This window comes from Balaenoptera physalus (assembly GCF_965194825.1).
Source record: "Balaenoptera physalus genome assembly, chromosome: 5".
Classification (NCBI taxonomy): Eukaryota; Metazoa; Chordata; class Mammalia; order Artiodactyla; family Balaenopteridae; genus Balaenoptera; species Balaenoptera physalus.
This window is the reverse complement of record NC_138884.1, coordinates 99,363,510-99,507,688: the sequence shown is the minus strand read 5'-3', so window position 1 is coordinate 99,507,688 and position 144,179 is coordinate 99,363,510. Positions and strand designations below refer to the sequence as shown.

Below are 144,179 nucleotides of genomic sequence, written 5' to 3'. Positions count from 1 at the left end.
ATCAGTAGTCCTAACAGAAAGAGAGTAGACAGATGCCCCTCTCTCGCAACAGTCCCAGCAAAAAACCCTGAGATTTCAAATCATTGGCTCTGATTGGGTCACGTGCCCATCTTTGCGCTAATTATGGTAGCCAGTGGGATACAATGCTCTGACTGACCGGACTTGAGTCACATGCCCATCCTTGGCTCTCTTGGTGGAGTCAGCCCATAAAAGCATGTGAACTGAGACTGGAGAAGATGGGGTCCCCCAGAGGAAAGCCGGGGCACAAACTAGTAATCTCCTCTTTCTAGAAGAATGATGATTGGCTGTCAAGCAGACAAAAATGGCAGTCATCCACAGCAGCACTGTGGTTGACGTTAGAGAAGACTCATGACCTCGTCTTAGTCTTTAAGGAGCTCATACTATGCTCAGAAAAAAGGAACATTACACGTAGAACAACAAAGAAAATATGTAATAATAAATTAAGTGAACTGCAGGTTCTTATTTGCAGGCAACAGAATACATGTCAATGCTTTAAGCAGACAATCTGAGGAAATTCATATCATTCCTGGGAGGGCCAGAAAATTGGGTTCGGATGCTACAAATAGGAACAAAGCAGACAGAAAAAGAAGTGATATGACAGTAGGGACTGGACATCAGAAAACTCTACCACCCACTGTCCCAGAAGAACAAAAAGTCTTTGCCACCTCATTGGCCAGAACACCTGATCTCCTGCACTTAGCAGGCACCAAACATTGCTTACTTCTGCCTGTCAGTCCAGAGCAGGTGTGTGCACTTGGGGCATCTTACGTGCAAAGGGGTCTGGGAACTGTAGTTTTCCACTGTGTGGCCTCCAAGTACCAAAAGGTTAATTAGGAGGTGTTGCAATGGATACTGAGTTAATTTACAACACCTGCCACGGAGCAGATGACGGGAGTTCAGACCGAGAGAAGATGATAAAGGCTGGACTCAGATCACCTGTCACACTGTTTTGTCTGACTTGGCTCTGACATTTGCTAAAAAATTAGAGGATCTCGATGCCAGGGGATAAGATGCCCATAGAAGCCTGTACTCTTCAGACCCCTCCTGGACCATACCTGCAAGTCCTGGGTGCCATCTGAAGACAGATGATGGCACATTGTGTCTGTCTCTGGGAGGCAATTAGGAAGAAGTCTTGACCATGATGTATGAAGAACAACCTGGACATCTCCCTCCCCTTCGACACTTACATCTACTGTTTCCTCCCCTTAAACCTTCCACTTTTCTCCAATTCCTCCCCATCACTCTAGGCCAGGCCACTTTCCTCTTTCACCAGGACCTTACAGTAGACTCCTGTCCCTTCCTTTTGTCTCCATTCTTGTTCTCTACCTACCATTCAAACAGAATAAGCTTTCAAAGCACAAGTCTAATCACGGCCTCCCTTCAGTGGCTTCCACTGCTCTTTGGATCAAAGCCCAGATCCCTTAACATATACCCACTATTATATATAAAATAGCTAAGCAACAAGGGACCTGCTCTATAGCACAGGGGACTATACTCAATATCTTGCAATAACCTATAATGGGAAAGAATCTGAAAAAGAATAAAGTTTAAAATATATATATATACATAAAATGGATAACTGAATCACTTTGCTGTATACCTGAAACTAACACAACACTGTAGATTGTTCAGTTGTAAACACTTCAATTAAAAAAGTAGCAATTACTATTGTTTAAAAAAGCCCCAGTCCTTACACGGGCCCCTTCCAATTCCTTCAATCTAACAGTCCTCACCCTCTCCAAGTCTGGCATGATTTTCTATGATCCCGTGTGGCTTAAGAAGCCACAGGAGCCCTGACGATCGGATTCCTACCACATACCTACCCGGTCTCATCTCAAGTCCCTTTCTCCTCTGCTCCTCCTCACGTCTCCCAGCCACACACAACCTCAGTGCTGCCAACACTGATGTCCAGAGACATCAGATTCTCCACATGGGTGCAGCTTTGCCCCTATGGCTCTGTCTGCCTGGAATGCCTTTCCCACCTTTCTGCCTGGCAAAGACCTCAACAGCGAACTTGGGAGTCACCTTTTGGGGGAAAGCCCTTTGTAAGGGTCCCAGAGGAAACGACGTGTGTCTCTCTTAGCCCTGCTCCCACCACTCTTATGGTCCACTGCCCACAGGCCGGTCTTTTTCACGTGGATTTTCCCACCTAGCCCAGGACCAACCGATAAAAGTTGACCGAACAAAACCAAATAAACTTTTTTTTTTTTGGCTGCATCGGGTCTTCGTTGCTGCACATGGGCTTTCTCTAGTTGCGGTGGCTTCTCTTGTTGAGGATCACGGGCTCTAGGCGCGTGGGCTTCAGTAGTTGCGGCGCATGGGCTTCAGGAGTTGCGGCGCATGGGCTTAGTTACTCCGCGGCATGTGGGATCTTCCTGGGCCAGGGCTCGAACCCATGTCCCCTAGCATTAGCAGGTGGATTCTTAACCACTGCGCCACCAGGGAAGCCCCAAATCAACTTTAAAAAAAAAAAAAAAAAAGTCATCCCTCTACACAGAAAGCAGTAATAAAGAAAATGTGTTCTACTACCACCTTGAGACTCCAATTAATGTGCTTTTCTCTTTTCTCGTGAATCCTTGCTTCCAAACAAACAGAACCTGACAGCCCGAATTAAATCATTTATCTTTCTAGGTCTCTGCCTTGGCTCTAACACTAGTGAAGAAACCTGATATCTCATAAGAAACTGGCAGAAACAAAAGCTGCAGGCCGGTACCCTTGACTTCATCTGGTTTTATAACCCATACATACACACGTGCAGGAGAAATGTTCATCTCCAACTCTTCTTTTACCTAAGCGGAATTAAACGCCAAATTATCAGACTTGATCATTATCAGGCTTGTTTCCTCCCATAAACCCTAAAGGGGGGGGTTGCGCATGCGCGCGTGCGACCGCCTGCTCACGTGCACGACAGACCACTTTATCCGACTCTGTCCGTGAATTACACAGTGCGAACAGCCTTGGCAGTGAAGAACACAAGCAGAAATGGAGAAAACTTCTGCTAAATGTTATGTTCCAGTTCCTTCGTATACATTGTAATGGCTCTTGACTTCGAGTGACCTATGGGTTTCCAACGATGGGCGAGGAAAGATAAGACCATTTCCACCCTGCCCTGAATAATTAAATACCTAGATGAAGTTTTTTCCCGTTCTGCTTTTAGAGCCAAACAATACTTGTTTGCATTCCATCATCATATATAAACACCCACAGGCCAGGATAATTGACCTTTGCTGTTCTAGCGCTAGCCCCTTAAATCAGGGCACCCTGAACGGCATTTAAGCATATCAGAAGGGCCTCTGGTTATGAAGCCTGCAGTATTTATCTTTTTTTAAATAACAAAAATATCCTCTTTACAGTCTACTATTTGGGAAGAGATAACATGGATACAGGCACTCCGTAGACAATCCTCGAATCAGGTCTATGGATTCAGACATCTTTTTTTTTCTTCAAACCTTTGTCTTAGAGCTGCTAAGTAGTCACTAAAGAGAGTGGTTTGGAGGTCGCTTCTACCGGCTTCCCCTGCTGAGATCTGGAGAGTGAGATCCCGGCAAGGAGTAAGAAAGATCAGGAACAGTCAGGGGGGCAGGCAGGCTGTGGGGGAAGCCTGAGGGACGCGGCACAGCACGGCGGGTTGACCAAGGTTTCTCAGGCTTAACTATGTACATGAACCACCCAGGGACTTTGTCACAGTGCGGATTCTGGTAGGGCTAACTGGGGCCTGAGGTTCTGCATTTTTCTAGCAAGCTCCTGGGCGATGCTGATGGTGCTGGCCCGGGACCCACAAGTCAAATGATGAGGCTTTTAGACCTCAGGCTCCCAGTCAGATAGGCCTGGCTGGGAACCACCTCCTTGGTAGCTGGGCGCTCTGGGACAAATTACTGGACCTCTCTGGGCCCTGGATTCCTCATCTGTTTAACAGTGACGATAGCAACCTCACAGACAGGTCTGCCAGGAGGATTAAATTGTGGAATGCATGTGAGGGGCTGAGTGTAATGCCTGGCATGTCCATAGCGACAGAATGGAGACCAGGGCCCACCTTCCCCACTCCCCGGGAAGTGTGCCTTGCCCGTTTTAGTATTTCATTCTTTTTTGTATTCAATGACTTTTCTTGATTTTATTGTCTCACTACACAAAGGAATGAATACATGTTCGATTAAAGAAAGAAGACAGGAAGGGAGGTAAAGAGGGAGGGAGGGAGGAAAGAACAGAAGAAAATAAGAAAAGACCTATCCCTATACCTCCAGTCATATGTATACACATATTTTAACTAATGGAATTACATTGTCCATCTCATTTTGCAAGCCTTCGTTCTCACTTGCTACATCAGGGTAACAATAGAAACAGTAACGGTCACAACAACAGCAAGAGCTCATCTTCATTAGGCTCCTACTATGTGCCAAACACCCATCTTGCACACTAAGTGCCTTAACTCATTAATTTTCACAACTCTTTGACATGGACTCTTATCAGCCTCATTTTACAGACAAGGCAACCAAGGCACAGAGAGTGTCACTGACCCAAAGTCACACACTGGTCAATGGGGAAGTCAGACTGGAAACCAGGCAGCCTGGAAGCACAGCCTGGGCCTTTAATTCCATATTCTGCACCCTTCATGGGTTCACCCTAACATGCTGTTTTATTGCCTGATTTTTTTTCCCACTTGCCACATCATGAATATCTGTTCACGTTATTTCATATTTTTGCACAACATCATTTTAAGTGGCTGCTAAATGGTAGTATTCCATTGCCCATTTTACAGATGGGAAAAGCGAGGCCTGGCTGCTCACTAGAGGGCAAACAGTAAGAGGAACAACCGTGCCCCGCCTGGGGGCCTAGGCTCCGTGCACCTGAGCATGCCCTCTGGACACAGAGATGCTGACTGAGCCCCTACCATGTGCAGGGAATGTGCTGGCCTCAGTGGAGAATGGAAGACCAACAGGATTCTTACTCTTGTGGCCCTCGCTGTCCAGTGAACTGAGCCATGCAATAAAGTCAGTAATTTTTTATTTGGACGAGATGATGTGAGATAACTACTAGAGAAACAATTCTACCCTGTGATATGGCGAATGGAAGGGCTGGTGGTCATTTAGGAAAACTGAGGAGGTAAGATTTGAAGTGATATCCAAGTGACAACAGGAGGGAATCACACAGTCATCTAGAGTCAGATTTATTTAAATCTCTCAATGTAAAACAAAAGCTTAATGGTAACCCTAGGGAAGGGTACTCAGAAGTATCATGTACCTACAAAATTCTCCTAACATGTAAGAGAGTGCAGAGTTCGAACAGCAAGGCTAGGGGGCCATCCTGGATCAGTCCTCCATGCAGCCTTAGACAGTCTCAGTCACCCCATCTGCAAAATGCGCTTGAGACACTTACCCGAGGGCAGGGGCGGGGCTGCTGTGAACATGAAATGGAACAACGTGGGAGACATGGGACACTCTAGTTGCTGTTGACCTTGACAATGAGTGTTTGGTTGACCTGGCTGTTGAACGGTCAAATCTGCGCTACTGAGACATCAATATTCATCAATAGTAGAATAAGGAGATTCCTGAGACCTCACAAGGTATACATATCCGGGAGCCTGTTGGGCATTGCCACGTGTCATGATTAACATTCAGATAATCCTTCCCACATTGTTTGCTAAGTCTCACCACCAGGGCAGCTTAGGACATTCTGAGTAATGACTTTGGCTTCTCGTTTAATCTGTTTACTCTGGTAAACTGAGGGAGAGGGCTAACCAGGGCCCCCTGAGCACCTTTGACCTCTCTCAACTCTCAGGTGGTGTCACTGCTGAGGTAGAGGCCTGGAGGGGGGTTGGGGTAGGGACTCTTCCTCACACATCGTTGCTCAGGACAACAAATAACACCAACAACGGCCACTACCATGCGGGCTAAACACTCGACATCCAGCGTCTAACTTCATCCTCTGACCTCTTGTTCTCTCCATTTTACAGATGCGGGGACTGAGGTTCCAAGAGGCTAAGGAGCTTGGCCAAGGCCACACAGCCAGCCACGCAGCTAGCACTGAGCCGGGTCCCTTCCGCATCCCCAGGCTGGTCCTCACAGCCAGGGCTCAGCCTTCCCTGCACAGGGACCGCTCCCCTCCGTTTTTCCCTGGTTAACTCCGACCTCGTTTGGATCCCAGCGCTGTCACTTCCTCGGTGAAATGCCCGTATCGTGGGCACGCCAAGCCACCTGTCAGAGCTACAACTGCACGCCGTGCACACGATCATGGGCTTCCTGTACAAAGTCGGGGTTGAGCCCAGCTCAGATGTCAGGCATCAGAGCCGGAGCAAGTGCCACCTCTTACCAGCTGAGCGCTGGGCAAGTTCTCTAGCCGCCCTCCACCTCAGCTTCCTGGGCTGTAACACAAGGAACATAGGAATCACGACCTCACAGGGTGGCGGCAACGATGAAATTAACGTTGCTGCTACCGTGCTTGGGAAGTACCCCGCAGGTAGCACCTGTAGGAAGGGGACAGAAGGCCGACCCCCCCCGCCCCCACCACCAGGCTCCACCAGGGCAGGACTGTGCCCGGCTCAGCAGAGCAGGCCTGCCACCAGCATCTGGAGAACTCAGTGAGATACTATGATCATCATCCCATTTTACACACCAGCGGTGAGTTCCTGCCCAAGGTCACCCAGCTGGTGGAGGGGCCGCGCTGAGCCTGGCCCTGAATCCTGTGTGCGTCCCCTCTTGGCCACTCCCCGCTGCCCTTTGGGTCTTTCCTCCCGTCTGTGGGGTAAGAGGCCACAGTCTGGGTGGGAGAGGTGGCAGGGGCGTCGTGGAAGCTCAGAGGGAGGCCCATCCTCACACCCTCTCTCCCCAGCATTCCCACCGCCCCGCCCCCGAGCCCGCACAGGGACCATGAAGATTTCACCTGGACCCCGTGGTTCCGAGCAGCTGACAGCAGAGGAGCGGAAGGGCACTCCCGGGAGGGGGACAGAGGGGCCTGAGGCGTCCAGACCTCCCTGCCCCGGGCAGTGGGGTCTCCCGCCAGGCCTGGGGCTCCTGGGCACAGGATGAGGACAGGGGACCTCCCAGCTGTCAACTGCCCTCGTATTTTTAACTTGTTCCTTCATTTCCCCAGGGCCTCGCGTGTGGCCTGGGCCTAATGATTTCCTGTGAAAGCTCCACCAGGGGTTTCTTCTGTGTCTTCAGAGGAAGGACTAACCCAGCCAGACCGTCTCCATCCCCCTCCCTTCACCCCCTCAGACCAGGCCAGCCCGGCCTTTTTTTTCTCTTGAATTTAAGAGTCTTGCAGACACAAAGATCCTTTTAGCTTTTAACATATTTAATAATTTATTATTTATCTGATATTTTGGTAAATGTATTCCTCAGATCGTGCCTCTGCATCTCCAGTTTCCAATTTGCACCTACCTGACATGGTTTATATTACAATCCATTGATGCTCTCAAGGCAGGGGTTCCTCTTTTAACACTCCTTTATAGCCCTAATGAACTTCTATGCTTCATTTACTCAAGAAGACAGTTCTTTCCCCCTTTTACATTTTCCTGCTCACAGGCATACAAATCATATGTGTCACTAATACAGTGTTGGTTTTCCCTGCGTTGGTTCTTTTTTTAAACATGTTTGCCCTTCAGCCTGCTATTAACCAGTTTCTTCCTACTTTGAAAAACTTGCTCTTTTAAATTTCATCATTCAGTATTTTTCCTCAGGGATTTTACCCTTTATTAAGAAGTCAAAACCAATTTTGGAGCCATCATAGACATCAAATAGTCTCATGAATCTTTTGTATCCTCCACTGCTCCTGACACAGGGGTGGGCACACAGCAGGGACACTGTAAACACTTGTTGCAACCAGGATGGTCGACAAGCGATTTTTTGAAAGGCAGGGCGGTGCAATGGCTAAGTACACAGGAGCGAAATCTGACTGCGTGGATTGGTTTGAATGCTCATTTTTATCCCACATTAGCTGTGTGACCTCAAGCAAGTTACTCAAAGGCTCTGTGCTTTAGTTGCCTCAGCTCTAACATGGGAATGAGAGACATTCTACCATCTTCTAAGGTTTGTTGTGAGGATTAAATAACGAAAGCACCTAAGATGGTTCCTCACCGAGCAAGCTCTGAATAAACAGTGACTTTTGTTATCACTGCCTGCCGACTATTTGCAAGACTTTCAGGTATTATCGATTACCTTGGATCACAGATAGAATCAGGCAAATCATACTTCTCCCCTCCCCTCAAAATTAAGAACCACACATGATGAAGGTAATAAGATCTTGTTCCTCATTGTCTACACAGGATTCAGGTGTGTGGAATGGCCCCTCTGTGTGACCTCAAGGCCAGCATGTATAAAATGGGAATGACGCTTCGTCTCTTGCTGGGGAAAACACCCACAATCCCCGTCCTCAGATCTATCACCTTCATTTAAATAATTTCTCGACTCGTTCGTCTAAAATGAATTGCCCACATACTAGTTCAGAACAGTTGCTAACAAGCCAACGGAAGCCATCGGTCGTAAGGATGGGTCGACTCAGGTGGCAGAGGCAGAAATGCCCACTAGGGGGCGAGCGCGTTCACTCCTTGTTCCCTGTGGTGGTTCAGTCCCAGAACTGGCTCCAGCCCCTTCTCTGTGTGCACTACCGCCTATAATTCCCCACTGCCCAGCTCAGGAAGTTGTATTAATTAACTCCATATCAGACCTGAGAAATCTCAGGCTAACCTGCCCAGGATCACAGAGCTGAGAAGAGAAACTGCAATGGAACCCAGATTTCTCTTACTCTACCAGGCTGCCCCCAGATCCCAGAAGAAGGCAGCCCTCGGCATTCCCCGGAGGAAGGGAAGGTGTGCAGACACCTGAGATGCAGACACTGACAAAATGGTGGGTCACACGCATCTTCCCCCCAAAACGAGCACAGGATTAGGCCTACGTTTCCCAAAGTGTGTCCCATGGAACATGAGTCCTGGGAGGTGTTCTGTAAAAAGGGTCTGGGGCCATACCAAGTCTGTGAAACATGGCATTCACTATTCTGTCTGAAATACAAAGTACACATTAGTTTGTTAAAGGTTCTGATAAGTCCTGCAGTAAAGAAAACTCTTTGCTTGACTTTGTTTAATCATTAGCATTTCCCTGGCCTACCTGACATCTGAGTTTTTATATACATATGACATCTTTTAATGTTCACTTTGACAAACGCTGGTTTTGGCAAATAAGGAACATAATGAAAGTGAAGAAAAGGAACTTTACACACGTGAATAATGAACTGATACAGATGTCTCAAGGACAGAGGAAAATATGTCCAAGCAAGATACTCATGGAAAGTCTGAATTATGAAACAAACCGAACCCAAACCATAAAGAAACCTAAAGTCTTTATGATATAAAAAACCATTTCAGCATTCAGGATGACTCCCAAATATAATCCAGAAGCCAAATAAAATGGCAACCAGGTTGCTTCACACCATGGGGTACAAAACCTCTATTTCTTTAGTTCATGCTCAGAGCTAAGATCTTCACATGGAACGATGAGATTGCTATGTTCACCAAAATGATCGGATGTTTGCTAAGACTCTGCAATGAATGTCTTAGAAAAGTACAGTCCATGAAGCATTATTTACACTAACCAAGACATGGAAACAACCTAAGTTGTAATGGCTTGTACATGTTTCCTTCATGAGTCTATAAGTTTCTCTTGCATATACCAAGAGCCTAAGTGCTATGGTTGGGCAGGACAGACAAGCACCACTGCTGGGAAGGACAGATGGACGGATGGATAAAGAAAATGTGGTATATATAATACAACGGAATACCATTTAGCCATAAAAACGGAAATCCTGCCATTTCCAGCAACATTGATGGACCTTGAGGACAATCTGCTAAGTGAAGTAAGTCAGACAGAGAAATTCAAATATTGCATGATTTCATTTATATGGGGAATCTAAAAAACAAAAAAAGCAAAAAAAAAAAAAACCCTCAAAGAGAAAGAGATCAGATTGGCGGTTACCAAAGGGAGGGAGGGGCATGGGTGGGGAGGAATTGGATGGAGGTGGTCAAAGGGTACAAACTTCCAGTTATAAGATAAATACTGGGGATGTAATAGATAACATGATGACTATAGTTAATGCTGCTGTATGGTATATTTGAAAACTGTAAAAGAGTAAATCCTAAAAGTTCTCACCACAAGGAAAAAAAATTTTATAATCATATTAAGTAATGGTTATTATGTAAACTTATTGTGGTAATCATTTCACAGTACATGTAGATCAAGTCATTATATGGCACACCTTAAACACATACAGCACTATATGTTGATTACAGCTCGTTAAACTGAAAAACAAAAAGAATTTAAACCAGTATTTAAAGGATTACTCAGTTAAACAAATTCAAGAGAACTTGAAATAAATAACCAAATAAATAAATAAATGCATCAAAACACACACAAAAAGAGAAAAAAGAAGAGAAAGAGGAAGGAAAAAAAGGAAGAGGGAGAGAGAGGAAGGAAGGAAGGAGGGAAGGAAGGAAGGAAGGAAGGAAAGGAAAAGAGGGAGGGAGGGTGAGAGGGAGGGAGGGAGGGAAGGAGGAAGAACAGTCCACAGGGACAGATGGTGAGACCCACGGCTGGCTCTGAAACCTGCCTTCCCCAGTTCAGTGAGAGGCCAGCAGAGACAAGTAAGGAACCAGCTGCTGCTTCACGGCTGGAGCAGCTGAAGGACTGACCCTGAGTAGACCCGTGGTCAGCACTGGAGCCCAGCAGCTTGTGCTGACCTCATGCCTCAGCACATACAGCAAAAACAACACTTGCTGTTCCTGGCGGGTTAAAGATAGGTGCAAATCCTTTGATACTTCTCCTTTTAGTACGTGTGGTCTAATTTCCCTTCCCTTGGATCTGAACTGGCCCTAGTGACCTGCCTGACTAAGAAAATGCAGCAGCAAGAATGTTCTGGGACCTCTGAGGCTAGATCACTGCAGCTTCCGTCAGTCTCTTAGGACACATTCTTGGAACCTAGCCCCTCCTCTGTAAGGAAGACCAAGCAGCCACGTGGAACTCCAGCTGAGCCCCAGCCGTGTGAGCGAGCCACCTTGGAAGTGGATCTGCCGGCCCCAGTCATGCCATCTCAGCCATGGACTAGCCGACGCCGTGCAGCCAAGTCCTTCCCAAATAACCTGACCCTCCATGCACGGAATATATGGTAAGATGGTTGTTTTAAGCCACTAAATTTGAGGTCATTTGTTAAAAAGCAATAGATAACTGGAACACAATTTTATTGAGCTACTACTATATGACAGGTGCCAAAGTAGGTGCTTTGTATGTTATCTCCTGTCATTTTCACTAGAGCCTCCATGAGGTAGATATTTAATGATAAATATGTGAGAATAAGTTTTGTCCTTGGGTGAATTTAAAAATTCATCCAGGGCTTCCCTGGTGGCGCAGTGGTTCAGAATCTGCCTGCCAATGCAGGGGACACGGGTTCTAGCCCTGGTCTGGGAAGATCCCACATGCCACGGAGCAACTAGGCCCGTGAGCCACAATTACTGAGCCTGCGCGTCTGGAGCCTGTGCTCCGCAACAAGAGAGGCCTGCGCACCGCGATGAAGAGTGGCCCCCACTTGCCGCAACTAGAGAAAGCCCTCGCACAGAAACGAAGACCCAACACAGCCATAAATAAGTAAATAAATAAATAAATAAATAAATAAACCCAAAAAGTTAAAAAAAAAAAAAAAGGTCAGCCTTGTTACCCATGAAATCTGCTTCTATATTAAAAAAAAAAAAAAAATTCACCCAAAGTCACATAGGAACACTGTTTTGTCTGTCTCCAAAATCTTTAATGACTAGGAAACTCTTTAGGGGAAGAATCCACGAAATATGCTAGGGATAAAATAGGTGGGAGAAAAGCAGAATGAATGGTGAGTTTGTGTGGGTGCAAGGAAATACACCTCAGATTCTGGCCTAAAATAAAAATAAAAGTTGTAGGCAATGGAGAATTTTCATGAAAACACGCACTCCCTCTGGCTTCAGCTTTATCACTGCTATGCAATGAAATAGGAAAATGGAGGGAGGGAATATTTTCACAATGTTAAAGATTTTTTTTTCTTTTAAATTACCAAAGCTAGCACACCAACTGTGCCCTGACGTTTGTCTTTAATAACGGCACCCATGGACGTAGCATCTACTACAGGTAGGCATTGCTTCAGGTGTGTCACCTGTCAGGTAACCACAGGCACATTTCCTTACATTTGTAAGTGCTTTCGAGTTTATAAACCACGTTTACCCACATGCTTATTTCATCATGAGAGCAGATGCTTTTCCTGGGGAGCAAACAGAGCAAACTTAATCAACAATTAATATTTATCAGGTACCACCTATGTGATCGAGAAATATGATGCTTCCTTGATTCTGCCTCCCCACTGGCTTATTTCCTTTGCTTTCTTACTTAACAGTTTGCAGTGTAATGGCTTGTACATGTTTCCTTCATGAGTCTATAAGCTTCTCTTGCATATACCAAGAGCCTAAGTGCTATGGTTGGGCAGGACAGGCAAGCACCACTGCTGGGAAGGATGGATGGATGGGTGGATGGAAGGAAGGATGGATGGAAGAACTGTATGCATAATTAAGCAGTTAAGAGTGGTTAAGATCTGTGAAATCACCCAGTCCTTACTACATTATTGACCATGTGACTGTGGGCTAGGTACTTAACCTTTCCGAATGGAAATTCTATTACTTACTTCCGTAGAGTTACTGGGGATGAAATGAAATAATAGATATCTCTCATAGTGGCTGATACACTATTAACTCTCAAAAGCAGAAGCTGTGAAGAGCAGGAGGAAGAGGAGCATGCTGCAGAGGGGGAAGAGCTGGAAGAACAGGAGGAAAAAGAAGTCAGCACAGGGAAATACCTGCTTACTGTAAGAAACAAGCAGATGTTTCTGGCCCCTTCCCCTATGTATTTACATATAATGTGGTATCTGCTTTCTTGTTTGACCATTTCTCTTTTTTTTTTTTTTAATTAATTTATTTATCTTTGGTTGTGTTGGGTCTTCGTTTCTGTGCGAGGGCTTTCTCCAGTTGTGGCAAGCGGGGGCCACTCTTCATCGCAGCGCGCAGGCCTCTCACTATCGCGGCCTCTCTTGTTGCGGAGCACAGGCTCCAGACGCGCAGGCTCAGTAATTGTGGCTCACGGGCCTAGTTGCTCCGCGGCATGTGGGATCCTCCCAGACCAGGGCTCGAACCCGTGTCCCCTGCATTAGCAGGCAAACCCTCAACCACTGCGCCACCAGGGAAGCCCAACCATTTCTTCACTAACTTGCTGGATTGACCGAGGCCACCCAGTCCCTCTGTAAAGCGTGCTGACGACGCCCGCAGCCCATGAAACGCTCAGAGCTGGTTTGCTCCACTTGAGTTCGCCCACATATCCCCACAAACTGAATCAAGCTTTTGTTCCCCAAACCTGTGGCTGCCAGTTTCATTCATTCATACAACAGACATTTCAGCACCTGTGATGTGTGGGCACGGTTCTAAGCTCTGGTGAATAAGACAGAGAAGGTCTGCCCTCAGGGACCTTCTATTCCAGTTATACTTCTTTGATTTCATAGTTTAATCACATATTATGAAACCTGTGGGACAAAGAAGTTCTTGTTCCTATGAAAACCAAGTGAAATGTTTTGCCATGACTGAGTGGATGCAAGTTGCTAAAAGAAAATTGCTGTTGAATCTGGTGTGGGCCAGATGACCAGACAGTGTTGGGAGCATTGAAGAAGAATCCAGGATTCTCCTTTGCAGGTGTATTAAAGAAGAAACCAAGAATCCAGGATTCTCCTTTGCAGGTGTATTAAAGAAGAAACCAAGAATCCAGGATTCTCCTTTGCAGGTGTATTAAAGAAGAAACCAAGAATCCAGGATTCTCCTTTGCAGGTGTATTAAAGAAGAAACCAAGAATCCAGGATTCTGTTTTGCAGGTGTATTAAAGTTCTTCCCAGCCTTTAAAGAAACCGAAACTAGAGGTTAGAGATGACGTATTACTTCAGCGTATGGCTTGTGCAGACAACAAACAAGAAACTCCAATCAACAGACCTAGATAGCAAAGTGGGAAACCGGTGAGGCAAGCGAGGAACCAAGGGTGCAGAATTTCGGGAGGACTTGCCCTCAGCACCATGCGCGTACAGCGTCCGCACCCGACAGTGAGTGCCTCCTTTTATTTCGTGCCCTAAGTGCCTTACTTGCCTTCCCCCTGGGGCCAGCCCGGCCAGGTGGTCTCAGATCTATGTACGTTTTAAGTTAAAACATTGAAGGGGTATAACGTTTTTAAATATCCATCATTTTATCAAACAACCAACTGGTTCCAATCTTACTGGAAAGGAGAGCTTCTGCAGTATCAAAACTATGTATTCAGCTGTACAATAATGGCAAACATTTATCGAGTGCTTTCCATGGATCAAGCAATGTTCTAAGTGCACTGTGTGTTAACTCTGTTAATCCTCTGCTTTGTTCTAGATACTACCGTTATTATTCCCATTTTGTAGACAAGGAAACAGGCACTGCGAGCTCAGTTGCCTAGTCGCAGTGTCTGGCTGCAGGGTCTGAGACAGCAGTACTTCTGATTTCTTTGAGGAAACCCCTCACTCTCAGAGGCCACATGAGTCATGTGGGGCTCGACTACCCCCGCCCCATGCTCTAGCACCAGCCCTGTCCAGACAGTCGGCAGAGTTCCATCTCCCCCGCCAGAGTGATTGGCTCAGGAGTGGGTATGGATCCCAGAGGATGCATCCTGAGACCAGGGCTCCCAAGAAGAGCCACTATCTTTTCAGTTGAGAGAGCTGTTAATGAAGTTGATGAGTTAGTTGGTGGTGTCCCCAAGAGGAGCCTGAAAAAGCCAACACAGAGAGGAAAGCAGAGGCAAGAGGAGGGGAGAGACCGAGTCCCAAAGCCATTGTCTGAGCATTGGATCGAGCGCTGCCTAGAGCCAATGTACCCCTCGACTTTTCCACTGTACAAACCAATACAGTCCCAGTTTTACTTAACCCTATTTGAGTTGGGTGTTCTGTCGTCTACAACCAAATTTTTTCTAATTGAAAAATTTCTAACCACAATCCTCTTTTCTGGATACTTTGATCATTGAATGAGTATTTGTTGAGAAATTATTAGGTATCTGGTCCAAAACTATATGCTCAAAGGGAGATGATCAAGTTTAAGACAGTGTCCCTGCCTACCAGGAACTTACAGTCTCACTGGGAGTGATATGCCCACCCTACCTACTCCAACTCCATCAGAAGTTGGATAATATTAGAACTGCCGCAAGGCAGTATGTGCCAAGTGCAAGGATGGATGCTCACTGCTGAGGAGGGAGTGCACTGGAGGGGCCTGAGAAGGTAAGGATGGGTCTTGGAGGACAGGGAAGATGCAGCTAAAAGATGAGGAGCACCTAGGCAGAAAGGAACAGAAGTGGTAGACCCCAGAAGCAGACGCTGAGATGACAATGCAGTGTGTGTATTTTATTTGGGAGATGAGCCCTGGAAATACGGGTAGGAAAGTGGGGTCAGAGAAGAGAAGGAAGCCAGTAAAAAGGGCGCCATCAAGCTCATTACTGCAAGGGCATTGGAGCTCTATCCAGTGTGCAACATGCTTGCGAATCATCCCAGCTGAGGAGAGGAGAAGGTATTTATCCGTAAACTCTCCGCCCCATACTGGCTCCAGGCTGCTCCTGGGGCCATTACCTCATTGCTGGAAAATCCGGAACAGCCTGGGCAGCCAGGAACAAGTGCTAGTCCCACAGGTCTGCGACAGTCACCATTCTGCCTGACTGCCTTTGCACTGAGCCAGGACAGCCAGAATTTTTGTCCCCAACGGTATCATAAAACCCGTCAAGTGTCTTACTGAAGCCTGGGCAGTTTGGGGCCAGCTGGGAGTGGGAGAAGGGATGTTGGGGAATGGGGTACTATTTTTTTTTAATGCTAACGCCCAGGGAATGTTTCAGGAGTCACATGGCAAAGGCAGGGAGTGAATCCAGACCGTCTCCCCAGTTCCCTCCCAACTCTGCTGATCTCTGATGGTGAATTAGGATGAAACAAATCTGCTCCTCCAGAGAAGCCCAGGTGAGCCATTTGATCAGAGACATTGGATTCACCTTTGTCCTCTGCCCAGCACAGTGGCCCAAATCCCCACAATTATGGTTTTAAAAAGCTGCTGGCCTTGGACAGGTACTTCTTTCTCATTTGCAAAGTAGAATTAATGCCAATTTCTTGTTGGCAACCCACAGTGTGTTTGAAGCATTCCTTGATTTAAGCGGAGTGCCTGCGTTTTAATGAAAGATTCAAGGAAGAAATCCACAAACTACACTAAGAATACAGGTGAGGGGGGAATGTCATTTAGGAAGCCCTTGGGTGAGAGGGTTCATATCACAAGCAAGATCTTTCCTTCTTTCCTTCATTCAACAAATATTTACGGGATCCTCACTTTGTGCCAGGTAAAGTGAACAAAACAAGCTTCTGCTTTCACATATAAATAAAAATATATACTTATATGTATATATTGTCAGGTAATTTGATGCTATGAAGAAAAATAAAGCAAGGTAAGGGGAGATATAGTGATAGGAGTGTGTGTTACTTGAAAAAGGCCTCTCTGAGCAGGTGGCATATGAATAGAGACCAAGGAAGGTGAAGAAGGTGGAGGAGGAACCCAGGCAGGTAACTGGGGGGAAGGGCATTTTAGAAAGAAGGAACAAGAAGACATTACCATACTGGTTTATAGCTTTTACATAAAGCATGGGATGCAGGTTGTATTAGCTTCCTATTGCTGCTGTAACAAATTACTACAAAATTAGTCAAATAAAACACATTTATTATTTTACAATTCTAGAAGTCAGAAGTCCAAAATGGGTCTTACAGGCTAACATCAAGGTGTCCACAGATCTGTATTCCTTCTGTAGGCTCTAAGGGAGAAGCTGTTTCTTTGACTCCTCTAGCTTCTAGAAGCCACCTGCATTCTTTGGCTTTTGGCTCTTTCCTCAAATCAGTCCAAACTCTCTCTGCCTCAGTCATCAAATCTCCTCCTCTGTGAGCCTCCTGCCTCCTTCTTATAAGGACCCTTATGATTACAGTGGACCCACCAAATAATCCAGGATAACGTGCTCTTCTCAAAATCCTTAAATTAATCACATCTGCCAAGTCCCTATTGGAACGTAAGGTAATATATTCACAGGTTCCAGGGATTAGGACATGGATGACTTGCGGGGGTGGGTCATTATTCAGCCTCCTGGTGTACAGCCAACGGTCATAATGCTGGGACCCCAGAAAAGGATGGCAAAATGTTAACTGTTGATGCAGGGAAATGTATACATGAGAGTTCATTACAAAACGTCTATACTTTTGTACAAGTTTGAAAAATCCCATTAAAAAGCCTGACATCTTTTGACAAGGACCAGCTGAGGTTTAAGGGAAAAACCTGGCTTTTCAATTAGAAAATTTAAGATCTATTTGCACATGAAGACATGTTCTAACTCATGAGTGATCAGAGAAACGCAACTTGAAGTAATGAGATACGAAGATGGCGAAGACGAGAAAGTGGAATGCCACCAGCTGGCAGAGGTGTGGGGGGAGCGGAGCCCATGCAGCATGCTGAGAGCAGCACGGCCCCGCTCTGACCTGGCGCCCAGCACAGAGGTCCTCACACAGGCGCACAGGGCGAGCGCAAGGAAGTGTTCCGCGCAGCTCCGTTTACGGCAGCGCAGAGCTGGGGACAACTTGTGTGTCTGTCACTGGGAGCATGGGTGGGTAAACCATGGGGCTTGCAACCCACGGAGCACTATGGCATAATCAGAAGCCACAGGTTCGATGTACCCATGGCAATAATGGACCTTAAAGGCATCACGTTGAAGGAGAAACAAAGTATGAAACAAATGCTCTGTGAAAAGTCAATTCAAAATACTGTTCCACAAGACAAAAGTCCTCATTTGGAAAGACACATATAAACTAGGAAATGGGACTTCCCTGGTGGCGCAGTGGTTAAGAATCCGCCTGCCAATGCAGGGGACACAGGTTCGAGCCCTGGTCCGGGAAGATCCCACATGCCGCGGAGCAACTAAGCCCGTGTGCCACAACTACTGAGCCTGCGCTCTAGAGCCCGTGAGCCACAACTACTGAGCCCGCATGCCACAACTCTAGAAGCCCACGTGCCTAGAGCCCATGCTCCGCAACAAGAGAAGCCACCGCAATGAGAAGCCCGGGCACCGCAACAGATAGCAGCCCCCGCTCGCCGCAACTAGAGAAAGCCTGCACGCAGCAACAAAGACCCAACACAGACATAAATAAATCAGCAAACTATGGCTCTCAGGTCAAATTTGCCCTTTGTTTTTGTCAATAACGTTTTATTGGAACACAGTCACCCATTCGTTTAAGCACTGTCAGGGGAAGCTTATCTGTACAAATGATGGTAACATGCCATACACTAAGGGCCTGATTAACTCAACCCTCTGTGCCAGAGGTTAAAAAAACAAAGAAGGTGGTAAGAAGATCTAGGCTTGAGTCCTCACTAGCTAAGAGAGCCCTGGGAAGTCACTTTTCCTGTTTGCTCCTCAGTTTTGACAACTGTAATAATGGGGCAATATTCATCTTAGAGACAATATACCTGCAAGTGCCTTGTGAATTATAAATGGCTCTTCAAATGTGAAGGTTTCTTATTATCAGGGTAACAAGAAGGTGGGAATGGTATTGCAAACATGTGTCCTCCTATAATCCAATGTTGTCTTCTTCCCAGACTTCCTACTAACAGTGTCTTATCCTTTCTCTTCCTTGCCCACTCTATGGAGACGCTAACGATAAGGAAGTAGCCAGAAGGCAAGGCAAAGAGAAGGGAAACTGCAAACCAACAGGATCCACAAATGGGAAAAAAGTTAGAAAAGCTGATCAAGGGGAGATGGGTTGGACCTGACCGTGGCCACTGTTCCTCAGGCCTCAGAAGAGAGCCGACTTATGAGGTAATATCATCTCATGACATCCAACATAGAGGGATGAGGGAAATTGGCAATTTCTGGTAACAAGGTCCAACAGCTACCATTGCTTAGATGCTGAGCACATAGCAGGCGTATGCTGAACACCTCACGTACATAACCTTATTTTTCCCAAGCACCTCGTACCATCATCCTATATGACAGATGAGAATATTGAGGGTATCAAAGGTTCAGTAATTATTCCAAGGCCACACAACTGGGAAGTGGCAGAAGCAGTTCATTCAGCCCTCCCCACAACCCCACGAGGAATCAGCACCACCGCATAGATGTGAAGTCACACAGCTGCAAGTGTTTGCGGCAGGGCCTCAGAAGAGTGACGCCAAACGTCCCAACTTTCACCACCACTTCAAAACGCCTCCCTGAGACCCAGGGCCCAGACGACCATTTATTAGAAAAGCCCCTTCCCTTTCTCATGCCCTGAGCCATGCCATCCAAGAGAACATTCTAAGAAGTAAAAGCAGACTTGAGTGCTGCTGGAGACCTCCCTGCGAGGGGCTGAGCAGCCTGCTGTGCACGTTCCCTTCCTAAAGGCGTCCAGCTCCTTGCTGTCGGTAACTGAAGGGAAGGCTACCTCATGTAACTAAGAGGCTGAAATTTAAAGGGGAGGTGGCATAAAGATAAGAAAATCAGCTTTGGAGGAGGGAACAGGACCCTAGGCCTAGTCGTGAAACTTGGGCAAGTTGCTTCTCAAACTCTGTCAAGTTGGGTTTGCTTCTTTGCAAATGGAGACCTTCTTTCCTGCTTGAACCTGACCCACAGTTCCCAGTCATTTACAAATTAATCACAGTAATAATCTACTGGGTACTTGATCCTGGGAAGGGACTATGCCCTTTTACATATACTATATAATTTTATACTTAATACAAACGTATGAAGTAAATACTAAACTATCCTCATTTTATAGATGGCAAAGCTTAAAGTAACTTCCTCAGTCAACTCAGGATTTGAATCCAAGACTGCCTGACCAAGAAGAGCCCATGATTTTAACGCAAGGTATCTAAACCCTAAATTCACATTAGAACCAAATGGGGAGTTTTGGGAAAAAAAAAAAAACCAAAAAAACCTGATGTGTGGGCCCCATCTTAGAGATTTTGATTTCACTGGTCTAAGGTGGGGCCGGGTTGAGAACCACTGGCTTAACCGTATTACAAGGCAGCCCCCTATTAAAAACTGACCAGCTGCTCATGTCCCACCCCACATCCATGCACAGAAATGCACCAAGGTGCCTTAATACAGCTATATAACAAACTAACATAAAAAAGCTTCATAATGTGTGGTAAGTGACAATATTCTCAAGCAATGAAACATGGCTCTTAGTTATTCATACTACTTTATATAAATACAAATGAATATATTTGGCTTTGCAATTTTTTAAAAATCTGAATTTGAAAGGTGTAGCATTCTGATAGCATCATTTTAGGTTGCTGGGTTTTGTTGTTGTTTTTCTTTTTTAAGGAAAGATATAGTAATATAAATGAGGAAAATGAATCAAGCAATAAGAGAGAGCTCTGGTAAAAGACAGTCCAGCCAACATTCCCACCCATACAGGAGTCCCAAATTGCAAGGGCGACCCTTAGGGTTTTGTCATGTAGAAGTTTACATCAGGGTGACTTTTTGCAAGGTCAAGGTCAGTGAGGAAGGTCAAGGTGCAGTAGAGAGACTTACATTTTCCATTTTAAATCCAGAATAAGAGTAATTAATCTTTAAACTGTGCAACTAGACTTCAGCAAGTAGGTACTCCTTGCCAATTTCTAGGTTTAAGCTGAGATTGTCACTGTACATCAAAGTTGCATTCTGCGCTCTCAAAAACAATTTTCTCACCTGCTTATTAGCTAGCTGTGTGACCCGGGCCATTTAGTATCTCTCAGCCTTACTTTCTATATCGAGCAGTAGGAATGATACCCAGGGTTCTGCCCAGTGTTGCTGTTAGGACTGAATGTGTTCATCTGTGCAAATCAGTCTAGCACAGCGGCAGGAAGAGAGAGGGGCCTCACCAAATATCAGTTCTCCACCTTTCCCATGAATGCTCATGCTTGGTTACTGGACATAAGGCATGACTCAAACATATCCTTGAAGGATCTTGGAGCTAGCTTTTTCTGTCAAGAGTTCAAAAGTTTGCTTTAAATACAATCACAGGGCTTCCCTGGTGGCGCAGTGGTTGAGAATCCGCCTGCCAATGCAGGGGACACGGGTTCGAGCCCTGGTCTGGGAAGATCCCACATGCCGCGGAGCAACTAGGCCCGTGAGCCACAATTACTGAGCCTGCGCATCTGGAGCCTGTGCTCCGCAACAAGAGAGGCCACGATAGTGAGAGGCCCGCGCACCGCGATGAAGAGTGGCCCCCGCTTGCCACAACTAGAGAAAGCCCTCGCACAGAAACGAAGACCCAACACAGCCATAAATAAATAAATAAATAAAAAGATGTTCATATCTTGGCATAAGCCAAGATTTATTTAAAAAAAAAAAAAAAAATAAATAAATAAATAAATACAATCACAACTGTACCTTCACCATAAGCCTTGTTGATCGGATTAGGCTTATGCATCAAATAGCACAATCTCACTTAAGACCTGTAAGTGTTGTATGTTACCTGAGTCAGGATGAGCTAAATATATTGTAGCAACAAAGAGTCCCCATACCCCAGTGGCTTCTACAAACATGGGTTTATTGCTTGCTCATTTCCATCTGGGGTCAGCTGGGAACTTTGCTTTGTGTGGCCTCACTCTGGAACAGGGCCATGGCAGAGGGAGATCGGTCAATGGGAATCACACACTGACTAAGCTCTTACAGCTTACAGTCTCACTTCTACACTGGCCTCAAGTGAGCAAGTCACATGGCCATACCTAACTTAAAGGGGGATGAAAAAAACTACCACCTGCCTGGAACCAGAAATATTTGCAGAATCACATTGATGACTACCACAGGGATCTTACAGTTTACAAAGCATTTGTCACAATGATTACCCAATTCTCACAATATCCTAAGTAGCAATTAATTAATTATGTGATAATTCAATTATAAGGAGTCAGCAAACACCAACAGAGAAAACCCAATGTAAACAGTTAGGGCAACTCTGCCCACTATTCTGAGTGAAAGTGCCTCCAGCTTATGAAATGTTGAACTTGCTGTTTCCTCAAGACGTGTCTGCCTCTTGAAGTATGTCTTTGGTAATGAGTGGGATTCTCATTTTGATTGATATTCTCTAGTAAATGGCCTCTGAACGAAGGCCAACTATATCAATTCTCAGCTTAAAAACTGTGATCTTTCAGTACTGAAGGAAAAACTGGCCATTTTTTTTTTCTTGAAATAGCCCAGCATGCATCTCTAATACAGCACCTTCTTGGGGAGATTTAATTTGGACTATATAATGATTTTTGCCTTAAGGTCTGACTTCAGAGTCTGACCCCTGGGTGAAAGATGAGACTTCACTTTATCCCTCTCCAAAAGATGAGGGAATGAACAAAGGCTCAGCAGTCAAATAACAAGGACACTTAGGAAGGAAGTGGCTAAAATCCCCGTCTCCTCAAGGCAAGTCCCCTGTGAAGGGATAGCTTAAATGCATCTCAAGAATTGTGTGGCCCTCTGGGTCTGGCCCCTGGCTCAGTATTTCACCCACCTCTTCCACCCTCAAGATCAAAGTGTGAGGCCAGAGGCTAAGAATGGTCTCCTCTTTTCTTAGTTAATCCTGGCAAGGAAGTGTTCTGGTTTCAAAGCCTGACCACTGGGTGTCAGGCTTCAGGGGTAAAGAAAATAGAGATGGTTTACCAACCCCACTTAATTATGCCAATAGAACCCAAGTGAGATTTGCTAAAGGACAGAAAATCGGCTGGCCCAAGTATGTCAGTATGTCAGGGAATGCTCACTAAACTTTCACTCATCTGATTAAATCAATAAATATTTATCTTTTCTACATCTGTAGGAATAATTCATTAGATAGCACAGTGCTGTGCCCCTAATCCTCTCTTGATTTAAAGATTAAAGGGGGGGGGGACTTCCCTGGTGGTCCGGTGGTAAAGAAATCTTCCTTACAATGCAGGCAAAGCAGGTTCGACCCCTGGTCAGGGAAGTAAAGTCCCACATGCCACAGGGCAACTAAGCCCGCCGGCCACGACTAAGAGAGAGAAAACCTGCACGCCACAACTAGAGAAGCCAGTGCGCCGCAACGAAAGATCCCACGTGCCGCAACTAAGACCTGACACAGCCAAAAATAAATTAAATAAATAATAAATCTTAAAAAAAGATTAAAAGGGAGTGGCCAATTTCTATATCAAGCAATTCTAGAGACAGATCACCTGAAAGCTTCCTGCAACAAAACACCTGAGACTGCAGAAGAAATATAACAAGATCTTTTAAAATGCATAACCGAGCACAGCAGGAAATAGGGGAAATCTCCACGATGGGGATGGGAGGAAGCAACCGACAATTCAAGGAAGGATTAGGTGAGTGGGTACGCATCGACGACATCTGCCAAACTCGGCAAGACAAGGACGGGAGGAATGGGACTAAGGGGTGGAGCACATCTGTGATTTCTACATAAAGCCTCGGCCTTCAAGAAAGCAAGTCTCCAGTGGCACAGGTATGACAAGGAAGTTCAGCTTTGCACTGGCTGGGGGTAGGGTAAGGTGTTGAGGGAAGTAACAATGCTGTAGAGATAACTGAGCTCTCCCGGCTCAGTTATCTGCTCTCCCCACCCTTTACCTCCACCTTCAAGGTTTGAAACCCAGCTCTCACTTAGGCCTGAAATCTTGGGCAGGTTACATAACCTCACAGCACCTCATAAATTTAGTTTATGTTAAGTGCTTAATTAACACAGTACTTGGTACATAAAAGTACTGTTCAAAAATCGCAGGGCAAATCAAAATGTGTTTGATATGTGTTTTTCTTCCAGAGTTCAACGTATTTTTCCTTAAGAAAAAGTAAAAAAATGATTTATTTCCTTAAGTTAAAAAATAAAGAAGTCAAAATTTTCATTATTTGAAAACTGAATGAAAAAGAAGTACACTCCATCTTCAGTTGTAAAGGACCAAGATTTCACATGCTTCTAAGATGCTAATCAAATGATTAGAAAAAAACAGCCTGAAATCAGCAAAGGTTTGAAACTCCCTCCACAATGAAATTACTAAAATAACACACACACAAAATGTTTTAGTAACTATTATCCAAGTTCCCTTAATGCCACTGGCATAGTTTAAAAACAGTTTTTATTTGGGAAAAGAAAGAAATCAAAAGGGATTATAAATATAAAAGCCACCATGTAGGTAATTGCAAAGGGGGGAAAGCCCTCACTTGCAATGAGGAAACAAAGTAACAAACTGAATGACCTTGAAGCAAACTTGCTTATTTCAGGGCCTTGATTTTCTTTGAAAATGAGGATTTGAAATCAATGACTTGAGGTCCCTTCCAGCATTTCCTTTGATTTTGACGGCTGCTGCAATGGCAGCAGAAGTTATCCATTTGGCCCTCCCATTCCACAAAAACAAAACACACTATCATTTTAAGAGTCAAAGAGTCAAATTCTTGTTCTGAATTTTAAAGCGCTACATTACTGCTAAGGTTAAAACTCCTCTCTTTCAAAAATCGAAAAGGTTGAATCATCAGAGGATAAAACCCATCACCACTGAAAACCAAAGGGGATTTTCAACCTAGTAGAAAATCTGAATTGACAAAGCATGCAAAAATTAGCTCAAATAGCTGCAGCCTTCCTCCATGAGTATCCTGGTAAATGCTTAGTGGTTTAAGTGTTTATTGTTTATGCTGCAGAAAGCAATGAGGCTGGAAGCATGAATGTAATATGCCCAGAAACTAGAATCTTCATTCAACAGGGAAAGAGTTTTTCTTCAAATAAAAATAACACAACTAAAAAATTCCAAATTCTTAATCAAAAGGTTTAATTTTTTTCACAGGATTCTTTTTTTTGGGGGGAGGGGTAACACATGGGAGTAAACCACCAACTGTCAATCATGTATTTGCAAAATTCCTGATATTTTACAGTCACTGGATTTACATACATTTGTAAGTGATGTTTCTCCACATACACATACAGTGAAACACACTGTCCAAATAACTTTTGATGTAAAGTAGAACTTCGAAAGAGAAATCACTTAAGAAATCAAATCAAATATAATAGAAATACTTTAAGCACAGCATTCACACATTTGACGGTAGATCCCAAATGCTTATCTAAACAGAGGGAATGCAATTAAGCTGCCTTCACTCAAAATGGTGCCAGAGGGCAACTACCCCATTTACTAGCCACTGATAAGTCATGACAACACTATTTCACAGCCCGTCACCACACTTCTGAAGCCCCCCACCCCACCCCAGGATTCAGGATTTCCTCAACATTAGGGACTTATCTCAAAAGCCTTAGTTCAGGAACAGTAAAATAAATAAAGATTGCAATGCCACATTCAGAAACTAGGTAATGGCTTGGAAGTAAAAAGGGGGCGGGGGAGAAATGAGGAACTGTCACTTATCTGTTTTTCTAAGTTTTCTATTTTTTAATAAATAGCAAAACTAAACTTAAAACACTAACTTAAAAAATAAATCTAGCAGACTTAGAAATCCTGTGGGAAACCCAATGGCCATGGAAAACTTTTAGACCACTACTAGTAGGTCTTTGTTCAGATATATTGTTCAGACATAATTTAATAATACATATGAACATGGTTATAGTATTTATATTTACTAACGAGAGGAACTTGGCAAAAGACACAATATTCCTTTTCACAATAAAAGTTTTGAAAAGATTCTTTAGATATCATTATGTATACAAAAGCTATTAGTATTCATTTTTAATACAAAATAAGCTAATTTCCTTACTTATACCATTTAAATATTATTTTTCTCTCTTCCCTTATGGAACTGGGGGGAAAATGCTACAGAAGAAAAACAACTGATGTTTCTGCTAAATAGTTCAAAAAGTTTTCCGTAAGTCTAAACACCTGCTCCTGCTTGCCTAGCTGTGTCTAAACCCTGTCAGGAGGCTAAAAAAGGAAGGTCAAAACAAATAAGACCTTTCCCTGGAAACCTCTACTGGACCTTTTGAGAGTGCACGACATCCTGAGTTTCTCTTGTAGACAAATACTTCAGGCATTTATTTGTAATCAGATACTGACTTCAGCAGATTACAGCACAGGATCTATAAACAATCACAGTCACTACACTATCAATTCATAAATATAATGTGGATTATCCATGAAACACTTGTGATTCCTTTCAATACATTCAATACATCCTTTCGGGATACTTCCCTGCAAGCATCCCCTGGCATATAATAAGGAAAGGAAAGCATTCAGGTTACTTAAACCTTCTTGACATATTCACAGTAGTATCAATGTTTATACAGGGGGATCTCTTTCCAGGTGACTTTAGCTAAGAATCCTAAGAGTCAGGGACTAATAAGCAAGACAGACCTCTGGAAGGCGGTCACAATAAATATTTCAAAGCTCGTGTAAAGAATGGAGCTTTACTCAGGCCCCACGAAATACCCAATCATATTTGTAACAATGGAACAGGTGAAGTTGCTACTTACAGGCATCCACTGGACCAGGTGTTAGTTATATACTATTTCATTTAGTCAACCCAACCCTTTGGCAAAGTATTATAACCAATTTCCCTTCACAAATGAGGACGCCATTAGGTAAGTCACATCCAGTATTTCAAACCCCATCAATCTGTTTCTAAAGCTCATTACACGATATTCCTACCCCATATTACTCGGATAATCTGGTTTCTAGCCTGGTGGTTAAAAAAGGAGTAGGCAGTCTAAGAAGTACCCCCATCACCAGTGAGGAAGCAACACCGCAATAAGAAAAGCAAACACAAGAAAGAAAGCCACAGTGGTTAGATTTTTTAAATATCTGCTGAAAAGTTACTGCATACCACACCTAATGTTAGGTACTAGGGACACAGTGACATGTGACACAGCCCCTGCCCTTAAGGAGCTCACAGCCTATCAGAGAAAAACAGCCTTAAATACTCAATACTCCAAGGACAGAAATGGGTAAGACAATCATCATAATGGCTCGAAATCACAGGGAAAAGCAGTTTAGCGTGAATTAAGAAGGAGGGAATATGATTCACTTCGGTTTGGAAATATTTCTCATCCCCAAACTAAACAAGTAACTTTTGGATTATGTTCACTTCACACTAGCATATCACTGATCTACTTTAAGAACAAGAAATAGTTGCAGTGAAAATCCATACTATAATAAAGCAAGTTACTGGTTAAAAAATAAAAAAATCCCATGAGACCCTTGTAGTACCACTTGAGGAAGAGGAGCACCAGAATGCAGTAAAGTTCCTTTTCCTATTTCCTTGTGAACATTACACCAGAACGGAAAACTAGATCCACCTCGCTCACACATGTGCCCATATATAATGTGGATAATGTTCTAAACTTACGTGAGATCACAATCTGAGAACCATGCAATCAATCAGGGACTCCAACCAGGCTTTATATATCCAAGCTCCCTAGTACACAGCTCAGGGGAAATGCATCAAGCAGTGCAGGGAGCCCTTAGGCAGCGCGAGGAATGCCAGTTCCGCTGAGGAGTGGCCACGTGACCTTGGACCTCAGTTCTTCTGGGGAGGAAAAAAAGGGGAGGGGGGGAGTAATGCAGTCTACCCTAGAGGTAGGAGATTGAGTTCTGATCAAGGACTCTTCAGAGTTCCTATGAATTATTTTACAAGTTGCTATTGATTGCTTTCTCTTTTCCTCCACCATGCCCCCATCATTTCTACTGCCTTCAGTCTACCTGTTTCTTAGTGAAAACAGGACAATTAACTGTCCAAGAGAGCTGTTCATGTAGAAGTCCTCTATACTAAAAGATATCCAATATTACCTTTCTCTATAGTAATTAAACAAACTGGGGGAAATTTGGGCTTCAAAGACTTTTCTTAACCCTGATAAACAAAATACCTTGTACCAAAATTGACACGAGCAGATCCCGATCATCCCATTACTTTAAGGAGACATCTCTAAAGCAATCAGTACTTTCTGTACAAACTCCTGTTTCTCTGAGGTAATTAAACGTCTCTAATAAAGGCAAGGAAAAAACAGAATCAGGCATTCAAAACTTAAAAAACACCTTTAAGTCATCGGTCCAGCCTCTCTTAAATGTTAAAAAGGTAAACAATAAGAAAATAAAATGTAAACTATATTTTAAATTACAAAAAATTTCATTAATATAATTAATCCTGGGAAGTCATGATAGCACAAAGCAGCCAAATATAAAGCTTTTAAGAATTTCTAAGTAAATACTTTACAAAATTGTCTTCAGTACATGTTTTTGTACTAAGGAGAACTGAGGCTGTACAATAAAAAGCAAATATACTAAAGTAATACCATACGCTCACTACTGCAATTCAGAAATGAAATTCTAATCATTTCTGCTACAATTTACTGCACAAATTTATCTATCATTCCTTAAACATTAAAATGTTTCCCTTGTAAAGAACAATGTTAGCACTGGTAAATTCTCCCTGTGAGTCAAATACTAGGTTCTCTGACAAGGTACTATAATATATAATAGAACTAGTGCCAAAGAGCTGAAGTATTCCCCCAGCATCTGACCTTAACAATTCTACTTCTTTATGTGATCTAAAATATACAACACTCACCTCTGTAAGCATTAAAATAAATTTCCACTAGCATGCCTCTGATCGTGCCTCAGATTAAGTCAAAATTTCTTTCAACTGCCAACAATTCTACATATGAATAACAAATTAAGCTGAAATTAAGACACCTCTCAGCAAAAACATGACATCTATTACCGAGTGTAGAATGTGTTCACCAATGCCATTAACCAAAAATCGCAAGAAAACAAGGCATAAGGAAAATTCACTGCTACTTGATGAGTTCACGGGTATAGTTGCCATCCAAATCTAAATACATGGAATGCATTAAACTTTAAGTATAAAGAACATCTGCTTTGCCTAAATTTTTTTTTTTTAATGGCAAGATCTTAAAAGACTTTACCACTTTTCTCCATGCCTACTATAACCATCCTCAACCTGGGGCAGCCTTCTCCGTTTTCAGTTCCCAGGCTACAGACCACAGAAGAGGAACCTGAGCAGAGTGAATTTACTATCAGATTCCTAAGATCTAATCCTGCCCATGACCGAAGGCATCCCTTTGATGATCCTTTGCTTACTCACAATCAAACCACTTACCAACTCTGTCACACATTACTCCCCTCCCTCAAGCCTAAACTTGATCTCCAGTGCACACTAAGATCAATACATTCCCCCACCCCCATCAAAACAGAGGCATTTGAGAGTTAGGGTCCCTTAACCCTCCCTTCTATTTTCACCTTAGTCTTTCTAAGGAAGTTTTCTCATTTCCTAGGCTAACACCACCAAGCTTGGCCTCAACCCCAGTCTCTCTTAAGACACAGGTTCAAGTTTTCCCTAAAAAGGTTAAGCTGGGTCCCCTTCTTTAAAAAAAATATCCCTCCCCTCTTGATCTCAATCCTAATCATGCAACTTCTTGTAAAAAGTAGCGTTGGCAAGCTTTTCCTAGTTCAAAACCCTCTCTCTCTCATTCAACAATGCCTAACAAGAGGGCAGGTTGGCCATGCAAGGGACTCAGGCAAACTGAAGAAAATGTGCCTCCCCTACAGGGGCCAGCCACAAACCCCACTGCGGATTACTGAGTGCCATGCTAAACATCAGGTAGGCCTGTCCTTGCCTGACCTACGAATATTTTGAAAAAACCTTATGTGATCATTTTTCCCTTTCTAAACAATGGCTCTACTTGGTCTGAAACACCCCATGGTCACATAAAACAGATGAGCAGGCTGAAATGTGGCTCTTTTGGCTACCCATTTGCAGCCTCTGCCTTCAACATAAACTGGCTAATCCAATGATTTTGTAGGTTCACAATTCTCATCTACCCATAAAAGTGCACTATCTAAACTGTTTTATTTCTTGGTTTTTCACCTCTCCAATTCCCTTATTGTAGGTTCTATACTTGTAATCTCTGCCATTTCTCTCTCTACATGGCAACTAGGATCACAATAAAATGATCTGAAGCCTAGATTCGCAGTTGGCACACCAAACCATTTCATTCACTTGTACCCTAAACCAGCTATCTTTAATGACTCCTTTGCTTTATGTCACTACTTTCTCTTGCCCTTTCACTCTTATTCTTCTGTTTGGGTTCAATCTTCTTACCTGGATTATAATGTTCTAAGTGGCTTCGGTGTCCCCCACTACTTCCAATCTATCCTCTATAGAGAACTCGGATCCACTTTTAATCTAGCCTTTAAAGCCCTCCACAACTCAATCCCTACCTAAATTCACAGCCTCATCTGACCTCACTCTATAGCATATACATCATGCTCCAGCCAAAATGGAATACTTGCTGCCCCCTTAACACACCATCAAAACAGGCCCCGAAAGCCAAGAGCACAAACCATTAAAGGGGAAAAAAAAAAAAAAGGATAAATGGGACTTCATCGGTATTTAAAAGTTCTTCTTTTTGAAAGACACCCTTAAGAAAAATAAGTCAACAGGCTGGGAAAACATTTGCAAAACATGTATCTCATCAAGAACTTGGATCCAGAATACATGAAGAACTCAAACTCAACAACAAAACTAATTATAAAAAGGGCTAAAGATGTGACCAGTCACTTCATCAAAAGAGACGTGAATGGCAAATAGGCATGTGAAAAGATGTTCAACACCGCTAAAGACTGGTCGTGCAAATTTCATCACAGTGAAATGCAAATAGAAACCAAAATGAGGGACTACACACCTACTTAAATAGCTAAAATTTTAAATAAAAATGGGGGACTTCCCTGGCGGTCCAGTGGTTAAGACTCCGAGCTTCCAGTGCAAGGGGCGAGGGTTTGATCCCTGGTTGGGGAACTAAGACCCCATGTGCCGCTCAGTGTGGCCAAAAAAAAAGGGGTGGGGGTGGTAATTACAAAACATTGGCAAGAATGAAGAGCAACGAAACACACACTGATGGTGGGACAGCAAAATAGTACAGCACTTTGAAAACTGCTGGGCAGTTTCTCATAAAACTAAACATGCGCTTAAATCTGTTTCCTAGGTATTTACACAAGAGAAATAAAAACCCATGTCCACGCAAACACCTGTATGCAAATAGCTTTACTCATAATAGCAAAGGCTGGAAATAACTCAACCTTCCAGCAACAGGTGAATGCATAAACAAATACGGTACATACATAATGGACTACTGAATATACCTATATATGCAACATGGATGATCCTTAAGAGCATTATGCCCAATGAAAGAAACCAGACACAAAAAACAACCAGTCTGATTCCATTTATGACCTTCTGGAAAGGGCTAAACTAAAAGGACAGAAAGTCTGTGCACTTGCAAAGCTCTTGGGAGTTGGGCAAGGGGATTAGTGAACAACGGGACAGGGGGAAACTTTTTTGGGGTGATCAAAATGTTGTGTATCGTTTGTGGTGATGATTACACAACTGTATAGATTTGTCAAACTTCACCCAACTGTAGACCTAAATCAACAAGGTAGTTTGCTGTATGTAAATTATACCTCAATTAAAGCAGAACAACTGTCTCTGGACCATGACTCTTGGCCTGACATGCTGTTAATTGTCTAAGAAATACTTAGTGCCTGTTGCAATCCTAATAATTGTTTGATGTGCAACTAAACCACAGAATTTCCCGATTACTTAACCCCAAAGTTGCAAATGGCTGCCTAGTATCCAGGTTTAAGAGTGAAGAAAAAAAAATCTAAAATTTATAATAGGGAGGTTTAACATATAAATTCGAATTTCCAGGTTGGTTTAAAATACCATCAGGCATTGTCACATGACAGAGCCAGGGATGTGAGCTTACCCCAGTCCTTAACCACTTCCAATGGACTCACACTTAACCATTTAACTTACTTGGCTGCTTATTTATCTCACTTTACTCAATACTTGACTAATTAATCCTTAACCCATCCTTCCTTTCTGATACCTATAGCTCTTTACCACATTCATCATACCTTGCTTTATATTATGGATCTTTGAACACATTTTAAAAATCCCAACCAGACCATAATTCCAGACAGTCTCTGAATTATCAATCTATTTTTATAGACTCACACAATGCCTTCCAGAGCTGGTACTTAATAAAATGAACAGTGATCGGTATTACTAAGCGATGTATACAAAAATTCTATGAAGGAATACCAATAACAATAAAACTTCTATCAGGGAGAAATGTTAAAAACAAGTTATAAATATCGTTTTCCCATGAGTTCTCAATCAGGTTCCATTTACTGCAGTCTATTATTAATTATAAATGAAGACTCTACAAAAAATAGCATCTTTTCAAACAGAGTAAAACAGGCCCACATATTAAAAGAATGCAAGAAACTTGCCAAATACAAGTAACTCCCAGGTCTGGGTTAAACTTAGCGTGAGACTGATAACAGAGGCTGCTTTATCTAGGCTAAGTTCAAACACTTCAGAAATGAGCAATTAACAGTCCAAGCTAGAGAATTCACAGTAAGCCAAATAGGAAAGTTCCCAAAATCTAGCCAGTGTATATCAACAGAAGTACTTAAAAGTCACTACAGCAGTAAGTTCTCAATAAACACATCTGCCTTGATGATGGCAAGATACTAACTACCTGACCATTTGTATGATGGTTACCTTTTACCTACGGATAAAACATCCACCTATTTTATCCATAAGTATGGTGCGAGGGCACCTCTAAAAATGCCTGGAACCAGACCACAATCCCCTCCTCTACTTTCACTACTATAGGGTAATGTAATCTTAAGTTGCATTAACAGAAGCAATGGCATGTCTGGTCCCCTGGGAAATACAAGTTCCACGGCACGTTGCCCAGCTTAGACCACAGTATTGACTACAATCCAGAGAACACCCAGCAGAGGTTAAGCAGGAACATTCATGATATCTAGAAACTGTATCAAAGAGGAAGGCTGAGGAGGAAAACAGGCTATACAGCCTAAATAAGAATAAAGGAAGATGACAGTTAACTCAAATAACTAAATGGCATCATGCAGAAGAACAGCCAGACTTATTTAACTTTACTCTAGAAGAATTAAAAACAATTAGTTACAGTGAAAGAGTATTCAGCTCAGCATTTCTAAGAGAACTATTAAGATGTCTTCTAAAGTAATGGTTTTTCTCTTAAGTATCTGAGCAAAGGGGATGGCCATTAAAATTATTCAGAAAAGAATCCCAACTATTTGCAGGTACCTTACAAACCTAAAATTCTAGAACTAAGTTATATACTATATTAAAAATTCAGCATAGAATCCTTTTATTTTTGCAATTCTAGCTAAATGGATTGATTACAGGATATGTATTTCATCCTGCCCTATACCCCCAAGCTGTGTTCATTTCCTCGGCCTTTACAGGCAGATGTTCTACTTGCTGATGGTCTTCCTTCCTTATGCTACATAGTCTGCACTCTGTATCTAGGGGTTCTGTATCCATGGTTGGTTGAATCCAGGGATGTGGGACCTGTGTTTACAGAGGGCCAACTGTACTATGCCATTTTATATAAGGGACTTGAGCATGCACGGATTTTGGTATCCACAAGCGGTCCTAGAACCAGTTCCCCACAGATACTGAGAATGACTATATTCACAACAAAAAGCAGTTCTACTTATTTTAAACTGAGAGGATAAGGAGACCTCTCCAGAAAATCTTCAAAAAAGATTTTCTGAATTATTATGGAGGGAACTTTAATATTTTGGTAGGCATGATAATAGGGAATAAAAACTCGGTTTGCTGTTTCCAGGCAGCCACTCCCAATGCACACTCATCACTTATAAGATACAAACAATACCAGTCATTCCCAGAAACTCTGCCAAATAACTACCTAACATTGTTCTACATATCGCTCTATAACTTGTTTCTCTGTAAGAAAACCTAATGGTCGAACTCTAGATTTTAAAAAGCACAAGGTTAAAAAACACATACAACACACTGAGACCTATTTAAAATTGGATAGATGGTCAGATTATAAAGATATGCAACTGATTTACCACCTGTATACCGTGGTATAATTTTAACAGATAATACATTACTTTGGCAAGAGCTACCATTTTAGTGAAAACAGTCTGATCAAGTGCCTAGACTTTCTTAACCTAAAAAAAAATGCTAGCATATAATATTGCCAATAGTTAACGTAGGATAAATTTTTAAACAATTTAAATGAAAACTAAAATATTATTTCAGCATGTAAATTACTCCATGGGAACAAAATTAAGCACTTAATAGAAGCATATTAACTCTTTCAAACCACTAGGCATCATTTAACAATAACAGCTACCTACACTGAGAAGTATCCCAGTAACCTGAAATACTCTTAACTTGCCCAGTTAACTCCCTTACACCACATACTAGATATATGCCTCAAAGTATATTTAAATCCCAACTATGTACACCTATAAGTTTAACATTTAAATATTTTTAAAGAGGGGGAAGGGAGAAGAGGCAAGTCCAGACATTAATGAGTACAGTATTTCCTCTTCAAGTAAAAGGAACTGATTTACTAAGAACCCTTTGATGGGTCACACCCTAAAGATGGGTCGCATCTAAAGACCCTTTGATGGGTCATTTGTGGTTAAAAAAAGGGTTTTTAACTTGTCTGTGGCCTGTTACAGGGAATGGAAAGTTCACATTTTAACACACTACACTACTTTGTACGTTGCATAAAACACCCAACACTGAGAATTTAGTAAAACTGACCAAGATCTACAATATAATATCATTTCCTATTGTCTATTTAATACAAACATTTGTTTCAGTGACTAGAGTGCTTAGAATGGTCTAAGTAAAACCAAAACATCTGCTAAAAATGTGGTAACAAAATAATAAATAATCAGTCTTATGGAACGAACTTTAAGATGAAGAGAAAACTATCCTTTCATTATTCTGTCTTTGGGGATCCAATTCTGAGTAAAAACTACATACTTTATCCCATTAGATCACATCCTGACCTAACAAAGTGCTAAGCTATGTTCTTTAAAACACTGCTGTAATGACTACTTTAAAGAGCAGCCCTGTGGAAAGATGCTGAATATGTAATCATAGTACACTTACAATTTAAGGAGAGAAAAAAAAAGTCCCACACTGGGGAAGAGAAGCCATACTTAAAGAGACTAGAACAAAAATATCAAAGTGCTGTGGCCAAAATTAGTATAAATAGACTTTATTGAAGTCAGTGCCTCTGTACTGAGACAGAAGATTGTGTCTACATAAGCACAAGTTGTAACATTTCACAACTTCTAAAAGGAATGTCAACAATTACAACGATCATGCATACCATGGTCGATAATCACATTTTAGAAGCATTTTCAACCATTTCTAAAGAAATGCTTATAACATTGTTATATATAGAACTACTTTCAATAAACTGCAAAACATTGATCGACTTTTCCAGTATGAGCTACAGTGTCAACACAAAAGGGAGGCATAAATGTTTAATTTATGAAATCAGAATGGAATATTTACTGTAAAGAAAAATTAAAAAGCTTTCAAATAAAGGCCATTATTGAACCAACGTGAAGAGCACAACTTGAACTTTTGAGTTCATTCATCTTTTAAAGCTGTCCTCTGAATAACTTCAGTTCTAAGCATTGAATTCAGTACTGTGAATATTCCTTGGATTGCAGTTTGGCAATGATGCGGTCCAACTGTCTCTTTGCTTCACACTGTGGGAAATTGCTCATGTCATAATATTGAGGGGCAATTTTCACCAACCTGTCCAGAAGGGGGGGAAAAATTACCAAATTAACAATTAAAGTACTGGAGTTGCTAACGGGATAGGCATTACTCATTAATATACTGATAAAGAAAAGCAAACCTACAAATCCAAATCAATGTTAAAATTACAAATGCCTAATCCTTATAAACACCACTTTTGATATGCATGCTTCTAGTAAGCTGTAAATTTTCTGATGGTGGACTTTCCATAAACTTAAAAAAAAAAAGATAAATTCTTATAAAAAATCCTTTCTTTACATTAATACAAAGATATTAACATAAGGTCATTCATTTCTTCACTCTAGAACACTATTTTGACCAACCTCTCTACGGTTATAGTACTGAAGGTTCTATACAAGAAACATCTTGGTATTCAAATGACTGGATCTTCTCATTTTCAAAGTTCTAATAACCATAAATATAATTCTATACCCCAAACAATACACTTTACTGAATCTTTTTTAAAATTTGGCCATACAATTTTTTCTCAACAAAGCATTTAAGATAAAATGATAATGTCCTACACAATTTAAGTGTCAAAAGTCATAAATCAGTGTAGGAAAGAAGCCTCAAAGTATAGAGCAAGTGACATCAACTAAAATAAGCGCTTCAGTCCCACCATTCTTGGCTGACGTTTCCTATCTTAAGTTATAGAATAGATTCTGGCAAAAAAGGAAAAAAAAAAAAAAAAAAAGGACACAAGAGGGAGTGAGGTAGTGAGCTAGTGAAGTGGGTGGGTAATTTTGCTTAAATTAGGAGTCAGTTCTGATTACATTTTGTGAATCAAATATGCAATGATACAAAAAGAGGTATAGTTTTTAATGCTTGCTTAGCTCCTAAAGCACCAACATATAAATAAATAATAATTCAGAGCTAATTATAGTGGGACAGATAAAATATAAAGACTGACTGACTTCTGGAACCAGGAGACTTGAGTTAATCACAACAGCAAGAGAATGGCACTAAAGACACTCTTGATATCAGTCAACTGTAACTTTATATTTGGCTCCAAATCCTGCCCATGTCCGTATCAACAATCCCACCGTCCTCTTATCAAAGCAAAGATTTTAAGAGGTAACCATACCATCAGGTCAAAGCCCCATAACTATACACTGGACTATATACCTTAGTGATGAAAACACCGAATTCCCCAGAGTGAAACGAAAAACAAGACTCCTTTCAGATTCCATTCTAAGCAAACGGTAACGAAAACTTTTAGAACGAAAGGCGCTGAGCTTACCATTCGGGCTTGATATCTGTACACGTCCGGATGTAATTCTTTGTTGTAAGAACAAACTCATTATAAAGCACCCATTCAGGCTTGTGGTCAAGAACAGTAGAGGGATGCAACTGAACCACCTGGTTATCTTTCACAGTTAAGTAATGCCCTGTTCGTTCTAAATGTGCCACCTGAAACCAAAACCCAGTAAATTAATACAATACTTCTGATGTGCTAGTTACAAAACAAAAGTGGTGTAAAGCTACCTATATAATTAGGGACAAGCAAGCCTCACCTTTTGCTTTTTATCTGATGGCTATATTTATTTACCACTGACTAATAAAAGCAGGAATCAGCAAACTACAGCAGGCCAAATCCAACTCACTGCCTATGTTTGTAAGGCCTGTCAGCTAAGAATACTTTATACATCTTTAAATGATTAGGGGAAAAAAATCGAAAGAGAAACATTTGGTGACACTGGAGTGGAAATCACATGAAATTTACATTTCAGTGAAGTTTTATTGGAACACAGGCATTCCCATTTGTCCAAGGCTGCTTTTGTGCTATAAGGGCAGGTAGAGTTGAATAGTTTTAATAGGGACCTAATGGGCCCACAAAGCCTAATATATACTATTTGGCCTTCTTGCCTTAGACTATCTAGAGTAGGTTCTTAATGCCAGGTGACAACTTTGTGGTAGCTGAATAATTACTAAAAGATTCATTATCTATAATTAAACATATCAATTGGTGGCACTCATCCAAAGCAGATGAAGATAGCCCTTTCCAATTCTAGAACTCTAGTAACATAAAGAATACGTGTGAATAATAGAAATGAATAATACATAATAGAAAATAAACTCAATTTTATTCAATAAATATTTACTAAGCACCTACTAAGTGCCAGGTACTACACTGCATGCCCTATTTCTAATAAATTTTAATCCTAAGAGAGAATTAGAAATCCATAATGCTTGAGTAATAGAGCAAGGCATGAAAATCCTAACTCTAATAAGATCTTATAAGATGCCACAATAAACATTCTGTTGCTTTGATTTCAAATACAGACAATGAGCCAATCTACTTTCACTCTGACTCAGTGCATTTAAGTCCATTCTATTTATTGAGCTCATCTGGCCTTAAGGCAGGCCACATCTTGCTTAAAAGACAGAGCCAAAGGAGACAATGAAAAAAACAAGTGGGATATATAAGAGATAACTAAAACCAATCCCATCTCAAGTAGTAAGGGATTGACTTTTCATTGTTTTCGCCAGAAAAATTTTGCATTTTTAAAAACATAATTTGTTGTAAGTCCCTTAAAATAAATATTCACTAGATTTACCTGACAAGTTTTACTTCAGCCTCCAATATAAAACACAAAGCTAAATGAAACGTTTTAAATTATTTTTCATCTTTATTACTTAAATCAAAAGACACACCTGGCCTTCCCAGCACCAAGTGTCTTAAAGACTCCATTAATAAAAAAGTAATTCTAAAATTGATTTCTATATAACTGGATCACTAACTACGCCATTTAGTGAATTAATTTAGACACGTAAAAACTCAGTATATCAGTTCATTCAAGAATCTGGACATAAAATTTAAGATCAATACTTATAGGCATTCTTTAACTGAATTTTTGTGTTTACGTGGATTCCAAGGGCTGCTATAGAAAACAAACATTACTATGTAAACATTTAATTATGCACTTCTGTATTATCCACATACCTGCATAAAATACCCAGTAACCAATGCTTTTCTTATATTAATATAATAGTCCCTGCTTGTAAAGTCAGTACTTCGACGAGGCAAATTAAATCTGTCCATAATTCTCGATAGCTGCTGGCGTACATTGTCTGCTGACATCAGGGACCTGTAGTTAATGAAGTTGTCATAACACCACTGAACCGATTCATGATCTACAAAGTTGGAGGGAGGGAAAATAAGAGGGGACATGAATCATCCAAACAGGTATATTATCTAATTAAAAAAGGAAATCACTATAAACAGTAAGCTAAATAATCCAAAAGGGAATAACCCACATCATTTTTATAGATTAATCACAATGTTATCAACTTTCCTAAAAATCTGGAGTAAAGTTCAAAATTAGAAATAGCACTAAGGTTTCTGGCTATTGAATGACAAAACAATGGTTTTTGGATAAACTATTTTAATTGTACTGAGTTATTTACCCATAAACATCCACCTGGTTGTTTTCGATAGTCTGACAGGGGTGGGTTGAGAGAATCTGGAAAAATGCCATGTCTTTCTCATTTTCAAAGAAAAAACAAACTTAGATTAAGACTGTCAAATACAATTTAAAAGTTATAAAAATGAACTTCAAGTGACTATTGTGTGCTTTTCTTTATTCCTGAGCTAGAGCACCCCAAACTTAGTGTTTAAAAGTTTTACTGTGACCCATGTACCTCTTAGTGGTTTAAAATACAAGTGACATAGTTTACGAGGATGTGTGGAACACTCACTCTTATGTTTAATAAACAAAGCTCATATCAAAGCACTTCAAGTAATTTCACTACATGTATTTTATTTATTATCAAAGAGATCTTTCTCCATTGATGAATCCTTCCAACTAACCTAGAGATGCTCATGTAAGAGCTCAAACTGGAGCATCATGTAAAATATTACACAGTGCCATCTTTATGTCTCAAAGACAGTCACAATGGAAAACTGCATTATTTACTTCAGAGGCCCTTCAATAAATAAATCTAAGAGGGTTATTGTGAAATGCGGGGGGGGGGGGGGGGGGGGAGAGGGTTCCCTTAAAAAATTACAACTATGATGATCCTTTTCCAGCTATGTAATATACAGTAATCTTTGGCATATTCCTTTCTCCTTGGTTCTAGGATTCTACTAATTATAATATACGTATTCTTAATAGTTTGTCAGAGGAACAGGTATATTAATAAATGTTTATCCATTACAAAATGCAGCCACATTTCAGAAACAGGGTAGGTGGATAGGTGGGGTAGTAAGTGACCTTTAAATTGAAGAACTGACATGTTAAAATGTCCATCAATTAACCCATCTGGAATGAGAAATAAAAGGTATCCAACTGAACATACTGACATTTAAAGCAAAGCACTGAGTATCTTCAGAGATGAAACAAAGAAAGTATGTGCTGAATGAAAGGTAACGTCGAAACAGACAATAAAAAGGGGGACTTCTTAAAAGGGTTGTTCATTTGCAGACTCTGATCTAGTGTTTCTGATATGCTAAACTTTTCACAGAATTCATACACTAAAGAGTAACAGAACAGGAATTTTAAGTTGTCAAGATAAACAAATAGTATCTGATGGTTTTACTATGTTTCTAAATTTTTGAGAACAGTTTGATAAATGGGAGGAATAAAATCCAAACATGGGAACATTTTATTAAAATAATTCTAGCTATATATTTCTCACAGTGAAACTACTCTTAAGATCTAAAGCCAAACCATTAGCACAGACACACACAAACACACAGAGAAATTAAGGCACTGCAAAATAACTTAAATCTAGTTCCTGTTTCCCAAGTGTTAAAACAAATAGTATAAAGACTAATTTATCTTTACTATGTAATCACTGTCTTTAATGAAATAGATCCTCTTGACTAATATCTGAAATATTTGCTAATATTTGCTAGTTTGCAAATACACAATGTTTCAAATACAACACAGCATCACTTAAAAATTAGTTAAAACACCCCAAATTCAATAAATGGATATGAAATGTCCAAATATTATGTGGAGATCAAAGTTTGATGTTATTTTTAGAATAGCTCCCCTTATTTGAAAAGGTGGCAGTGATTAAAGGCTAAATGTCCAGTCATTCTGTTTCCTTTGACCTTATTAAGAAAAGCGTATCGAGGAAAAGGTCTAAAACTAACCAACAGCTTACCATCCCTATGGCAGTGAGAAGCATTTAGTAGAAAAGGATCATCTATCTATCTAGTGAGTAGATGTTCCCATTCTACTTCATGACACTCCCTCTGCTTACTATGCGTAGGATAAAGCTTTTATAGGTATCTACTGTTCAATATTTTCCTAGAAAGCTCCCAACTACCAAATATGTGTATAAAGCACAAGCATTCTTTAGCAATTTTATCATTTAAATCTTAAAACTCCAACATAAGATACTGTAATGCTACATTTATATGTAAAAATGAAAACACACAGTTCCACTACAAATCTTAAATTTCATTTTCAAAGCAAATTATGAAATCCAAATACAATGCTGTGCTAGTTACCATCAAAAGCTTAAATGACAAAATAACACAACCTAATTTTAAAAGAATTAAAATGTCCTGTGAGAGAAATAGGGTTAAAAAACCATGCTGCTCTTTCAGAAATCTTTTCATTTCCACTTAAAACAGTACCTTAGTAACGTCAAGGGATTCTGAGAACCAAGATGGATGTGAATCTGCTCCTTCTCAAGGCAGTTATCACAATCTGTTAATAAGTTATGTCTGGTGGTCACACAGTTATCAACCAGCATGTGATACAGTTCGCACCACAACAGGAATATAGTGTATTTCTTGAACTGACCTATCCCATCGGGAATAAAGTCTTTAACATTATGTATTACCAATACTTTGGACACAAGAAGGATAAAATAAATTTTCTGAATTAAACTATGTATTGGCCTTCATCTGTTTCTCAATTACTTTTCATTTACCTCCCTTATCTGCCCCAAATTTATTAGATCTAGGAAGAGAAGGACTCTACCTTTTCCTTACCTGGTATTCATCAATTCTATCAACTCATATCAGAGTTCGTGTGTAAGACACAGATGTGCAATTTGGCTGCTAAGGTCCTTGTTCCTCATACTGGCCCTCTAGCACTTCTGGACCCTGAATGAATAAATTCACCCTTATCCCCAAAGAGATGTGCCAAAGTCAACAGACTATTTTAAGAGTGTAAATAGGGTTTTTTGAGAAATAAAAATGAGACTCAAATAAAACAAGGAGTGCAAAATTTGAATGTCTATATAATAAATTAGGAAACTAAATTCTTATCAGCAGAAACCACAAACTTTCAGAGTGATTGAAGACACCACATGCCTGGAAAAGGGTGATGTAGGGCTATCAGTCTCTGATAACGTATCACCCAACAGGTTAACCTACTGATATGTAGAAATCAAATACTTTCAGAATCTATTGCAATTACTTCCACATTTTTTTCCCTTTACATTTTCCTCTCATTTAATTTTTATAAATAGTGCATTCCAACAAAAGCATCTGGCAATAACTGTATTATCACCACTATGTTTCCTTGTTTTCAAATAACTGGAAAATGTTTTTCATGTTGCTAAATATTCTCTGAAAACATAATATAAAGCTAGAACAATATTTCACCATGTTGCTACAGCATAAATCACTGAACCATCTTTCTACTCGTGGGCGTTTAGGTAGTTTCCATTTTCCTTTACTATGACAGAGAACTGTGGGATAAAAAACTTGAAACATATCTCTGTCCACAGAATACTAAAAGAAAATCTCACAGATTATCTCTGGGTCAAAGGGTTTGAGTTTGTTAAGGTTCTTGGTAACATAAAATCTACTGCTTTTCATAAAGATAACATAAATTTACATTCCCAGCTCTGGTGTAAGACTGCTCCACTAAACCCACTCCTACACAGCTAAAGACTATTTTTCTTTAACCTCTGCCAATTTTATAGGTGAGAAAATGGCACCTCTCAATAACAATGCATTTATTGAACTACAAGTAGAGTTGAATTTCCCCCTCATGTTTATGGACCACTTATAGCCTGAGAATGGTCATTCACATTTATAGCCTGTATTTCTATTTTAGTTTACTCTTTTGTAAGAGCTATTTATTAGTAAAAATATTAGACAGTAATAATTCTATAATACAAAACCATTCACAAAAAATGCAAAATTAAAACAAAAGTATATCAAAATCTGTACGTTCATGGTAAATTTTATACAAGTATTTTATCTTTATTTCTCTGTATTTTCCAGCTTTCCAGTGCTTTTTCCCTGATTATAAAAGTAAACAACTCTGGAAAAGATGGGCAATTTCTATTTTAAATGCTAGTCACGAGTTTTTTTCTAAAGGATCTCTGGGTTTCTAATGTAAAGTTGTCACAGATAATAAATGAAAGTGAGATGAAGAAACATCTTATATGCTGCAAGTGACATTTAGACAAAAGAATGCCTTCAATCTAATTTATACTTACTTTGTTTAAAAGCGTGGTAGACATTCAGCAGTGTCAGATGATCTCCATCTATGTGGGCAAATCTCATCTTGGCCTCATCTGCGGCTTTCTTGGCCTCCGTGGGGCGAACAAAACACTGTGGGACTAAACAAGGTTGGTATGGGCCCAACACAAACGCCCATATCGATGAGTCACGCATTCACAGATAGAGGAACAAGGCCTAGCTAGGTCAGTTCACAGAGCATAGGGCAGGGCAGGATGGCCTCCAACTGCATCTTGGACTGTTTACTACCTTGATTTGGTACATCAACACCTAACCACATCTGTAAGACAAGAGGGTTTCAAAGCTACAGAGTACCTGATTATTTTTAACTAGATCTAAAAGTAGGCATCAAAACAGCTATTCTGAAGGCCATCAAGATACTAGAAAGCTCAACTTATTTCAAAAACCAGTGCCGATAGCTCTACCAATAGCCAGAATTATGGTGTTAATAGCCTTTTAGCTAAATATAGTTTTTTAAAAGGCCATCCATTGAATCCGCTGAATGGTTATGAAAGTGATGAAGCTATACTTGCCCACTGCAGGGCTAAAAACAACTTTCCAACCAGTGTACTGCCACATTTCTATTGTAATTCTTCCCTAGTGCTGTGGCTATTACCAACTGGTGGGTATCACTATTAGCACTGGTGAGCAGAAGCATATGTAAACATAAAAAATATCATGAAATCTTGGGTTTTGATGATAGCAGTAGTGGTGGAAGGTTAAACCGCCTCTGAATTAAGAAAATTCAAAAAGGCTGGGAATATTCGGCCTAGTTTTCCAGCATTTTAAGAAAAAGATTAGAAAATAAAGTCCCAAGTTTTTTTTAAACTGTATTTGAAGACTTCAATATAAAAGCAGAATCCAATATTTTAAAAGCTGACAATTAGTCTGAAACGGTCATTATTTCAAGGGTCATCAAAATATATAACTACAGTATTTGTTTAGAGCCTCAATATTAATTCACATAAAACTTTAAGTTGTTACATACAAAGCGTGCACTATATTTTTTGAAATACAACTTTCCTTAATTCACTTTAGCAATTCCATAGTCATAAAAGCATTATGAAAATAAAAAGACTTAACAACTTGGGACTTTGTGAACACATTTTTAAAGCTCTTAAAACTTTGTCAATAAAAAAAATTATAAATTATCAGTTCAGATAGAAGATAATGGGAATAATCGACAGTGAGATCAAATACAGTATCAATTACTCTTTGCCATACAGTTTCCCCTTTAAAATGATTCCAAAGAAGCCAAATAGAGACAATGACACATGATCACAGTAAATACTAAGTCTTGCTTAATGTAACTGAAGCAAGGTAATAAATAAAAGTACAGAAACCTCTCATAGCTCTGAAAGTTAATGTGAACTAGCTACCAGAGTTAAATATTGGGTGTAAGAAGCACTCCATAAGGCCCCTGATTTGTACTATTTATATCAGGACCCGAAAACTTCAGAAACTCTTTAAATGGAAAACAAAGCATTACAAGCTCAGCAAACTGTTTCAGTTCCATGACTTCTTCCTCACGCTTTAACATTTTCCCCCACAAATGCCATGCTTAATAATCGCTGCACATAAATGTTCACTCTCTTGATGTGCTAAAGATGACCAGTAAACCCTACGTTTTGTAGAACTATTACAAATAAGAGATGTAGTTGGAAGATCTCAACTGCATCATAATGACCAATTTTTTTAAAGGGCTAATTTTCTAAACTCAAACAATGGTAATTGTATAGTATGCCTGATAAGAGAACCTAGAAAAATAAAAACTGGGCAGATAACAAATACACAGTCTGTTAAACTCTTGCCCCACACTTTCTCTAAAAACTAAAATGTTGGGTTAACTACAACTGGGAGAATCTAGCAAAAACAACATATAAGAAAAGGCAGACAACAACCTACCACCACCTCCGCAAGAGACTACAATTTCATTAAAATGATTCGATACTGCCCTGCCCATCTGCTCTGAGTCTGATCAATCATAACTCTGCAAAAAAAACATTTTAGCTAGTTCTTAAATTAAAAATTCACACCATTAAAATATACATCTAAACTAAGCCAAAATTTTTATATTTAGAAATTTAAAAAATTTCCTCCTTTAACTACATGTAAGATTTTGAATTATTTGAGGCATTTAATGATAAATAATACCAATAAACCACTCTATGACTGGAAGTCAACTTTCCCCAGTACTGAAACTAGTATTATAGAGTACTTTGATAGTAAAAACTTAATACGTTTTCTATTTGTCGCTGCAAGAACCAGTGTATATTTTGTATGTTAACAATATTTCTCTTTTTTTGGAAAATCTAATTTCCAAGTTACTATTTATTTGTGAATTAAGTGTTACTGCTATTAAAAAAAATAGTATTTGTTCAGCTTAACGTTCCAATTTTTAAAATAAGCAATTTTATCTATTAGACATATTTATTTTATCAAGTGTTTTCCTGCCATTGTAAAAGAATTACCATCAGGTTAGATTTTAAACCTAGAATTATATATTACTACTTCTATTTATTTGATGCTAAGTTTGAAGTAAATGTTTGATTGCCACTGCAGTACGATTTATACATGTAGAAAAAGCTCACTCTTTAAATGACAGTTTGCTTTGTCTCAGGCTCACTTAATAGTGCCAGCTACTAGAATAAAGTTCTTCTGGTACTTTCAGCAATAAACTGCAAAACTGATGGACCTACCAAAGAACTCAGTTATAATGCCTTCAGACTTATTCTTCTCTTATTGAGATTTTTATTTGTACTCAAGAGAACCCATGTTTTTACTATACTGTGTGCACAATGACTTAATTTACTTTTGTAAATACTATGTCATTATGGAGCTACTTTACAAGATATTTAGGAAACAAAATGAGTCCCTTAAAACCACCTATAAAATCTACTATCATACTAAATATTAAAAAACAAAACCAAAAGTGAAGTCCACCCAAACTTTGAAGAGCTGGGTTTTTTTTAGTTCCTTTCCCTCTATTACCTGACAACATAGCAGTAATAGATAGGACCTCATTAGAACAGTTGTAGTCACAACTTGCAATAACCATTTTAGCGAGCTGTGGATCTAGAGGAAACTCGGCCATCATGGATCCCAGTTCAGTCAGATCTCCATCATCGTTTAAAGCAGCCAGATAATTCAAAAGTTCTAGGGCTCTCATCAGAGTTTCAGGAGCTAGGGGGAAAAGGCAATATAACAGACAAGCTGCCTTAATAAGCAAAAACATGACAAAGTACAAACTATTATAAGCATTCTCATTTTTCATTCTACAGTGGACCAAACTCGAAACTCAAACTGTCATCAAATTCAATTACAGAGATCTAGCAAACTACGAATCATATAAAATTGCAAAACTTCCCTGTATAGTAGTAAAACTGTCATCTTCCTAAGTACGTTAAATAACTGTTAACTCAACAATGTGTTTATCAAACTATTTTTCTTCCAAAAAAAAAACCTGGGGAATTTTTCACATTTTCATGCCCTGTCAATAACTCCCAGAATAATTCCGTTATTCTGAAGGGAAAAAAAAAGAATTTGCTCTTTTGTCACTCTTTTAGTTTTAATGCTAACACACAAAATTTATCTTGATGCATTGTAAGAAACAGGTAAAATGTATTTAATATATATACTGAATAGGAGGATGAAGAGAAAGAGTCAATTTTGGTTAAAAGGTTTGATAAAATATGCTTTGAGAATTCATACCTGGTGGATCCATAAAATCAAAATGCACCAAATCATCAATACCAAGTTTCTTCAATTGTAACACAACTGATCCTAAATTAGAACGCAAAATCTCAGGATAGGTGTTATCCTAGAAAAACACAAAAACATTTGTTCTGTTAAATATTCCTTAATCCTCTTGCTCCAAAAAGCAAAACATAATCTGTTCTCTGCCCCCTTAGCTATTAACTTTTGGCATTTCTTCTAAACCACTGACTAAAGAGAGGAGAAAAATACTTGTGGACTAAAAAGACTAAAAGGGAATCAGACACTTTCTGTGAACTATCTTTATAGGGTTCGAAGTGTTACTGCTGCTGCCCACCTCGACTGAGAACTGTAACAAAGATTTGTATTGGTAGACTACACCATAAATCTCAGAAAAACTAAAGAGATTATAGTGCCAAAAGGCAAGATAAAGTAAATGAAGTAATTTTCTCCTGGTAACAAATTCAACTTAACCTTCCAAACACACTAGGAAGGACACAGTAAAACCCTTACCTGCATTTCTGTTTTGTAGGCTTTCTCTGTATAAAGTCTGAAGCACTTCCCAGGTCTGGTTCGTCCAGCTCGACCAGCCCTTTGCTGAGCTGAAGCTTTACTAATGGCTGTCACTAAAAGGGACTCGACTCTGATTCGAGGATTATATACCTATTGGAATGGAAATAACATTAAGAATGATTCTTCCTTCAGTTAAACACAAAACTGTGATCTAACAGAAGTATCCAAAGCCCACAGCTAACCCCAAAATAAACAAAGTAGTACTGATGACCACTATATACCATGCTGGGACAGAAACAAAATTCATCGTCTTTACTCCTTAACTTTCTTTCAGGTATTCTGACTCCAGCATTCTGAGAGACCCAAGCTAACGTGAAAAGTCTCTTATCTAACACACAGATAGCTTATATCATCTTTACTCTTCCTAATTTAAAATAATTTCAGCCTTACCTTACTCTTATATAGTGGATTGTGCTGAAGGTTTTTGCCTGAAAATAACCTGTCAATTTCAACACCTTGGACATTAAGAAAACTATTTTGAACTTAGTCCAGAAGAAGTCAGTTATATGCTGCCAGTTTAAAGGACAGTTTTCCACCAAAAACATGAATACTATGTACAATGAATTCTCCCAATTATATTTATAAAATATAATCAAATGCAATCAAAGATCTTTAAATTATAAAACATAGTTTTATTTATTTACTGAGTAGTCACTTCATTTGGTAAAAGTGCTTGGTATTCAGTACTGTTAAACTAGAGGTTAACATAGTACTTTTTTTTCAAGTACTGTGCCTGGCACATAGAAACTCTAATTTAGTTGGGGAGTGACTGATATGCAGGTTATGATAATCAATCCTGTATTTATTACTATCACCATACTCCTTACATGAACATACGCTCACATACAAAACACTCACCATCACTACAAAGAAACAAAGAAACCAATGCAACTGAAAAGCCGCCTAGAGTTAAACATTAAACATGGGCTTAGTATGTGAAAGCCAGCTAGAACACAAAGGGTTCATATCTCAGAAGTCTGAAAATGAAACACAAACTGGAAAATAATTCTAAAAAGTAAATTTCAGCCATTAAATGAGTAAGCAATAAGTACTGTTAAACTAATACTAATTTATAAAGTACTAAAGTAGTACAAAATACGTACCTTTTGTTTCGCAAATCCAGGATCAATCACAAATACCACACCATCTATTGTCAAAGATGTCTCTGCAATGTTAGTTGACACAACTACCTGTTAAGAAATAAACAGTATTTAACTTATACTACCAGCCAAGTACAATTCAAATAGTAAGATTAGCATTAACTTTCACTAAACAATCAGTTACAACCCACTAAATAAACTAGAAATAAGGTTTGATCTTTAATGACCAATGCTATATAAAGACGAATTAATATTTAAGAATTCAAAGTTTCATTTAGCTCATCATAGTACCTACCTTTTTCAACAAAAAATCTTCAGGTTTATTACTCAATCACATCATGTTTTGATTATTCAAATAGCAGAAGAGCATCAAAAGAAAATTATCGATAAAGCAATATAAGCTTACCTCACAGAATGTCTCCCTGAGAGAACACTCCTTGGTTAATATCCAAACTCCACACAACATGTAACATCTTTCAATATTTTCAGGCAACATTAACAAAGGAAAACTTTATATCACCAAAACTCAACTCAGTATTTTAAACAAAATGGCACATAGGGCTGAAAATCTCAAGTTAGAATCCAAGAATTTGCAGATCATCAGAACAGAATGTAGATGTTTTGGAAAGTGTATAGTCTCAAAGGGGGTGTCACTGCATATAAGGAAACTGTTAATCATTTGAACTTTTTATTGACAGGGAATGTTTAAAGCACTTACATACTAACATGATAGCTTGTTTTTTCATGTGGGTGTTTTACTGTATTTTAAACAGGTTTTAGAAGATTAGGGGCTTGAGAATGACATGTTACATAATTTTTCTTTTTAAACAATGGGAAAATGGGATCCTCATTATTATTTTCCCCAAAACATCTGATTTTGGGAACAGATTGCTGCCATTAAATAGGAGATACTTGTATATGCAAGCAGTTGACACAGAAGATAAATCAGAGTCTGCTCTTAAAGCTTTTAGTTTGTAATGAAACAGAGGTGGAGAGGAAGTGTAATGACATCAAAAATGCGCTGTAAGATTTTTAAAGTGTTTATTTCCAAAGTGAAGACAAGAAAAACTTACTGAGAAAATGGCATTTAGGAGAGTTGTTGAAGGTAAGGTGGGATCTACCCACAAGAGGGAAGGGAAGAGCACTAGAAATAGAAGGTTCGGCTTAAACGAGAGAGCATATGGACAAGAATGCCCATAGGCACATGTAAGAAAGGACTCACACTGCCAGGAAATCTTGGAGGTTTAAAAGATTACTAGAATGCCGCGGAACAACTAAGCCTGTGTGCCACAGCTACTGAGCCTGCGCTCTAGAGCCTGCGAGCCAAAACTACTGAAGCCCATGCGCCTAGAGCCCGTGCTCTTCAACAAGAGAAGCCACCGCAATGAGAAGTCCGAGCACCATAACGAAGAGTAGCCCCCGCTCACCGCAACCAGAGAAAGCCCGCGCACAGCAACGAAGACCCAACACAGCCAAAAATAAATAAATAAATAAAATAAATTTATACATACTAAAAAAAGATTGCTAGAGCATCACTAACAGGACAATATTTTAGAATCATTTGCATGTCTAAGACCAAAACGCTCCCTTTGTGCATTGGTCAGTTGAAAAGACTGCTAACTAGCAAATGGACAATAAACCATAAGTGGGTTGATGCTAATGAAATATATTTTCCAGAACATTTCGAAGACACGCACACTCAATAATTAGAGCTGAAGCAACAAGCATAAACAAGGTTAACAGGTGAACTGGAATAAATATAACCAGAGTTTAATATTCTTCTACAAAGTCAGTGTGTTGTAGTGGAAGGAGCAGGGGTAGGTGGCAAAGCCAGGAATCAAACCTAAATAGTTAAGTAAGAGTGGAGAGGTTTTAACACCCCTAAGCTTTAATTTCCCTTTATAACTCTTGTATACTAGTCTAGCTGAGACAGAGTTTTAAGATATAAACTTAGATAATGAATGTGGAAAGCCCTTATAAACTATACAGAATCAAACTACATGCCTGTGATTACATAAGAGGTCTTGTGGCTTTCTGTTATTCTAGGGTGAGAATGGTTGCCATTATGGATAGATGCTGTACTTCTAGATAGATGTTTAAAACATATTTTGGGGAAAAAATACATTTCACATATTTCTAATAGAACAAAATATACTCAATGTAATAAAAATGTATTGATGTGATCAACCCTTTGAGTTATTTAAAAACAAGTTTTGTCCACCAAATAATTTCACTTGGCGTTCATGTGTTTTCTCTGGGTGTGTGTGTGACAAATCATACAACGCCTTATAAGGTGGTGTGGATGTGTGATTTCACAAGTGTTTAAGAATCAGGTGATTACACTAACTTTGGCAAGCTCCATGTCATTACTGATGATAAAGTCAACTGCCATCCAAAAGTCACACTCTGAAATACAAGCATAAAAAGACCTAGAGAAGCATGGTCTTTAGAGTTTTTCCAAAGATTAAAAAAGTAAATTGGTTAAAAAGCTTTAAGGTGATAAAAAATTTTTTTTGAGTAGGACCTACCTACCCTATGAGAGGTGGGTTTTGGGACAAAAAAGGGGAACACTCATAACAAATTGTACAACTCTGAGGGAGGTATTTCTACTGACTCTACCCCTAGAGCTGGATAAACAATACTAACTAAGGCTAAATAAAACATACACACCCACAGATCATGAAAGAACAGAGAAATAAATGAGATGATAAAAGTTATCTAGCTGTCTTGGAACCTTAGCAGTGGGGTGAGTGAGGCAAGCCCTAAGTATGTTCTAGATGTGTTAAGTGGCACATGATCTAATTAGAAAGTGGTCATAACACAGTGATACTGAATTTGTCAAGGGACTTACATATTACCGACAGGAATGTATATGTTATAAGCTTTCTAGACTGTAGCTTGGCAATAAGTGTTCAAAGAGTCTTAAAGAGTGTTCAAACCTCACTTGCAAAGGAATTATTTCAGGTAAATAACCCCATATATAGAATAAACACTATGATAAAAAGTCTGGTGATGCCAATTCTAATCTTTTTATATTATATGTGTTAAGAATAAACTCTCAGCTAGATTTCCTCCTCAGTAATCTGCCTTCTAATGGAATCCACGTTGTTTTATTTCAATATTTCCATTTCAAAGTACTTGAGTTGCTCTACTTGAATTCTATTTGGACACAGTAATGCATTTAGGTTAAACAAATTTGGATTTTTAGTCCCTAGGGAACTCGGTGGGGTCTCCAATTCAGTGAGGACATTAGCTGGTTTGTAAATGTCCCAGCAGCACCACACTAAGTTATCTTCATATAGTGGAGTGGATTATTAAGCCTCTCTTTAAAACTATAGAGCCATCTCCACAAGGGCCATTTCTCTTTTTTATTGAGCAATGTATGCTCTGAGCCATGTTAATTAGTAAACTCTAAGATAAGCTACAGAAAAATCAGCTATTTGTATGGACAAAATTAATGAAAACTAAATAAAAACAAAAATAGTTGCTGGATTTTAATAACACCAAATCTATATAAAACAGCAGCTGTAAGTCTTAGTCAAAAAATGCATACAAGTGACTTACTGATGAGTAAACTTTCATGCATGTACAAAACTACTGTAGCTTTAACTTAAAGTCAAATATTTGAACAAATGTCAAGCATGATCAAAACAGGTAAAAAGCCTCCACCCTCACATAAATTTATGAATTGCGGTCTCAACCTTTCTTTAAAAAAAATATATTTATTTTTGGCTGTGTTGGGTCTTCGTTGCCACGCACGGGCTTTCTCTAGTTGCGGCAAGTGGGGGCTACTCTCGTTGCGGTGCGCAGGCTTCTCATTGTGGTGGCTTCTCTTGTTGCGGAGCATGGGCTCTAGGCACGCGAGCTTCAGTAGTTGTGGCTCTCGGGCTCTAGAGCGCAGGCTCAGTAGTTGTGGCTCGCGGGCTCTAGAGCGCAGACTCAGTAATTGTGGCGCACGGGCTTAGTTGCTCCGCGGCATGTGGGATCTTCCCGGAACAGGGCTCGAACCTGTGTCCCCTGCATTGGCAGGAGGATTCTTAACCACTGTGCCACCAGGGAAGCCGTCAACCTTTCCTGATTAAAAACTTGAAAGTTTACCATTGGTGCTATGTTACAAGTCCACATAAAAAGAACTCAGTAACTATTTGTAAAAGGAATACTAGTTAAGTACCCAGTGCCCATAAAAGATTACGTTTAATATAGCCTACATTTTAAAACTTTAGTACTAAAAAGCTGTTGTGTCAGTTTTACCACAATCCTATTAGGAACCCTATTTTGCATAAATTAATACAATGAGTAAGATAACAAATAATGTACTACCTTACAAAACGTGCTCGAATATAAAGTAATTTAACAAAAACATGAATCAAATAGTATTTTGTTTCACACTGGAAGCAGACTGTAAACCCCTAAATGTTCCTATGTAATTTTATTTATTTATTTACTTACTTATTTTTGTGCTTTGTCACAGTTACTTTTTTTTTTTTAAATTGAAGTATGGTTAATTTACAACATTGTGTTACTTTCTGCTGTACAGTTTACATATACATATATCCACTCTTTTTAAGATTCTTTTCCCGTATAGGTCATTACAGAGTATTGAGTTCCCTGTGCTATACAGTAGGTCCTTATTAGTTACCTATTTTATATATAATAGTGTGTATATGTCAATCCCAATGCCCAATTTATCCCTCCCTGTAATTTTAAATGAATTGTGAGTATCAGTCAGTGACAGCACTCTTGAATGAAAGTCCCATTCTAGTAACTGGCACAGTTATGTTTAATTAATGAATTCATGACAAAAGAATCAAGCCTTGGCCTCTAGTTCTTTATTTTATAATATAAATAGGATATTACCAAAGTTGTAGCATTTAAAAAAGAGAACAGGAAAATAGTAACTGAATACCAGTTCTTACTGTTCTGGTATCCACCCACATTCCCTCATGTAACCTGTGTGCATCTTAATTCTTACCCTCCTTCTTTTCAATCCCACCAATCCTTTCTTCTATTCTAACTGAACCTGCCAAGCCCTGGGTCTGATGGTCACTTGCTCATCTCACCTGCCAGTCACTGCTTGGCCTTAGTGCATTTCAACAGTCTCAGGTTTTCAGCTGGCACTCCCACCTTCCCTGACCAGCTTCAAAATACATGATTTGTTGAGTGAATCCTCCTCTATAAACTTCTATAAAGATTGTTCACTTTCCCTTAAACATGCTGGGCTTCAATGTGTCTTTCCTCATAAAGAATAATGCACCAATTGCCAAGGGAAGTCCTCCCTCCCCTGGGATCATCCAGGGAGGCCATGAAGGCGCTCTTCTCAACCTCTAAGATGAAGCTGACTCACGCCAGGAGATAACATGATTTCCCAACAAGAGATCCTATAGCTTTAGCTGAATGAAACATCATTAGTAGATGATGAAATAGCACTGTGGCCCTTAATTTTGATTCTGAATTAAAAGCCTGAGATGGGATCCCATGGTGAGCCCAAGCCCTGGGAACTCCAACGGCCTCCCCTCAACATCTGTGGCCATCACACATATATCCAACTGCTGCTGAATCACTCTTTTCAGAAAGACAAAATTCTCCTAAATATCCTAGGATTTACAAGAACATGAAAAGCAATAGTTTTAAAAAACCAAACAACTAATTCTATTCCATGGGCTTAGGTTGTAGAGTCTACAAAATGTACCGTGTACTGGACTGACACCAGACTGAACCTAAATTTCCAATATACTAGTATTAACAGAGCAAAGAAGAGCTCAGATATGAAGTAAGTTTTAATAAGTGCGGGCCCGATAGTTCTCAAAGTAACTCAAAATGGAATGAAGAGAACTACATGAAAAGACAAACATGGCAAATCTTGCTGTAAGCCAATTTTACTCAAAGATAAATAAAAACACCATTTTAAAATTAAAACAAATGCAGATACACAAAGTGTACATGATTTCAAGAAAAAATTAAATCACCTGCCTGGAGGATGTACTAACTCCTCTTTACTATAGAAAATGTTTATGAAACAGCTACTTTTATATACATCCATTGACAAAGAGTGAACTTAAAAACTCCACAGAGAATGAGTACTTTTCAGTCAACAAATCAACTTCAAAATTATATACTAAAGTTATCACTTAAAACTGTCCCCCAAAGTTCTGAATGCACATAAACAGAAAATATTTTAAAACATATTCTAGAGACAGCACTACGACAAAAATAATTGCAATGTTGAACATAATGAAGCTATGATCAGACTATTTTTTTAAAAGTCATATTCACTACTCTTGTTGATCTATGAAAAACTCAAAACCTAATTTTTTTCCCTATCAATCTCCTGTTAATTTATATACCACTACGCTGGTGTTGCCTATCTTTTCAGTAAGTTCTTTCCATTTGAAAAATGTATCTGGTTCATTTAACTTTTACACAGCCATGTAAAGAGATAATTAACCATGATACACTTAAGTATCTTTATAATTTGTAATTTTCCAACAATCATCAAAAATGTTGGGAAAAAAGATCGAAAAAATACAGCAAAAAAAATTGTGAATCTGTTAGGCTAGAATACAGACATAAGAAAGCAATAAATTCCAAATCTGACTGATAAGCAAGTCATAAGTGAGTAATATTTCCAAGACTTTTCTATATGAATAAACTCAAGAAATGTATAACAGTTGCCACGAGGGCCTAGACTGTTCTAGATATGTTAGTACCCTGTATACAATAAGCTTAATCCCTGACAATCATCTCCCCAAAGTGATGATGGTAATCAACTATACCCACTTTAAAATATGCAAACTTTAAAACCAGATTAAGAATTGTACCAAAATTCACATGCAGCTTATTATATAGCCTAATAAATGGCTGGGCTTTTTAGAAGACAAGTTGACTCTAGTGGTTTTCCAACCTTTTCAAACAATGCAATCTTATTTTCAAAGGATCTACCAGAATCTCCATATCTTAAAAAATAAAAGCATAGCTGCCTGTATCAAACTCAGATCTCCTTCCTATACATGCCCCCCACACACAAAGCACCCAGAAACAAGGCTGGAATACCCCTGGCTCCCTTCCTGTGCCAGGCAGATATCCACACCAAAAGGATCCACTGTTCCTGCCCTCAAGAAATCCAAATATTTACGCAGTGTGATTAGTGTTGCTGTTATTAGAGATCTGTGCAGTCAACATTTCATACCTACAGACATTACATTTGGTTAGGTCTTGACAAAAATTCTAGGCAGAAGCCAGGGCACCGAAGAAAAAAGTACTTAGTTTTTGCCAAGTGATTTAATGGGGAGGAAGACATTTGGCTGTCTTCCTCACCCCAATCAACCTTCCATTTGCTAAGGAGGAACTTCTGGGGAGAGAGGGAAGCAGTATCTGCTCTTACTCTAAGGTCAAAAGATATGCAAAACTCTACTCAAATACATTTCTTTCTATTTACTTTGGAAATACAGGTAACTTTGTAGCATACAATTCAGATCACAATCACCCATAACTTACTCCTTTATAATTCAATATAGTTTGATATCTCACAGACAAATCTTTCGGCATTAATGCAATGTTTATAGAAAACATTTCAACGCTACCTTTCTTCCAATTGCTCCGTTCTGCTTTTTTGGAGGTGGAGGCTCAAAAATGCGTTGCTGCTGCTGAGGTGGGAGTGTAGAGTACAGTGGAATGATTTTAATGTCACCAACTTCAGGGCCCAAATCATCAACCTCACGCTTTATTCTCTTACAGGCTTCATCAATTTCCTACAAAAGTTTGAATTTGAAAATAAAATGAATACACACTGAAACATTTTAAGTATTTATCATAATCCTAGTTCTATGCAGCTTATTTTCATTTTAGTAATCAAAATTAATATAGAAAATTTCACTGGGATTTCCAAAAATAATCCAAGAAACGGATTTAAACACAAAATTGCCTTATTGGCATTCCACACCCTTTTTTCTTAGACTCGATATCCTAATTAATTCTCAACAAACTGTACTAAAATTGAAATTTCTCACCCAGGAATATTTAACTGCACTCATAACCTTTTCAATCTTCACAATCTAAAAGAAATTGATGTGCTAGATATTTTAAACAAGCCAATTAGGCTTTAATGTCACGTATCACTAATGCAATTATATGGAAGATTTGCTTCATTGTGCTTAATGAGAACACACACCTCTACAGTATCAACATAGATATTTAAGAACTAGGTTAACCCAAATATCTTAGAGCCTCTTCAAAAATTTCCCTACTACAGAAAACGATTCCAATACATTTGCATTCAAACCCAGTTTTAAAGAGAGGACACACAATGAATACTGAGAGTGTGTGAGCGACAGGTAGATGGGAGGCTCTAGGGGATGACAAAGGGACTTGAAAATGGGAAGGGAGCCAATTTTAAATTTTACAGAAGCTTTAATTTAGTTAAACTCAGAAGTATGCTAAATGATTTGGCAGTTTGTCCAATAATCTCAACCAGAAGTTACCCTTATTGACAAATTATCTTTTATTCAAAAGACAGAATGATTTTTAAAATTTATCAGATTAATTTATTGTATATTATAATCAAGCTAGAATAATTTTCCTTGAAATGATTGTAAATCAAAGTGCAACTCTGTTTCCATGTTAAAGAATACAAAGATTTTGGATACTTAAGAACAACAAAAAAAAAGGGTTTTTTTGTCAATTTCAAACATACCAGTTTTCTTGAATAACAGATAAGGTCTTGAAAACTGTGACACAGAAAATTACTACTAAGTATTTGATGTAATAGTTTCCTTTGAGATCTAAAGTTTCCAAACGAAAATGAAAGTTTGCTATTCACTGAAAAAAATATAACAAATGAAACAAATATTTTTACCAAAAAAACTGCTTTCAAATGCTGTACCTAGATTAGAATGCCCCCTGCTGGTACACAAATACAAAATTAGACCTCTTCCCCCACCCCCGCAAAAAAAAGGGAATATAAATCCAAAACTAGATTTTATATATTGCATATCCTATAGGAAAATTGACACCAGTATTTTCAATTTTGTTAATTCTATAATATATTCGACTGGAAAATAAATGGTCAGAAGCCACCAAATCCCAGATTTTATATAGAAAATTAAAAGTGCCCCAAATCATGCATTTGCAGACTCCAGAAATTTTAACGAGATTATTTTACTTGGAAGTACTGGAAGTATTTGCTAAGCATGTATGGAGCTAAAACAAAATCACTATTGCACGGGATATAAAGACTACTCTAAAGAGCAGAGGGGAAAAAAAATGTCACACCATTTATGTTTTTATACAAAGTTCTAAACACTATGCTTTTAAACTCGGCAACAAAATTTTCCCTAAATTTAACCAAACTTCCAGAGTCAACACTGTCAGCTCTGAAGACCACAAAGCTTATTAACATTCATCAGCACAATGCAACCTTCTGCTTAGTCATGAATTGAGAACTGAGACAAAAGTTTAAGAGTTTCTGAATTCAGGAAAGACTTTCAGCTCCAAAAGCATCAATATGTATGTTAGTAAATTAATTTAGACCCTCCTAATGTAAAGAATCTCAACTCCTGCATGTGGAAAAGACTCAGTGAAATTAAAAAGAATGTACTGCTTAAAGAAGGAAGGTTTCAACATCTTCAAGTATCTACTTATAAACAATTGATATTTCAATTATAATCATTCTTATCTAATTCAGTAGCACAACTCCTCTAAGGATTTCTTCTAGGAACACTTGATTTAATGGATTAACAAAAAAAATAATACACATTCTAGAATTCACATGTTTTCCAACCTTTCACCAATTAAAACTGGTCTCTCCCCTCCCAAATTAACTCAAGGGACTATAGAAACACAACTGTTTACATGGTCAAAATGGTTAACATGGTCATTTTTAAATGTCAAGATAGCTAAATTTTATGGATGCTATTCAAATTTATGGAGATAGGAGTACTGAATTCCCAGAATCTACCATTTAACTGACCAAGTAAAAATAACAGGTTCACAGACATGAGGAATAGTAGTTTTGCTACCTTCTCCTTAAAGGTCTTTACATTCTTCAAGACTTCATTAGTCTAAAGGAAACTTAAAAATCCAACAGGACACATGTAAACCTAGTTCAATTACAGTAATACTTTATTGAAAGATACACACATTTGAAAACCTTGGGGCTTATTCCCTTCCTTTCCCCAGCTGTGGGGTAGCTGCCAAAATATCAACCACAGAAATTTAACTCATAGAAAAGCATCTCAGGTCATCGCCATAAGGCCATCGGATATTTCTGACAGAATTCTAATATGCTTGTCTAACTGAACACAATGACTATTTTGAATAGCCGTTAAAAAAACATGCTATGCACTTTGGAAGAAGTGAGAAACTATAGAGACCATACACAAAAGAACAAAATGAATACAACAGCCTCAACATTGCATTATAGGATAAACACTGTTTACATGCTATCTAAAAAGCATTTGGTACTCTTGCTTACAAAATATATATAAAAATTCTTCCATTCAAAATGCATACAAAGGAAGACTAATACGTACAGAGATCTATCTGTAAAACTGAATTTGCAACCCACCTTTTTTCCCAAAAGAACAAGTATGATTCTCTACTGCGAATGATTTTGCACCCCCAGGGGACATTTGGCAATGTCTACAGACTGGGGGAGTGTAACTGCGTCTAATGCGTAAAGACCAGAGACACTAAGAAACATCCTACAACGCAGGGGGTACCCACAGCAAAGAATTAATCAGCCTACAACATAAATAGTGCTATGGTCGAAAAACCCTGCTCTACAGAAAAGAAACTATGGCCAATGGGACAGAAATAATAAATCATATGGACAATAATGAAAAAATACAAAGATAAAAAGATTACTCAACATTTATAGCTCTTAATGCAACAGCCTTTGATCAAATATTATATATCAAGCATCCCTGCAGACTGAACGCAAATAAGATAGTTCACATTCTAGTGAAGGTGAATGAACAGCACAGACACAGAACATTTCCAGATATGAAGAAAGCTGTAATGGAATAGCACTGCTCTAGAACCTTGCTAGGAATAGAATCTCAGGCCCTACCTGACCTACTGAATCAGAATCTACAAGTTTTCTAAGTGATCAGCACATATATTAGTTTGAGAAGCAAGTTCTAGAAAATTCACAAAGCCTATGGTAGCAAATGACAAGCTTTAAGAAAACCTCTAGAAAAAGGCTTTCTAAAACTATTTTATCCAGATAGCTTTCATTGAGCTTATTTAACCATCAAGAATTTTTCAGCACACCTGTAAACATCCTGTTGGAAATGAGTTTAGAAAATGCTGCATCTGAGATTAAAATTCCTATCTAAAAAATGACGTAAATTCTAACTAAGGAACTTCAGTGATTCCTTCCAATCCTCAGTAAACACATGCAAGACGACAAAAACAAAACACACACATTTGTTTTGATGGTAGATGGGCACTTGAGTTACCTGAGTTCACTTACAAACTAAATTACTGACTATAATAACCAGATTTCACATCACCTGTGATTCAAATTCATGCCTCAGCAAAACTGCAAATTAACACATCACTACTCACCACCCAGGTCTCTCCAAAGTTGAGACTACAATTGCTAAATTTTGAAATTCTAAAAGCATTTAATATTCTTAGGGTAATTAACTAGAACACAAAGACTAATGGTATAAAAGGGTATTCCTAGAGTACACAGATAAAAGGAGTTAAATATTTCATATATATATACAATCAGGTTGAAGAAAAACTTTAAATACTGGGATAAGAAATATATGGTTAATATATGCCAAGTTCTTAAAGTTGTTGCCTAATAGAAACAATATAAATAATGAAGCAAATAATGACAATACCTCTTGACCAGTTAAGAAAAGTAGAAGATCTCCCTCCTCCTCTTCACACATATGAATCTGGATCACGGTTCGAATTGCTGCTTCAAGATAATCTCTCTCTGGTTCGGGAGTATAAAAGATCTCAACAGGATGTGTACGCCCAGGAATAGTTAAGAGAGGACAGTTATCAAAGTAAATCTGGAATTTTCCTGCATCTAGAGTAGCGCTCATAACTATAACCTGAAAAGAAAACAGTAAATTAAGTGAAGCTGTCTTCAAAGATCCTTACGTGGTTTTAAAGTAAAAAACAGAAGAGTAATATTTACTGCTCCAAATATGTCAATATGCCTGAATAAACTGTGATTAAGAAAATCAAATACAGAAAAGCTGTGCTATAGTAAGCTATTTAAATTTTTTAAAAGTAGGAATAAACCTGGCATCCAATAAATAACCTAGAATACATGTTCACGAAGCAACACCTTAAAAACCAAAGTTTATAAAATTACGTGATATGTAAAAGGGTTTGGTAAAAGACAACATAAATATGTAGTATGACTGCAGCTATGTTATTAAAACAAAACATGACAACCTTGCACATAGGGGAAAACAGGAACAAAGCGCAAAAACAAAACAAAATATTTCTCCATTCTTCCAAACCATCTTTATTAAGCATATGTTCTTCAGAAAATTTTCTAAAACAGAGGCTTTCTATACTGCTGTAAAGCCACAGTGAAGAAAGGTTGTTCAGGTGCAGGGCTGCATGATCATGTAGTCACCCTCCTTTTATTTAAATTATGACGTTATATGATCCATTAAAAACGTACTTAAATAGAAGGCTCCCCCCTTAAACATTCCACTACAGAGTTCTTAATTTCTACTTTGAGTTCCTACCTAAAAATTTCAGTTGCTCATAAGGTTTAATCAGTAATGACAGTACTCATATAGTTATTCAAATATATTCTTTAAAAGCATAAATTTAATATTTATAAGCCAAATCATACTCAATATCAATTTTTCTTAAGACCCAGAATCTTTCTGCCTAGTATACAAACCCTCTGTAACACATACACTAACACACGATACTAAGTTCCAATGAATGGTACACACATACACACACACACAATGCAAAAGGGGAACTTAATAAACTTTGGGAGACAAAAATGTCAGCATATTCAGTCAGTTTTAAGCCCTTATCAACACAGTAACACTGGCCAGGGTCTAAGTGGTATAATGGACAGAAAAACAAACACACACACACAAGACCCTAGGTTAAGGGAAGGCATTTCTAAGGAGTGGTTTATTCTGGGTATAGTTATTCCACTCTCCAGCATTACTAGTTAGAATGAGCGTGTCTGTGTTGGGACAAGGACAAAGATTTGATCCTTAATGAAGGCGTTCCCTGTACTTAATAAAGTGAGGGTGAGCAGAAGGCTTAAAAACACCACGCCATTAGATCATTTTAAACGAAACAAAACAAAAAACTGGGTGGGTTAGAAACTGAAAAGATTTGGCTTAAAAATACATTACTAAAAATACATTACTAAAAAATACATTACTAAAAATACATTACCAAAAAGATTTGGCTTAAAAATGCATTACCAAAAATACATACTTAAAGTCTAAAAGACACAGCAAGGTAAATTAGAAAGAAAGGATAAACCACTACAGGTACTCTCATTGGTTGCTTCTTTTACAGGTGATTATTTTTTGTAGTCGATTAGAGTGATCATCATGTGCTCCCTGTTTTTTATATATACATACATATATAGGTATTTTTTAAGAACCAAACAAATAAATTAATTCACCTTTAAATCTGATCTCTGTCTAACAACCTCCTTCAGAACACCCATGAGAATATCTGTAGCCAATGTCCTTTCATGAGCCTCATCAAGAATTATTACACCATAACGCTCCAAGAGAGGATCATTCATAGCTTCACGAAGTAACATCCCATCAGTCATATACCTATATTGACAAAGAACATGTTAGTTAAGGTTCATTTAGGGCATTTTAAAACTAAACTTCATGACATAAATATGAAATGCAAAGACATCAGATAAGTCAAAATTAAACACTTGTTCAAACCAAATGTGCTATTGTTTCATAATCAATTGCAAAATTAAGCTTCCAGAAAAACTTTTCAGTGAATATATCAAAGTTATACATTATCAAATCTATCAAGTGAGCCTGTTATACTGCAATGCATTGAGAAAACAAGGTAAATCTGATGATGGAATATAACAAACACATGGTTTCACACAAATGCCAAAGCAAAATTAGTCACTTAAATAAATTTCTTAAAAACAAAATAAAATTTAAAACAAATATTCAACCTGCAAATAAAACTAAGAAACCATTTTAAGTTGCTTTATCACATTACAGCACTAAAATGTTGTATTTCTTTAAAATCTTAATAACTCCCCACTTAAGCTAACAGACTCCTGGTTCAAAAGGACTAAGAGAGCACGAGTCTACCATCTTTCTTTCCCCAGCCCCATCCAATTCAATAAAATGATGGTAAAGAATCATAAAAGGGAATATATTCATGGAATGAGTAGCAGCATTAGCACTATGGAAATGCTGATAAATACATATGGAAGAGAAAAGGCAAATGGCATTAGCCGTATCAATGAAGCAAAGAGAGGAAAACTAGGCTCAGGGATGGCTCAAGAGAAGACAGCTGATGTGTAACACAGGCACTCAGAGGAAGGGTGGTTTGCAGAATGGCTGTATGGGTCAGCCATCTCCTGTCCATTCCATTCTGGCTGCTACTGTCACTAACACGAAACGCTATCCTACATTTGGCACCTGGACAAATTGCAAATGCTGAAGTCACAGGTCATTCAGTTAAAATACAAATCCATGGTTTTATTTACAGAATTAAAAGCAGTATAAAAATCTGATGTCATCATTTATGACTTCACTATTCTGGCTCTATTTTTGACAAATTAGTCTAATCTAATCTTTCACGGACCAACTTGACATTTTTAGCTAAGGCCATCTGTTGGAGCACCAAGTTCAGCAAAATGACAGTATACAACTCACATGAAGCCTTCTCTTTATTTTACCTGAACTTAACTGTAAATTAAGACTTTTGGCAAAGAAATCCATCTTTACTCTTTATGTGTTATGTTTCTTTCTTCTTTGGTCCTATTTTAAAAAGGAAGCTACCACATTCCTGGCATCGACACAGCATTACCTGCAAGATTATTTTATATTAAGACCATGAAGCAAAAACAGAGCCAATTAAACTATGACTCAATGCCTTAACCACAGTGCACCACGGTGCATGAATCAGCTACACTATCCTCTAGATGCTCTGAAATATCTTTGATCTCTCTGAGGACATGTGGTGCTTTCTCCTGCCTTCAGATGTTATTACTGACATGAGCTGGGCAGTCCTTTTGCACATTATCTCAGTAGCAAAACATTAATACAGTTTCATCTACCTGTGGATAATTTCCTTAGATTCAACAAAGCTCTTGTCTGGTGCTTTGCAAGGCAAAAAACCCGAACTGGTCACTCTTTGAACAGCAAACATCTGCTTAAATACTATCAAATTTACACTCTACTGCTCAGTTTGCAAGCCACCTCATTTCAACATGGAATCCTAGTGTAGTATTTTGAAGATACTTTAATTAACAAATGAACTCAACATATGTAGTTACAGCAATACATATTACTTATTTGAAGTGACAACTTGTACAGCTAGATCAAGTTCAAGCATTGACAACCACCTAACTTCCACCTGTTTATAAGACCCTCATAGACTGTAAAATGCATTCTAATTTCACATATTAAAATTGTGATTAAAAAGTCACTAAAGTATCAAACTTTCACTTGAAAACTCCTTAAAAAAAAACAAACAAACCACCCTTTTATTTTGATCTTTTCTCATATTCCTCAAACTTCAGACCACCAAAACACTATGGAGGCATCCAAAAGGAGAGCTAACCCAAATACTCATTCTTTCATATTTTTCTGAGAAGAGGGGAAAGGTTACAAATGGCAGTTTATAAATATTATAAATTAAATTAATGGAACTATTATTTGTCCTCTTTTATTAACAACTTGTATTACCTATTACCAAGTTTAACGGTCAACTAAACCTGAACCCTCTGACTTCCAGATTCTACCGACTCCTAATAGTTCAATATTGATTACATCATCACCCAGTGATCCAATTCTATGAGATGTTACAGTTAATTATCTTCTGCATCACAAGCTAATATGGGAAGCTTGCTGTTTGTACAACAGAGAGAGCTTCAGAAAAAAAGACGTTTTTGAAGTTGGAAAATCTCTAAAAGATACAATCAAATTTGCTGCTTTCCCAGTGAAGAAAACTGAGTACTAGCAGTTAACTTTTCCAGGGTCTCAAAACCAGTTAAATAGCTTACTAAGACTAGGTATCAGTGTACTGATTCCCAATCCCAGGCCCCTCCTACACTAACACACTCTCCTCAAAGTCCCAGATAAATAAATAAAAAAGCTACCTGGTGATTTGCTGTACTGCTAGATGTATGAAACCCTTTGCTAAAAAAAACAAAGTAACCTGAAACAGAGCACAAAAAAAGGAGAATCAGGTAGGTCCTATTAAAACCCTAACCATTTTCTTTTAGTTAGGTCAAGTTTTACTACCTTTCATAGTAGTGATAAAATACTTAGCCCAGACTAAGGGGTGAGCCATAAAAATAGGGGGTCACAATAATAAATTGTAATTACATTATTTTGAAGTTTCAGTAATGGACTAGTAAACAGAAATTGCACAGGACAGCCAAACTCTACATTTTACTGGATACCCTATTCTCCACAGTGTTTTTTTAACTGTCTTAGGACAAAGATTAGCTTAAAAAGTCATCAGCATCACCTGGGAACTGGTTAGAACTACAGAACTGGCCTCACCCCAAACCTACTTAATCAAAAATTCTGAAGGTGAGGCATAGCAATCTGTGTTCTAACAAGCTTTCCTATGATTTTGATGCTTGCTAACTTGTGGAAAGCACCAGTCTAAACTAATCAAGTTAAATAAGAGGCAGGGTATTCCCTGGTAGTCCAGTGGTTATGACTCCAAGCTTCCAATGCAGGGGGGGCCCAGGTTCAATCCCCGGTTGGGAACTAAGATACCGCAAGCCACGTGGCATGGCCAAAAAATAAAAAAGTCTTTGGCGCTATTAAAATAAAACTTAAAAAAAAAAAAAAAAAAGAGGCAGATTAAGCAAAGTAGATGGTTAAGGTGGCAAAAACATCCTTGGAGCAAGTCAGAAATAGTCCCTATTTCCAACCAGGACTGTCTATATAATAAAACAAACCAAAAAACCCAGTGTACTAAGGACTATCAATTTAGCTTAAGTATTTTTTGCAATCAATGGGCACAGGCAGACAGCACGGTACAAGCCAACCGCTAACTCTGATCCCAACCAATGTCACAAATTCTGATATAAACAAAAGCACTTTAAAACATTATGTACTGCAAACGTGTTATTTGTTTATAGTTTTCTTTACATATATTTATAATTTTTGAAACATCTCAAGTAGTCTGATTCAAAGAAAAGTCATAAAGGGGAAAAAAGATCCACAGAAAGGTGGCAAATGCTTTGCAAAATGAACACCAGAAATTTAAAAAGTTTTTAATAATAAACTATGTATTATTCATAACTTTAATGAATGTCAACAAGTAATGCTCACGTTATGAGTGATGAAAAACTGACTAGGGCTTCCCTGGTGGCGCAGTGGTTCAGAGTGCCTGCCAATGAGGGGACACGGGTTCGAGCCCTGGTCCGGGAGGATCCCACATGCTGTGGAGCAACTAAGCCCGTGCGCCACAACTACTGAAGCCCACGTGCCCTAGAGCCCGTGCTCCACAACAAGCCACTGCAATGAGAAGCCCGCGCACTGCAACAAAGAGTAGCCCCAACTCACCGCAACCAGAGAAAGCCCGCGTGCAGGAATGAAGAAAAAAACCTGACTGTATGGGTAAGCAATCCTCGGTAACAGTGTTCTCTGGCGGGGGTGGTGGGGGAGCGGGGTGGGTAATAAAAGACTCCCTGCCTCAGCGCCAACCCTCCAAATTCCAGACTGATCAAAGATGTTTAAGACAAAAACATACTAGAATACAGAATACACGGAGGATTATTTAAAACAACCTTGGCCAGGGTGTGATGTAAAATCCAACATTAAAAAGTGGTTAAACACTTGTATAAAATTCATGTTTCTGCATGGCATGAAATGTCATATACAAGGCAAGGAAACAAATGGCAAACTAGGCAAAAACTGCAACTCATATCCAGAATGCCAACTGCTAAAAGCTCATACAAATCAGTAAGAAAAAGGCCGACCAACCATAGAACCACCATAGGACAAAGAATATAAAGTTACCAAATTTCATCAATCCTATAATACTGCATATTTTTCAAATTTACCTTCTCTGTGATTGGCATGCATTTTATTTTTTTTATTTTTATTTTTTCCACTCATGATTTTTTTAATTGAAGTATAGTTAACTTACAATGTTGTGTTAGTTTCTGCTGTACAGCAAGGTGATTCAGTTATACATATACATACTTTTAAAATATATATTCTTTTCCATTATGGTTTATCATAGGATACTGAATATAGTTCTCTGTGTTATACAGTAGGACCTTGTTGTTTAAACCATACATTTTAAAACAGCACCTTACAAACGACTGTCAACCAGGTAGTAATACTCCTGGGAAGATGAAAAAAGCATCTCAGATTCCAAAAAGAGATACAAATGGCTCATAAATACATGTAAAGATGCTCAATTTCATACAAAAGAAATGCAAATTAAAACCATAATGAGATTCTATTTTTCACTTACAATACTGACAAAGATAAAAAACAAAAAGTTCCACAACAAAGTGTTGGCAAGGGCATAGAAACTGACGCTCATCTGCTCATCCCTTACTGGTCTGAGTAGATAAAATCTCTGTGAAGGGAAATCTGGCCACAGTTAATAAAATGAAACACACCCTTTAATCCAACCAGTTTCATTTTTAAGAAACTCATTTCACAGATATACTCACCTGTACACATGTGTGAAAAAATGTGTGTGCAAGATTGTAAGGGAGTACCTAGGGCAGCAACCGATTTTAATAACAAAAACTCTAAGTTTGAGTGTCCATCAGAAGAATTAAACTATGCAGCCATTAAAAAGAATAAGGCAACTTTGTTTATTGTTCTACAACAATCTCCAAGATAAATATAAATAAAATCAGCAGCCATACATCTTGAACCAGCCCTACTATAAACTCTGAATTAATCTGTTCTGAAAATCCTAGTTACACAGTGCTTTTCCAATACTGTTAGGGTTTTGGTTACCTTTCAAAGTATAGGCTTTATCCTGGGCATGATTAAATATGCATGTAAATCAAAACTATGTTTTTAGGGGATCCAAAATTTGTCTCAGCATGACCCAAAGAAATTCCTGGTATCTGCTTCAAAGAGTATTTAGTATAAATGACAGGCCCTGTTAATTCTGAGTAATTAGATTTACTGCTTTACAAATACTTACACTTAACTATATGGAGAGATGAAGAATGAGGATGGAGAGGAATAACAACACATACAGTGTTTAAGAACACATCCTTGTTGCAACACAAACCTTGATCAAGTCCCTGCTTTCTTACTGGTGTTCAACCTTGAACAAGTTCAACTTCTCTAACACTCCATTTGAAAAATGAGAATATGGTAGCTATTGTTTAAGTTAAATAAAACAATGTATATAAAACACCTAACTGCACCAACTGCCTGGTACTTGGTAAGTATTCAATACAGTAGAACTCTACACTACACTCTTAACTAACCTCCACCTAATGAATGAATCCTTGGGAAAACCACCCTTACTCTACGAACATACTGTAGTATAACTACACTTTTGTCCCTGCCAGTTGGGTCAACATAATCATATGTGACATGATGATCAACTTTTAGAACAGAAAAGAGAGTTATATGTATGTATCCTAAGTTGTACGCTCCAGAAAAGCTTGAAAAAGATAAATCACACACACAAAAGCTATCAAATGTGTGAGATAACTACAGAAGAGTGAAAGGTGTCTGGAATTCCAGAATTCCAAAAGACTGAACTCTCTTAAATTCCAGAAAAGCAACACCTGTGTATGTTGCAAGTGTTTGAGGTTTAGATCCCACCTTTAGAACTAGACAATTTACTAAGTAATGGAACTCCAAAGGGCCCATATTCAAGGAAATGTGTTGGTCCTACATTAACAGATTGACGAATGTATAGGTTTTAAGCTAAAATAAAATGTTTAACGTTTTCATAAATTTTCTATTTACCACTGTTTTTAGATTAACCCACTACAATCCAGTCAAGTGACATATGTGTCTCTATTAAAGAAAAGCTACCCATGTTAAAATGCCTACACAAACAGGTTTGTGTGTGGTAATTTCTTCAAAGTTATAATGGATCAAGACTTCTGAAAGAGACAGTGACTAAAAGAAGTACTTACACACTTTCCTACCACATAACCTATTTTTGTTTAAAGCCCCTATTGGTAGAATAATTTTTTAATGACAATAGTAAGGAACAGAAAAATAACAAAGCTAAAACAGTTTGCATTTATCAGGAATAATATTAGAAGACAGAACTACATATAGTACAGTGATTTTATAAAATATTGTTCTTTTCACCAGCAAATATGGTGAGTCTAAACACCCTACCCTTCCTTCACAATGCCAACACTATGAAATGGTTGATTACCAAAAAAAAAGCAAACAATTTTTAAACATGCTTACAGTGAATGCTATTATACTTATTAAAGAGCTACTGATAAAGTTATCAAATACCTTCATCCATCAAAACAATTTTTTTCCAATGTCAGTCAGTACTTCTGTATGCCATGTGCACAAAAAAAGTTGATCATACATTTTAAGTATATAGAAGTCAGTTTAAAAAATGAAGTTTTTTTACCTCTTTCAAGTGACCTGGCTATTTCTGGACTCATCACTAACTTAAGAAAGTCTTCTGTGCATGTCCAAAATAGCTACTAGCACTGTATGTCTCAGTTCTATGAATTTAATTTAGACAACTTCACAAACCTGATCCACAAGAACACAGCCATTTAAAAAAGCAAGACATCTGGTTGTTCAATATTAAGATCTCCTAAAGGACAGCTCACATACAATCCACTAAAGCACAATCTAAGTTTACTGTGTAGAAAAGTAAAGGTGGAAGCATCCACTCTGATTCCGCAGACATCACATTAGTAAATAATGGTGGTTAAGAATGAAATAATGACTGAGTTTTTTCTTTCAATGTCCAATATTTGTTTAATGGGCTATTAAGTTGTTAGAACATAAATACTTCTTCGAACTAAACTACTAAATAAACAAGAATTCTGAGTTATTTCTTTAGGCCTAGGGTGTCATGAAAAAACTCCTGACGTTAAGCATGCTGTGAACCAAAGCAGCATGGGAACTTCTACTCTACTTAAAATCTAGCTTATCTACCTAGTTAATTTGCCCATTTAAGTCTCTCCATCCTTCTCAGCCCAGATGAAATACCACCTCTTCTGTGAAATCATCTACACAATTCATGTGACATTCAAACTACCTTCTTAATTGCTTCATAGCTTACCTCCCCAACCAAGTCAGAAAAGAGCCAACAACACTAGCTCAGTTCCTTTATATACATAATGATCTTTTCACTGGTAAAGGGATAAAGATTTATACAGGCTCAAGTTCAGTTTGACATATTCTTAGCAAAAGCATTACCCATTATGAGCAACACTAATCTTACTATAACCACAACACTATATTCAGCATGATATCAGTTACAATGAGAACAAATCACTATTAGATGTAAACAGTCACATGGAAAGGTACTATACAGTACTCGGAATAATTTGCAATCTACAATGTTTTAATGCAATTCTAATATCAAAAAAATGGACAGGGACTCCCCTGGTGGTCCAGTGGTTAAGAATCCACCTTCCAATGCAGGGGACATGGGTTCAAGCCCTGGTCGGGGAACTAAGATCCCACATGCCGCTGCAGGGCATCTAAGCCCGCCCGCCACAACTTCTGAGCCCTCTCGCGCTAGAGCCCACACACAACTAGAGAGCCCACGTGCCTGAACTGAGCCCTCGCACGGCAATCAGAGAGAAGCTCGTGTGATGCAACAAAAGATCCCACGTGCCCCAACTAAGACCCGACGCAGCCAAATTAATTAATTTTTTAAAAAATGGACCAAAAAAGCCAAACAGAAAACATCATATCCCACTTATCAAGTATATAGCCTCATAGTTATTAACTGAAATGCTGAAGATCAGCAGCCAAAGAATACAGCTTTATTCTGGCAAACAGCCAAAATACATTTGGTATGTGTTTCAGAGTTAGAGATCTAATCAAGCAAAAGAAATTAACAATAGAAAAATAAGGAAACTAAATCATTTTTTTCAAAATATACTGCCTATTCTGCAAATTTTCATAACTTTTGAAGGAAATATTCTCCCATCTTCACAACAGAATTTACAAAGCTAGGATCAATGTGGAGGTTCTACTTAGTGTTTTTTTTTTAATTTATTTGGCTGCGCCAGGTCTTAGTTGCAGCATGCAGGATCTTTAGTTGCAGCATGCGGATCTAGTTCCCTGACCAGGGATCGAACCCGTGCCCCCTACACTGGGAGTACGGAGTCTTAACCATTGGACCACCAGGGAAGCCCCCTACTTGGTGTTTTTAAAGATGTTGGCATTGTAAACAAAAGAGACTTCTATAACTAATCCCTTGCGAGTGCCTAAGTATAAACACAAGGGTCAAATGTAATACTATATGCAGACCTTTAGGAAATCAAGCTAGCTTTCTATGAATTAACAAAAGTCAACAGAATTTTAATTCTAAGGTGACAACAGTGATTTTTTAGTCTCTATGACAGGAACTGCTTAAGTGGTAAATAGCCACATTTACTCTTTATTCCCACCCCTTTCTAAAGATCCACTAAAACTGCCTTTCCCTAACTTCAGTGCTACACTTGAATTAGAACAAAGCCTACCATATAACAGATGTTCAATAAAATAGTTTATAATTGATGTTTGTATAATTAATGACCAGATATCTGTTTCCACATCTTACCTCCAGTCCTAAAATAATATTTGGATTCATTCATTAATTTCATATTGACAAGTAACGTCAATGTTTAATTCAAGCTAAAACCCCCAAATTGTAATTCAATTGTTGTATTAAAAGGAACTTTATTAAATTGGTTTTATAAGTCTGTTTTAAATTAACCGGGTTAACTGGTTAATAAGATCCAATAATTTCTCAAACTGGAAATCTACCACCACTGTCAGCAGCAGCAAGGGTAGAAATGTTGACTTAGCACTTGCTGGGTAACAGGAATTACTCCATGGGCTACACACAAATTACACATGTGATCTGAGAACAACCCTAAGATGTAGTTGTTATTATCAGTTCCATCTTCTGAAAAAGCACTAAGCTCAGGGGAGGTTAATTATGTGGCCAAAATCACAGATAATAAGTGGCAGAGCTAGGACACAACTCAGGCACTGCAATCCTAGAGTCTGTGCTCTACAATCTCTTTCCTTTTGCTTCTCTTCTCAAGTCAACTTTTTAGAACAAGACTGTCTTGCTGGAAACCCACTCTGGAATCTCTAAGTAGTCCTTATGCAGCTGGTGCTTCGAACTGTTGTTTCCAGGGGTCCCAAAGAATTTGCTATGGCAATATCTGGTAAATCCTCCCCAAGGGTCAACCTTAGATATTCTATTTTACTGAGTTCTTATATTTGTTAAATATTTTTGGATTCTCTTTCATCTTCTTACCTAGACTGTCTTTTGGAGATTAAAAAATTCCGCAAGTTTCCGATCCATGTTCTGTGGAAAAGCACTTCTTTGGCTGGTTTGCTCAAAACTTCTCTCCCTCAAGTTTTACAAAGGGCTTACCACACCTTAAAACCCAAGGCTTTATTTCTCCCCGTCACTTAATTAAATTTCAGCTATGTCCTGTCTTTTAACTTTCCTTGATCTTCTAGCATCTTGTCCTGAAGTTATATAAAAGATAAACATCTCAGGATAGTGCACAGTCATACAGAGCTAAAAGCATGTGTCCTCCAATAAAGAGCTGCAACACTTTCTGCTTCATCAACATTATCCTGGGTTGAATTCTTAGTCTTGTGACATCCCCAAATTGAAATGAATCTGATACCCAAAAGCAAAAGACTCAGAATAAAAGGCAAATTATGTACATCAAATCACTATACCTTCTCCACCAAGACAAGTTTAAACAAATCAGGGAAAATGTCTTTCCATGAAAATTCTACCCTTTCCATGATTATATTTAAGATTCACCCTTAGTCTACATTGTAGTGACAAATTTTCACACTCCTCTGCTGCCCCCCTTCCGTGTCCTCAGAATTTTTTTTTTTTAAAGGATTCATGCACAAGACATGTCTACAGATACAGACACAAACTCTCTTCCCAAAGGGTTTATGTTCTAATTAGGCAAGGAAAAAACCAAAAAACAAAAAAAAAACAATCTTTGATCATCCATACTGTCTACAAACCAGTCCTGAAATATCTCAAAAGCCATCTGCCATGGAAATGCTGATTCACACAAATGAGTTGGATACTTTAAATAATATGCAGACTACAGTGCCTTCAAGTAAAAAGTATGATTTTTTTTCCCCTTCAGAAAATAAGTTTTTAAAAATGATGTTCCATGTGCCTAGAAAGATCTGCTTCTCTGTACCCCAATCCCTACTCCTGGCAAACCATTACTTTTAGTTCAGTCCTTGCCTTAAAATTCTGCCTTCTCTTTTCTAGTCTCAACTGAATTCTCAAATGATGCTTTCATATACACTCCAAAATTCTCTTTCAGAGCCTAATCATAATTTAATTTTATATTTACTTTTTTATTTGCTTTATGTAGACAGGAACCAGATTTACTACTATACCTAGCACTGCCCAACACACAGAAGGTACTCAATTATTAACTGACTGAATGAATGACTAAGCATTACTTGTGTAAATTACCGGATTCCCTCAATATCACAATCTCTCAGTAATTAGGCAGTTTGAGGAAAAAAAAAACAAAAAGGAAGCACACCACCTAAAATAACAGTGAAATTAGCTATTAAATTAATAACTTAAATATTATGATGTTTTTCCAAAAGTTCAAGACTACTAAACTGCTCTATTCCCTTAAAAGTTATCAGCTCCTTCACAAAGAATGAAGAATGGATTTCTTAAAATTTGTTACAAGTCCAAGTACAAAGTGCTTAAAATCCTGTGCAAAACTGTTATCAGGGCTTCCCTGGTGGCGCAGTGGTTGAGAGTCTGCCTGCCGGTGCGGGGGACGCGGGTTCGAGCCCTGGTCTGGGAGGATCCCACATGCCGCGGAGCGACTGGGCCCGTGAGCCACAATTGAAAAAAAAACAAAAACAAAAACAAAAAAACTGTTATCAACCTCTTCCTAACATTAAAATGAATTAAGATATTTTTCACTGACTCATTACAAATTTGGCAACTTAATCTTTCTGACTATTCTGCTCTTATAGCTACCTCATGAGGTACCCCTCCCAATAATGTGCATTCCAAGATGGCCAAAGGAACATAAATATACTGCAAAAGAAATACTTCAGGGAGGGAAAAAAAAAAAAAAAAAGATGGGAGCAGGCAAACACACAACAAACAAAATATAAAAACCATTTAGCAGTGGTGGTTTTGAAAAGTAACCTGTCTACTGGGACTGGATAGCTATTTAAGGCTAGTCTAACATACTATGCACTAATTTACACTAGATCCAACCCTCTAAAATAGCACAATATTAAACCTAGAACCTAGACATATATGTGTCCCAAACACTGAAGAAACTATCTTTGGACCATTAATCTGTATAAAGATGATTTAAAGATATAATTAGGCTAAAGTACTCTCAAACTTATTTAATTAATAAACATGCATTTGTTCAGTATACACAATGAATCAGGAAGGACATGGTTAAGTTCTCAGCTCCTGAGACAGAATCTTTATAAGTTAGTCCTCTTTACCATCCTTCAATGGTGAAAATTAAAGGCTTCTTCTGGCTACACAGTAGATACATAAGCATTTTATATCTATATATGAAAATAGTTTATGGAGGGTACTGATAGTTGTCTGATGTATTCACTCTTCCTACCCAATTAACTATGTAACCGATCCTCATTAAGTTAAAGCTTTAAATGTTTTGAACACTGGGTTCTCAAGAAATGAGTTGATAGATGACTATACAAAATACATATAGGGATTCATAAGACACTGCACTTAATGGAGCACTCCCTTTAGTTAAAACTACCACTAACCCTGTACTAATAGGATTTGATATCACTTAAAGATAATACTAAGTTAGCTTCTAGCTCTTCAGAAGATTCTAGAAGAAATTCCAATACGCTTACCCTGTCAAGAATTAAAGTTTTTTTAAATTTCATTATAGCCTCCAGAAACCATTCCATTAAGAAAACATCACAATGCCAAAGATACTTTCATTTTCAGCTATCAAATCTGTTACTTGTCACTCCCTATTAACTGAACCAAAATCTTTCACAAGCATACACCTTTTAAAAGCCTACCACTTCCTACTACAAACATACACACATTCTGCCCCAACACTGCATGTAACTTTCTCATCTCCGAATTTCCAAATTCTGTTCTCCCTGCTCAACTGTGGCTTTAAAAAAAAAAAATTTCAATGTATACTGAATCAAATTTTAGAATATTATTCCTCCTAAAGATGAGTAAAATCTGCCTTTTATTATCCTCAACTGCTTGACATTCTCTAATCTTAAATAAAAAAAAAATCGTAAGTTAAGATTTTGCTTATGTAGTGTTTTTGTCAATTATACTGTAATTACAACCAACCAATAATGTGACTACCACTAAACTAAAAAGATTTATTCAATGAAGATTAAGGTTTAAGCCAAAAACATGTCTCATAAAGTCATAAAGACAAGCTGAAGTAAACACCTGAGTTCAACTGCTATTAAAAATGAAACAGGGGCTTCCCTGGTGGCGCAGTGGTTGAGAGTCTGCCTGCCAATGCAGGGGACACGGGTTCGGGCCCTGGTCTGGGAAGATCCCACATGCTGCGGAGCAGCTAGACCCATGAGCCACAACTACTGAGCCTGCGCGTCTGGAGCCTGTGCTCCGCAACGGGAGAGGCCGCGATAGTGAGAGGCCCGCGCACCGCGATGAAGAGTGGCCCCCGCTCGCCGCAACTAGAGAAAGCCCTCGCACAGAAACGAAGACCCAACACAGCCAAAAATAAATAAATAAATTTATAAAAAAAAAAAAAAAAAGCAAAGCCCAAGAGGATTTAAAAAAAAAAAAAAAAAAAATACTGTTTAAAAAAAAAAAAAAAAAAATGAAACAATCTGAAGTTCTAATAAAATATCAAAGAAACTAAGAAATTGAAATGAAACTTGAGGGTAACAATGTTCTGATTATGGAAAAATTTTAAGTTGTGATATCGCAGTTACATTTCAAGAAATCTTATCTTCGCAAGAGATGCACTGAAATATTTACAGATGAAAGTATACGATGCCTAGGATTTACTTCAAATTATATGGGACATATAAAAGGTTGAGATATGGATGAAATAAGATTGGCCAAGTTTGAAGATGCAAGACAAACACGAGTTCATTACAGTATTATTCTACTTTTACATACATTTGAAGTTTTCCGTAAAATATATAGTTTCCCCCATAACACAGTATGTACTCTGCCATCAAAGACTCATGTCACTGTCCATGTAACATTTTATTCCCAATTGTCTTTTAAAAACAGCCTGAGGGAGAAGATTGTATCATGACAAGGAAATTGTTTTTAAAAAATGATTGAAATGTTATACATACACAGAATAAACAGAAGTTAAAAAAAGGGGAAGATTTTCAAAAGAATTACCATCAGGCAACAAACATCACTACTTATGCAGAATGGAAGTGTTAAGATGAAGATAAAAAATTAGGGAAGTTAAAGAAAATGTTAGAAAAAAGCTCAGCATGGTTGTCAATCATGTGCACCATGGTATAATGAAGAGGAACGAGGTCTTTGAGGAGACTCCAAGCATATATCACAAGACAAAAGATTCCTCCTTTTAGCTCATAACATATGCATGGTAATAGCTATACAGTTAACATTAAAAGCTCTCTCACCCAAATAAATCATACCCCTTCCCACACATCATTCATTCTAAAAGTAACTGTCTTTTACTAAATATATCACTTTACTTTTCTATCATATTTAAATGATACAACATTTCACCTAAGATATTGCACCAAGTAACTAAAAAATCTGACCTTTGAACTCCAATGACCACTGAATAGCTATACATATATTACTACCAAGAAAAAGAATCCATATTAAAAAGTCGTCTAGTAAGCATAAGAAGGTCTAATCTGGATTATTCTAAAGTTAGATGGCTTGAGACTCCACTAGCAAAGTCCCCTATCTGGTGGCAGAAAATAAAAACAGAGGGGGAAAAAGTGTTCATTTTTAAAGATAGTACTTACTTCAGAATGGTTTTTGCACTACTGCAGTCTTCAAATCGAATGGAGTAACCAACTTCCTGGCCCAACATCACATCCATTTCATCAGCAACTCTCTGGGCCACACTCATTGCAGCCACTCTCCTGGGTTGGGTACAGGCAACTCCTCTTTTGGGTCCTGGTAATGATCGCATGTACTCCACACACCACTGTGGAATCTATCAAATAATTTCACATTTAAATCAATTCTACTCTGCCTGCACATCAGGTATATTTAACATGAAGTGTTTTATCTCATTCTAATAATTTTAAACAAAATTCAATTTAGGCACACCACAAATTATTACTTATGACTTAAACTTGTAATAGCATGAGCTCTCCAAGCCGAGGAAGGGTCATGTATAACACTGATATGTCATAACTGTACTCCTCAGTGAGCTAGGTCCACTGAGGCTTTGCTGAATATGCTCTATGGTGTCAATATTCCACCACCAAGCATTTCTCTATGCACTGGAAAAATTCCAACTTACGAAAATTCTACTTCATAACAAATGGTAGTTCCCAAAAATATTCTAAGAAACTGTAACTTAAATTCCTATACAATTTAAGTTACAAATTTAGCTCATACTTGGTAAGCCAGCAGAATCTAACTCCTATCCTTCTCCCCTCAGAAGTATGCACAATGGCAACACCTTAGGTACATCTTAAAAGTTAATTTTAGTTAACTATCAATCTCAAATTCAATAGGACCTATAGAAGCAGCAACAGCACTTCCCTGAAGGAGGGCAATGAAGGGTAAACAAAGGAAAAAAAAAAAAAAAAAGACCAACAAGCATAAGTAGTTGGTTGTTGCCATGATGACACTGCATTTCCTGGCTGTTCCATTATCAACAGAAACTAAGAGATCTGCTAATTTAATGGTTCTCTACTCACTTACCTGGGAAAGAACCATGGGAAAAATCTAAGTGCTTACTACATTAAATTGGAAACCACTCCTACAAGAAAGACATGATGGATCTCCATCAAAGCCTCCAAAAGCCTAACAGATTTTAATGCTACAGGAAACATGGCATTTTTTTGGTATAGGATTTGTACAGTGATATTTGAAGAATACTAGTTGTACTATTACTACATTTTAGTTAGGTTCCTTCTGCAATTTTGTTTGGAGAATTTCACTTTCTGATAGGCACAAAAAGATAACCAAAAAATGGCTAACTATTCTTAATGGTTTTGAGTCAAAGTTTAATAGGAGCATGCAGAAAAAGCATTTGTGTAAAATTCAGTATTTACACTGTTGTCTCCCTTTGAATCCCCCAAATCCCTGCAATCCTAGGTATCCATGTATCTTAAGTATTTAAAAAAAAAAAAACTAATCCAAAAAATCACAAATCTTGTTTTGAGTTCACTTGCCCTTCTTCTCCACTAACTGCTACTAAATAAACTCATCTCTGAAATAAGGTTAATCATATAAGACCACAGAAGAGTAATATGAAATAAATATAACTTTGACTATGAGACAAAGGGACAGAGTTTTAAATACTGAATCCACCTATATCTACTGTGTAACCTAGGGCAACCCACTAAACCTCTCATAAATCAAAGCCTCATTTTGCTCATCTGTAAAATGGTGATTAACAACTTCCTTGCATGGCTGTTGAAAAACTTAAATGAGATAATACAAAGTACACAGTGCCTGGCTTTACCCAATTGCTGACTAAATGGGTGCTATTAATACTACACAAACTAGATAAACCAGATGAAATAATTCTTAAAAATATAATATTAATAAGCTTAGAGTTACATCTTTTCATGTATTTCTTTAAATTTCCATAAGGTGATAAAAATAAACCAACAGTTTTAGCTTCTAACATCAGCATTACATTTCCTCCATTTAAAAAGAAAAACCATACTCACTAAGGCTCAGTCTTTTATATAACAAAAGCCTCCAATCTGGGTTGCTATTGTAGCCTTCAAAATGTCTCCATGAAATACTCAAAATGATAGATTTGTGGCATTGTGTAACTTAAATTATACACATACAGGATAACCTGTATATGCAGTATGCTCAAACCTAAACATGTTCATAGGTACATAAACATGGAAAATCAGGCCCGTAGGAAACATAGCAATTATTTCTGCATGATAAGTAATTATTAAATTCATTTCAACACTTTCCTGAATTTTCCAAATTTTCTACAATAGCCAGGGGCTGCTATTTTTGTAAAATCTAAGAAATTTTCTGATGGGTCAGGCTCAAGCATCTGAAAATGAAAATATGGTTACCTCACTCATAGCAAGAAAATGCAAATTAAAAATTACACTGAAATACCGTTTTTCTCCTGTCAGATTTGCAAAAGTTCAAGTTCAGTAGTACACTCTAGTGGTTTCCCACACATGCTCTCATACATGCTCACGGAACGGTAAACTGATACGTTCCCTATAGAAGGCTATTTGGCTGTACGTTCCACAATTATAATCGATCTTCTGACCCAGTAATTTCTACTTCTGAGAATTTATCCTAAAGATATACTTGCCCATGCAAAACAACCATTAGAAGCAGCCTAAACGTCTATGACATGGGCCTAGTAAATAACGGCTCATCCATGTTTGAGAAGTATCCTAAATATATTTCTAATACAACACTAACGTGTGTTTAGTTCAGGGGTGGGGAGGACGGGGACACTATTGCATTGAGGTCACAAGTAAAAAGACTTTACTTAGCTCTTCTATTTTTTAAAAGAATAAATAATATTCACATAGTTCAAAACAATTATAAAAACAAAAACAAAGAAATGAAAATGACAAAAACAAAATCATTCCAATGGTTCAGCTCTCTCCACCCAAGCATTGGAAAACAAACCTTGCGCCCCCAAATATGTACCGCCCCAGATTCAAAGTGGGTGGGAGAGTATCACTGCCATAATTTACATAATAAAACTGGAAAAAACAGCACTGCTGTTTTTCCAAAGAGACTCAGGAAAATAGGTACTCCCTACAGGATTCCGACCCCGTAAGTCACTAAAAATTGCTAAACATAAAAGCAGCTATGCTTCAAAAAGTTCTGACAGACAGCCAATGAGAATAACCACCAGAACCAAATACGCAACATTTAGTAAACGTAAACATTAATAAAGTACGGACTGTGGTATTCAATAACTCACCTGTGTTGTTTTACCAGACCCAGTCTCACCAACAAGTACAAAGGATTGATGTCTAACCAGAATATCTGTAAACCTATCCTTGTATTCCCAAACAGGGAGCTGAAGCCGTTTCTTCAGAATATCATAGTATCGAGGCGTATGGGGTAAGTTGGTAAATGGATTAATGCACTGTGGAAGTGATGTGTGTCCTGCATGTCCGGTGTGTGTAGAATGAGCAGAATGTGTTGAATGTGCTGAATGTGCCGAGTGGGTTGAGTGAGCTGAATGGGAAGCTTTTAAAGGTGGTAATCCAGCACTGATAAGCATAGCATTCGTGGAAGCTCGCAATTCTTTCTCCTTTTCTTTCTCCCTCTCCCGCTCTCTATCTCCTCTATCTCGTTCTCGTTCTCGATCTTTAGACCGATCTTCACGATCACGCTCACGATCTCGATCCTTCCTAAAAACAAAAAAATAATAATAATAAAAAAAATTTACAATTGATTCCAAATTTTACGCAAAATGTTCATAGCGGCATTATAGTCACAAGAAAGTAAATGTCCAACAACCAAATAAACTGATATAAAACTCGAAGTATCAGAAACAATGAAAAATAACTTGTAATCAAGGATTCTCCATGCCTAATCCATAAACATCTTTCCCTTCCTTGATGATGCATCAAATTCTATTAAGGAACAGTCTCTTTCCACCTTTAGCCATCAGCTGAGATAACACAAGAACTCATTCTGCATGTAAAATCCTTTCCTTCTTAGAAATTAAAGACTGAGGGCAGTGTGGGAAAAAGGTAGGGACAAATTAGGCAAAAAGAGAATGGCATCAGTCTTTCCCAGATTCTCCTTCAGGTTACATGAAAAGGTATTTTCACACTGAAAGTATGTTCAAAATTTAGCAAGAACAAAGTCTTTTATTGCTTCTGGCCTCAAAGACAATTCCACCTCACATTACAGTAATACAAACAAAATTCAGAACAAAATTCTGAGTTAAAGAATTAGCAAGTTTGTTTTCCTAAGTTAACACTTTCCAAGTTTTGTTCAAAATGCATCTATTGCTCTATAAGGAAAACGAAAACTTTTTATTCTTGTTTTCATTGTTTACTCTTGCATGTATCCTTAACAGCAATAGTAAAAGACACTGGGAAGTACTTTGTAAAACCTATGTATACTTTGATCACCCATAAAGTGAAAAGTAGCTCATTTAAAAACAAGCTTCACTGAACACTATTAAGTTGTTTAAAATGTTTAAATTATGCAGATGACCACCATATTAATCTTAGGTCATTTAGCCAATTCTAGTATCTACTTCTAGATACTAGAGATGATCCCTAACCAATAAGAATTTTAAAATTATCTATGCTTATTCATTTTACTAATCTAGTTTACTTCAGACTAAATCCTATAGCAGACAAATGTGCCACAAGGTGTTTGGACTCAGATTTGAAATAGTGAGGCAACATGGAACCATGACACAAGCTGCTAAACATGTCACTGTTCCTTATCCATAACACACAAAAGACATACAAATTTCCCATGCCCCAATTATCAGCAGCAGACTAGGGAAGACCATTCATTCTGATGTAATGGCACATAAGCTGGGCAACAGTTACTCCCCTTGGTAGAATACAGCTAAAATGCTGAGCCCAGCATGAGTTAGGATGGTTCCCCAATTACAAAAATGGTAAGCTGACCAATTATATTTGATATTGTCCCTTCTAAAATAAATAATTCTATTCCACAGGAACTTGTCTAAGTAGAGAAAAACCTTATTATATGTACACAAATATTCATACACACATATTTTTTACATATATATAATCTTTTCACATATGTATATATAAAAAGCGATTCTCCCTTCCCCCAACCCAATGTTCCCTTCTACAGAATTACAGGACATACAAGCTAGGATCGAAGCTTCTCATCCCATCTGGCATAAAGAGAAAGAAATCAAAGGAACCTAAAGGATAACCTACTCAGCATACAAAATGAAGTCCCATAACTCAGAACTTAAGCTTCCTGGCCTATCTTCGCAATATACCATCAACCCATCCTTTCTTTGCTTCTCTCATTCTGCTCCAGTTTAAGGTGCTTGTAATTAAATAAGTATTTGCACAGCCCGAGAATGTGAATGAGAATAAGTTTACAACAGGATAGATACGTGTCCAGCAAAGTGAGAAGCACTGTAGTCAGGAATGGATTCAAAGACTAGACATTTTATAGTTCATAGAACATAAAGAATCCTTAAAGAACATCTGGTCTAAATAATGCATGTTTTTCAAGGGCCTACTTCACCAGAAACTTTATTACCAAAAATAACTGCAACAGAGGAAGCATAAAATACATTCTGAAGACACAAAGATTAAGTGCTGACCATGAATTGGGGTTTAACTCTGATGTAAGAGTAAAAGGAGCACGAGCACCTAGGTCACAGTCGCATAACCACTGGAAAGGTATAAGCCTCAATTTACTAATCTGCAAAGTGAGAAGTATTGATAAAATAGTCTCTTAGATTAAAATAAGAAAGCAAATTCAATCACCTAGAAATATTGCCTGTGATTCAAACTATCTACCTTCAACAGGAAAGGGAAGATAAAAATTAAGGGTCAGTGCGGGGGCGGGGGCCCTCAAACCCACTGCTTCATAAATACATACAGAATATTGTGTACATGCATGTTTTCTTTTTTAAACAGGCACCTTTATTATAAAGGAGTTTGTTACTTAGAAGATTTACTAATCGAGGTATAATGCTTAAAAAACTAATTATCAAAGCAGTGATCACTTAGCCACAATACTGGCAGGGAGAGACACAACAGGACACAGTTGTTTAGCACATGGTTCAGTATTTTATCTCAGCTTAATCCTGGCTCAGCACTTAAGCTAACTATATGACCACATTTATTTCTTTCCTCATCTATAAAAAGCTCTTGTGGGGTATTGCAAGGGTTAAATGAGTTAATATATATAATGTGCTTAAAGTAGTGCCTGGAACATAATAAATGCCCAATAAACATTGGTTATCATTTATTTTTTAAATTTAAAATACCACGTTAAAATTCTACATGGAGTAACAGAAACTAAAGAAATGCTAATGAAGACGTAAATTGGTTATCAAAATCAGAGTATTTTAAACAAGCATTGCTTTTAATCTGGTAATCTCACTTTCAGGGACTTCTAGGGATATAAGTACAACATAAGGATGTTCATCACACTTTTCACTTGTAAGACTAGGAAACTACCAAAACATCAGTGAACAGGAAATTGGTTAAATAAGTTATGAGACCCCTTTACAAGTGGAATACTATGCAGCCAATGGAAAGAATAATGTATATCCATTCCACAGTTTATGGCATATTTCTGGGTGAATTTTAAAAAAATCAAAGCACAAATAATACATATTAAAAGATCCTATTGGTATCAGACAGGATACCTGTGAATAAATATGCAGAGATCTAAAAAAATTTTCATCAAGGGATTAAATAAAGATGAGGATGAAGATTTGATAATTTTTTCCCCTTTTCTTTATATCTTTATGAATGGACATTTCTTGTGTTCCCTGGGGCAAGTTACTTAACCTCATCACAGAACTGCAGTGAAAACCTGTTTATAAAGCACCTGAAATAGTTTTGGGAACACTGTACGTATGTTATCTATGTTTCACATTTTTAACCGAAAAAACTCTTACCAGGCAGTAATATCAGAAACTAACATCAAAGTGAAAAATGTTCCTGTTTTCAAAATTTTTTCCATATTTCAACAGTAAGCTGTCTTTTGGTTAATAATTTTACACAGAAAATGTTGTGGGAAAAGTGGAAAAAGGAATAAGGTCAGTATGTAACAGAAACCTTCAACTTCTCTACCTGTTTCCAAACTTAAAATATAGCAAAAGTAAATAAAGCCACATATAGTTTGGGAGCATGAATCTGAGTAAAATCTCTCACTGAATTACCTTCCCTTCTGAGTAGCGGGGAAAATGGGACATCCATGTTTGGCAGTGGAGTTCACAAGACTGACAGGCCTACCCTCTCAGGTAAAACCACCTGCTACTTAGCAGGGCTTAAAAAAAAAAGAAAAATCTGCAAGACTGCATGACAGTCAACAAAAGTAACTTTTTAAACTATTAAATACGGAAAAAAAAAACCCTAAGCACTAATAAACACTCTAAGCCCACTGTTAAAGAAAGTTCTATCAGAAATGACATTCAGGTGACATAGAAATGAGTATACAAATGTCCCTCCAAAACATCTCAGAACTTGAGCTTTATTCCAAAGATGAACTCTCGTTCATTTACAGGTAGATGTCATATATAATATCCAAGAGAATCAAAAGGTCACCACCAGACTTAAAAAGTCCACATTTTTACTAAGGATGTCGGATTTGCAAGGAAAGGGGAACAAACCCATGTACATATCATGGGCCCACTAATCCCCAAAAAAGCATTTAAATGGTGCACATACACACAAATACCAGTAAGTGAATTCATTCCTTCCCCGTATTTTTTTTTCCAATCTGAATTCTGTGAGAGGCATTAGTTGCATCTTAGCCAGATGACAAGCAATTTATTTTTGCTTCACAGGAACAAAGAACCAAGTGTTCCCTACTTTACCAACCCATTGTAAATGTCATTAAAATAGGCTGTAATGACTCTTAACTACAGTCACAGTCTGTGTGCTGTATCGGAAAAAGCAACAGGCTAAGACTGAAAATTAAAAGATCAAGGTTCTAGACCCACCTGTAAACTGTAAGGCTGCACAAGCCACCTTAACAACTCTGGGTCTCCATTTCTCATCCCTCAAGTGGAGCCGAGTATACTCTCTTTAAAGTCACTTCCAGCTCTAAGGAGCCTGTGACTTGTAGCTCAAATGTGCTAAAGTTCTGCTGTGTGTGTTGGGGTGAGGGAGAGAAAGCTGACATCGAACACTGTAAACTAAGAAATTTACACGATTAAAATGTTATATATTTATGCTTTCCATATTCAATATACGGAAAACCACCAAAAAGTATACCCTATCCTGGCTTATACTCCCCAGACACAGACACCTCAATCAACCGAAAGGAAGGACTCTGAGTGAACAAAAGTTATACAGACTTGACACAGTGATTCTGCACACGTACACACACAATAAAATGCAAAATTATGCAAAGTATTGAAGATATTCAGACTTTCATGGCTCTGCCTGAATTATCCAAATAAATCTCTGTACTTCAGGAACGAAAGTACACACTGGACAAGAAATGATTTTGATGCAATTGCTAAGGTTAACTGTTAAATTCCTCTGCACCTTTAAGAAAAGGTACGTAGAAAGGAATCTGAAACACCACGGGCGTGGTCTATTTCAACTCCCAAGCAACCTCCCGACGGGCGATATTTTGCCGTAAACACTAAAAACTTTTGAAAAGGGCCTTCTTGTTTCAAAAGCTACCTAAGAACGAGGACGGGGGAGGGACACAGAAAACAAGAACTTATTGGAAAAAAAGAATGCCTTCTAATTGCTATCCCGGGGATGCCCAATAACTACTGTTTCGGCCAAAGCAGGAAATAAAGGAGATGGCGGGAGCGTGGGCAGAGAGCGGAAGTTTGCCTAGTATCTACTTTGAAGTGTTTGAATGGACCGAGGCACGCACTCTCCCGCCAAAGTATAAACTCCGCGGCTCCAAACCACCAGCCCTCCAGCCCATCAGGTATACTCCACGTTTTCCTTTCTCCCGGCTGACCCTCTACTCTCCCCTCCCCCGAGAACTCCTCGTCTGCACGCCTCACTCTACTCCCAGCACCTCCACCCCAGCCTACACCAGAATCCACGCGCTTCGCTCACTTTCCGGCCTCCGCTTCTCCCCTTGCTGGGCGCCCAGCCGCCCCCCAAGGCCCTCTCCCCGACCCCAATGCCTGAGAAGTACCTGGTGCCCTTGGAAACGATTACTCCCGCCGCGCCCTCCCCCACCCTCTCCCCGGGCTCCAGGCCTTACCAGGAGCCCAGGCCACGAGGTCCGCGGTTCCCTCCCGTCCGCTCCCCTCGAAGTGACTCTTGCTCGACTCCGCCCGGGGAGGAGGCACCCTACTGGCCACGAAAGGCCTCTCCGCTCTCCCGACTGGGCCGGGCGGCCACCGCGCCACTCAGCTCCCCGTGCCCTTGCCGGGCCGATCGCCTGAGGGTCCGCTCTCCCGCGCCCCGCCGCCAGTGACCCGAGCCCAGAGGGAAACAAAAGGGTCGGGACCCGTGGCCCGCTCGGCCTAGCCCTCCCTGGCCCGCTCCCGGCCGGGACCCCAACAAAGCCTGAGCCCCTGCCTCGCGTCCCCGGCCTGGCTTACCCATCGGTCCCCGCACGCTTCTTGCCGGAGGGGTAATCCTCCCCCAGGTCCAACCGGTGTCGCTTAGACATCTTCGGACTCTTCGAGCGGGCGGTTACGAAGGAAGAAAAAAAGAGAACCTAGCGGCTCTATCGGTGCAGTCGGAGGCAGCTACAAAACTCTGGAGGACCCCCACCCCTCCCGCTACAACAGCCTACACCGTGCGGCCGGAACCAGGAGCTAAAATGGCGGCGGCGATGAGGGCTGGGCCTGCGCGCGCGCTTCCGCGGTATGCTGTGCGTGCGTGCGTGCGTGCGTGCGTCCGTGGTGCGCGCACACGCATAGGAGGCGGGAACTCCAGCCCCGCCCACCGCCTCGTTGACCCGCCCTTCTTCCGCCCTCCCTCTGGCAGGCATTTTCTGCGCTCTGGGTGGGTGGGTGCTAGGCGGGTTGGCACCTTGGGCCCTTCACGGCCCTCCGATTTAGGAAATTGAGAGAAGAGGAAGTCTAATCCTAGTTAGGAAATCCTATCCATCTGTATTACCCTGGCATTAGGGGAATCTGAGACCCACAGAGGTTGAAAAACTAATCGAGATTATACAGCTGATAAGGGACAGAGCCAGGATTGGTACCCAACTATAACTCCAGATCTAGCGCTTGAAGCCACTGACCGGACATTCTCAATTGCAGTGGGGAAACTGAGGTGAGAAAATGTCAAGACTTACCATAATCCATTTTGCCTTTTTTTTTTAATTGTTTATTTTATACTATAGTTGATTTAACATTTTGCCTCTTTTTACCAAGCACGGACAGATTGCCCTCAACCTATTGATGTTTTTACTGGAATAGGGAAAATTGGCAGTAAGGGCATAACTTTTTCCTGTGTGCATATTATGTGCTTCCACGGTGTTAACCCTACCTCTATTCTCATTCTTACAGTAACCCTGCAAAGTAGGTGTTATTTAATAGATGTGGACGCCAAGACAGAGAGGTTTTGTCACACAGCCATTAGGGCTGTCCCTAAAGCCATAGCAAATTGGTGGGGTAGAATGACTTTATGACTTTTGTGACTCTCTCCCACCAGAACCTATCTGCTTACTCAGTTGCATTCATTCCCAGAAGAAGCACACAAGAAAAAGATCTGTGAACCAACCTAAGCCGGGTGATTTATGTAGTTTGCGCAGTGGTCATTTGGATGCCCTGGAAGACCATATTAGGGTTCTTATCCAATCCTCAGAATTGCAGTCTCTAAGGTTAAATACAACTCTACAATTGCAGCTTATAAAGAGAATTCTTTTTTTTTTTTTTTTTGGTACAAAATCCACATTCCAAAATCAGCCCAAAGAAAAGTGAGTATCTTCACTTATAAAATACCCCGTACAACTTTCTACCCTAAAAGTACATTAACAGCATATTGACTTTTGTTGGAGATCATGATGCATAATCACTGAATTGTAAACCTGGAAGGGTTTCCAGCTGATCTTCTCTTTCTGCTTCATTTTCCAAATGAGGAAATCTAACCCCTGTGATGACCAGGTTCACCAGTTAGTGTCAACGTCAGAATTAAAATCCAGATTTCACTCTCACATTTCCAGGCTCAGGTCTCCAGTTTCCCAGTTTGAGGGATACTATAAAGTGCTCTAAAATTTTGGAGAAACAATGAGGGAAAAGCTTAGAATTCTACCTGCAGAAATGTTCCACCTTAAGAGGCATCAGCCTGTCATAAATGTGCAAGGACACTTGGTAAAGGAGGAACTGAAATGAAAGTGATAAGACTTCTTCCTTGGGTCTAGTGTATATTTAAAGAAAACTGTAACCTAATCAATTGTGTTGTGACCTGAATGACTGAAGAGAGGCTATATTTCCCTAAGGAGAGTGGCCTTTCTGGAATCTACAACAGGGGAGCAAAGGGCCAGAATCTGCCAGGATGTTTACACTCTCTGTGAGGAGGGGTAGAGTTCCGGATCTGAATGACTCACCCTGGATTTTCAGGCAGAACGGTCCCTAGAATAGAGACGAGCTATCTACCAGCTCCCCTACAGCTTTCCAGAAATGTTGCCAGAGGAGATTTCCTTTACTCTTACTCTACCAGACAACTCTCCAGTCTATTATTTGGTCTAGGGCATGACTTTACTCACCTAGAGGGAATGTCTTACGCAGCTAACCAGCTCCAGGTGTCAAGCCAGAGGTGTCTCCCAACCTAACTTAATAAATAATATTAGCTAACACATATAACACACACATATACTAGGTCCCATACACTGTTTCTTATATATATTAACCTATCAGATCCTTACAGAACTTTAAGTTGGGTGCTATGAGTTAGACTTGTTTACAGGTGAGGAAACTGATGCACCAAGAAGCTGAGTATTGTGGCCAAGATGACAGTTTTGGATTCATCCCAGAACAGTCTGTGTGCTTAAGGGGTACATGGTAGTGCTGCTGATAAATAGGTATTCTTATTCCACATTATTCTCCTAGGGTTTGGTTATTGAGGATAAGTTTCCCCAGTCAGACAGACTCAATGTGAACTGATAAGTTTCTACATTGTCAAAGGGGAGGACACGTTTACAGAGCTCTCAATGAACGGGTCAGGATTTAAAAGACTTGAACCCACTCTGCCTCCAGAGCCACATGATTGACCACTGCACTTTGTCACTATTATCTATGCCTTAATTACTTCATTTACGTATTCACTCCACAAATATTTATTAAACTCCCATGTCAGGCATTGAATTAAGTGCTGGGAAAAAGAGAAGAACAAAATAGCCATAGTTCCTGCCTTCATGACACTTATCAGAGGGAGAGAGGCAGGCATTAAACAGATAAATACACAGGTAACTATATCTAGTAAGTGTTTTTAGGCCATGCAAAGGGAACAGGCACTGTGAGAGCATATAACAAGTGGCTCTTATCTAGAGTGAAGGTTAGGGAAGACCTCTCTGAGAAAGGGACATTTAAACAAAGACCAAAAAAAGCAGTACAAATTGGTCAGGCAAAGAGGTAAGAAAGCATTTCCAAGCAGAGGAAGCAGCCTGTGCAAAGGCTCTGAAACTTTAAAAAGTCAGGTGCAATCCACAGACAGAGAGAACATGAGTGCAATGAGATGAGGAAGACATGATCCTGCAGATGCAAGAAGGGGCCGTTTCACGCAGGGCCTGAGTTGTCCTGCTAAGGATATTAAGACTATCCTTCCCAAGAGCAATAGGAAGACATCAAAAAGACTTAATTGGGAAAATATGATCACTTGTGAGGATTTGCCAGGATCAGCCGGCCAATCTCTCTTTTTGAATTCTCTTTAGTTGCAAAATGCTTACAAATTCAAAACAATCTTCAGTAGTGCTTTTAATCACCCTCTCCTCTCTCTACCATTTAATAGAAACTGTAACAAAGTGTAGTGGGCACTATGACTTGCCATGGAAATTCTGCTTCAAGAATGAAAGACATCCCTCAGTTTCTAGGAGTGCTACTTGCAGGCAGTACTCAACTGTCTGCTCCCTTCAGGAATTTCCTTGGTTAAAGAGAGCTGCCTGGGACTTCCCTGGTGGTCCAATGGTTAAGAATCTACCTTCCAGTGCAGGGGATGCAGGTTCAATCCCTGATCGTGGAACTAAGATCCCACTTGCCACGGGGCAACTAAGCCCATGCGCCGCAACTACTGAGCCCGCACACTCTGGAGCCCACACGCCACAGCTAGAGAAGCCCACACGCCACAACTACTGAGCCTGCACCTTCTGGAGCCCACGCACTGCAACTAGAGAGAAGCCCGTGCGCCAAACAAAGAGCCCAAACACTGCAACAAAGGTCCTGCGTGCTGCAACTAAGAAGCAACACAGCTAAATAAATAAATAAATAAATAAATAAATAAATAGAGATGCCCAAGGGCAGCCTGAAGACGCTGTGGAGGTATAAACACCTGATCCCTTTACGTAACTAGGAACAACCATGAGCTTTGGCACATCAGAGCTCCCTGTGGGATCAGCTGAGGCTGTTATTATTTATGATGGCGTCTCTTGTACCACCATGCATTCTGGCCACTAACCACCCGGAGTTAGCTCAGATGCCATGATTTAAGGGCAGAGTCTCCAGTAAGACTGCCCTTACTCCAGATGCCATCCACAAGCTCAGGGACCCACAGGCCACCTGTACTTCTGACCAATTGGCTACAAATTTGGGGTTTCCCACAACCTACTCAGGTTCAGTAATTTGCTGGAATAATGATTCACAGAAATCAAGAAAGTGCTATACTTATGATTACAATTTTTTTTTAAATTAACTTATTTATTTATTTATGGCTGTGTTGGGTCTTCGTTTCTGTGCGAGGGCTTTCTCTAGTTGCGGTGAGCGGGGGCCACTCTTCATTGCGGTGCGCGGGCCTCTCACTATCGCGGCCTCTCTTGTTGCAGAGCACGGGCTCCAGACGCGCAGGCTCAGTAGTTGTGGCTCACGGGCCCAGTTGCTCCGCGGCATGTGGGATCTTCCCAGACCAGGGCTCGAACCCGTGTCCCCTGCATTGGCAGGCAGATTCTCAACCACTGCGCCACCAGGGAAGCCCTATGATTACAATTTTATTATAAAGGATACAAATCAGAATCAGCCAAATGAAGAGATACATAGGGTAAAGCCTGGGAGGGTTCTAAACACAGAGCTTCTGTGCCCTCTCTCTGTGGAATTAGGACACGTCACACTCCTGACACATCAAGGTGTTGTTCACAAACCAGGAAGCTCCACTGAGCTTCAGTGTCCTGAGTTTTTATTGGGGTTTCATTACACAGCCATAATTGATTGAATCACTGGCCCCATGATGGAACTCAATCTCCAGCCCCCTTCCCCTCCCTAGAGGTCCAGAACTTAGGCTGATGTCACATGGCTGAAAGCCTCAACTGTTTTATCACATGGTTGGTCTTTCTGGCATGACCAACCCTCATCCTAAATCATCTCATTAGCGTAAACTCAGGTGTGGTCCGAGGACCCACCATAAATAACAAACTCACTCCTATCCCATGGGAAATTCCAATGGGTTAGAAGTTGCCTCCCAGGAACCAGGGACAAAACCAGTCAAATTCTTTATTATACGACAGCATCACAGCCTAATTTTTCCCTCTGTCTGATCCTACTTTTATGCCGTTCCTTCCACTAGTGTACTCCTTAATAAACTCCCAGAACACTAATCTTTGCTTCAGAGTCTACTTTTCATGGAACCCGACCTAAAAGCTTTGGTGCCAGGAATGGTCCAAGAAAGAAGACACTATGATTGAATTTTGGAGTTGGCCACCAATTTCATTGGCTGGCAATGAATCAGTGGCAGGTGGAACATAGCTACCACAAGAAAGCAGGGCAATTGTTAAAGCTTTTAACTGTAGTGTACTGGGAAAGATCAGGCACTGTTGCCAAAGTATAGGGGGAATAGTATCTATTCTGTAAGACCATTGGGATTTGATTGGCTATTGCTAAGTAGACTTGATACTTTGAAGAGAGATAATGAAAGGCTGAGTATGATTAATCTGCAAGTCAAAGCTCAGTGTGAAAGCCAGAAGATCTTCTGGAAGCATGTAAAGAGGTTCTCATCTCCTGCAGTGGGAAGACAGAGAAAACTGAGGACAGATCCCAGGACTTAACTGTAACAGTAACAGAAAGCCAAGTGGAAACTTCCAAAGAAGATTATACTCTCCATTTAGGCAGGCATGATATTTCAAGGGTAGATCCCTGGTTGGGAAAGAGTGGGACCCTGACACATGGGATGAGGACATTTAGGTCGATATGCATGAAAAATCTCGAACCCTAAATTCTCTACAACCTGCTGAGCCTGCCAAAATGCCCCACTACTTCCTATTAAAAGCTAGTGCTCCTTCCTTGTGAGATAATGAGAGACCTTCTGTGCAGGATAACATGCACCTCCCTCAGGATGCACCCCCTACATTACCTGCCGATCACTAGGCAATGATTAGAATTAAGTCACGATATATGATATTCCACAGACATTCTAAGGCTGATAATATTGGAAAGCAACCCCAAAGAAGCTGTAGAACCTACGCAACAAGTACCAACAGAAGCCAGGGAAGTATGCATGTGATTGGACTCTAAAGGTTCTGGATAAAAAGAGAAGAGGGAGGCAGAACATAAAGTCCGATGAGGGAGAATTTATCTGTTTGGGTGTACTCTCCCAGGATACGGGTTCACGCAAGAACCCCAGGTCTTGACATGAACACACTCAAGATGTCATCTAGAAGCATGGAAAAAACAATGGCCGAAACTACATCAAGTAAGGTAGAAATGCCAGAACTGCTGTGGTTGACAGTGTAAGGGGGGATTAAACAGCTCAGGTAAGTGAACATGCTGGAGCGAAAATACTTACATAAAGCTGGAAAACTCAGCAGATGAATATATTCCACAGATCTATTCAGAGGATACACCAATTAGCAAATTGAAAAGGAATTTCTGGTGAGAGGCATCATCATCACTCATAAATTCAGTGGTGGCTGTCGTTGTAGTCCAGGGCTGAAGATAGAAGATGACATTTCAGAACTGGGCTTCCTGATAGAGGTAGAGATGATAGCACCCTGTAACACAGAGGTCTTATGGTGGCATTTAAACATCCGAAACCAAGTGGATGCTATAAGGTAGGAGTGCAGTCAAGGAGGCCTGACCCACAGAATTATAGAGATGGTGAATAGAACAAGGCATCTAGGGCAAAATAGATGGACAACCATCAAAGGAAGTCCTCAATCTGAACAACCAAAATAAATCAAGGATGCAAGATCAAGAGGTTAAAGAAAGTTGCCCCAGTGAAAATTTGCCCAGTTTCTGGACCTGAACTATGTCAAAAACCAAATTCTTCACACTGAGTAAAACAAAGCAGAAAGATGAGTTTATTGAAAGGCTTTTGACCTGCAAGGCGGGACACTCAGGGCTACCAGAGCAATGAATTCTGAGTTGCTCACAGACTAAAGGGTTTTGGGGGGGGGGTGGTAAATGCAGAAGTTATTTGGATTTTTCAGGTGATTGGTTGCCTGGTGGTCTTCTTCCTTATTTTGATCAGGGTAGTGAGTCAGGGGAACAAGGAAATCCAAAGATGGCATGAATAGACTTGGCATTTGGGGACTGGCCCGCATCCTCTGCTGATTTCTGAGAAGAGCTGTAAATTCCTGCAACTTAGGTAAAGTTAAGTTTCATTTTTCTTTAATGAACCTGAATTAGCCAACTCCATTTTGTCCCTAACATAAGTGACTCCATCTTAGTTTTAGGTTTACAACCAGTTTTTGGACCTGGAATACATTAATTAAGGGAGAAACATGTTCCTAGGAGAAAGAACTCTACAACACCATAACAGTGTGTTCAGTAGTCATTCCCCGAGTCCTTTCCTTAGGGATCTATAGCCATTGGCTTATGTAGCCATACACTGGGGAAAAGAGAGTACCCAAACATTTCAAGGACAATTGGATATAGGACCTGAACTGACATTGACACTGAGAGACTCCAAGTGCCTGTATGGACTCCGTTACAATGGGGGCAGATGGGAGCCTGGAATGGAGGTCTGGCCCAGGTCCAGCTTGTAGCAGTTTTCCTGGATTCTCAAACACACCCACTTGTCATGTCCCCAGTCCATAAATGTATCAATACACTTAAGGATAGACATCCTTGGTAGTTTGCACAACCCCCCATATTGAATTTTGGGCCTGTAAGGAGTAAGAGCTATCATAGTGGGGAATGCCGAATAGAGGCTTATGAAACCATACCCCCCCATCTCAGCCAAGATACTAAATAGAAAACAACCTGGGGAGGAATTTCCGCTTACACCGCCAGCATGTAAAGAGCTTAGAAGTTATCACTCCCGTTCTTAGAAGAAAAAGCTGAACAAACTGAAAGCCAGTGGCTTTTCTTGAAACCATTAGAAAACTGAGGTTGCAGGGTAAACTGCCACCCTGAACTCTGGAGAGACAGGCAAGTTCAAAGAGTCATAGCAAAGATGTGATTACCTGGAGCAGAAGCCACTGGAGCCATACCTGGTTGGAACGCTCACCCCAATGGTCATTTTGACAAATTGCTAATGGCTGAGTGGGGACTATCTAGAGAGTGAAAAACTCTTGTGGGCCTCGGTCTTAGGTGGGCTTTCACACTCCACAGTGGGTTTTACCTCCAGGAATCCCACCCAGTTTTCACAATAAAGAGCCAAGAAACATACTCTTGTGGCTCCGGAAGAGATGGGGAAGAGAAACCATTGTGAAATATGCCCAGAACATTCTCCATAGCAAGAGCTTACTTTCCAGGAGAGAAAAAGGCTCTTACCAGAGCCTTCCCACCTGGGTGGAGGGCATTTCTCCCACTCCAACCCCTTCTAGCCTTCCTGTTTTATCTAAGGGCGTTAAAAAAAAAAAAAAAAAAAAGCTAAGAAAGGCTTGTGAAGGTCACAGCTCAGGAACACAGACCCATTAGAAGGTAGATTCAGTGATAAGATTAGAGAACACATCCCCTGCCCACTCCTTACCACCACCCCAGCAGGGCTCCAGTGTAACAGTATAACATGATTAGCACTGAAAGAGCTGCAAGATGAGGACTCAAACTGAGGATGATTCCATAGGGAAACCATTGTCAACCTGGAAGACTAAACAAGGACAACAGAGGAAATTGAAACCTCTAGCACCTACAGGTACAGTAAACATTAAACACAGTCCAACTTCTGCCAGACTAACATAAAACCTCACACTAAAGACCTACTGTTTACTTCAGTCCCTGTTACCCAATACGTCATGCTGGCTTTCAAGAAAAAATTACAAGGCTTGCTTAAAAAACAAGAGAAATCATAGTCTGAAGAGACAAAGCAAGTACTGGAACCAGAATCAGATATGACACAGATTTTGGAATTATCAGACAGGGAATTTAAAATAACTCTGATTAGTATGCTAAGGACTCTAATGGAAAAAGTGGATAACGTGCAAGAGTGGATTAACATAAGCAGGGTAATACAAGTAGAGAAGTGGAAACTAACAAAAGAATGAAAAGGAAATGCTAAAAGTAAAAAACATTGGAACAGAAATGAAGAATGCCTTGCAAAAAATATTAGCAGAAGTTCTTCAGGGAAAAGGAAATGGTATAGGTCAGAAACTCAGATCTACATAAAGAATGGAAGAGTATTAGAGAAAGAATAAAGGTAAAATAAAATCTTTTATTTTATTTTATTTTATTTATATTTTATTATAGCAAATGGATAAGTTAAATGAATGACAGCAATGTTATAAGGGATGGGAGGGAGGAATTGGGGATATTCTGAGTTACCTGCAATAACTTAGTATGCATGAAGCAGTGTAATGTGATTTGAAGATGGACTTAGATAACTTAAATGTATATTGAAAAGTCTAAGGCTACCACTACTTTTTTTTGGAAGTATAATTGATATGCTAAGAGATAAGATGAAATCATATAAAATGTTCAATTAAAACCTGAGAAGGCAGAAAAGGAGGGGGTGAAAAAAGAAAGAACAATTGCAATGAATAGAAAACAGTTACAAAATCAACTCAGGGAAACAACAAGAAACAAACAACCCACTTAAAAAAATGGGTAAAGGACTTGAATAGACATTTCTCAAAAAAAAGATATACAGATGCCCGATAAACACATAAAAAGATGCTCAACATCACTAATCATTAGGGAAATGCAAATCAAAATCACAATAAATCACTTCTACACCCGTTAGGATGCCGATTATAAAAACAAAGAAACAGAATATAACAAGTGTGGGACTTCCCTGGTGGCACAGTGGATAAGACTCGGTGCTCCCAATGCAGGGGGCCCGGGTTCGATCCCTGGTCAGGGAAGATCCCACATGCATGCCACGACTAGGAGTTCACATGCGACAACTAAAGAGCCCACCTGCCGCAACTAAGGAGCCCACATACTGCATCTAAGGAGCCCCCCCTACCGCAACTAAGACCTGGTGCAACCAAATAAATAAATAAATAAATAAATGTTTTCTAAAAAATGAAAGAAGCACACGGTGTCCAGGTGGCTCTTTAAAAAAAAAAAAAGAATATAACAAGTGTTGGCAAGAAATTGGAACACTTGTGCATTGCTGCTGGGAATGTAAAATGGTGCAGCCACCATGGAAAACATTATGACAAGTACTCCAAAAATTAAACATAGAATTACCATATGATTCAGCAGTTCCTCTTCTGGGTATATACCCAAAACAACTGAAAGCAGGCACTTGAACAGGCATTTGTACATCCATGTTCTTAACAGCATTATTTCACAATAGCCACAAGGTGGAAATAACCCAAATGTTCATTGATGGATGAATGGACAGAGAAAATCTGGTTTATACATACAATGGAATTTTATTTAACCTTAATAAGGCATGAAAATCAGACCATCTATAATATAGATGAATCTTGAAGACATTATGCTGAGTGAAATGAGATGTGGCGATTAATGGCGGTGGAGGTTGCACAGCAATGTGAATGTACTAAATGCCTCCGAACTGGACACTCACAAATGGCTGAAACAGTGAATTTCGTGTTATACAGTCATCCCTTGGTATTCGAGGGGGAGTAGTTCCAGGATCCCTGTGGCTACCAAAATCCACAGATGCTCAAATCCCTTATATAAAATGGTGTAATATTTGCATATAACCTACGCACATCCTCCCGAATATTTTATTTATTTATTTAAACCAATGCTAATTTTTAAAAATTAATTAATTAATTAATTTTGTTTTTGGCTGTGTTGGGTCTCTGGTCGCTGCGCGCAGGCTTTCTCTAGTTGTGGCAAGCGGGGGCTACTCTTCGTTGCGGTGCATGGGCTTCTCATTGCGGTGGCCTCTCTTGTTGTGGAGCACGGGCTCTAGGCGCACGGGCTGTCACTAGTTGCAGCACGCGGGCTCAGTAGTTGTGGCTCACGGGCTCTAGAGCGCAGGCTCAGTAGTTGTGGCGCACGGGCTTAGTTCGTCCGCAGCATTTGGGATCTTCCCGGACCAGGGCTTGAACCTGTGTCCCCTGCATTGGCAGGAGGATCCTTAACCACTGCACCACCAGGGAAGCCCCTTCCTGTATATTTTAAATCATCTCTAGATTACTTATAATACCCAATACAGTGTAAATGCTATGCAAATTGTTGTAAATACAATGTAAATGCTATGCAAATAGTTGCCAGAATGTGGCAAATTCAAGTTTTGCTTTTTGGAATTTTTTTCAAGTTATTTTCCATCCACCATTGGTTGACTTTGTGGATGCAGAACCTACGGATATGGGGGGCCAACTGTATGTATTTTACAACCCACATTTTAAAAAAACTGAGATAAAAAAGGTAAATATGGTTGCCTCCCTTAAAGACCTAAGAGATGGATGGGTGGTGGTTCCCATCATACCTGTTTAATTTACCAGTCTGGCCTCTACAAAATCCAGACAAATCCTGGAGAATGGCAATGGACTATCACAAATCTAACCAAATAGTATCCCCAATTGCAGCTGCTGTGTCAAGTATGTTATCTTTGCTAGAGCAGATTAGTGGGGACTCAGGTACATGATATGTGGCCAGTGATCTGGCAGATCGACTTTTTTTCTATCCCCTATCAAAAAGAGAATCAGAAATAATTGACGTTCCTTTGGAATGTGCGACAATATCCATTTATAGCCTTGCCCTTAAGCTATGTTAACTCTTTGTCCTCTGTCATAACATAGTCTGAAGAGACACGGACCAGCTGGACATCCTGCAGAGTATCACACTGATCCAGTAAATTGATGACATCATGCTAGTTGGATCAAAAAACAAGCAATTGCTAGGATATTGGAGGCCTTGGTAATTTACATGCATCCTCGAGGGAGATGAACTCTAAAAGACTCAGGAGCCTGCCACATAAGTATTTTTTCAGAGTCCAGTGATCTTGAGTATGCTGGGACGTCCCTTCTAAAGTAAAAGAGAAATCACTGCATTTGTAGCTCCCATCATGAGCAAGGCAGCACAATGCCGGCCAGGTAGACTTCTTCAGGTTCTAGAAGCAATATATTTCCAGAAGTACTGCTCCAACTCACATACCTGGTGACACAGAAGGATGCCATTTTTCAGTCGGGTCCATAGCAGGAAAGGACTCTGCAACAGGTCTAGGCTGCAGGGCAAGCAGCTATTGGCCTTTTGGACCACACAGCCCAGCAGACCCTATTAGGGGTATCAGTGGTGGGAAAATATGACATGTAGATTTTATGACAAGCCCCAACAGGAGAATCACAATGTAAATCCATAGAATTCTGGATCAAAGCCATGCCAACTGCAACAGAGAATTATACACCTTTGAAAACACAGCTCCTGGAATACTACTAGGCCCTGATAGAGATGAGTACCTCACCATGGAACACCAAGTGACCATGACACCAGAACTACCCCTCATGAGATATTTCTATCACACTTTGCAAGCCATTAGCTGGGGCAGACCCAGGTAGAAGAGGTACATCTAGCATTGAATGTGAACAAGACATGAGGGCACAAGCAAGATGCAAGAGAAGATAGCATGCAGGTAGCTCATATCATCATGCAGGTGCTGTTATGCAGCACCTAGTGGTGTGCTGGAGCCAGTCTGCACGAGCTCATGAGAGCTCATTGTTGTTTTCAGGAAGGGTTGCCATCTTGTCGACATCATATTGGTGGTTTGAAATTGACCATAGTGGAAGTATTTACACTATGAAAATTAGCCAATGTTATAAATCAGATATTTTTTTCTCCTTTTCAGAAAGCCAGTTGTTAAATATTTACCAGTATACCACTGCTCAGCTCACATCTCTTACTGCGTGGGGGAATTTTTGATGATCAGTTGATGCAGGAAAAAAAGCCTGAACTTGATTCACAAATGGCTCAACTTAGTTTGTTGGTGAAAGCTAGAAAGGGGTGATGGCTGCACTGCTGCCCCACCCAACATGGTCTTGAAAGATGATGGTGAGGAGAATGCCTCCCACCTGGTCAGCCACTTTATGTGGAAAGAGAAGTGGCCTGAAATTAGAATACACAGGGACTCATGGGCAGTGCTGAATAGCTTGGCCCTCTGATCAGGGGTCTAGAAGCAGAAAGCTTGGAAGACTGGGGAACAACAAAGACAAGGGTAAAGCCATGTGGATGAACATATGGAAGTGAGCATAGAGTGTGAAGATCCTTATTTCACATGTTAATGACCATCAGAGAACATCCATCATAGGAGACGTACTAAAAAAACACATATCCAGTTGATACAACCAGCCTCTGTCATCAGCCACTCCAGTGCTTGCATCTTGGGCACATGAATGGAGTTCCCATGGTAGCAGGGATGGAAGCTATACATGGATGCAATGGCACAGGTCCCTCTTAAGGGTGATCGACCTACTCTCACCACTGAATGTCTGACCTTCTTGCAACAGAAACCAACAGCACAGTCCCTCCAAGAGACCAAGCAACCACCTGATGACAAGTTAACTACTTTGGATACCATCTACCCTTTCCCAAGGATAAACGTATATTCTAGGTGTGGATTTGCCTTTCCTGCCTGCCAACCCTCATCCAGTACCATTATCCAAGCGCATATAGAATGTTTAATCCTCCAGCATAAGATTCCACATACTACTGTGTCACACAAAGGGACCCACTTAACATTAAAGGAAGTGCTGGAACAGGCATAATAGCGTGAGATCCACTGTTCACATCACATACCACCATACCCGGAAGCCACTAGCCTGATAGAAGAGACAGCTCAGAGACAATACCATATGAAGATGGCATACCGTCCTGTGCAATGCAGGGGACATTCTAAATAAATGACCCTTGTATGGTGCTGTTTCCCCAGGAGGTAGAACACGTAGGCCTAGGAATGAAGAGGTGCAAGTGGGGGTACTCCCATTTTCCTTCACTCCTACTGATCCATCTGGGGAATTTGTGCTTCCCTTTCCTGAAACTCTGGGCTCTGAACAGTCAAGAGTCTTGGTTGCTAGAAGGGAGTACTTCCACCATGGCTGCCAGCTGGGCTCTTTAAGCTCCTCATGCCAAGGTGTCGGAGGACAAGAAGAGGAATCGCCATCCTGGCAGGAATAATCGGCCCGAGTCACCAGGAAGAGGTAAGACTGCTGTTAGACAATAGGGGCAAAAAATAATATGTTTTCCACCTGGGTGATCCATTTGAGCATCTCTTGGTACTCTCTTGTTCAGTTTTGGTAATAAATAGACCAGTGTAGCAGCTACAGCCTGAGAACAGCATTGTGACCAGGGACTCAGACTCTTAAGAGTTGAGGGTCTGGGTCATACTACCAGGTAAGCCACCAGGAGCACCAGAGGTGCTAGCTGAGGGTGAGGGTAAAATAGACAGCCAGTAGAGGAGGGAGATGATGAGTATTAATTGCAGCACTGAGACCTACTATAGTGGTAGTGTCTGTAGTTGATCCCAATAGTGTACTTCCTCCCCAGGGTAGCCTATGTCTAACGACTGAACATCATGGATGTATAAATCCTGGTCCCAGCCGTCATGATCTGGACCAAATTGGAAGGGCTACCCTAGCTTCGGAATTCCTATTAGGATCAACTTAGACCTTTTAGGGGACTAACACAGCCAAACTTTTCTCTCTGCCAAATTCTACTTTCTTTTCTTTTCTTTCCACTGGTGTTGATCCCTGAAGCAATCCCTAGTAAACTTCCTGCATGCTAATCTCAGGGTCAGAGTTGGCTTCCCAGGAAACCCAATTTAAGATACTAGGTTGGTTTCTTTATTTTCAATATGAAAAACCTCCAAACAAATTCTAGATTAATTATCAGAAAGCTTGAAAGCCTCATATATACATTGATTAATTCATTCATTCAACAAATATTTATTTAGTACCACCTATATATCAAGAACCATTCTAGAGGCTAAGGCTATAGTGACAAAAAAAAAGATTCCTTCCCTTGTGGCACTTGTATTCTAGTGGAGGTTAATCAACAATAAGCATGAAACAAATAAGATAATTTTGATGAGTGCTATGAAGAAAATAACACAGGAGAGTATGATAGGAAGTAACTGGAGATGCTAGAGGTATGATGGGTTGCATCGAGAAGGTGGTTGAGTAAAGCTTCTCTTAGAAGATGGCATTTGAGCCCAGATAAGAGGAGCCCAGCCTTTTAAGAACTTGGTAAGAATATTCCAGGCAGAAAAAAGAGCATGTGTAAGGAAGGAAATGAGTGTGAGCGTGTAAAAAATAGGACAAAGACCAGAGTGGAAGGAGGTGGTGACCAAGAGGGAGTGGGCTAAGAGGAGGCCATTGAGGTAGGCAGGGGCCACATTGTGTAGGAACCATGGGAAATTGAAAGGAGTTTGGATTAATTCTAATCTCAGTGGAAATCCATTAGAGGATTTTAAACAAGGGAGTAGTATCATCTGTTTTTTTTTTTTTCATAAGTCACTTTAGTTGCTGTTGGAGAATCAACTGGGGGGGAGAAAGGCAAAAATGAGAACAGGGAAACTATTTTAGAAGCTGTTGAAGTAGCCCAGGTGAGGAATGATGGTGACTAAACCTGGAATGGTGGCAATAAAGCAGGTAAGAGGTAGTTGGATTTGGGATCTATTTTAGAGGCATAGCCAACAGGACATGCTAATGGATTGTCTCAGTGGAAGTTCAGGATAACAGAAAGGAGAAGAATATAGAATGCCTGATCAGCTGGGTGGATGGTGGAACTGTTTATTAAGATGGGGAGGATTGTGGCGGGTGGGTTGGAGGGAATGAATCAAGAGTTCTAATTTGGTGATGCTAAGAGACATGACACGGAATGATAGGTAAAGTCATGAGTTCTGGGACACTGTCCGGGCCCCAGAGAAAGGCTTCAGGTAGGTAAAAATTAATATTGGTTTCCCCCAGCAAGAAGTCAGGCCACCTCTGGATTGCCAGACAGTTTACTGCGAAAATTTAAGCGATCTGGGGCAAGGGTATCAGTGAATGCCCCTTGCCTGTGGCATACACACCTTCTCTCTCCTCCCTGTGTGGACACTCCAGCCCAACTGTGATGGCTCTGGTCCAGGTTCCCAGGGGCACAGACTCCAAACAGCCACATTGCCTTGGCCCTGTAGACACCTGGCCAAGTGGGTGAGTATTGACTGAGAAGAGCCCCAGGGGTGCCCTCTGTAGCCCAGGGCTCAGGGCAGGAGCCCCGGCTCCCTGGGTCTAAGGGAGATCTTGCTCTAGGCTCTAGTAATGTGTACCAGTTTCTCCCCCCATCATTATAACTGTATAAATAGAGCAGTAGGAAGCTCAGGGCACCTAGTTATCCAGCCCCATACAGGTGCTGAATTATTTAAGAGGCAAGTAAGAAGAATGGGAGCCTATAAAGAAAACAAAAAGGAACAGAAAGTGAGGAAGGCAAGCCCACTAGACTGTGAGAGACTTGAGAACCGTGGCCACATCATACCCAAGCTTGGATCCTCAATGCAATGCCTGGAGCTTACTAGGAGCATGGGGACAGCTTCTCTTTCCAATCCCAGCTTTACACTCTTTTAAGGCACATCTTCCTCTTGGGGAAGGTACCAGCAAGGAAGATTTCACCATTTTCGCCAACTCAGTAGAGCCTGACCTCCATTGGTCCATGTTTCTCAGTTGGGTAAAATAAATAAATAAATAAATGCTGTGCAACCAGCCTTTTGGTTCTTGTTCTCTTGGATATGCATGCCCACAAAGGGATTCCATTCTCTTTCTGCACTCCCACTCCTCAGAGGAATCTTGCAGAGATAAAGCACCCACACCGCTCTCACACACCCCCTCCCCGCCAACCCGTTCCCCCAATAAGAGGAGGGAGGCCTGAAGTTCCCCAAGGGTGCTACTTAAATTCAAAGAGGAAAGAAATATTAGCCCCACTATCAATCTCATGTTTAAGATGGTTCTTGGTCAGTTCTCCAAAAGCCAGTTTTCTAAAAGCCAACTCACCGAAGGCTGATTTACTGAATGGCCCAGTCTCCAAAGCCCAATCACCAGGAGGGAGTCTGATGCGGGTCTTTTCTGTATCTTCCATATCTCTCCTTAACATGCTCATGCTTTCCTCCACCTTCTTGAACATATTTGTTATTACTCTTTTAATGCCATAGTCTACTAATTTTATCATCTGTGTTATTTCTGGGTCTGTTTTATTGATTGATTTTTCTCATCTTTATGAGTTATATTATTCTGCTTCTCTGCATGCCTAGTAAATTTTTATTGGATGCAAATAGTTTAAATTTTGTGTTGTTCAATAATGGATATTTTTTGTTCCTTTGAATGGTTTTGGGCTCTGTTTTAGGACACAGTTAAGTTACTTGGAAGGAATTCAATCCTTTCAAAACTTGTCTTTATACTTCGTTAGTTGGGTTCAGAGCAGCCTTTAGTCTAGGGCTAGTTCTGGGTATTGTTCTGCCTGATCTTTTCTGGTGGTCTTCCCCTAACCTCATGTAGATTTCTCACACACATTGCTATGGACTGAATGCTTGTGTCTCCCCCAAATTCACATGTTGAAACCCTAACCCCCAATGTGATGGTATTTAGAGGTGGGGTCTTCAGGAAGTAATTAGGTTTAGATGAGATCATAAGGGTGGGGCCCTTGTGATGGGATTAATGCCCTTATAAAAAGAGGAGGAGACCAGGCATCTCAGTCTCTCTGAGACACCAAGGAAGGCCACGTGAGGGTATAAACAGGAAGAGAGCCCTCACCAAGACCCAACCAGACACCCTGATCCCAAACTTCCAGCATCCGGAATTGTGAGGAATAAATGTGTTTTTTTTTTAATTTTAATGGAAATACAGTTAATTTACAATATTAGTTTCAGGTGCACAACATATCAGTTTTTTTATAGATTATATTCCACTTAAAGTTATTACAAAATAATGGCTATGGAAATAAATGTCTGTTGTTTAAGCCGCCTGGTCTATGGCATTTTGTTGCAGTGGCTGAGCTGACTAAGACACATAGGTACTGATGAGTACTGAGCTGAACTCTCGAGGGGAACTCTCTGTGGATCTTTGAGCTCTCTCCACGTGGCTCTTTACTCTCTGGCCTGACCCACACATTCCATCCAGCTGCCTTGACCTCCTCAGGGATCAGAGACCACTCTGTTTAGGTGCTCCTTCCTGTGCTGCAGCTGAGAAATTCTCTCCAGGGTGTATGCTTGGACAGTCTTAGGGTTCACCTTGTTTGTTTTCCTTCTCCATGCTGCCTGTTGTCCAATGCCTGAAAACTATTGTTTTACATATTTTTTTCTAGTAATTTCATTGTATAGGGAGGAGGCTAAATCTGGACCCTGTTATTTCATCATGGTCAGGTAAACTCAGTCTATACTATAGACTCAATGCTCCAGTATCTAGTAGGGAAAGTCTTCCCTCATTTTTCTTTTTATTTCAAAACTTTCTTGGCCATTTGGGTCCCTTTCTCTTTCATATGAATTGTATAGCCAGCTTACTAAATTCCCTTAGAAAGTCCTGTTGGGTTTTGGATTGGGATGAATTAAATTTATATAATAATATGAGTTATAACTGATATCCTTACATTTGCATATATCTTGCCCTTGGATGGGGAAAGTTAATATCATAAAATACTACTTCTCAGCTTCTGGATGCTTTCGATGGCCTGGAAGCGGAGGATGCATGATACAATTGGATTGGGCATTGAAGAACCAGTGGAGGACAGGCTGGCCATTTCAAGGTTGATAAGCTGGAAGGGGGTGGGAATTCTATTGGATGAAAACCTTAAAATTCTAAAGGTTAAGGAGATAGAGTGATCTCTGAGACAGTTTATTATGAGAAAACAAGATGGAGAGAAGTATATATGGTATATATATTTAAGAAAAGAGAGATACATATACACATACTGTGTATGTATATGTGTGCATAAATCTATAACTACTTAAATTTAAAAATGTAAAGTTAATTAACTATAAAACCAGTTTTAAATGACTTCCTGTGGGGAAGTAGTGAACAAGCAGAGACAGAAGCTGAGCTTTTCTGAATATTCCCTGCTTTTAGATTTGACTTTAAAACCATATACGTTTTACACAATTATACATCAAACTTAAATTTTTAAAAAGCAATCCCTAAACACTGAAAGTAAAATAAAACAAATGAACCCAACTCAACCAGAATCATGTTGGTGGCACAGCTACCCAGAGAGAAGCAGTTTAAAGTGACTTTTAAAGCACAGTAATTTGATAGCCCATCCCTAGTGGGATATGCCCTACAGACAAAAAAAGAATTGCAAAAAATATCTTAAGCTGCCCTGAGAAATCCCACATTTTTTGAGGCAGTATGGAGACCGTTATTTTCAGACTATAGTGTATGTAGAGTGGCCTCAAGGAAGCAAGTAATTCTGTTGAGATTGTCAACAACTGAAATTTTTCAGTGTGGTAGGAAGGAGGTCAATGAGTTAAGTAATAACCCTGTAGTCTTTAATTTGAGTTGAAACTATTGGTATAAACTCATGACATGTAATCTTACCAACAAACACCATTTTCTACTCTGAAAAAAAATTCCAGAAACAGTGACGAAGCCAGTAACATAAAGGGCCCAGATGGTGGTCCCAAATTCAGTTTCACCTAGAAGGCCAAAGAGCCCCTTGGATTACAGCCATGACAGATCTAGGGCAGGAAACACACCACCTGTCCTGAGTAACTGAGCTTCCTGCTCTCTGGTGTGACCTTAAAGATTCCCAGGGCTGTGTCCAAAGGCCTCACAAGCCAACCTGAAGAGGCTCCCACAGGCCACTGAAACATGAATAATAACTTTAATAGATTGAAATATATCCAATATGATTATGCCCACTAGTTCATAACAAAGCAAACAAACAAAACAAAACTTAGTGGTCACTTTCAGAAGATTCTAGGAAGTCAGCTCATCTGAAATCAATCCCTTATCTTATTTTTTTGCATAACGTGTACCTCCAGGTACCCAAGTAGTTGAAGTACTTTTGTAGAAGAAACATCTAAAGCTGCTTCCGTTAACAATACAGAAGGAGTGATGGAGTCAAAACGTCACCACTCTTCAAGTTCTAACAAATCCATGGGTAGAGGACTGCTGAACAACAAAGAGAGAGAATCAGACATCCTGTGCCGTCCTCTGTGAAGAGTATTTGCCAGAAAATTGAACCTGAGTCTGATGAAACTTCTAGATCTAACCACCAATAGGCAGAAACTAAGGGGACAGAGGAATACATTAAATGACACCACAGAGGCACAGTTATCAAAATGCAGGCTAGGAAATGCTACTGGAAAAAACAACACATTCTCTTCAGTAATTGCAATAAAAAAGTGTGACAGGGGAGGAGTCTATAGATTCAAAAAAGATTTAAAGACCTGTCACAACCAACTACAATTTATGGCCTTATTTTGATTCTGAGTCTAACAAATAGACTAAATAATCGTGCGATAATTGGAGAAATTTAAACAGTGACTAGACATTTAATTATCCAGAAATTGTTCATTTTTAAGATGTGATAATATTATTTCTTTTTTAAAGAAATAAATACTGAAATTCTTATAGATAAAAAATAACAATAGTCCCCCTAAATAAATATAACACAATTCCATTTATTATCCTAACAGGTTTTTTGGGGGGGAGTGGAGGGAGTTGATAAATTGTTTTAAAATCTATATGGAATACATATGGAAATATAAAAGCCTGAATAGCAAAGAAAACTATAAAGAAGATAAATAATGAGAGACTTGCCTTCAACTGAAAGCCATTGTAATAAAAATCACTGTAATACAACCAGCATGGTATTGGCATAAGAGTAGACAAATCAGTGGAACAGAAGAGTGGATCCAAATATAGATCTCAGTATATATCATAATTTAATATGTGACAAAGGTAGTATTTCAATTCTGTGGGAAAGAATGGTTTATTTAATAAAGTTCTGGCATAACTGGCTATTCATCTAGAACAAAATGAACTTGTATCCCAGTTTCACAACAATCCAAAAATAAATTCCAAGTGGATTAAAAAATTAAATGTAAACAGTAAATCTTAGAAGAACATTTAGATGACTACCTGGAAACAGGTAGAACAGGTAGAACATTTAGATGACTACCTGGAAACAGGGGACAGAGAACACCTCTTTAACTAAAACCAGAAATCTGGAAGTATAAAAGATAGACATATTTGATCACCTAAAAATGGAAAACTTTTATATGGCAAAAGATACCGTAAACAAAGTCAAGTCAAAATATGCATTTAGAAAAGTATGTGTAATGCAGATAACAGATAAAGGGTTAATAATTCTTACATGCAACAAATTCTTACAAAGTGATAAGAAAAAGATGAACACTTCCATTTTTTAAAAAGGGCAAGGGTATAAACAGGCAATTCACAGAATAACAAATCCAAATGGCTAATAAGCATATTAAAAGATACGCAAACTCACCAGCAGTCAGGAAACTGCAAATTAAAATAATGAGACATTACACCCATCCGACTGGCAAAAATTAAAAAGAATAATATTATCTATTGCAATCTCATGCATTGCTTGTGAAAAGTGTGAATTGTTATTGCCTTTTGGAAAAAAAAAATCTAACAGCATCTATTAAAATAAAGAATCCACATACCCAATGATTGCACTGCTGGGAATGTAGCCAGTAGAAATAAAATAACCAGTACAGAAGGCTATATGTAACTTGTTTATTGCAGAATTATAGTAGCAAAAAACTAAAAACAAAGTGAATATGCATCCATAAGGAAATGGTTGAATAAATTGTGCATGTATCAGCGTCATAAAATACTATGCAGCTACTAAGAAGAAGAATTAGAACTACTCCCCATGAATTAGAAGGATTTCTTCACAATGTTGAGTGATAAAGACAAGATGCTGAGAATTGTGTATTTATGGTTTCCAGCTATAAACTAGTATATGAGTGTATGTATGTATGTGTGTATATATGTAAATGTATATATTTGTGTGCAAACTTCAGTTTGCTCATGATTAAATGACCTTGGGGAAAAAGCATGGAATGCTCTACAGGGCGTTGTTAACAAGGGCTATGCCAGGTTGGGGGTAGGGGGATTAGTTTTGGGTAGATGCTGGAAGAGGGTAGAAGGAAAAAGAAATCTAACAGAAATTTTTTAAACTAGCATAATGATACTATATATATATATATATATATATAAATATATATATATATAACACATTAGTATGTATATACATTATATATATACACATATACATGTATAATGTGTGTGTATATATATATTATGAGAAAAAGCTAGAGTTGAATCTATATCGACATATTTGCAGGGATGTTCATGATATATTGTTAAATTTTTAAAAGCTAGTAATGTGTATGGTATGATTCTATTTTGTCAAAACAAAGCACATAAAAACAAACCACTATAACTGTGGGCTGCATAAATGCTTGTAATACTGAATGAACCATGAAAAAGATGTGAAGGGATAAATGCCAGTTGTTAACATTTGTCACCTCAAAGGAGGTTGAGATGGGTGTGAAATGATGATTAACTTTTCTTTACACATCACTGTACTAGTTTCCTTGTTGCAATAAATCTGTATTGCTTTATAATTTGAGAAACATAAAGCAGAGAAAACAAGAAAAAACTATAGTCTTTCATTTAGAGAACATTTTATCTTTCATGATATATTGAAGTCTTTTTTTCCCCTTAAAGTTTCTTGATATTTGTTGTTTTCTTAATCGGGAATAAGTGTTTATCAAATATTTTGGGGGCACCTATTGAGATGATCATTTGGTTTTTCTCCTCTATTTTCTCTTCAATATCTGTACTCTCCCACGTGGTGATCGTATTCATTCTCAAACATCATACAGGTGCCAACAAGCCCCAAATATATATCTCCAGCCCAGACTTCTCTTCCAAACTCCAGATCCTGGAGAACTGCCTGTTGACATCTCCCCTTGAATGTCTAATGACATCTCAAACTCGATACATCCAAAATGAAACTCATGACCACCTCCCCCAACTCTCCCAAATTCCACCAGACTTATTCTACATGCAGCTGTCTTTATATCAGGTAAAGACAACCCCGTCTAGCCAATTCTCAGGCCAGAAAATACGTGTCATCTGTGACGTTTCTTTTTCACACTTTTACACTCAATCATCAGGAAATCCCATTCATTCTATCTTCAAAATACATTAGAATTGACCACTTTTATTACCACCACTGCTTCCATCCTGGTCAGAGCTGCCATCCTCTCTCACCTGCATTACTGGTGGTCCTGTGTCTGTTCTTGACTGTCTAGAGTCTATTCTCAACAGAACACCCAGAGTCAAGCCCTTTAAATGTACATGAAATCACATCACTCCTTTGCTCAAAACCCTGTTCTCTCCTCTCCCCGCCTTCACACGTCCCCCTGCCACTGCCCCCAATTCATTTAGATTAAAACCCAAGGTCTGTACAAGGGCTACACAATCCAGCTCCCTGTGACCTCTCGACCTCATCCCCTTCCACTTCCAGTTTCCTCAAAGTTCCTAGAACATGACAGGCACACCACTCCCGCCCTGGAGTCTTCATACTCACCGTTCCCTCTGCTTTGAATGCCCTTCCACCAGATAGCTGCTTGGCTAACTCCTCTCCTCAGTGAGCCCTGCCCTAATCACTTTATTCAATATCCAGCCTCCTACTCCCACAGGACAACTGTCTCTTGCCCCCATCTACTTTTTCATCTTCCATGGCATTCATCCTCTTCTCCATACTGAAATGTTTATTAAGTTTATCTTTAATTGTCTGTCTCATGCCACTAGAACACACTCTCCAAGAGAACAAGAACCTTGTTTTGTTCACTGATGTGACCCAAATGCCTAGAACAGTGCTTGACACATAATAGATGCTTAACAAATATTTGTTGAATAAAAGAATGAATTAGTGAATTGCATTAGCTCCTCCAAAACCAGTACTCTCAATGCTATGATTCCTCTCTTGGATGTGTTTTGAGCTGTAATGTTCTACAGGATTTTAAAATTTCTCTTAAGTATGACTCTTACTGCTTTTCCTCTTTTAGGAATCATTCCAAATTTCTGACTCATTATTGAAGCTTTTCATTGTTTCCCCCACACTATTATAGATTTATTTTCTTTTAAAGTACCTCTATGATGATTTCATAGGATTTGGTGAGGAAGGAAAGGCAGATGTGTGTGTTCCCTCCTCCCACCCTTGACCTCAGAGAATTGGGAGTTTGTTAGTGTGCATCCATCTCTCTGAGTCTGAGTGAATCTGATGAACTTAAGTTACTGGGCTGTGGGCCCTAGTGACCCCATCAATACAATGCAGCCTTATGAAGCCTGGCTTGGCCACCAGCTGGCCTTCCTCTAAGACCTCCAGCTCTAGCCTTTCAAATGTAACACTGTCCTCATTAACCAAGATATTATAAACTATTTTTTTTTTCAATTCGGAGAGGAAATGAACTGCATAAAAGCTAGATAATAAAAATGAGGTTCTAATGCCTGACACCACATTTCCTTCTTACTAATCAACTCAAATCTTAAAATCAAAGATATCCACCCACATCCTTAGGGAACTCATTGAAAATCTTATGCAGCTGAAAAAATTTCTAATCTCCTTTTACCATAGCTCTACTAGTCAATTAAAGACTTTTCAAAATGTAAAATATGCATTTTTATGTCTATTTTCAAAGTCACTGAAGACCAGATTTTGACCATTGATTTATATGCTGAATATGCCTACCCTATGAAAAGAAATTTGGTTAATTTGGGAGTTTGGGAGTGTGCTAAACTATTTTTATCTGACTTTCCTACTAGCATAGCATTTATAAACTGCAGAAAAACTTGCTTTTTATTCTCTCATTAAAAAAAAAAATTTGTATTCACAATGCTTTTGGTTTTGTACTTTTATGTAATTTCATGGCTATGTTGGATTTGGAGGAAAAGTGTTCAGTGTGAACCCATTTATCCAAGACCAAATGTGAATTAACATAGAGCACGAAATCACAAAACTGTGACTGAAATTATTATTTTTAAAAATATGACTTGGCCTTTGACTACTAATCTCAGCCAATATTGAGAAGAGATCTTGAGCTATCAGCTGAGTCAGCATCTCACCTGTCAACACCCCAACTGTCAACTGGATAAACCAGTCTTTCCAGATCTTTCTGTTGAATCAATAGACCCATGTCCTTGGCCTCCTGCTAACAGTCTTATCCTTTTCCTCTATCTTCTCTAAGATACACCAAATAAGAACTCCAGTTTGTAAACCATTGGTATAAATGGTTTCTATTATCTTGGGAAAACCTATGCGAATGGAGGCGCTCCTCTTATTTTGGAGTTTATTCTATTGTTCTAGCACCGTGATAGTAAATAAGCTCTTCCCTGTGCTCATCCAAAATGTTGTCCTTTGCTGTAAACTCATTTTCTCTTAATTAAAATTATTGGACATAGAAAATCGTCGCTCATCATCCTCTGTATTATCCTTGGAGACAATGCACAAGATCTCTCTTTGGCCTATTCTAATTTTTACTTGTGAAAAAATGGAAACCTACTTTTCATTTCTCATCATTTTTGGATGCTGTTCAGCAATTCCATGTGATTATTGAAATGTGGCCAAAATGGGACCCCATTTACTAGATCTTTGTAGAGATGGTAGCGTTTGAAAGATTGAAACAATAGGAGAAATTAAACAGGAAATGATAGATTTAACTGTCTAAAATTTTTGAATTTATATACCATGAAAATTAATAAAGCTGGATAGGAAACATTAAAATAGTAAAAAATTCATATCTATACAATCTCAAGATTTTACTTACTTGTATGAAAATCTGCTTATATTTAAGATCAAATTTTTAATGAATAATTATGTTCATTTTTTAATGCTTTGGTTATTTTCATTTAAAACCATCTTTTTGAGTAACATCAAGATGCCAGTAGATACATGAATCATGAATAGACAATATTGTTATTGGCCAACATTCACTTTTCCTCAAAATCTAGTTGACGTGTCATGTCTTGGAAGCCCTCAAGAAACTCCTAGGGAAAGTAAGCTCTTCTTCAAACCTGCGATTTTGTATTCCATAACACACTGTACTGCCCTTGTTTAATAGTCACAACAGTATTCTGCAATTATTTATATGACTGTCTTCCTACTAGAAATAACCAACCACATGATAAGATGTCAGAGCAGGGACGATGTCTTTGCTTCATTATCTTTTCATTGTCCAACATGGTGTATGCTATATGCAGTAGGTGCTTCATAATTGCTTATAGAATGAATTAGTTCACATTAAAATAAGTGTAAATAGTAATTATAGAATTATGGAAAAGACCTCCCTTCTCAAGCTCTTAATCGGAAGTCTGCAATATAATGCAATATTATTTTGTTCAAGAAGATGTTAATGTGTTGAAGGACATGTGTTCATTTTGCCTAGGAATTTTAAAAATATGAATATTATTAAAGATACGAAAAGATAAGAGTTTTCCTGAAATTAATTTATAAATTCAGTATAATGACAGTCAGTTTACAGGGTTCTTAAAACTTAGCACACTCATTCCAAAGTCCATCTAGAGAAACAAACATAAGAGAAGGGCCAGATAGAAAAAAATAATGAAGAGAAATAGCCCTATTAAATATTTAAATGTTTCACTAAATTACAGTAATTCACATGCTGTGGACTGCTGTGGAAACAGAAAGATTCTATTAAATAAAGAGAATGAGGAATTCAGAAATGATCAGAAGCATGTATAAACATTATTTTACAATAAAGTTAGCCTCTCAGAAGAAGTGGTGAAAGGGTGGCCTGTCCAATAAAGTATATTATGAGAAATGGAAAGGCATTTGACAAAGGTCCTCTGAATCTCTACATCACTTCTTTCACCAAAAGAAATTCAATGGCTTAAACTCTTAAAGTAATACAATGACAACAACAACAAAACCCCTAGAAGAACATGTGAATAAATAAAAAAAAATCAGTTTGAATGAGGAAGACCATACTAAGCATGACATGATATTAAGAAACCATGAATGATTAGATTGACTATTTAAATTTTTTTAAAAATCCTGAAATTTCCATGCAGCAAAAAAACAAAAAAACAAACCCTACAAAACAAATAAAAAACTCTCCATAGACAAAATCAAAAGATAAACAAACAGAAAGAATAATGTTTGTAATACATGAAGCACTAATCTCTTTAATATGCAAAGAGTTCATACCAATCCATATAGAAAAGATTAATGTTCCAATAAAAAGATGGGCAAAGGATATGAACACAAAATTCATAGGAGAGTAGTAAATGGCTAATAAATCTATAAAAAGATAATAAAAGAGTATCAAAGTAAAACAATGAAATTCCATATTTCACTTTGCGGATTAGTAAATTTTAAAAAAATTGATGACATACAGTATTGGCCACAGAGAGAGGAAATTAATACTCCCCCCAAAATTGGTGGAGGGGTGAGAAGATGCATAAAATATTCTAGAGGGGTTTTTGGCAATATTAATAAAACATTTACATTAGAACAAACAAGCAAAAATATGTTTAAGGGTTTTTATTGTAGCATTGTTTGAAATAATAAATGCTAGATACAACCTGAATGTCTATCAACAGGGAATTAAATTATTACAGAGCCATACAATGGAACTCTATGCAGCTCACAGAGAATGTACTAGAATAGAAGAATATGAAAAGGTGTCTGTTATATCATTAATCGAAAAGAAAAGCAAGTTCAGAACAGTGGTAGAATAGGATCCCATTTTTTTTGTGTTGTCATTTTTGTTTTTTTTGACTGCGTTTGGTCTTTGTTGCTGCGCGTGGGCTTTCTCTAGTTGCAGTACACGGGCTTCTCATTGCAGTGGCTTCTCTTGTTGAGGAGCATGGGCTCTAGGCGCGCAGTCTCCAGTAGTTGCAGCATGCGGGCTCAGTAGTTGTGGCACACGGGCTCTAGAGCATGTGGGCTTCAGTAGTTGTGGCACACGGGCTTAGTTGCTCTGCGGCATGTAGGATCTTCCCGGTCCAGGGCTTGAACCCATGTCCCCTGTGTTGGCAGGTGGACTCTTAACCACTGCACCACCAGGGAAGTCCCCCCCCATTTGTTTTTTAATGAGTATTAACAGCATGTATACTTTGCATGTATTTATATAAAAACTATCTGAAAGGACATACAATTTATTAACAGTGGCAACCTCTGGAAACGGGACTGAGAGGAGAAAGTTATGAGAGAATTTTACTTTTTACTTTATACCTTCTTTTACTTTTTATGAGTATGAGGTACTTTTGTAATTAAAGTTTAAAACATTGTAAAATAATGCTCACATTTTACATAGCAAACATTAGAGGCAAAACCCTTTGACAAACAATCTGGCAACAGGTGATGACCCACCGGGCTGGGACTAGGGTGGGGCGAGAGAGGCAGTTGCCTTGGGCACAAAATTTAAGAGGACGTCAGAAAACCCAGAAATCAAGATGTGATATTTTAATGCACTATTTAAAAACTTTTTTTATTGAAGTATAATTGATTTACAATATTGTGTTAGTTTCTGGTGTATAGCAAAGTGATTCAGTTATACATATATATATATTTTCCAATTCTTTTCCGTTATAGATTATTACAAGATATTGAATATAGTTCCCTGTACTATACAGTAAATCCTTGGTTTTTATCTATTTTGTACATCATGGTGTGTATCTGTTGGTCCCATACTCCTAATTTATCCCTCCCCCCACCTCTTTCCCCTTTGGTAACTGTAAATTTGTTTTTTATGTCTTTGAGTCTGTTTCTGTTTTGTAAATGAGTTCATTTGTATTATGTTTTAGATTTCATACATAAGTGATATCATATAATATTTGTCTTTCTCTGTCTAGCTTACTTCATTTGGTATGATAATCTCTAGGTCCATCCATGTTGCTGCAAATGGCAATGTTTCATTCTTTTTTATGGCCAAGTAATATTCCACTATATATATATTTATATATATATATATTTATATATATATAATGAAATATATGTATATACCACATTCTTTATCCATTCATCTGTTGATGGACACTTAGGTTGTTTCCATGTCTTGGCTATTGTAAATAGCACTGCTATGAACACTGGGGTGTATGAACCTTTCTGAATAGAGTTTTTGTCTTTTCCAGATATATGCCCAGGAGTGGGATTGCTGGATCATATGGTAACTCTATTTTTAGTTTTTTAATTTTGTCATTTTAAGAATGGTAGGTAAGGCTTCCCTGGTGGTGGTAAAGAATCCGCCTGCCAATGCAGGGGACCCGGGTTTGAGCCCTGGTCCGGGAAGATCCCACATGCCATGGAGTAACTAAGCCTGTGTGCCACAACTACTGAGCCTGCGCTCTAGAACCCACGAGCCACAGCTACTGAGCCCACGCACCGCAACTACTGAAGCCTGTGTGCCTAGAGCCCGTGCTCCGCAACAAGAGAAGCCACTGCAGTGAGAGGCCCGCGCACCACAACGAAGAGTAGCCCCCACTCGTCGCAACTAGAGAAAAGCCCGTGCACAGCAGCGAAGACCCAACACAGCCAAAAATAAATAAATAAATAAATTGGAAAAAAAAAAGAATGGCATATAAATGGAATCATACAATATGTGACCTTTTGAGATTAGGTCTTTTTATCCAGCATAACGACCTTTTAAAATTCATTCGTATTGTCATGTGCGTCAGTAGTTTGTTTTCATTGTGGAGTAGCATTCCATGGTATGGATGTTACCATGCCATTTTCAACCATTCACCTATTGAGGGAAATTGTAGTTCCAGTTTTGGGCTATTACAAATACTGATGCTATGAGAAATCATGGTCAGCTTTTGTTCATTTCTGTAAAATAAAAGCCCCAGAGTGCAATTGCTGCGTTACATTGGCTGTACCATTTTACATCCCCACCAGCAATATAAGAGTGATCCAGTTTCTCTGCATCCTCTCTAGCATTTGGTGTTTGTTATGGGCTGGATTATGTCTTTCCTAAATTCATATGTTGAAGCCATAACCCCCAGTACATCAGAATATGATTATATTTGGAGATAGGGTCTTTAAAGAGGTGATTAAGGTTAAATAAGGTCATTGGTGTGGACCCTAATCCAATACAACTGGTGTCCTTAGAAGAAGAGATTAGGACTAAACATATGCAGAGAAAAGACCATGTGAAAACACAGGGAGAATATGGCCATCTACAAGTCAAGGAACAAGGCCTCAGAATAAAATCAACCCTGCCAACAGTTTGCTCTTAAACTTCTAGCCTCCAGAATTGTGAGAAATAAATTGCTGTTGTCTTCAGCCACCCAGTCTGTGGTGTTTGTTACGGCAGTTTTAGTAAACAAATGCAGTATTGTCATAATTTTTTATTTTAACTGTCTGACAGGTGTGTAGTGACATCTCATTGTACTATTAATTTGCATTTTCCTAATGCCTAATGATGTTGAACATCTGCTCATGTGCTTATTTGCCACTTGTATATCATTTTTGGTAAAATGTCTCTTCATGTCTTTTGCCTGCTTTCTAATTGGATTGCTTGTTTTCATAATGTTGACTTTTAAGTGTTCTTTGGATATTCTAGAAATGAGACCTTTGTCAAATATGTGATTTGCAAATATTTTCTCCCCATCTATAGCTTGCCTTTTCATCCTCTTAACAGGGTCTTTCACAGAGCAAAATTTTAACTTTGATGAAGTCCAATTTATCCATTTTTTTCTTTTATGGATTGTACTTTTGGTGTTATGACTAAGAACTCTTCACTAAGTCCTAGGTCCTGAAGACTTTCTCCTATATTATCTTTTAAAAATTTTATAGCTTTACATTTTACATTTAACTCTATGATCCATTTTGAGTTAATTTTTTTTATAAGGTGTGAGGTTCAGGTCAAGTTTTATTTTTTGTTTTTGAGGAGTTTTTTTGTTTTGTTTTGTTTTGTTTTGTTTTGTATTGCCTATGGATAGCCAGTTGCTCCAGCACCATTTATTAAAAAGACTGTCCTTCCTCTATTGGATTGCACTTGACCTTTATCAAAAATTACTTGACTGTACTTGTGTGGGTCTATTTCTGGGTTCTCTGTATTGTTCCACTGTTGTATATGTCGATCCCTCTGCCGAAATCACACAACCTTGATTACTGTAGCTCTACAATAAGTCTTGAAATCAGGTAGAGTGATTCCTCCCATTTTTTTCTTTTTCAGAATGGTTTTAGCTGTTCTACTTTACCTTTCTATATAAATTTTAGAATTATCTCACCTATCTACAAAAAATATTGCTAGGAATTGCATAAAAGTTGTATATCAGTTTGGAGAGAATTCACATCTTTAGTATGCTGAGTTTTCCAATCCACGTATATGGAAAGTCTCTATATTTACTTAGATTGTCTTTGATTTCTTTCATCAGAATTTTGTAGTTTTCAGTATACAAGTCTTGTACATGTTTCGCTAAATTACACCTAAATATTTCACTTTTGGGGAGCAATATAAGTGATGTTGTATTCTTAATTTTGATTTCCACACATTCATTGTTAGTATGTACACAATTACTGGCATCTCTACTAGTATACAATTTATTTTATTTTATTTTTTATAAATTTATTTTATTTATTTATTTTTGGCTGCGCTGGGTCTTCGTTGCTGCTCATGGGCTTTCTCTAGGTGCGGCGAGTGGGGGCTACTCTTCGTTGCGGTGCGCGGGCTTCTCATTGCGGTGGCTTCTCTTGCTGTGGAGCATGGGCTCTAGGCACGTGGGCTTCAGTAGTTGTGGCACGCGGGTTCAGTAGTTGTGGCGCATGGGCTTAGTTGCTCCGTGGCATGTGGGATCTTCCTGGACCAGGAATTGAACCCATGTCCCCTGCACTGGCAGGCAGATTCTTAACCACTGCACCACCAGGGAATTCCCCTAAAATATTTTTTAATACATTGATAGTAATGTTTCAATAGTAAACGCATTTAGTTTTTTACAACTTTAGTAATTATTTTGCCATTGCAAAATATAGCAGGAGGATCACTGGACCTTAGCAGCTTAACTCAATCGTGTAATAAAAAAGACACTTCCCCATCCATACCATCCCTGAGGAAATGGCTTCAGTAGCTAAATTCTTATCAACTTCTGGTAACTTTTGCCCATACAAGAAATCAAAATGAATTAAAAAGGGGAATTTTCTCTCCAAAGACTAAATTTCTGGATTCATATACTTTTTCTATTTTATCTTCTTTATCTCCAGTGGTACATTTCCCCTTCTTGTCTGCTCTGGCCCCGCACACAGAACTCAAGATTATGGTGAGGAATATGGGAATACAACAGGATGAGACCCAAGGGAGTCACTTCCCTCAGCCATTTGTACGTAGAGCCACTTACCTGGTTGAGGCCCTTATCATCTCTCCTGGGGGAATATTGTAACAGCCTCCAATTGGCCTCCCTGCCTCCAGCCTCATTCTCTTCCCATTCATTTTCTGTACAGCTATTGCAGTTTTTTTTAAACAAATACATTTGCTCATGAGACTTTCCTATTTAAATCTTTTTGTGATCCTGTCGTGTGTACAGGATAGAGTAAAACACGAGATCCTTCATAAGGCCCAGCCACTCCAGCCAGTGTACTTTTTCTGTCTCCATCCTCATAAAGCCTAAACTCTAGCCATTGAACTACTCAGAATTTCCTGAATAGGCCAAATATTTTTTTTCATTCATATAATTTTCCTCTAATTTAAACTCTCATTACTCCTATGACAAAAATGTACCTATCTGTAAAGACAAACTTAAAAAAAAATCAACATTTCAGAAAGCCAATTACTTTCCTTCATCTCCTGTTTCAAATAAAATTTACCACTCCCTTTGTCATGTCCCATAGTCCTTTACCCTTTTACCTGTGACCTTATCTTCCTAATCAACTAGTGTGACACATTTTCTGATAAATATAATTATACTAATGAGGACAATCAGACAAAATACTTTAAGACTACATAGCACATTTGACAATATATTATAATTATAAACACATTTGATGGTATAATATCATCTTGATTTTAAGACACTATTGATTTTAAGATGGCATATTTATTTAGTAATACATTTTTTAAAAGACTATTAATCTACATCAATCTACATTTTTTAAACTGCCAAATTTATCCAGATAATTACATTTTACTTTTTTTGTTTAGTATTACAGAGTTTAAGTCTTCAACATAATGAGAATCTAAGGGTCCTTCTGAATCACATCTCCTCACCTGCAGTTTGCATGGCATCACGGTTTATATCATGATCATTTTGTAATCTGTGCTGGTGATAATGACCCCTTTGGCATCCTTAGTTAAGATCATTAAGTATGGAAGTATATTAAAGATTATCAAAGTTTTGTCATTGTTTCTTATTTGGTTAAACTCAGAGTCTTGTTTGCCATTTAATTAAATGATGTATTGCTGGAAGTTAAATGGTTTCTCTTTAAGTGAGAGGAAGCTTTAAACAGAGAGACTTCTAAAGCCTGAGTGATAATCCTTCACGGTGTGTGAGTTGGTTACACCTGCCTCTCCCAGGTTTGTAAGTTCTATCAGCTATTACTGAGAGACTTGGTCGTTTCTACTGTCTTTAATTGCATTGCTTGTTGAAGAGAGGAATTTGTTTGTTCAATTTTGTTTGTTTTAATTCTGCATCATAAAATAGTTTTTTGGAAGACACTTAAGCAACAATTAGGAATCCAAAGTTAGTTAAAATTTTATCACCGATGCAAATAAAGGTGAGAAAAGGGTAACATACTCACTATGCGTCACTAAGTACTCCTGTGCTCGAGCCTTCTCACTTGTGTTACCCCAGCTGGTGACAATTCACTCTTCTGCCCGGCAGCTTGTAGGAAAGTAAAGATTGGCATTGATTGTAAAGGCCCATTTCAATTCCAGAAATATCAAAACAAACATTTGCATTTATCATCACAAAATTAAGGTATTGTTTATGTGTTTGTGTCCTTCACAAGACTATAAGCTCCTAAGTTCTGCTATTTTTTAAACTTCATCTCCGTGTTCCTAGAGTCCAGTATGGTGCTTGGTATGTATTATGTGCTCAATAAATACTGTGGACTGAATGGGAAAATGCAAACTATACACTAGTTGGGTAACTAATTTGATACGTGTTCATGTATCAGTTATTTAGTTGGACTGACATAGGTTTGAAGGGGGTGATTCTCAATTTATTCTTCCTTTTTTAGTGAATTGTGATAGACATGTTTTGTTCCTCAATTTGAAGAATGTTTTTCTCCAGTTCAAGAGGAGAGAAGTCACATAAATGGATAGAATTTTCTTGCTTAGATTGCCCATGAATCTTTGGAAGCTGCTTCTACTTCTCTGATAAGCGCCAGTTCACAAACAAGTGAATAAATAAGTAGCAAACAAATATTATCAGGACATTTTAGAAATATCTGGTAGTCCGTAAGTCCAGAGACTGATTTTTCAAGGAAGAGTGTGCTGAAAGCTGTGCTTTTTTATTGCACACATGTACTCATGTCATATCTAGGCTACTAAAATTGTTCTTGGTTCATATGATGGAATTAAGTGAAGCAATATTTCATGGTGCTATTCAAAGAACCTTCTCAACTGTTCAGGGGTTAGGACTAGATGCACTGTTTGCCCAGAGGCTCTTCAAAGAGGGAAGCATGAAAAGCCTGGGAGTGAGGTGGGGTGTTCTAGTTATCTATTGCTTATAACAAACTATCCTGAACACATAGCAATCATTTTATTATATCTCATGATTTTGTGTGTGAGGAATTTAGGCAGGGGTCAGCAACAGTGCCCCATGTGGCATCATGTAAGATCACTCGGCAACATTCGGCTGGAGGCTGGGCTGGCCAGGAGGGTACAAGTCGGCTTTACTCACATGTCTGGTGGCTTGGCGAGTGGGATGAAAGGCTCAGCTCAGCTGGGACTGTCCGCTGGAGTGCCTATGTGTGGTTTTTCTCTCAAGGTGGCCTCAGGATAATTGGTTTTCTTACTAGGCAGCCCAGGGCTGCATGGCCATTTATGACCCAGTCTCAGAACCATATAGCGGCCCTTCCACCCTATCCTATTGGTCCAAGCCTACCCAGATTCAAGAGGCAGGGACACAGATCCCACCTCTGGAAGGAAGGAGTGTCAAAGATTTTGCAGCATTGTTTTAAAACTGCCATGAGTGTGGATGTGGGGAGACTCCAACAGGAAGCCCCGTGTATAGGGGGAAAGACTATGTGCCCATCAAGCCTGAAGGGCATGGTGAGGCTGCAAGTGGGAGGATGAAAAGTGAGGTCAGAATCTATCAGCAAGAGTCAGAGACTATATGATAGGAGGAACTGTTGGCATCACGTATTCAGAAGAAAGATCTATGAGCAGCAAGAAATGATGGCGTTTTCCTTTAGAAGTGGCGCAGTGCCTAGTGTGTGATATGCGTGATATTGCCCATCAGAGGAACTCATGACATGCGTGACATTGCCCATCAGAGGAACTCATGATCGTTGCTACTTTATGCTCAGACATCTGAGCAAGTTTGATAATGTGGTCACCGGAAATCAGCATTTCTTCTTCTCAGCAGCAACTCAGCCCTTTTTCTGTTCCACAGATCCCTTCTGTAAACTCTGACCAGGGATCACTGTGTTCCTGGCCTTTCCTCAAACAGAGGCTTCTGCTCAGTTCCCCGGTGCCCCCCTAGCTTAACCTCAGGGACCATGGGGCAGAGGGCCATGGACAGATTTGGGGCTTCTCTGGCTTCTTTAAACACCCAGTGGACCTCCATCTTCCTCAGCAGGTCTCAGATCTGTGCCCTGAATTCTGTCTTCCTTTATTATTTCCTCCACATCCTTCTGTCTCTTTCCTATTCTGCTGTTCCCATCCCCACGTTCCAGTTCACGCAGGGTCTTCTTGAGGCTTTCTCTGAGCTGATATTTTTCACCCCAGATTTCCCCACTAGCAACTCTCAGGATGGTTAACTGTTGAATTGTCAGGAAATTTGCCAGCTGGTTGATTTCACATGGATAGTTTCAACTTGGCCATGGTAGAGTAGCTATAACCCAGCCCTCCCTACCCCAGAGCCAGTTGTTAAACACTTACCAGCACGTTATTGCCCACTTCTTTATGATTTTATTTTCTGTCCTCTTGCTTCAACCCACCTCTGTCTGAATTTACTTCAGAAATCACCATTTCCACTCACTGTGGAGTCACGGAACATTTGCATTTGAAAATATAAAATGGTTAAGAGCAAGTGGCTTCACCTTCTCTAAGCTCTCATCTCCTGTCTGTAAAGTGGTGATAGCAACATCTTCCTTGGAGGTCGTGATGGGACGAGTCCAGGTCATGTAGGTCCGGGCTCAGCAAATACTCAACACTCGTTGGCTCTTGTCACTGTGCCTGTCCCCGCCCCACCCAGACTCAGGTTACTCCTTTATCCACTGATAGTTTTTGGCACTCTCATGTTCTATGAAAAGCTGGCACTAATGATTCATCAGTGCAGTGTGTTTTAAGCTGACAAAAAATCACTTCAATGGTGGAGAAAGCTCACGACAATCAATCCACCCTCGTTTATACTTCTGTGATGAACTGTGAAACCCAGGTCTCGTTCTGCAACGCTAGATCCTGGGCAGTTTGAGGGATCTCAAACTGTGAATTCTTGGATTGTTATCTACGTTGTCATTCTTTCACTTGGACAAAGCTGTTCTTCTGGGAATACCCATCTGGCACGTGTCTATATTCAGCTGTGCCCTAATTTTGTAGGAACAGCTTCCCTGAGTTCATTGTGCATTGAGGTCAGATAAGAATCATTTGGGCAAAACAAGTTGTCCCCTCTTCTCCAGAGTCTGAAAAACGCACATCCCATCCTATGCATCATCTGACATGCGTAGTGGCTGTTAACATGTTTTGCCCAATGGAATTCATATCTGATTCTTCCTGCAAGGCTAATTTAATTTGGAAAAGCCATTTTTTTATCCTAAAGTTATTATATTTGATGAGATTAATTGCCTCCTGCTTTCAAAAATGCATATTTCAACGGCTAACAAGGATGTCAAGAAATGCATAAAATAAAAATATAAGGCAGGAAAAAATAGCAGTTATTTGTTTGACGTTGGAAAGTGCCAAGGTCCTTTAATCTGCTGCTTCATGGTCCCAATGGACCATTTAAATGTAAAGCTAGGTTTACTGAGGTGTAATTTACATGCAGGAAAATGTAGCTATTCTGATGTAGAGTTCTATGAGTTTTGACAAACACATGTGCTGTGTAATCACCACAATCAAGGTATAGAACATTCCCAGTCCTTCTCCAAATTCCCTAAGGCCCTTTGATGCTGACTCCCCTCCCCCATCCCCAGGCCCTAGCAATCACTGATCTGTTTTTGGGCTCGATAGTTTTGCCTTTTTCAGAAAGTTGTATTAATGAAACATTACACTCTGTAGCCTTTTGAGTCTGCCTCCTTTTACTCAGCTAATGCATTTGAGATGCACCCATGATGTGCCTGTACCGGTGGCTTGTTCTTTGTTATAGCTGAACAGTATTCAATTGTGTGCATGTACCACGGTTTGTTTATCCATTCACAGTTGAAGGACATTTGGGTTGTTTCCAGGTTTGGTTGTTTATGAATCAAGCCACTATAAATATCTGCATACAGATTTTCATATGGACATAGGTTTTCATTTCCCTTGGGTCAACCCTATGGGCCATTTTCTCAGCTCCCCCAAACTCCTGTGGCTTCTTCACATCTGCCTGCATTATCCTCAGAGCCCCAGCTTGGTGAGTTGAGCACCGTTCTTACTTCAAGCCGAGATGTGTGAATTCCAGAGCCAGGGAGCAGTTTTAGAATTTAGGTCTCCAGACAACTGACCTACCCTCTCCTCTGAGGAGACAGGGAAATAAATAAAATGCAGAGAAATAGATGAATGATAGATAGATAGAGGGAGGAGAGGTGGGCAAAAATAAGGCGAGTGAGCACAAGACAGATCTCCTACATCAGGTGCTGTAATTAAGGGCTTCTTCTTAATTAGCAGCCCAGCTGCCTATAAAATTGAATTGTGTTTCTCTGCTTATAAACTGGAATTGTGACTCACTAAGTTATGATTTGCTTAAATCCACTCTTGCCATTTGTGCGTAGGAGCTAATGTATTTATTGCAGCTGATATCTGGACTAAAGTGAGATGATTAGGAGGTCTCTGGTCATCAGAGATTTCTATTAATAATTCGATTTGAAGAACAATAATAGCTAACACTGAGCGCTTGCCATGTACCAGATACTGTTCTAAGGACTTTACATATTCAAACTCAATTTATCCTCATGACAACCTTAAGAGCTAGGGGTAATTTCCCCCACTTTACAAATTTTATATAATCTGATGCACAGAGAGGTTGAGGACCATTAGCAAGTGGCAGTGCTGGTATAAACACAGGCCATCTGGCTCTCCAGCCCAATTGCTTAACCATGAGGCTATCCTGCCCCTAAACTCCTGCCACGAAGAGCCAGACACTTCGTGTGTCTTCTCTGTTCTTCATACCTGCCCAGCAAGGTGACTCTTATTATCCCTATTTTACAGATGAGGGAATTGAGACTCAGAGAAATTAAGTAACTAGGTCAAGGTCCCCGGGCCTGTGGGTCATGGAATTGGGAATGGAATCCGAGTTAGTTCACATGCTCTCCACCACTTCGTCCTGCCTCTAATAAAATCCTTTGGCTCGCCATGGACTTGACCTAAGTTGAGAGGCTGTCGAGGACATGAAATGAAGATGAATCTGTCTGAGGCTGTGTTAACCTGCTCTCCAGGCTCAGCGCGTGCTGCCTGCGTGTTCCTGCCGGGACCTGGCTGCATGCGGCCTGCTAGCCCCAGAGAGGAGCTCTCTGGGGACCAGGAGTCAAATCGTAAAAATATTCTTATTTTTTCCCAGGACTTTTCTCAAACAATAAACTTCCTTAGAAAAGTTGGGGGGAAAACACACACACACAAATAAATACTTATTGAGACTATATTTATAATAGATGTCTTTTTGCATTCGACTCAACTTTCCTTAATAGGCTGCTTATTCTGGGCATCATGCTTGCTCTAATTAGTTTTTTCATCATGTGATGGTTGGTCTCTGGAGGAAGACAGAGCTTGAAAGCGTGAGCCGCAGCCATATTTAGCTGTAAAACCACCAAATAAGCTCATCATTGCCTTGGCTGTGCTTCTGTGAGGTGGAGGTGAGGGCTGGCCCAGTCCTTACAAATCTCACCTTGCATAAAAATGCCCTGACGTTGGGGATGCTTGGTTTTCATTATTTATTTTATCGTCAATGGGCATCTTCTCCGTGCTCAGCTCTGCGTTCAGCACTTTTGGACTTTTGCTACCTCTAGCCCCCACAGCCGACTTTCTGTACACATCTGTCCCCCTACTAAATTATGGGTCCCTGAGTGTAGGGAACTATGTCATCAGGGATGAATTGGATCTGGTTTCCTATCATCCAGGATCCCCTAGTTTAGTAAGAGAAACCGACATATATATAAATAATTTGAAAACATGGTACTCTGTGATAGTGCGATAGTTTTATAACAATAATAATTAACATTTGAGGAAAGGGTATCATGGTCCTGGCCCTGTGCAAAATCCTGCAGTGTTTATATATATCTTTAATCCTTAAGGAAATCAATGCTGTATCAGTTACCTGTTACCATAAAAGGCTGTGTAACAACCATAAAACCTCAGTGGCATGCAACAACATTTATTTTTGCTCACAAGTCTGAGCATTGGCTGGGAGCTTCTGCTTCTGGGGCAGCGGGCTGTTGGCCGAGGCACCTTGGCTGAGTTCTCCCATGCATCTGGGTGGCTGGGGGCTGGCTGGTCTGAGAAGGTCTCAGATGAGACACTTTGCTTCCATTTTACTCTGTCTCTCCTCCTCCAGCAGGCTAGCTCTTGCTTATTCTCGTGGCAGAGGCAGGATTCCAAGAAGCACGTGGAAGCACACAGACCTCTAGAGGACGAATCTCGAAACTGGCACACAGTCAATTCTGCTTCATCTGCACTTGGCCAAAGCAAATTTGCAAGGGTAACCTAGATTCAGGGAATGGGGGAGAGGCTCCACCTCTTAAATAGAGGAGCTGCAGAGTTATCCTGTGAAGGGCAGGGATGCCAGAGCAGTAAAGAATCGTAGTAGACATTTTTGTAATCTACCACAGGAACTACTATCATCCCCATTTTACAGATGAAGAAACTGATGCCTAAAGAGGTACCTAAGCTCACACAGAAAGTACTGGCATCATAAAGAAAAGGGCTATGGAAGTACTGATGAAGGAAGAGATTGATGCTTTTATGACAGACTTGAAATCTTCTTTGGTGTGGGGGTAAATCAGAACTGGGGCACTGTAGCAGGTGCTGTTGATGCCTCACCCCAGTTCATACCAGGACTACCTTTGAGCTCACCAGCAGCTGTGGGGGACAGCCTGCAAGCTTCTCACCTCAAGGGACTCTCTGCTTCTCTGCTTGATGCTTTCTCCAGGGTCATCAAAGTTTGCTCTGTCTCCTTGCAGGGGAGCCTGCAAGTGTCAGAGTTAACGCCCCCAGGGGCAACCCTCAGCCAGCGTGAGATAGGAGCTAAGGAATCCATACCCCAGCTTCCCCATCCTGGAAGGTGGAATAATTCTGTGGCACATTTTCAAAGTTCCTCAGATGACCCACTTGGGGACTGAGCCCCAGGTTACTCTCAGTAGTAAACTGCTCATTAACACACACCTTATCACTCTCCTCTTTCAAGGAAGACACCTGCACCCAAGCCCTTGTCTTAGGGTCTGCTTTTGCAAGAAATCAAAGGAAGACACCTTGAAGGACGGACAAGATGTTGACAGATAGAAGAAGCCTGGTGCAGTGTTCCAGGTAGAGGATCTCATTTGATAAGGTCTTGAAACTGTTCTACACTTGTCTATTTTGTTTGGTCAGAAGTACTTTTCAGAACATGGGACTGGTTTTGAAACATGTAACGCACAAAGCAAACATGAGGGATACCGCTTAGCTTGTTACTCATTAGGCACATTAATGTTTTTTTGCTTCTCAAAAAATTAACTTTTCTAGTTATAAAAGAAATGCAGGCACATTGTAGAAAAATTGGAAATGCAAAAGAAAGTAAAAAGAAGAAAAACACATAATCCTACCACACAGAGTCAATTCCCCCTAAATTTTTTCCTATATTTTCTTCTGGTTTTTCTTGTATGTATATTTTAATAGGTTTCAGGTATACTATTTATTCAGTTTTGGACTCTTCTTTTCCACTTGATATCAGAGCAAAAGCATTTTATAACATTATTAATAAATTTCCAGAAATTTAACTTCTAATGGCTGCTTTATATGACAGCATGTGAAGGTGGCATAGATTTACCTAACCATTCCCCCAGTTCTGGACATTGTGTCTAAATTCTCCTTGTGCAAATAAGACTATATTCACATCATTGTGCAATCACATTTTATATTAATTTCAGATTATTCCTTTTAGGAATGATTCCTAGAAATGGAATTAGTAGGTTACAGGGTTTAAACGTTTTCAAAGGCTTTTGGCCACCAAAATCTTAACTTTAACATTTAGGTTTTGCCCAGCCCAGTTATCTGTCTTAGTACCTGAAGAGGGTTTTAATTCAGAACCTTATTCAAACAATCAATATATATTTATTGAGCACCTATTATGATCAGGCACTGTTCTCAGTACTAGAGATACCAATGAACAAAACATACAAAAATCCCTCCCCTGGGAAGTACAAGATGAGGCTCAGACATCTTCTAATGAATACTAGAGCGTAAGGAGGTGCTTAAAAAATGATGAGTGCGTGTAGGGAGGACCCAAGAACCTGCTTGAAAGGGTTCCCACCAGCAAAACCTGGGATAATGTGAATATCAAATAATTAAGGAAAACAGTGAATGATAAACTATTGAAAAAATAGAAATCGATGAATCCATTGTAATAATAGGTAGATAAACAAACACACAAGGGAGAAGGGAAGGCTCTTGCTTATAGTAAAATGCCAAATTCTCACCAATGGGCAGGGAGTGCTAAAGTGGGAAATTACCATTTTATTACTATCATAATAAAGATTGGCTTAGGCAAGAATCACCAATAGATTAAATCTAGGAGGTAATTTTCACAAGGAACAGGAGATCTGCATGGCCTTAAGTGTCTCTCTAGAGACTGGTCACCATTTGCCAAGGAAAGAACAGTAACTATTCAGTGCAGAAATCACACAACACCTCGACCAGATGATAAAAATTGATATCACCCATGAGGGGCAGGGGGATGGTGTGTGCTTTCAAATGTCATTCATTGAGAAGGACACATCAATGATGTATTCTGGTCGGGAATGCCTAACCTGAATATAACTATGAGGAAATATCAGACCAATCCCAAATGAGGAAAGTTCTATTGAAAGAGAGAGAGGGAGAGAGAGAAGCACTATAGTCTTCAAAAGTGTCAGTGTCATAAAATACAAAGAAAGGCTGAACTGGGAAAAAAATGCTATAAAGAACAGTATTAGGTCAATTGACATCATTGGGTCAATTATCAGTTGGAATACCCTAAACACATTAGATAAGAGTTAAATTCACTGAAGCTGATAACTGTGTTATGGTGATTTAGAATATCCCAATTCTTAGGAAATACACACTGAAGTAATTAGAGGTAACAGGCCATGATGTAGGCAACCTACTCTCAAATGTTCAGAAAAGTATTATGTAATTATATAGTATGGTTGTATAATTAAAATAATCACATGTGTTTTATATATGAGAGGGAGTAAATTATAATGCATATGAATAAAATGCCAGCAATGTGTCAATCTGGGGATAGGGCTCATGGGTGTTCCTTGTCCTATTCTTATGTTTGCCACTTTTCTGTGTGTAAAATTATTTCCAAATCAAAAATTTTGATCTCATAGAGCCCACATTCATTAAGATTACAAAAAGATTGGGGGAGAATCACTGAATCCACACACTGGAATGAAAACTGTGTTCAAACACTTCACTAAATGTTTGCTTAAGCATCACCAGCCTTCCAGTGTTACCCTCCAGTACCCTCTCTCTAGGTTGGGATGGGGTCCTTAACCAGTGGGGTGTAGGTCCTCGGCCTGTGTTCCACTTCTTCATGGTTGTGCCCACAACGTCTCATCCCCCTATTGTTCTGCATGATGATATTTCCTATTTCAGGGCTATATTGGCCAGGTTCTAACGAGGACAGCGGAAAGCTTCTGGATATTTAAAACAGAGGGAGTTTAATGTGGGGAATTGGTTACATGGGTGATGGAAATGTTAAGAAGACAAATGGGAGATGGAGGCGGCCCAGAGATTTGCAACAGCAGAAAGCCACTGCCGCCTCTGAGCTGGAGGGACAAAGGGGGAAGGCAGCGTTGCTGGAACCCAGGGGCCGGGGTCACCTGGAGACACAGGAACCGCCACAGGCCTAGCTGGCAGGAGCTGGCAGCTCAGACACAGACCTTGCTAGAGGAAGTCCCTGCTTCTCCCTCCTCCAGCTCCAGTCTCCCACGACTGCCTCCCCGTGGCTGAGCCCAGGGCAGCCTGGGAAATGCAGCTGCAGGCTCAGCCCATCTCTCATCCTCTTAACACAGACACCTTGTGGGAGGTAGAGCAGAGCAGGAGGAGGAGGAATGATAGATCTTAGGGCAGCCACTCCTGTGGCCTCACTGCTATTTGCAGAAAGTTCTTGGCGTTGGCATCCACAATGTTCAAAATCCCCTCTATGTATATTGTCTAGGGAGGCTTGGCCTCTCTCCTGTCCTTTCTGTAAATTTTTGGTCTAGGTTCTTGGGCCTGTGACTCTGTCTCTATCCTGAGCCCTTTCTCTGTTGGCCATGAGTCCTCTCAAGTCGACCTGTGTCAGCCGTGGTTTCTGCAGCCAGGCAGATCCCTTTGAAGTCCTGCACAGTTTTCACATTAACGTTTATATTGTGGCTGCACCTTTGAGGGTGCTAGCCACGCACTTCTCTCCCTCTCTGAGGTCTAGTCACTGTTTCCCAAACACTATCTGTAATCATGTGAGCAGGATTTTGCACCCCTTTGGTGGGAAGAGTCTCTTTTTACTTGGGACCTGGCCTGAAAGCAGAGTTCCCCATTGGGTGGTGCTATGGCCCGTCCTGTGTCCCATTACTGAAAACAACCCTAGCGTCACCACTCAAGGGTGCTGCTGCTCTGGCCACCTCAGGCCCGACGGCTTGTTAGCCTGAGCTTTTTCATGGTCTTCTGTCTAAGAGTGGAAACAATGGGACTTGACTTCCCATTTTTCCTGGAAAATTAATTTATTCTTTCCATGTCCATGCTAAGGATGGCCAGAAGATTGAAACAGGCACATATTGGAAATACCACTGGGAGAAGGGCAGGTACCCCTATCTCAGAGTGACTAAATGTCAGCGATCTAGATGTCCCCGATTCTCTCAGCCTGCAATCGCCTTGTCTTTAAAGATTTAAAGATCAACTCAAATTCCTATCTCACTTTTGCCAGAAATCAGCATCCCTCCCAACAAACCATACTATTCTCTGTGACTTTAAGTTCCTCCCAGTCACCTCTGGCTTCAGTTTCCTGCTTCCATTTGATTCTCAATCTCCATTCTTCGTCCTCTATGCTGTTCCTTTTCCACATTGCCCGATCGGTGTCATTCTTAACATCATGCAGGTCCTTGACCTTGGAGACCATGTGTTTCAAATGCTGTGTCCTCATTGTGGCCAGGGTGAGAAATGAAGACGTGTTGTGTTCAGGTTCATTTGTTTCGGGGTTTATCTGGGATTGCAGCCAGTACTGCTTACTCAAGTACATGCACTTCCCTAAAATCGCATGTTGGCACAGGCATAGCAAACTTTTACTGAAATTTTGAGGGTATGGGGGCTGCTTTTAACTCAGTGTAGCACATGCAAGTGCATATGCATACATACACACCCCAACTTAAAATTAAACATTAAACATCCCTATTAAGTCCATTGGTCTTTCTTGTACCATGAACTTCTTACGGGCCAGTCTTCCATATGAAGGCATGATCTCTCCCCATATTCTCCATTCGTTTCTTTTTTACATCTCTTTTTTCTTATTTCCTCCATTTTAGAGGATAGCCTCCAACCCAGCCACCCTGTCTTTATATCTTCCTAAGCCAAGCAATTCACTCCCCCCGCCACCCTGAGTGCTAGCCTTCTGTAACCAGAATGGTTTATCAGAATTTTCACTAAATAAAAGACGGTTCTCTCTCTCAGGTACCCCATAGCTGATGTATTTGTAGAGATGGGATGGGAGTGGGGATCAGAGGGGAGAACACAGGAAGGGGGTTTGACAAATGTCCCTTGTGAAGGGGACAAAATAAACATGTTAAACTTGAGAGTAATCTGGACAATTTTCTGCTCTCCCAAATATCTACCTCATAGTCTCTAACTCGGTGCTTTGTTCTTTTGGACTCTGAAAGTTTTTGGTCTTCAATAATTCTCTATTAAAATGCAAATACCTACTGGGAGTTGTTAAGCCTTATCAGTTAATAGTTGACTGTTGCATGAGCATAGGATCCTGCTTTAATGGTGCCAGGATGGCAGAGGGATGGGGTGATATTGTGGAAGGACAAATAGATATAGGAAGAAGGGGAGAGAATATTTATTGAAGGGGTCATTTTGGGGTCTTTCTTATATTTTGACCAGAATGAACTCAGCTCACCATTTTCCATAGCCTTTTCCTTTGCCTTCTCAAGAGACATTTTTTTACTTCTTTTTTTAAATGTGTTTTCTGGCTTTATTTATTTATTTATTTATTTTTGGCTGTGTTGGGTCTAAGTTTCTGTGCGAGGGCTTTCTCTAGTTGCGGCAAGCGGGGGCCACTCTTCATCGCGGTGCGCGGGCCTCTCACTATCGCGGTCTCTCTTGTTGGGGAGCACAGGCTCCAGACGCGCAGGCCCAGTAGTTGTGGCTCACGGGCCTAGTTGCTCTGCGGCATGTGGGATCTTCCCAGACCAGGGCTCGAACCCGTGTCCCCTGCATTGGCAGGCAGATTCTCAACCACTGCACCACCAGGGAAGCCCCAAGAGGAGACATTTTTAAATGGTTGGTTTATTTCCCCTCGACCTGAGAGTAAGTTGAATTAAGGAGGGATGCTGGAGCTTCTCTCCTTTGTCATGCCTAAATTAGAAAGATTAAAAGTAATCCAAGGAAATAGCTACAACAGAACCCCCCATCCAGTTTAAATTTAACTCTGTTTGATGGCATCAGTCCCGTGGCAAACACGTGGCTTTGGTGGCTCAGTGGGTGGCAGCAAAGCCTGGATATGGCCTGGATGATGGTGTGCTTCTTCCGTGGTAGGAGGTAAGCCAAATTCCTACCAGCGCCCATCAGGAAGGACCAAAAGAGAGTGCAGATGCACACTGCCAATCAGTTTATTTGGGAGGCAACATCTTTTAAAACTAAGGATATGGGGGAGCCAGTAAAGAGAAATGAGCTTTGGTGGAGTAAAGGTTGGGAACCGTATTAATACCAAACCCTCCACTAAAATACTGCACAGGCCAGGCCAGTGTCCTCCGATCCAGACCCCTTTTTTCCCATTCCTCCCGGGAAACCACAGAAAGCTCACAACCTCCAGAAGAAGTGATGGTATTGTCAGCTGAGTCCCAGCAGCCTTCCAGCTAGAGCACCTTCTGCATCACCTGTGCGCTCTCTACCTACGGTGCATGTCTTCTCTCCCCTGCTGGACTGTGAATGTCTTCAGCAGGAACCAAGGCTGCTTCATCTTCAAGTGCAAGTCCAAAATGCTTTCAGAATAAATGCATTCCTAGAGAATAAGCAACAATGCGGGATCATTCCAAAGCAGAATGTGGAAATAAATGAAATCTTTGCCACCCTCCCATCCCTTTCCCCCAGGATTCAGTTTTCCCTTTCAGTGCTAATATTAAAATATATAACAACCAGGAAGGCACCAGCACCAACCAATCAGAATAGAAGCAGTCCTGCTCAGAAGCTGAGTCCTGGGCCACCTGCTGTGTGGGATTAACCCTTTAGTTCCTGGAGCATCAAGTTTGGGAAAGGTTTGCCCAGTTGGCTCAGGATAGCATCAATTTACCCACCAATGTGGAAACATTCCAATAGTTTAACAACCTTATGGCTATCCTGATGTGTCCTGCCTGAGTACCAGCCCCTGCCCCGTTCTAGGTACTCTGCTCCCAGCTCCAAAGCTGGGGTGAAGCTGGGCCTATGAAAGCTCTACCTTGCATTGGCCTGTGCACTTTGGTTGGGGGGGAGCTGTCAGGGGGCTCAGTCCTAGAGCAGGGGTTGGGGTCGTTCTGAAGAGGCCCAGGGCCTGGTGGCTCAAAAGGCAGTGTCTGTGTAGCTCTGAGCTGGCAGGACAGGGCACATCTTTTCCTCAGGCCCAGCAGGCATATGGTCACTGGCTTTGGTGCCAAATTCCCTGCGGCTTGTAAGAGCTCCAGAGAAAGGCTTGCTATGACACTAAGACATCAGCTTTCTATTCTATTTTTTGCCTTGCTTATTCCCACTATTGAAGAAAAAAAAAAAAAAAACACTTCCCTTCCCCCACAGCCCTCATCCCCCTAAAAAAATTATCTTTAGGCAAACCCAGTTCTGCTGCTAGCTGCTGAAAGAAAGGAAAAGAAACTGTTTTAGTTGCATGCATATTAGATCCAGTTTAGGGTTCACTTTTACTACCTCTGTTCTCATTCATGCATCAAAGCTCTCAGTCTAAGACAGGGTTAGGGGAACCCTGACTCTTGGGGTCTTTGAATGTAATCGTAAACCTGGTTTGGGGGGAGACAGGAGGAAGAGAGCAAGAAAGTGAGCTATTTTCAGTTTGTCAAAAATCCAAATGGAAATTATAGATGAACACAGCACCCTTGTGTGCAACTAGAGAAATTCAACTTGAGCCAGCTTAGGGGGAAAAAAAGTGGAATTAATTAGCTCATGAAATCAATCCACAGGAAGAACTGGGGTGTGCTGAGCCTCAGGGACCGCTGGGACCAGTGCCTTAAATGTCACCAGGACATTCTCAGATTTTCCTAGCTCTCACCTGTGCTCTTCTCTGAATATGGGCTTCATTCTCTAGATCGGTGGTTCTCAACCAACGGTGGAGAGTGACTTTACCCTCCAGGGGACATTTGGCAATATCTAGGGGGAGATGCTACTGGCATCTAGTGTGTAGAGGCCAAGATGCTGCTATACATTCTACAATGCACAGAATAGCCCCCCTAAAACCACGGATTATCTGACTCAAACTGTCAATAGTTGTTGGGAAACCCTGGTCTAAGAACGGCTTCTTCCATGTGGTTGGAAGCTGGCTGCTCTGACGCCTACATCCAACAGCTTTGGTAGCCCAAGGGGGACTGAGACTTACTCCTTCTGATCCAAATGTCAACAATCCCAGGAAAGCTCCCTGATCGGCCCAGCTTGGCCCAGAGGCTCACCCTAGACTAGTCAGTAGGTCCAGAGAGGTGGGATTTTAAAAGACCCAGAGAAGCCCTTTCTAGAACTTCATGGTTGAAGTTGGGAAGGAGCTTTCTCAGAAGTAGGAAAGTAAACGGCAGGGGAAAAATGACAATAAAGTTACAAATGCTACTACTAAGTAAGTTCAGTTTATTTGGGAGGCAACATCTTTTAAAACTAGGGATATGGGGGAGCCAGTAAAGAGAAGTGAGCTTTGGTGGAGTAAAGGTTGGGAACTGTATTAATACCAAACCTTCCACTAAAATACTGCACAGGCCAGGCCAGTGTCCTCTGATCCAGACCCCTTTTTTCCCATTCCTCCCTTGAAGACAATTCCTGGGGGAGCCATTCTCGCTCAGAAACTATGGGTGGTAAGTGGCTATTCAGATAAACTAATTATCACTAATGTTTAGCTAGCTAATGAGTTATTCTTTCCAGATGACATAATGCCTAACCCCATTACAATGTGCATATCCTTTAAAAGGTCCTTAAAGGAGGAAATAATGGTAGAAATTTCAGGCAAATAGGAGCTTGGTGGGAAGGTATTTTTGTTTTGGTGTCCTCTAGATTCAGGAGGTAGCAGGTTACACTATAATTGAATAAGACATGTTCAAGGTCAACATATTCTGAAGTATGTTCTATGGAACACTGAGTCCCTAGGATGGTAGAAGGTATTATTGAAAATAAAGATTTCATAATCAAGTCAGTTGGGAAATGCTGGTTTAGATGACATTTAGTGGGTTTCTTTACTATAGGACTCAGAGCTTTTAATAGTATGGGTGTTGTGATTCTCAAGAAGAAACTATATAGTATGCAGACTTCCCAAAATTTTGAGGTCAAGGAACCCCCTTTGTTGAGACATATTTTGCATAGGGTGACCAGTCATCTTTTACACCTGCTGTCCTTGCATAATTGCTAAAGGCATCTACTTTAATTCCCCAAAGGGTACCAGTTTGGACAGTAAATTATCTGGTCGCCCTATTCCAACAGAAACACACTTTGGAAAATGCTTTTCTATTGTCATCTTTATTTTGAGAGAGCAACTTTTTTTAAAAATTTTATTTATTCTTTTAAACAGCAGGTTCTTTAATTTTTTAAATTAATTAATTAATTAATTAATTAATTTTTGGCTGTGTTGGGTCTTCGTTTCTGTGCGAGGGCTTTCTCTAGTTGCGGCAAGTGGGGGCCACTCTTCATCGCGGTGCACGGGCCTTTCCCTATCGCGGCCTCTCTTGTTGCGGAGCACAAGCTCCAGACGCGCAGGCTCAGTAATTGTGGCTCACGGGCCTAGTTGCTCCGTGGCATGTGGGATCTTCCCAGACCAGGGCTCGAACCCATGTCCCCTGCATTGGCAGGCAGATTCTCAACCACTGCGCCACCAGGGAAGCCCGAGAGCAACTTTTTATACCACCTTCGATCAGCCTTAGGAATTCTTCTCACTGGAATATTTATCACTACTTGGGCATCAAACTTAGAGTGGATTCTTAGTTCTCTCTAGATGAACACAGCATAAGAATTATCTGGAACAATGGTTTCCCATTGTCCCCCAGAGCACAATTTAGAACACTAAATTGACCCCTCCAATCAATGTTAATATTAGAATCCCAGAATCAAAGCACAGACTTTTAAAATTAGACAGACCCTAAGGTCATTGCATTATATTTATTTATTTATTTATTTATTTATGGCTGCATTGGGTTTTCGAGTGGGCTTTTCTCTAGTTGCGGTGAGGGGGTGCTATTCTTCGTTGCGGTGCGCAGGCTTCTCATTGCAGTGGCTTCTCTTGTTGCGGAGCGTTGGCTCTAGGCACACGGACTTCAGTAGTTGTGGCTCGCGGGCTTTAGAGCACAGGCTCAGTAGTTGTGGCGCACGGGCTTAGTTGCTCCGCGGCATGTGGGATCTTTGCGGACTGGGGCTTAAACCCGTGTCTCCTGCATTGGCAGGTGGATTCTTAACCACTGCGCCACCAGGGAAGCCCAGGTCATTGCATTATTAAGGAATTGTTTGTAAGAGACAGAAACTCAAATTGGACAGCCAAAAAAGAAGGGAAGGAAGGAAGGAAGGGAGGAAGGGAGGAAGGAAGAAATTTAGGGAATAAAATTCTAGAAGCAGAGGACAAAATTCAGGAACTAGAACACCTTTGAGTCCCTTGAGGGCTGGACCCAGTTTCTTGCTGTTTCAGGATTCCGTCTCCAACCACGGTTTGTCTCTGCCTTAGCGTCAATCTGTCCCACCTCAAACCATGTTGCCTCTGTAGATGTTGGGGATTACAGAAGTCCTGCAAGTATTCACATAATAAACATCAGACAAAACAAAGACAATCATTTAAAAATTAGAACCATGAGCAAAAACATTAAGCAATGTAGAGTGGTTTCAAAGGAGGACAGTACAAAGGGGTTTTGTTTTAAGGTCAAAGTGTAGGACAAAAACCAATTCCTGTAAATAATGACCCTTGGGAGTCCCTTAAATCACCTATAAAGTACAGTATATATGGTTTTACATCCTCAACTCTTGATATGTACAAATGACAGAGGCATGCAGTAATGTGCAGAAAATAAGGAATAATGTACAGAAAAATAATGAGTACACGTGCAAAACATAAACTTCCAGACTTTTTACTTTCATAGAAGAGAGCTGAGAAATGGAAGAATAAAGAAGAAAATAAAGGAAAACTACAGATGGTTTCTTCAACTGAGCACCAGATCAAGTACTCAGTTTAGAATTAAGGGGTATTTTGTACCAAAAAAAATGTGTCTTTAAATACTAGATGATATTTAGGGCAGAGACCATGAAATACTTACAGGGAGAAGAGCTGCATTAAGTTTTCAGTCTCATGCTCACACTGAGCTTGGTTCCCTGATGGGAGGTGGGGAAGAGTCATCTGCCCTATTTTGACTCTGTTTACTTTTCCTTTTGGTTTTCTTCCTCTCCTTCCCCTTCCCTTTAGCCCTCCCTCTCTCTCTCCCACCTCTCACCTTTCCCTTAAGCCAGTGTGGTAGGCAATGTAATATAGTAGTAAAAACCACAGGATATGGTTGCATCAGTGTAAATCCCACCACTCTCACTATGGACCTTGGAAAAGATACTTAGTCTTTCTATATCTCATGTATAAAATGGGGGCAATGATAGAACATGCCTCCGCGTTTTGTGATGATTCAACGAGATAATTCATGCAAAGCACTTAGAACAGTGAAGATACTTATCACCACTATTACAGCTATTACTACTGCGAAGACTATTAGCACTGTATGATAAAGCCAAGAGGGTCTCAGTTCTCTGGGGACCTTTATTTATTTCCACTTTGTTCATTTCCTCCCAGTCCCCAGTGTTTGTTTTGTTTGTTTGTTTGTTTTTCTTTTAAACCCATCTTTGACTGGTTTGTGCCTTATGGAGAGAAAGCCTCTTTTGATTCTTTCTTCAGGAGTTACACTCCATTCCTCATTCATTCATTCAGCATATGTTTATTAAGTGGCTTGTATGTCCCAGGCATAATTCCAGGTGCTGGAGATAGAGCAGAAAACAAATCAACACGAATCCCTGCCCTTGGGAGCTACTATGCCAGTAGGAGAAGGAAGCTGTGAAGGGGAAATTTTCAAGCTCCCTAGTTTATAATTCAAATTATGTTGTCTTTCTCCCCTCTCCTGCTCCAGCTTGCTTGTCTCTGATTTCTTGATGCCACCTCTTTGGTTTATGTGTGAATACCCTAGGTTGCCCCAGAAAAGATTTCAGGCAGCTTCCTTGGCTTTTAACCTCATTGCTTCCAAATGACTTGTTCCGTCCCCTGCCACGTGCAGTGATGTTTTCCTAGATGCTGTTCACCTTTTCCAAGCTGGATCCATCTCCTGCCTGGTCTTTCAGAGTCCCTTCCTTTGGTGGAGGCAACAAATCCCAATTTAGTATCACTTGTGATTATAATTAATGTGCTGTTTACTCCCTCTTCCAGATCATTAATGAAGATGTTAAATGAGACCAGAATGAAACCGTGTTTCCGTGGCATCCTGCTAGACACCTTCCAACAACTTGACACCCTGCCATTTGCTGTTTCATTACCCTTTGTTTACCTTGTGAGCCCAGGCCCTTGCTTCTCAAAGAGGCAGAAAGCTTGATATTTCTACTGCTGCAGAGATGCCACTTAAAGGTGGAGCTATTAAAACCTGGCAGATTGTCAATACATCCTTTTGAATTTGAATTAAATGTGGATTATGAATAGAGCATTGTCAGTAAATACTTGGTTGCTCTCCCTCCTCTCAGATGCCTTTGTTTTCCCTGGACTTTCTGCAGCTGTTCTGTCTTTCCCAGAGCAGAGAAGAGAAGATGGTTGGATCAGCTTAACCATGAACTGGAAAGTTACTGTTACATGTGAAGGCTGTGCTAGATGGATTGCATTCATAGCCCCTGTTTTTCTCCCTTCCCTGTAACCATGCCCTCCCCATGTAACCCTGCAGAGCCCCCTTCCACTCTGATTCTGGCCCAGCCATGTGACTTTCTTTGACAGAGGGATTTTAGCAGACATAATGCAGACATTGGCTTGAAAAACGTCACTGTATCTCTCTGCTTGCATTCTTGCACCTTCCACCACTGTGGTGAAAACAGGCCTGGGAGAGCCTGTTGGAAGATAGGACACACAGAGCAGAGCCCAGTCACCCCAGCTGTCCAGTCAGGACAACTAGCTGACCTCCAGATGCACGAACAATAAGTATATTGCGTATGAGGGCTTGTGGTTTTTTGTTACACAGCAGTAGCCATGGTAATAGAAAGCTGATACAGTAGCACACATCTGGAGTCTCATGGCCTGGAAATGCACTGATTTCTTTTTTCTTTTTTTTTAAATGAGGGGCAGATACTATTATTTTTTTTTAGTAGATCTTTATTGGAGTATAACTGCTTCACAATACTGTGTTAGTTTCTGTTGCACAACAAAGCAAATCAGCCATATGCATACACATGTCCCCGTATCCCCTCCCCCTTGAGTCTCCCTCTCATCCTCCCTATCCCACCCATCTAGGTCATCGCAAAGCACCGAGCTGATCTCCCTGTGCTATGCTGCTGCTTCCCACCAGCCAACTATTTTACATTCGGTAGTGTATATATGGCGATGCTACTCTCACTTCGCCCCAGCTTCCCCCTCCCTCTCCCCATGTCCTCAAGTCCATTCTCTATGTCTGCGTATTTATTCTTGCCCTGCCACTAGGTTCATCAGTACCATTTTTTTTAAGATTCCATATATATGCGTTAGCATACGGTGTTGTTTGTTTTTCTCTTTCTGACTTACTTCACTCTGTGTGACAGACTCTAGGTCCATCCACCTCACTACAAATAACTCAATTTCGTTTCCGTTTATGGCTGAGTAATATTCCATTGTATATATGTGCCACATCCTCTTTATCCATTCATCTGTCGATGCTTCCGTGGTCCTGGCTATTGTAAATAGTGCTGGTTTTCCACATAGTGTGTTCTTGATGCAATCCTTTATAAGAAAGGAGAAGGAAAAGTTTTCTAAGTAGAGATTCGGAAGTACAGAATAGATCCTAGCATCTGGCCTCAGGCTTTAAAGAGCAAAACCAGAATACAACTTCCATTGTTTTCAGCTCAAGATTGTTAAAGCAGGTACGGAGCACAGGTACTGTGTGTGGCGTGTCCTAGGAATTCTGACAAGTACAGTCACCTTTATGTGGGGAGGGGCTATGGGAGCTACAGCATTTGCAGTGTGCTGAGAAACTCCTTTTCCCAGTGAAGACAGAAAAGGGAAATGAAGGCTGTCGCAAGAAGAACACGAGTGCTCTTACTCCCCCTCAACCCTCAACAATTGTTTGCTGCTTCCCTTTCAAACATTTACCTCCTGAAACTACCCCATCACTCAGCCCATGGTCGAAAAATGTCCCGTTGGTTTGTGGCAACCTAGTGATAGGTGGCCTTAGTCGGATGGGCTAAGCCTGGAAAAGCTCTGTGTATGCTGCTGTTTATACTTCCTGAGTGGAAGCCACGTGCTCCTGAAGTGTGGAAGAAGCAGCCTCTAATTGCTCCCTGGGGCCTTTCTCAGCCAGGGCCCCTCTAGGCTTCCTCTTCACGACTAACACCCAGCCCTAGGACCTTGCTAGCAACAGCAGGGTGGGCCTCAGCCTGTTAGACAGGCAGAATCCCAGGTGCCTCCCAGACCCACTGAATCCACATCAACATTTTCACAAGAACCACAGGGGATTCGTGTGCACGTTAAAGTGTGAAAAGCAACGCACTAGGGGAATTCAGAGCTTTTCTAGTGTAGTAAGTTATTTCTCTTGGGGTCAGCTACCTCCTCTAGATGGTGGGCTTCTTGAGAGCAGGATCACATCTTTTGGATTTCTGTATCCCCAGCACTTCGTGCTGTGTTTGAATATAGTAGGAGCTCAAAACAAACCTGTTGAACCGAAGTGAGTGGATGTTACTGGGCAGCCGGACGCCTCAGGCTACTCCACTCCCTACAGACACACCTTTTCTCTCCATGATTCCTGAGCCTCCTGGAGTGGATGCCACCTTGAGTGTGCAGATTTGCCCAAACGAAGCAAACTCTGCACGGGCTCTGGGCGGCTCTGCACACTCCAGAGATTTAGGTTGGAACATTGTGATGTAAAGCACGGCATCATGTGCCTCAGAATAAGCGATGTTGCGACCAGAGTCCTGCATATATTGGAATGTCAACACTGGACCTAAATTAGGGCCCTGGTGAAAAACTTGCTAGACCTTCAAGAGAGGACATAGAAATAGACCAGCGGGCAGGAAGGGAGAGAGAGTGAGGAGGAGGATGGTAAGAAACCAGGGGAAATGACAGTGAGGGAGGGGAAGGAAAGAAAAAATAGGTCAGAGCTTATGGGACCTAAATTTTACCTTCTTACTTTCTAGTGGAACTTGGAATTTTTTCACCCCCCACCGCCCCATGGTATCATTGACATTAAATATCCAATCTCCTCAGGCCCACATCAACTTGAGTAATATACTACAGCCAAGGTTGGCTGCATCTGCTCTGTTCCCCCTTACTCAATTCAAGTTAAGAATGCTCCCACCATACATTACTATTGGGATTTAAAAAATGATTTATTTTGCTACACAATTCAGACCTTTGAACCATGCTGGATGCTGGGTGGTTTGTTGACATAGTAGTTAGGGATAAAAGGAGAGTTTGGGGGATTGTGGAATTTTGACTTTCTATAAATCACTAATTTTATTGTAGTAAATAGAGGTCACCTCCTGGAACTTCAATAGCCTGCCTTGAAAAATGGTATGAAACTATCAAAGTCCATCAAAAGGAAAAATAGGACAAATGGAGTAGAGGGGAAAGAATATTTTCTCAGTTTCAGCCAAGGCCACGCAAGAATATGGTCAGTACGGTCAGAGCTACTTTTAAGAGGTCAGCCAAAAATTTTCCCTTGCTTCTTTGAGCATACTGTGTATTACCCCTGCCCCAGATGAGAAACTAAAGATGAAGAATGGGGCAAAGTAGCTGAGGAGGGTGGGGCCTTGGATGTTCAGTTCTGCCTTGAGCCTAGAAAGGCTTAGGCCAGAACATACTCCAAAACCTATGCCCTGACTTGGCTGAGAATAACAAAAACCATATATGGCGGGATTTGCAAACACAAATACAGATACGGGGGCCATGGAGGGCAGGTAAATGATAAACCAGACTGGGAAGGGTCTATTCTGAACTGAGATACTCTAGCTTGAGTTATATAACACATTTTCAACTGCCTTCTTTCTTGATAATAGAGGCAGTAATGAATGTTCCATTTCCCAGCCAAACTTGCAGCAAGGTGTGGCTGATACAACTCACTTCCGACCTTAAGATGTTAGTGGAAGTCCCTGGGGAGTCTTTCTTTCTCATATGAAAGGACAGCTTTGCCTGAAGAGATTTTGTCCTTTGCCCCTTTCCGTCCTCCACCCTCTTTTCTTGTCTGAAACACATATGCTCTAGCTGGATGTGCAGCAGCCATCTTGAGATCATGAGGTCCAAACACCGCATGCTAAAGATGGCAGAGCAGCCAGACAGAGGAGCCTAGGTTCCTGATGGCATTGCTCAGCCTCGGTGCCAGCCTCAGACTTCTGAATCCTGGACATCTCATCTTGCTGCATGAGAAAAACTAATCCCTTGTTTAAACCCTGGTGGTCAGATTTTCTATTATTTACACAGTGATATACTGCCCCCTAGCTCTATCCATTGTTGCCATGTAGGAATGATGGTCCAGTGTTGCCAGATCTGATTTTTCAAGAGAAGATGTAAGTCTAGATTACTTTTTTACATGGAATTTCCCAGTTGGCAGTGGGAATTGAGCCCAATGGAGATAATTAATTGAATTATTTGAAAACACACTTCCAATTTTTGTGACCTCTGATTTATAGAATGTTTACTCTGGGCCAGGTATGATGCCAAACACTCTATATATCAATAGATTATCTCATTTAATCCTTACAACAATGTTGAAAGTAATGTTATTATTTCTTCTGTTTTATAAGTGAGGAAACTGAGGCTCAGAGTTTAACTTGCCCAAAGCCATAGGGCTAGTAGGGAAAGTGCCTGTCTTTGGAGCAGGCATGGCTAATTATTATTGAATCAATCATCTCTTACCACAGTAACGCTGCCTAACAAACAGCCCCGCACTCGATGGCTTACAATCAGCGTTTACTCTCATGCTTCCAGGTCTGTGGGTTGACTGTGGCTTGGGTCTCAGTGACTAGCTCTGCTCAGGCTGTGGGTTCTGTGGGACTCTGGCTCCAGGCTGGGAATCAGGTTTGGGCTGACACTGTGTATATTCATCCCGGGGACCAGGTGAAAGGGCAGTGGCCACACAGGGGGGACACCAGAGTTAAGAACTAAGCCAAGCGGGCTGGCGCGTGTAAAGCCTCTAGCCTTGTTGTGGCTAGCGTTCCATTGGCCAAAAAAGTTTTGAAGCCAAGCGCAACATTGACAGAGCAGGGACATAGACTGGGCCCCCGGTGGGAGGGGGAGTAAGTATTGCTCAGCGACAATTCAAACAATGGCAATTATGCTACACAGCCTCAGGAGAAGCTGCCTTCGTTGTCATGAAACAAGGACTCCTTTTGTTCCCGTTGCCTGTTTGCGACGCTGGCACATGGTACACAGACCTGGAAAATGGGGCATGAAGCCATCCGAACTCATCTAAAATCATTTCGTTTCAGAGCTGTCATCACCCTCTGACGATGTTACACCCTGCAAATTGTGGTCCAGCTCTAGCTTCCAGGAGGCAACTGGCAGAAGGTGGGGAGGAGTCGGTGGGAAGGTATCCCAGCTCCTTTCTGAGGGAAGAGCTTTCATCCCATTCCAGTTTTAACGTCCCTCCCCAAACACGGGCTTCATGCAGAGAGATGGATGTGCTACCTGAGAGAATCCAACCTTGCCAGTTCTTTAAAGCAGAGGTTCTCAACGGGGACAGGGGTGACTGTGCCACCAGGGGGCACTTGGCAATGTCTGGAGGCATTTTTTATGGTCACAGCTTGGGGAGGGAGTGCTACTGGCTTCTAGTGCGTACAGGCCAGGGATGCAGTGAAACATCCTGCAATGCACAGGACAGAATTACCCAGCCTGGAATGTCACTAGTGC

General features: G+C 39.9%; 1 protein-coding gene and 1 long non-coding RNA gene across 3 annotated transcripts; one reads left to right on the top strand and one right to left on the bottom strand.

Moving 5' to 3' along the window:
- Positions 1-35,141: 35,141 nt before the first annotated feature.
- Positions 35,142-86,593, bottom strand: DHX15 (DEAH-box helicase 15). The gene is made up of 14 exons (XM_082462058.1): positions 86,332-86,593; positions 80,035-80,470; positions 76,898-77,091; positions 62,167-62,326; positions 60,383-60,601; positions 56,114-56,281; positions 48,537-48,623; positions 47,374-47,523; positions 46,858-46,966; positions 46,138-46,329; positions 43,125-43,247; positions 38,656-38,846; positions 36,952-37,121; positions 35,142-35,708 (listed from the first exon to the last, which is right to left on the bottom strand). The coding sequence occupies exons 1-14, from the start codon at positions 86,400-86,402 to the stop codon at positions 35,591-35,593; spliced, it is 2,388 nt and encodes a 795-aa protein (XP_082318184.1). The 5' UTR covers positions 86,403-86,593; the 3' UTR covers positions 35,142-35,590.
- Positions 86,594-86,717: 124 nt separating this feature from the next.
- LOC309660944 lies at positions 86,718-139,470 on the top strand. 2 transcript variants are annotated; one of them, XR_014263743.1, is made up of 3 exons: positions 86,718-100,373; positions 126,907-127,021; positions 138,537-139,470. It is a non-coding gene; the product is annotated as an uncharacterized lncRNA (long non-coding RNA). The 2 variants fall into 2 exon arrangements; XR_014263744.1 differs by having other exon boundaries at positions 126,903-127,021; positions 138,537-139,469.
- Positions 139,471-144,179: the final 4,709 nt, after the last annotated feature.

Bases quoted from the DNA above. Each gene is read 5' to 3' on its own strand.
- DHX15 (XM_082462058.1), bottom strand. From the start codon at position 86,402: ATGTCTAAGCGACACCGGTTGGACCTGGGGGAGGATTACCCCTCCGGC. The intron at 77,092-80,034 runs GTGAGTTATTGA...ATTATTTGATAG, and splicing joins GGTCTGGTAAAACAACACAG to ATTCCACAGTGGTGTGTGGA. The intron at 46,967-47,373 runs GTAAGGGTTTTA...GTGTTTTTCTAG, and splicing joins CCTACAAAACAGAAATGCAG to GATAACACCTATCCTGAGAT.